The 144,179-nt window shown below is 45.8% G+C and overlaps 1 protein-coding gene across 4 annotated transcripts; it reads left to right on the top strand.

The window, feature by feature from the left end:
• The first annotated feature begins 62,287 nt into the window (after positions 1–62,287).
• Positions 62,288–136,914, top strand: LOC138604408 (protein shisa-6-like). 4 transcript variants are annotated; one of them, XM_069676335.1, is made up of 9 exons: positions 62,288–62,847; positions 69,414–69,562; positions 73,551–73,553; positions 76,828–76,923; positions 77,309–77,377; positions 124,850–124,912; positions 127,572–127,592; positions 129,136–129,264; positions 136,203–136,914. In XM_069676335.1, exons 1-9 carry the CDS (start codon positions 62,288–62,290, stop codon positions 136,814–136,816), a joined length of 1,704 nt encoding a protein of 567 aa, XP_069532436.1. In that variant the 3' UTR covers positions 136,817–136,914. The 4 variants fall into 4 exon arrangements, with proteins under 4 accessions (XP_069532436.1, XP_069532434.1, XP_069532435.1 ...); XM_069676333.1 differs by lacking the exon at positions 73,551–73,553 and having other exon boundaries at positions 129,136–129,294; XM_069676334.1 differs by lacking the exon at positions 73,551–73,553 and having other exon boundaries at positions 62,291–62,847.
• The last annotated feature ends 7,265 nt before the right edge of the window (positions 136,915–144,179 follow it).

The raw sequence follows: 144,179 nt of genomic DNA, 5'->3' as shown, positions 1-144,179 counted from the left end.
AGATGTGTCTAACATCCATCCCTCCAGATGTTTAAGGGTGTTTGTTTAGGAGGACAGTCGTGGAGGAGGTGGCCATAGAAGCAGATCAGACTCCTTTAGAAACTTTACGTGTGCAGGTCGTCTGCAGGACGCGACCTACGGAGGATGAGTCATTGGTAGCCTGTGTAGGCGCTGAGGCTGAACTGAAAAGAGACGGTCAGGTCTACGGATGATTTCCTGTTTGCATCACCAACACAGCTCCTGTCGCCTAGCAACAGGTAGCTAGCGGACTAACTAGCTCCCCTGAAGGCCGCTTTTGTTTTCCAACATTTGTATCGCAGCTTTTCTCGTGAGTTGAAACCAAAAAGTGTATTCCTCGAAGAGTCACCATCTTGTTTGAATTGGCGCGCAGTGAATCTCCTGATGCGCTGGGTCGAGAAGGATGCACCCGAAGGATCCTTCGCGGCCCGGCAAAAGGAGGAGCCTTCGACGCACCGCTGTGATGCAATCGGCCTTCAAATACATCCTCCCAAGGATGCAGGACCTTATAGATCATTTGCAAACAACGTATTAGAAACTATTTACATATTCATTCCTAGGTGTCTCCCTCTAGTGGCCATGATGAGGACTACCAGAGGAAAAGGTGGAAGTCGGGTGTGAGTCCTGTTGGAAACATAAAGTCAACTTCTTTTTAAGTTACCAACTTCAAACTTATGAAACATCATGGAAGCAATTAAAGTGACATAACTAGAGTTCTTATGGTAATCCAAACCATGATCTAAATGTAAACCAGGTCGGTAAAGACGCACATGTATGAATCGCTCTTGTTGGTCTGCACCACATGCACAGATGTCCTCTGATGTGTGTACGACATCACAGACCTCAGCGGAGTTTGGGGACGTAAGTGACTTCACGTGCACGGGGACACAGAATGATGCAACTTCCTGGAGGGACTGAAGCGCGGTAAATCTGCAGTCTGTCTCTGTCTCGTGTAAACTCAGGATGAACTCTGAACTCTGCACGATGAGTGAACAATCAGTCACATTTTATCGACATAAATTGAGCTAAAGAGTTGATCAGTCTGCTGCAGACACTTCTCATGCTTCAGTCTGTTGAAGTGTGCAGGTGAGACAAGCGGCAGTTACCTCAGCGTGCTCCGACACACACACACACACACACGCACACGCACACGCACACACACACACACACACACACACACAGATCCTCTCTGCCGCCTCCTCGTCACATTTCTGTGTAGAAATCTTGTTGCTGTCAGCGCTGACGTCCCGTTGGAGGAGACGACCGGGTCGGAGTCCTCATTATGCGTGACCTCCTCCCCGCGTGTCTCCTCCTGCTCCTTCCTCCTGCTCCTCCGCTGTCAGTCACACGACGTAATCACATTCACACAGTGGGAATCACATCACATGTAAACTGGTACTGTGGAGGGTTCAGGGCGAGCGGCTGGACCGGCCTAATGAAGGACTAAGCATCAGTGACAGGGATGATGGCATCCTCCTCCTCCTCCTCCTCCTCTTATCTTACACTTATTGTTTTATTCACATGTTAGCACTGGATAGCAGCTCTCTGTGTCTGTGCTTACCATACCTGCTCGTTCTGTGTTTGTCAGACATTCGAGGCGAACGCGTCACCTGGCTGCTCATTTTCAAAATGACACTAATCATCCCGGCGGAGAAGACGCACGTTAAAAACAAATGAAACGTCTCTGTGACTTGAATGCTGCACAGATCTGAGGGTGTCAGTGCAGTCACACCTGAAGTCAGGGTGCAGGTTGACCCAGAGCAGCCCTGTGTTGTTCATGAGGAACGACATGTTCACTGTGCTTTCATACGGTATCACCTCTCCGGTCCACGTGGCAGAGCATCAACACAAATCCCAAAGTTAGAGGAGTGAACGCTCCCACATAAATCACACGCTGTTATGAGTGGAAACAGCTCGGGCAAAGTTGAGCAACTGTGGTGAACGCGGAGGAAAATAAATCATTTATCACCTCGAACTGCACCGCTGAAGCGTGCAGCGGGGACATGGAGGAGGAGGGCTTTGTCACCGAGCACAAAAACAACTCCAGTCTGCCCCGAGTCCGGACTTACAGGATCTGAATCATTCAAATGGAGGTGATGAGTTACGGCGCAAGCTCATTCGCTGTTCTCCCACTTTAAAGGAAGAGGTGACGTGTCAGCACGTTGTCTTGTGGAGGACAATCCTCATCTGTCCACCTTCGTCGGTGCGGCTCAGTGAAGCCAATCAGCAGCAGAGTTAGTTTCAATTAAGGCGGCAGAAGTCTTTAAGATGTTTCCTGAACATTAAACGAGCTCCTTTTGGAATCAGCAGCTTCGTGTGTCTGCTGTTCATCACGTGAACCACACGGTCACATGATTTCTAATTGTCTCAGCCTTAGTATAAGCTGCATAATGCCCAACGAGGTGTCCATTATCAGGAATAATTGGACTCTGGGTCGTCCTCATTGGGCATTATCTCTACACATATTAAACATTATATTCTACCTGGAGGGAAAAGGCACTTTCATCACGACCCTGCGAGCCCCTCCCTCCTCGTTCCTCTTCCTCTCCTGCAGGAAAAACAAAACAGCGAGTCGTCAGCATCTCCCTCGCTCAGCTCGTTTCCCTCTGATGTATCTGAGGGGTCAGGAGGGGCTGCAGATTTATGGCTCCCTGGTCGTCACGGTGACCAGTCTGATTCAGCAGATAATTGCTGAGGATGAGCTGTTATCAAGCGGACAACCAAGGTGCCCTGATTTATTACCCAGATTCTCAGGTTAAGGCGAGCTGAGGAGGAGGAGGAGGAGCAGGAGGAGGAGGAGGAGGAGGAGCTCCTCTGTAACTGTGCAGGAACGTGGAAGTAACCGCTGCCAGGGGAGGCTGTAAAGCAATTAATTGTGTGGATAGATGCCAAACTGTGTGAAACAAGTGATGAAATTTTAACGAGTGAATAAAGAGTGAAAGTGTAAATAAACATCAAAGTGATCCAGTGAGGGAACAAACCGGAGAAATACATCGACTGATTGGTGAATGGCTTCTGCAACAAAAGATGCAGTCAGCAGAAATTAAAAGGTTTTTATTGAGTTGGTTAAATACTGATGAAGTAAGTAAGAGGTTAATTCAGCCCTGACCCGTCGAGGCATGGACACCAGACCTCTGAAGGTGTGCTGAGGTATCTAACACCGGGACGTGAGCAGCAGATCCTTAAAGTCCTGTAAGCTGCGAGGTGGGGCCTCCATGGATCGATTGTTTGTCCAGCACATCCCACAGACGCTCCATTGGATTGAGATCTGGGGAATCTGGAGGCCGAGTCAACACCTTGAACTCGTCATTCCTCAAACCATTCCTGAACCATGTCTGCAGTGTGGCAGGGCGCATCATCCTGCTGAGAGAGGCCACTGCCATTAGGGACTGTTTCCATGAATGGGTGAACAATGTTCAGGTAGGTGGTTTGTGTCAGAGTAACATCCACATGAACGGCGGGACGGTTTCCCAGCAGAACATCGCCCAAAGCATCACACAGGAACTTCTCTTCAAGGAACTAAATGGTTCCAGTGGCCCGTTGTTGTCTGCGTTTCCACAGCGGCCCGAAGTCCCAGGACGATGCAAATCGGGCCGATGACGTATGGAGAGGCAATGAAAGTAACTGCAGTACACCGCCAGTCCAGAGTGAGGATGACACGCGGCAAAGCTCCGAGGGCGGGAACTGAACCCGGGGCCACCGCAATCGAGGACTAGAGCCTCCGTATATGGCCACCGATTTAGCCGCTGAGCCAATCGATGATAACAGTGAGCTTGCAGTTGCAGTCTTTTAAACATGGTGGGGGGAATTAAACCCTGCCGGTACTGGAACAGTCAGAGACAATCAGCACTGCAGGCCCCGCCCTGAAAGTTCCTGGACCTTTGGAAAGTACTACCCCCTGAGCAGGGACTTTTCAGGGGGTAAGTCAATTAAATTTAGACCCTGGTTCCTGCTGTCGAAATGCAAAGAGTTCCTCGAAAGGTTCCTAGTTCCTTCCCCAGCTAAGCAACGCATTGTGATTCATCGGACCAGGACACCTTCTTCCATCGCTCTGTGGTCCAGTTCTGATGCTCACGTCAAGACACATCACGTCTGAGCCTTGGCCGCCCATGACCCTGTCGCCGGTTCACTGGTTTTCCTTCCTCGGACGCGATACTGACCCCTGCGGACCGGGAATACCCCACAAGAGCTGCAGGTTTGGAGATTTTGGAGACATTTTTCCTGCTTCCAACACTTTCAACTCTGAGGACAACATGTTCACTTGCTGCCTTACGTATCCACCCACTGACGGAGGCCACTGTAACGAGATGATCAGTGTTCTTCCCTTCACCTGTCAGTGGTCATGATGTTTTGGGTGATCAGTGGATGTGAACGTTTGAACAACTAGAAAGCTCTGAGAGGTCACACATCAGAACACACTTCCGTCCTGTGTGAGGAAAGTAGAGCCGTCGTGGCTCTTAAACGTCGCATAATGTCACTCTAGGATGCCTTACAACCTCGAGCACAGGGACGGCAGGCGGAAAGGTAGCTTCACACTCAGCTACACGCTTTGAATCACTTTTACTGACGATTATTTTACATTTTTACCCAAATAAAGACATTTTACAACAAGTTTAGAACAGATACTTTAACTAATCACTTCTTTTCAATGTTCACTAACGATTTGTCATGAAGTACTTATATCAGAATGTTTATTTGTAGGTCTGACACTGTCTAAAACCTTGATGGCAGGATGTTTTTTACCATCTTTGTTCTCAGTGTGTGGGTCGACTGCGAGCATGTTTCAGGAGGAAGAAAAGGCGAGAGAGAAAAGATGTTCATGTGGGCAGAAAGATGACATCAACGCTCTTTTCAAGGACATCCCAAGGTCACCAGGGAGCTCCACTCCTCCGTGCATCCCTGCTCCCTGTCTGCCGCCGGCCTCCACACAGAGCTCTCTCCTCAGCTTCCTCTGTGACGTCACGCTCTTTAAAACACCACGCTGGATTGTGATTGGCTGGGCCGGCCTGCCTGGTTGCTATGAAGGGCTGAGGATTTCAGATTCTGAAGCAGAGGATGAAGTGACGGCTGTGTGGCACGACTGGAAGGTGATTCGTCACATGTGTCTTAAATTAGAGGCCGATCGGATGAAAGTTTAATGAATGTTAATGAGAGGAAAGTGGGTCAGTTCAGCTGCAGACGGCCAGAAGACGGGACGTGTACAGCAAACAGCTGATGTGTCGTACTCAGTAAAGAGGAGGCGCGTGCAAAGTAACTTCCAGACGAGTAAAAGACGAAGAGATTGAGGAATGTAAGGCAGAAGGAAACAAACAAAGAAGCAACTCACATGATGAAATAGTTTTATAACAAGTTGATGTTTTGTATTAAAGAAGAAAACGAGTGAAAACAACTTCTGGAAAAAGTTTAAATCTTGTCGAGGAAGAAACCAAACTGTGCTGGTTTTAGAAAAATATATTTATTTGAATGAATTTGGTTAAATTATTGCTTATTTTATATTTATTGATAATATATTAATATTTATTAAATACATTTGACTTGACTCTTTATTCTTTAATTATATTGTCTTGTTATCCTTTAATCATTGGAAACTATATTAATTATGTATTTAATTAGTTGTTACCAGCTGTCTTGTATTGTGTGTTACTTGTTTGTGTTGACGTGTTAAATAAAGTGTAAATATTTATTAAACTACAACAGCAGGCTGTGATGTTACCTGTGTTATTGTTCTGATAATTCTTTATTGGAAAAAGAACAAAGACATAGAATATAAAGAGCTGTACACAAAGACAATATGAAACAGAATAGTCAGGGGTATGTTTGTTATCTTACACACTAATATTAATCGCAGTACAAACAGTATGTTCAGGGTTTTAATGCCCTTTTTGTTATCACATTTATTATCATATATATTGTGTGAATGTGAATATGTGAATGTTGCCAGTAGAATTAATACATTCATTAAGAAAAATACTGTGACGATATCAGTCCGTCACGCACACGCCGATCGACGTCACAGACACACTCCCTCCCGTACAGTCACTTCATCCGCTTTGTTTACCTTTAATGGCGACGACGCCGAAATCCAAGATGGCGCCTGTCGCGAGGGAACGCGGGGTCCGTCCTGTCCGGGAGTTTTTGGTGTTTGGAGCCTGTTTTCTTTGTTTTCTCGTGTTTCGTCCGCGTGTTTGTGAGTCTGCTCCTCGGCTCATCCTCTGGAAACTTCTGGATCGTTAAATTCAGGGAGATGTTCCGCCTGTTTGGAGGCTGCAGCAGCAGCAGCTCAGATTCACACCGGCTGACCGGATGGAAAACACGGACCGGACTTTACGGGAGACCCTGGACTGAAGGTAACTCCAGTAAACCCGCGAGCATTGCATCTGTTTCTGTTCTCTACTTTGCCCCTGTCCTCTTTAGCTTCAACAGAATGATGTGTTTTTAATTGAGCTGTTGTTGTGTCTTCATGATGACTGTTAGGCTAGGCTACAGGCTGGATTTTGGAATGTCCGGAAGGAACCACTTTTCTTTTGCCTTTCTTCTTCAGCTGCTCCTGCATGTGAACTAATAATATGTGTAACTGATTTGAAGGCTATCCTTTGCGTGCTTTATTGTTTGCTGGTTGAGCTGCTTTGGTTCAGTTTATTTATTCTTTCTGGCTGAGGACCTTGTTTGGCTTGACTATTTATAAGAAACAAAATACTCAAACGACAAACCTTGTTGTTGGGCGTTGACCTGACAGGCAACTAACTGTAATGTCATCCATCCGTTTGTGTTGAAGCCTCTAGTTTGGCTTTTTGGCCTTCGCCATCTTGGTTTTTGGAGCCAGAAGTGACCATGTTCGGTCGAGAGCTTTGATGCACGTGTTTACTTCTTTATCCTGGTTGAGAGTGTGAACTGGTAACGACTTGCCAATCACAGGTAGCTCCGCCCTAACCCCTCCCCTCTTCCTGGTCTGTGTGACTCTCAATGGGAGCATCAGTGACTAAATGAACATCATGCTGTGTTGAAGAAGACTTGAAACTAGAGACTGAGACCATAAAGTCATCAGGAACATGTTTACTGAGGGAATACATCAGGAGAGGAGGAGGAGCATGTTCTCATAGTTTAGGCGTCTTCACACCGACTTGGTCCTCTGTTGCTTACTTTGCAGAAGTTGTCATAAAGTACGACTTCGTCTCGTCACCATCAGTTTCTGTTGAGAAGTTGAGCCTCGCAGCTCTTCACTCCTCTGCCTGTTAAATCCATTATTCTTGTTGATTATCGTCTAATTACAGAGTAAATGTTTCCTCACACACTCAGGCGTAAACGCGGACAGTGATTTCGTGCGTGTGGGATTGATTTCCCGCTCTTAATTTCCCGAGGACGGCAGAGAAGATGAATTATTCACAAAGTCCACCCTCTCAGTGGGAGGCTGACCTTTGAGGAGGACTTTGGCTGCGCTTGTTAGAACCTGAGAGCTGCAGGTGAGACGTGAAATATGAGAGGCCGCTCGTCTTCGTCTGGCAGGTCGCGGAAAACTCAATTTGCAGAGAAAATCTGCATCACGGTGAGAGACGTATCGCTTCAGATCCGACTGACTGTAAACTCATTACTCAGGCGCAAACTGAGGCGAACGAAACGAGTTCATCATTTCTGTTACGCCCGGAGATTCAGCGCTCGGATGAAGCCAAGCCGTCGTTTGTGTTTAGACGTCTGAACGTTGATGCAGTCGGAGGAAGTTGTCCGTGCGTGACGCGAATGTTCCTGAAACTCAAACGCTCGAGTCCGACTCATTTGTGTGTTTTTACATCAAAGAGGTTTTTTTATTTCATCCCGTAAAATCTCGACCGTGTCAGATTTTATTGTTCAGCAGCTCCTCCAGAGAAGTTACAACATTCCTCCTTTCCCACGTGACCCCACACCCTGCATGTTTGGATACGTTCTTTTTTGGGGATTGTTTCGTTTGTTTGTTTGCTTCTTTCCCTCCTCTCCTCTGGATTGATGATAAACCATCTGCTCCCGTGACAGTTCGGAGCAGAGTGTCGTCGACTGCTGCGCTCCGATACTCACAGATGCTGCTGTCAGACTGCCAGCCGGAGAGCCGGGCACGCGTCCTGCTGCAGACTGTGTGTGTGTGTGTGTGTGTGTGTGTGTGTGTGTGTGTGTGTGTGTGACACAGCCACTACACATTTCTCAAAGCATCTTTTACCTCCTTTTGAAGGCAATTTGTTGACTGATTTAAGGCCCGAGTCAGGTGATATTCTGTGTTTCTGAACACATCCATAAAGAAAGTATTTTCAGAGAGTCCTGAACTTCTTCCTGTGAGACACGGAGCTCCATCGTTGTTAAAAACAGCTGTCAGATATACAATTTAGAATATTTCTGTTTCGTGCTCTTGAGCGCCACCCACTGGTGATGATCGGTAATGGGAGCACACTTCCCAGGTAACCAGACGTCCACGGTCGGCTCCGGTTGTAACTCCTGATTTTCCTGGCTGACGGTCGCTTTCCTTTTCAGACTGTTTGCTTCATCTGAGCGTCGAGTTTGTTTCTTCTTCTTTGGATTTTCACTTCTTGTTGAAGTTGTATCTGTAGTCATCCATCTTTTCTTTGTTTGTTCAGCCATAGTAGATTACTGTTTACTCGCAACACTTGCAGAGAGCGGACAAGCAGCCGCTTAGCTCCGCCTACCCTCTCTGGCAGACCAACCACTGCTGGCTGATGGAGAACGCGTCACTAACTGGGCGCCGCCACAGACACCCAGCCCATAATAATACTATATACTGCAGATGCAAAGGCTTTCATCAGTGGGCCATCGGCTCAGTCACCATGTGTTACCTCATTCAGAGAGAGAGAGACTTACAGACGTTTATTTACATGAAAAAGTTTTATATTGCATCTTTTTGATATTCGATTGTTTTAAACATTTATTCGACAGTGATCTTCCTGTAAGTTTCCCCTGAACTTCTGCTGAAACTCAGGAATGATCCACGCAGTCGAACTTTGCTGACATAAACATCCCTGACGTCACAAATCAGTTTCATCAACTTTTATTTTATCGATTTAAATGTATTCACCTGATGTGTGCTTTTCAGAAGTCTCTTCACCGTGTGCTCGGGCTCTGTCGGCGCTCAGTGGAAGCTCGTGAGGTTCAGAGACTCGCCACGTGTCTCCACGATGATGCACTGAGACCCAATCATCCTTCCCTAACACTTCTTGTCTTTGTGCTGTTGCAACAAACAAATTTCCCCTCTGGCGATGAATAAAAAATGACCTTAATCTTAATCTTACACCAAGCTGCTGCTGGAACTGCACGATACACCAGGGCACCAAATGAGGATTAATCCGCCGCTGAAAATAGTCCCAACACAAGCGCTGTTTCCGTCTGTTTGTTTGATGGTTTTGAATCCAGGAGAAGAAGTTTGAGTGAGAGAGAAATGAAAAGTTTAACTTCGTCTTTGACACTTTCTTTCATGTAACTTGTTTTGTAACCGAAACCAAAATCTTTCTCTCAACATCACCGAGTAGATTTGGCTTCCAGCGGTTTTCAAAGCTCCGTGTGCGCGCTGTTAAACCTTTAAAGATGTTCAGTAAAGAATTATAGATACTCCTCATTTCATCAGGCGTGGAAAAAAGAGAAGCTGCTGCAGCGCTCGGATTCCCTCCTGAAGTGTGAATGATCTCTGCATCGTGTTTGTTCGACTGCAGTTTGTTTAAAGAAGAGACGTGTTGCTGCACGCTGAGACCTATACATTATATATCAGAGGCCGCTGCTCTCTGCGTGAGAAAGACAATAGCTGCACGAGGAAACCTCCCTCTTCGTCCATTATTTAACCGCCTCCCTTTGAATGTTGCCGTCTGTGTGATTGAACAGGGCTTAATTTTAGATCCTCTGCTCGCTATTTAAAGGCCGACTTGTGCGAGAGTGAAGGGCCGAGTGACTCGGGGACAGCTGCTGAATGACACAGTTAATATGCACTCTGCGCGGTCACCTCAAGAGGAGCTGGCAGTGACTGATGCCAAGCGAACGAGCACTAAGCTGCAGGAGAAAGGGATCGATCAAACCCTCAGCGTGTGTAAATATTCATGTCAACACGGTGAGACACACTCATGGAGAGAACTACACGCAGTACTACTGCAGGCGGGGGGTTCAGGAGTCTGCGTCACGTGGAGGTGGATTAAAACCGAGCTCGAGCTGGAGGAGGAAGCAGACCTCCTTTTCATTTGGTTCATTTCTTTTATTGAAACAAGTTTTAGTTTATTTGTTTGCATCGTATAGTTGAAGTTTAAATCTGAGCCCCTTCTGTCCAAATCACCCTTTGATTGAAAACTCTTAAATCATTCAGAGAAGTCTCGCTCCACATCCACAGGAAACCATCAAAGCTGCTGCTGTAATACATATCAAAAGAATCACAATGGCATAAACAGGCAGCGGACCTTCCCACAGTGGATGTGACGGTGTGAGGAGGAGCGTTACAGCCGGATAAAAGCGCCGACTGAAGGTTAAGTCTGACGAAGGTGTGAAGCCTTCAGACAGAGGAGGCTGCAGCTCTTTGTCTCCCAGGGACACGTCCGCATGTTTTCAGCCTCATGTTTTATATTCTGACACAAATATTTGATTTAAAAGTTCATGGATTTCAGGGGATGTGTTTTGGGCTAATCGGAGGCACCCACGCTCTGTGAGGTTAAATCAGTGTTTTTCTGAATGGAGTCTGGTGTGTTTGCAGAGAGCGATGTAACGTCTGTGTGTGGTTAAAACAATCATCTTCCTCTGTAACAAAAAGGTCTATCTCTGTAGGGATCCTTTCTGTCATGTTGTCACACACTTAGAATAACAATCTGAGCCTGTCAGTGGAAACAACAAGAACTTTTAGTGGACGACCTTTGACCCATCAAGGATTATGTTGCAGCCGTTACAGCCTGTTACACTGCTGCAGGATGAACACATTCAGACACTTTCTGGAGGTTTGTATAAAAATGAGGCCACAGTACGTTCGTGCTCATGATTACACTGTCCTCCCATTCATCAAACATATTTCTACACAGACAGAATTTAAAGAGCAGAGAGAGCAGGACTTGTGGTTTCATAGTAATTATCTGTGTTTTATGAGAAATGAAATACAAGCCCAGCTTCAGCTCCACAAACTGTGATCAGAGCCGGGCTGCTGTCAGTGGGAGGCTGTTAAACAGAGCTGCTTTAATGAGATACTTTCATCCCACTCTGCAAAATATCACTTTTCAAACCCCCAAACAGCACAACAGACTCATATTACACATCTTAGTTGACATAAAGCCAATAAAAGTTTTGCCTGAAAAAGATTAAAATGCAAGAAAATAAACGTATCAAATATCCCAGATGTGAAGTTTACTCTGATGTGTGTGTTCAGCAGCTTCTCCCACAGGGCTTCATAAACACAGTCAATCTGATTAAAGTCATATTTAACTAAATGTTCCCGTGAAGCGTTTCTGCTGTTTGTCTCTGAAACTCAAAGTTCACGGAGCTGAGACAATAACGGGAGAGCGTTCACCTGTGCGCCGAGGCAAAAATAATTCAGACATGTGAGTAAGAAATGTGTTTCAGCATGATCATTGTAACCACGATGAACACTGAGCCTGCTGGGAGACTCTGCGGATTATGTGGAACAATTTTAATTTAAGTGAGAACTTTGTGGTGTGGTAGTTTGTCTCTTTTTGAAGCCTTGGTTTTGGCGTTTTTGGCCGGCGCCATGTTGTTTTTCTGGAGCCAGAAGTGACCATATAAGGACGAGAGGGTGGAGCTACAGAGGAAGTTGTCTGATATTTACATAAACAAACCTCCAAAATGCTCCAACAGCACAAACACGGCCCAGAGGTTACGTTCAGTGACTGAGTTAGCTGAGGGGACACCTAGTAGGCAGCTAGCAGCTCCACTGTCACTCAAAGAGGCCCCGCCCCTAATGCTGCATCACTGTAAGCCTTAATATAATGTAAACAGGTGAGCTGTATAAAGATTCTCCCCGTACAGTTGTCATGAAGAGAGAAATGAGCTATAGAGACCCAAACTGTTTTTTGTACCAGGCTGTAAACATGTTTATTTCTGCTGTAAAGTTTAACATGGGGCTCTATGGGGACTGACTCACTGCTGGAGACAGCCTCAAGTGGACGCCAGAGGAACTGCAGGGTCTGGACCTTCAGCCCTGAGCGATGCAGCTTGGTGTCGTCGTCCTGACCTTCTCAGAGCGGCATGTTTAAAGCACCGTGATGTTTAGTTTTATAACCCGTGATAAGAACTAATGTTGTTTAAAGCAATGTTAGAACACCACAACACGATGAGTTAATCTGCGCAGGTAAACACACCTTCCAGAATCACAGCTGACATCTTTTAATCCGGCGAGAATGGAAACGCTGCAGGAAGCGATTTCATTTTAGATACTCATCTGTTTGAACTGACCAAAGACTGTCGCCCTCATTCTGCAGCCGTCACCTGTCCAACGCCTCCTGCACGCCCTCCACGCCGACACCAGCCCCCACAGAGAGCGGCAGATTGGTGGTGATGCGGGCGGACTTACACGCGTCCGCTTTCAAGAGCTGTCGAGTTTTTGTGTATTTTTTTTGTTTTTTGGAGGAGTTTGTTGAGCATCCACGTCAAACGCTGCCCCTCTCCCTCCCCCGAAGACGCCCCGACGCTGGCATGTCGACAAGAGCAGCTGCCTCAGTCAACCTGATAAGAAGCAGCACATCTAAAGACTGAATAATGGCCTGCTGTCCTCACGCCGGCGGATCACTCCCAGTCTGCAGGACAGCAGGGGACAGGCAATCAGAGCTCAATCTCCGAGTATCAGAAGAAGAAAAAATCAGAGGAGGAAGTGGTTTCAGGCGGCAGGAGACGGGAGGATGATGTGTTTACATCCACAGCTGCACAACAGCTGCATATAAACACCGCTGTGCAGTTTGTTGTGTCTGATACTGTGGTTTTAGTATTGATTAGCTACCATGCACAAACAGCACGTGCAACTCAGTCCCCTGGGTCCATGATCAAACCTGTGCAGGTTGATTTAGTCTTCCCATGATTAAATAAACATGACTGATGTTTAAAACGCTCCGCCTGTAGAAAACTCTGCTGCATATTAAATCAAGCGCTCCCTAAACTAACAGCCCCTCCCCCGGGGGGCAGTGGAGAGGTTTGGGCTTCACATTTTGGGGGAGCTGGCATGTCATGTGATGAGCGCCGACCTCTCAGCGTGGAAGAGTAAACAACGGAGACGGTCGGAGACACTAAAGTCACCTGTGTGGAGCAGAAGACGAAGAGCTGGTCCCCTGAAACGGCTCGTCGTGCAGCATGATGAGTGAATGAAGGCCGAGAGGAAGAATGAGCTGCTCCCAATACCAATACTTGCACTGGCGGACTCATTGCAGGGATCAAAGGGTTAACTAAAGTAGTTCATCATCTGGGATCAGACCTGTAAGTGGTGCAAAAGAAACAGAGGGTTGAGCCTCTGAGGATCACGACTCAAACAACAGTTTAACGTCACGTGTTGGACGAACAGAAACTGTGACCTTGTTTGAAGTAACAAAATCCTTCTGCTGACCGTGAACGTCACAGTCTTCTCTCACTATTTAAATGCATTGATTCTCTAAACATTATTCAACAGTCCTATTTATCTTTTATGTTTTCATTTGCGAGCGTGGGTCAGGTGGAGGTCAAGGAAACGGCTGCTATAGTTACACTAATGTAACTGAAACCTTCGGTTGGAGAGGTGAAGGTCTCTGTGCTTCCTGCACATGAACAAGATAAAACTAAAAGCTACGCATGAGTTTCTGGACCTGAACACGTCGGCTGTCTCCGGTGCTTCGCTGCTCTTTAGGCTTTCAGCGTTCAGGAAAAGTTAATTAACGGAGCTCCAGACGAGTTCAGAGCAGCTGAAACAAAGTGTTTGATGAACTCCTTCCTTGTTCTTCTGTCTGAATACAAGTGAGACATTCTGAATCGGACTAATAGGTAAAGAAGCTCCTCCAGCTTTGTTCAAACGTACAGAAGCTAGGGCTGTGACGGTAACCGTGTGACGGCAGTACCACCGCCAACCGCATCATCGCCGCTGTCTCTTTAATGTCATAGACCTGCAGCTTGCCTACTTAAAATCCTACGTTCAATAATAAACTGAAATAAAATGTGATGGTCAAATATTAGCAGTAAAGCACTCCGCCCCCCCCCTTCACTCAAACGCCACACGTCACATTTACAGGTTGCTGTGGCAGCATGGAGAAAACGGTGTCAGGGGTCAAGTATGGAAACAATGAATCATGAGATGCAGCAGTGAGACACTTCTCCGTTGACCCCAAATGAATGCAAGAAAAAGTAAAACGAACTGCACGGGGTGATTTCAGGACGATTAGAGAAACTCAGTCGCAGCCCCGACTGAAGCATAACTTCAGCTACGCTCACATTTCTGTGGGACATGTGGCGGAGGACAGTCAGCTGTAACGACATCCGTCAGCTACCGTCAGCGTCATCTGACATCATTTAGCTGCTTATTTATCTCTCTGAAAAAACATCTGCATGCTAACAGCTAACAGCTAACAATCTGCTCTAGATTAAAAATGTCAAATTCCCTTGTCGCTGTGTCACAAAAGTGGGTCAGATTTCCCGACTTCCTTGAATGCATCATAAACGATGGCTCCGCCCTCCGTCTCATGTTAAAGTAGTTTTCTTCTCCTCCTGAGGACAGACCTGACGAAGCTTCATGTTGTTCCTAATCTGCATCATGATGTTGTTATTTCAGCAAACTGAAGAGCCGTTAATTAAAGTCGATCACAAGAAAATCTGTTTCTGTTTGGGCTTCATGACAGCGTTTATTTAGCAGACGTATCTGGAGGGGAGAGTTTCTCTTTGATCTGAACACACGGTCGCTTCTCGAGCTGCTCACTGGACTGTAAACGATGCAACGCACGGAGAAGGACGTCTGGGCTGGAAGTCGTTTGTCGCTAAACCAGAAACCCGAGAAATGGCCGTCGCTCTCAGAGGAGATGTCGTGGATGATAGCCGACGGGTTCGGAGGTTTGCTTTTGTCCGACTGTAGATCAGTTATTAAATATGTTGTTTATTCTTGAGGTTCGACTTTATAACCGCCTTCGAGCTTCCCACCCAGAGACACAAGGCCGCTGTGTGAGTCAAGTGTTGAGTGATGGGTTGAAGAGGTAGACGGTCCTCTTTCAGTCTCTCGGGGAAACGGTGGAGATAATGTGGTGACCAAATGTTTGCTCATTACAGGAGGCCTTTAACATCCACACCTCCCACTTTGACGTAATAGATCTCAGATGAAGTGTCGCAGAGTATCAGTCAGGGGCATTCAGCCTCCCTGATGATGCACAGCCCGCTGCCACCGCCGACTCTTTATTCCTCGTGTATAATTCATGAGAAATGTATGACCTGTAATGCATTCTCCATCCATTAATGAGACAATGCTGGTTATTTTCCTCCACTTATCACCGAGCGTCACAACAAAACACAATCAATCTGCGTCAGCGGCTCCTGCTCAGGTCAGAGAAACTCTCCCTGCGCTCCGTGTTGGATGTTTGCTTCAGTTCAGGGAGGAAAAAATAAGGAACAAAGCCGGCCTGTTGGCCGAGTTCACGGGGACGCACATCGTCTGAGATCAATGGCAGAGACTCAGACGCTGCTGCAGCAACACAAACAGCATTTTACTGAACTCATGCAGGATTAAATAATGGGGCGTAAATAGCCGGGCTTTTGTTTCATCTTCTGGAAACTACAACAGGAGATGTTCTTTTGAAATTGTGTCCGAGCGATCACATCAAAGTCCTGCTGATGCTGGAGAGAGCGTCTGTGTTTGGAGGATCATTACGAGCGAGCGAGCGCCACACGAGGCCGTCTATTGGAGCTTTTCAAGACATTTGTTTTGGAAACACAACAGATGCGTTAGCTCGCTGCTCTTAATGCACATTGCCCCCCCCCCCCCCCCGGCCATGCTAAACGCGTGCACAGCAGAACGTACAGAATCAATACACAATCAGGTTATCATTTGTAATCTCTCCCTTTGGTAATGGCTGCCTCTGATGCTCTGCAGCGTCTTCACAGAGGAGCAGCTGTACGTCTCTGCAGCCGCAAAATCACACACTTTGTTTCACTCTAAATACACATGGACTTGCTTTTGAGCTTAAATCGATTGAAACTTGTTCCCCTCCTGTGTCTTTGGTAGATGACTGTTTAGGCGAGGGTGCTGACGGGTTAAAGAGAAACCTGCAGATTCAAACTGTGTGAGGTTCAAGCATCAGCGTCCAGCTGGAGGGAAATCAGCAGCGTTCTCTTTGTTGTGTTTGGTTGGCGGGAAAATTAAACCTGGAAAGCTTCAAAATGTGTTTGAATGAGTGAAGATGAAGCTCAAACATTTAAGCATAATTAATTATTGTAGTAAACTCCAAACTTTGCTCTGTGCATCTGCACTGCTGTTTAAAGCATGGGGTGGTGCACACAGGAAGTGGGTGGACAATAAGAAGAGAGGGCACCTACCTACCTTTAAGTGTTCAGATGTGTACTTTAAGGTCATTTTGAAGGATAGTCAGAGATATACTTTCTTATCAACCTTGCGTTCACGTACACAACCGTCTACGTCATGAACCTAATACTTCTAATCACATACTTGTCTCTGCACGACGCGTGTTACTGGAGGATACCTCTAGAGGGCGCACCAGAGAGCTCCGGCCGTATTCAGCTACTGTATGTGCGGGATGTAAACAACAGACATGGAGATGCTCGAGGAGGTTTGTGTGTTCGGTGGACAGAACTCAACGTCTGCAGCGTCCCCACTCCGTCTCTCCAACATGTTCCTCCGTGCACAGACGTAACGCTCCCGGACGTGTTCCCATTTAGTTTTGCAGGTTTCCACGTCGACTTCTAAAACAGAACTTATCTGTCTGCAGCTGTTTGACAGGCATGTTTGTCTCTGTGCAGCGGCAACGACACATCGTACAGATGTGGATCATTGAGGACTCGGTCTATCAGCTCATCTTCAGAACTTTCTGCCGTTGTTGTCCCTGCTGCTGTGTCGACCCTGTCACATCTGCCTCTACACTGCCCCCTACTGTTCATGTGCAGACTGCATCTCACAACCACATGTTTTTGAGGACGTGCACAGTCGACGTGTGGCAGCCGTCATGTGCATGCAAATGCGTAGTTAAAAGCAGGTATATCATCGTTTGAAACATGTCGGACACGAGCTGACGTGAAGGAACAGTTTAATCGGATCCTGGACGTCTCTTCACGTTTGCTCTGTCGATGGTTTAAAAGGTCAGAGCTCTGTTTTGGTTTCCGGTTCACGACCTGTTCTTCTTCTGCTGTTTACTGCTGCATGACATCGACTATACCTCCAACATCTGACTAAACTACGCTTTGCAGCTAGCCTGGTTTCCCCCCCCAAAGCTAAACTTACTTCTTCTTAGCTTCATTTTAAAAGATCGTCTTCAAACTCACGTTGATTTGAATCCACGGAGCAACATGTTTTGCAGAAGCGACCTCACTCTGATGTTTTTTAATCTCTATTTTTGTCCCTTTTAATCCTGTGAGTGACTTAGTGCTGTGATGATGTTTGTGACACTCGTCTTATTTTGGACACACTGACCCGACACTAACGCTCAGACTGTCGTGGAATCTGACAGAGAGACATATGTGCCCCCGCTCTCGGGGGCCTTTTAAAAAATCTAACCCCAGTTTGACCCCCCTCTCTGCGGGCGGTGACATCTGCCGTGCCCCCGGCTTCGTACGGAGCGGGGCTGTTTTTCGGAGTGACGGGGTGATCTTCTCCCTCGCAGGCTGTCCTCCACAAAGTCAAGTCACACTTCAGTTTCCAATTTCCTCCCTCGTAAACAGGAATGTGTGTGCGGCCGCGCCGTGATGTAAATGTGGAGTGATGGGGAGGGCAGGGCGTGTTAATTGAAAGTCAGACTGTGATTTCAGGCGAGGAGGAAGCGTCTTATTTCTGCTGAACCCGCCCGCCGTTACCTCAGTCTTTATCAGGACTCACTCTGTGAGCGTCATGAGGAAACATCGCCCCCCCCCGCCACCTCTCTGCGGCTGCAGGGACGCTTTAATAATGTTGTCTTACAGAGCATGTGTCGGAGGGTTTGTAACACACATGCAGGACACAGTCGGTATCAAACGGACAGTCAGTATCTCTGTGCACGGTTTATCGCTCAGAGTGAGTCCTCCTGTTTCCCTGGCCTCTTTGTGTCCTAAGAGTCGGACCTGCCGCCGTTACCTCTGTGTCCGGGTGAGCTCCGGTGAAGAGGAGGCGGAAGAGATCTCTCGGGAATGCCCGATCCGGGGCCAAAGGAGACGTGTGTGTTGGAGAAATAAATCCAGATTTCTGTATTAATCTCTATGAACATCTGCATGTAAGTTCAGCTAACAATCTCCTCACTCACTTCTAAGTCAGACTGTAAACGATGCCGCGCACAGAAAAGGAAGTCTTTGCTGGACGTCCTACAGCGCTAACTGCTGGCTACACCAGAAGCCTAGAGCGGTTGGCCATCACTCGTCGTCATATAATAATCAAAACAAGGTTTATGGCAGACATGAAGAAGAATTGATTGAAGTGGACTTCCTGTCTGTACCCTAAAATTCAACATCTGACAACAGAAGCCGTCTGTAAGTCCTCCGTCAGCCTCAGCTCGCCGCGCTCTCCTCGGGGGTGTTCCTCTCCTTCAGTGTGGCTGTGACGGCGGTCCCCAGGTGTTTCATGTAGATGTGTGTCGTCTCTCCTCTGACGCTGCACATCATGCGTGCGGCTCTGTGATTGAGGCCTGCAATTCACGCGGGGATGATTCCGTGCGAGGCAGAGAGGGACAGCTGCCAGCTGACGGAGCTTTCAGCCGTAGAGGAGGAAATGTGGGAAAAGATGATAAAGCTGCTCTCTCCTCTGTGTGCACGTTCTTATGTGCATATAAATCAGACCTGGCGAGTCCTTCTGCAACATGTAAGAGCTCTCAGAGGGAATTTCTACGAGTAAAGTATTTTTTTCATCTGGAGCTGGACGAGCTGTTGATTAAAACCGTGTAAAGATTATCTCACCGGTACGGAAGCCCCAAGCGGACATGCATCCATACAGTTTATTTTCTCTGTTACTCGTGATAACGAGTCATTTCTGGTTGTTTTCTCAAGATCTCGACTTATTTATCTCGAGATAACAAAGCTGCACCACCGTAACATCACATGATCATAACTGGTAACCTCAGAGCTGCAAAAGCACAAAGCAAACACAGAAACAGGTTTAACTCCATCAGTGTGGGCGATGGCGGCATGTCCTGCTCGGTGACATCACAGGGAGCAGCCGGGTGTTCTGTTTCTACATCGACAGGAAATGATCCTGTTATCACGAGACAACCAGCTTTGATATCTCGATGTAACGAGATTAATAAGTCGAGATCTGGAGAAAACAACTGAAATGACTCGTATGTATGGATGAATGTCCACTTAGGGCTTCCGTACACCAGGAAACTAATATGTTTAAACATTTCAGCTGTGCGAGGAGAACAAATATTCTACCTCTATATGTAACAAAAGACTGAGAACAGATCTCTTGTAAAACTCACTTTCAGAAACTTTGTTTCCATGGAGACATGCAGACGGGGTAAACGGCGTTTTTGGCTCGTGACATCAGGCAGTGTGTTGTCTCCTTGAGGCAAAATGATGCTGTATAGAGGAACAAAGGCGTTGGGATGCACTCTGCCATTGCAGCCAAGTTTTTCAGACTTTTGATTGGCCGTGATTCTTCTTCTTCTTCTTTGCATGACTGGGTGATATCGCAGCCTGTTGGTGTGGCGTTCTCATGACAGCGTTTCTGTTTTTGCGTTTTCATTTGGACCGGGATTTATCACCGTGCTCGTGTGGACGGGTTATTTTTGGAAACGAAGGAGGCAAAAACTCTAAGTGCTTGTTATTTTTTTAGATATGCAGAAAAGTGTGTTTATTCTTTGTGTTATTGTGTGACGTTTTAAATTGTTAAGCCCAGTTTAGATCAATGATTTGCAACGCTACAAAACAGTTTCAGAATGATGTAGCATACGTTGGCGTAGGCACCGTGTCTCTGGCGCTGCAGCAGCCAAAGACGGCTCCAGATCCTCTCTCTTCAAACTCTCTGTCTTCACCGTTTATTAATCAGTGTTACAGCTAACACTGTGAGCACGTCACTGTCACTGTCATCCACTTCTTTTTATTACGATAACAGAAATCCAGCTAGATCATTCATGTAACTTGGACCTAATACTAACGTTATATAGTATTAACACAGTAGTGGGGTATGTCATTGGGTTGTTGCTATGGAGACGGTCAGCTGTGTCTGTGTGCATTCCGTTGCGTTGCTTTGATGTGAACGGCCCAGTTTTAGAGCGTTTACCATGTCGAGGGATTCTTTTGGCCGTTGCATCCAGTCTTGCGAATAATTGATCTGAACTGGCCTTTAGTTCCAACACAAAATATGTCGCACAAAAACACACAAATCATTTTACCTTTCACAACGTGGTCGTAGCCGATCAACTAGGCAGAGGTAGACGAGCATGTCTCGTGTCCCGTGAGCTAAAATCTCTGTTTTTCTGAATGGAGTCTGGTGTGTGTGCAGAGAGCGATGTAACGTCTGTGTGTGGTTAAAACAATCATCTTCCTCTGTAACAAAAAGGTCTATCTCTGTAGGGATCCTTTCTGTCATGTTGTCACACACTTAGAAGAACAATCTGAGCCTGTCAGTGGAAACAACAAGAACTTTTAGTGGACGACCTTTGACCCATCAAGGATTATGTTGCAGCCATTACAGCCTGTTTCACTGCTGCAGGATGAACACATCTACTGTACCTACCAATGTTTCCACTGTAAGTTCATATGTTTCTGATCCTTTGAGTATTTTCACAGCGTGGTTTTCAGGTGAACTTTAAATCCCTCCAGAGTTTTTATTTTCCGCTCTTCCTCTGATGTGTGAAAATAAAAAGTCTTCCATAAACTCCAGCAGGAAACCTCCCGCAGAAAAACAGCACACACACATTTCTTATCACTAAAATGAGGTTGTGTGTGTGTGTGTGTGTGTGTGTGTGTGCGTGTGTGTGCAACAGGTTAAACCAGCTGAGCCTCGGTGGCGGTGCACAAACGAGGTGAAGGACAAACTGTGGATTGTGATTCATGGCTCGGCCCGGCTCTGAGCCGGCAGAAGAAGTTAAATTAAAGGAGAGAAAATAAAAACGGCTCCGGCAGCTTCAGCAGCTCGTTCGTGCAGCGCTGCTGTCCTACTTAGAATTCACTGTCAGTCCGGCCGGCGTCGGGGCTCCGTGTGCAGTCAGCTGCTGCCGATCCGGTGCCGGCGCGTCAAACACACACTGTGCTAGTCATTAAAACAGCGGCTGAGCCCGATGATTAAGCCGAGTTAAGATTCTCAAAGAAATCTCTACAAGCACGAGAGCAGAGACGCCGTGTTCAGCTCTGTGATGAGACAAGGAGAGGGCTCCGTGTGAGAGCGAGCGGCTCCGGGAAGGTAATTAAGCTGCTGCACTGATTAATGTCAAACACGGGAGAGGGGATGGTGACGCTGGGATGTGTTTTTATAAATGCCACAAACCTTTTTATCCCTGACAGGCAGTGATGAGGGCAGCAGCGCCCGGGCTGAGGCGGAGGTTAAACAGTCCCTGAGGTTTGTGCTGCATCAGACGGCGAGGTTTCCACTCACATAATATTAATTAAGTTACTTATGTTATGCAAAGATAACAAGGTCGAATCAGTGACTGAATTGTATTGTATTAATACTGTATTAATACTGTGCTGCACTTACTGAACTGTTTTCCTTTTGTCTCCCTGAAGCTCTGTTCCTGTTTCTCTCCTCCTTCTTGGCAGGTCGCTGCGTACCTGCAGAAGGTAAACACAGCTGTGTCAGTGCGCATGTGTAGCTAGCTAACTCAGCTAGCGAGCTGTCAGAGAGGACAGCGTTTTCTTTGTGTGAATATTCACATTATTCTGAATGTTTGGGTGAAAGGGACGAGAACAACATGACGGTGAAATGTAAGCTGTGTCTGGAGGAGAAGTGCTTGTCCGCTGTGAAGAGCTCAACTTCAAACGTGAAGAAGCATCTGCAGCTAAACACAGCTCCACAACACTGGTGGGACTAAGAGCCCGTGTTGTGGTGTTGTCATGGAAACAGCTGTCAGATTGTTACAGGTTATGGGCCGTAAACGAGGCTCTGCAATGACGGAAGAGTCGATACATTCAAAGGCAGACGTACAGCGGGCGACACGCCGTCCTGACGATATAACACACGTGTGGAACGAGACGCAAAGAGGGTTAATTTATGGTAACACAAAAGTAACGTAACGTGTGACCTGTTCAGGAGGTAACGCAGGAACGAGTTACTTTGTGGCAGATCTCCAACACAACACTCACATGACACACACACACACACACACACACACACACACACACACATTACAGTAACATAGCATCCAGCAGGAAGGAGTGACTGTCAGGTTGTTTTTGTGGCCCCGCTGTGCCGGAGCCTCCTCACATCTTCAGACCTTTCTGTTGGAGAGCACACTGCACAAAGTGTCAGAAGCTCTCTCCGCCGAGGAGCGTTAAAAGGAACAAAGCGCTCACCGGCTCCCATTAGCTGCAGAATTTCTTTGAATCCGTGACCCTCTGGGAGGCCTGTCTGCAGGAGAAACAGCTCTCCTAATTAAGTGAAGGAATGGTGCGGCGGGCGGAGAGCGGCGGAGCGAGCGGACATAAACTTTGACGAAAAAATAAAAGATTCTGCAGCAGAAGCACTTTTGTTTTATGAAGCCCGGGGGCAGAGCGGAGCGGGGAAGTCGTGTCGTGTACCGTCTTATCCTCCGCCGGCCTCATCACCAAATGTGCAGCGCTGGAGTGTCCGTCTGACAGCTGCAAAGGATCATGGGGGAATGCTGAGGCGGCCACTGCGGCGCCTGCAGCTGATTAACTCCAATTGAGGACTCATTAACATCCCTGCCGGATCATCACATGCACAGTTGTTGATGAAGATCAGTACTGACACGTCTATAATTATGGGACACTTCTGAATTGGTGTGGATGACCGAGTCCTTTCAGAATAAGGGCGGAGAGAGAGAGCGGAGACTCGCAGAGAGGAGGACAGAAACGACGTGCAGACTCGGGCCGGTTCCTGCTGATTGCTTTGTCAACATGTGATCACAGCGAGGTGTCGCAGAGGGGAAGGTCGCCCAGGCATGCGGCCCGGGGGACGGTCTGAATAATGCAGATAATGTGAGTGAAACCACGGAGCGGGGGGGCTATCGCGCTCATTTTGTGGTCCAGTGCCCTTGTCGTCTTCCTTGTCGTCTTCCTGCGTGTCCCACTTTCACCACGGTGGAGATCTTTGCAGACGAGGAGCGCACGCTCCGAGCGGGACGAGGGCGATTTATTTCCCCTCGGTGGCAGATTGAGAGCTGGATATGCAGGTTATCACGGGTGGATCTGGGTTTCCTCCGCTGAGGATCACAGCAGCAGACACACGCTGTACTGTAGCCCAGTTTCACCAGGGAAGCACGACTGCCTGGCGCCCACATGCTGGTGATCACTGGACTGTGTGTGAGTGTTGGGGCCGAGCGAGGGAGATGAGTCTGCATTTCCAGGGTAAATTCAAACTTTCCGTGTCTGAGGAAGTCTCTGACAACATGCCCGATGACGACAGAGACACATGTTTGTGTTACAGAGAAACACGAGTGTTACATCGCTCTCTGAAAAACCATCATCGCCACACTGACTCTGCCTCGCTCCGGAGACAACACCAAAGCTGTCGTCTCAACCTGTGAACGTCGCAGAGCACTCCTCGGCTGTAAAAGGTCAAAGGTTGTTTCCCAGGGCGCCTTTTCGTTATCATTAATACAAACACTCGTCATTTCAAAAATATCAACTCCAAGAGTGAACCTCCCACAAAGCTAGCTGAGCTAGCAGCAGAGCTAACTTGTGTTTTCAGGTGCCTGATGAAGTTCGATGTGGTCGAACCCTAACCCTGCTCATGCACAAGATGCGGAAGGTGACACACGATGGGAGGGGACGACATTCAGCTCGTAATGTTGATACATCGAAAACACACAATAAAAAGATGTGTGCACGAGACCCACATCTTAAGACCGAGTCGAGTCTCAAGTCTCTGCTCTGTATGCTGAACGTCGGTGTCTGTACGGGGAGAGGTTTCCCTCCTCTGGTGTCAGAGCGTCTCAATCTGTTCTGATCGTTAAACCCACCGACAGATGACCTCAGGAAGTCCTGATCTAAACTCAGAGACGCGTCCAATAGTAGTTGGATAGCATAACATAGTGTAAGACTATAAAAAGTTCAGAGTGTCTGCATGATCGAGTCCTTTCAGAATAAGGGCGCAGAGATTGTTTTACATCCTCTCAGCTGCTCGGTTCATGTAAAACCACCTGCAGACACCTCCACCTGCTGATATGTGAACATGTGAGACAAACCAAAGAGGCATCCGCTCTGTGAACTTTTCCCACAGTTAGAGAGAGTAGCAGGAAGCAGACACGGACGTGATGTGTGGCTTTATGAGCCGTCTCGGTGTGACAGGAGTGTTTCCTCGGGGTGATCTTGTTCCTCTGGCAGAGCGGCTCCGAGGTGGCAGGGCAGAAATATGAACGTGGTCGTCGCCGGTTGTGCAGCATATCACATTAATAAACCCCCTCCATGCATCATTCTGCGGCCCTGTGGCCTGGACCGCTGCCCAGAACAAAGAGATTGAAAGTCATTTGAATCGGGGGTGCAGAGCAGAACTTACATGAAATGAGAGCTAGCGTGCGGACCGCCCGTGAATACCGATCAGGCAGAGAAGGCCGTCAGAGCCATTAGCTGAAGAGAAAGGAGACAGAGAGGGACTTACTCAGGGTGAGAGAAGCTGCGGCACATTTAAAATGCAGCGTACATCTTCTGTTCTAAAGAAGAAACAAAAGTTTGAACTTTAACATGTTTTCACATTTTTGCTTCTCTCTGCACCTTTACGTCATCTGTAGAGAAGTAAAACGTGATGGCTGCAACATAATCCTTGATGGGTCAAAGGTCGTCCACTAAAAGTTCTTGTTGTTTCCACTGACAGGCTCAGATTGTTATTCTAAGTGTGTGACAACATGACAGAAAGGATCCCTACAGAGATAGACCTTTTTGTTACAGAGGAAGATGATTGTTTTAACCACACACAGACGTTACATCGCTCTCTGCAAACACACCAGACTCCATTCAGAAAAACACTGATTTAAGCTCACAGGACATGTGTGTTGCCGGTCACCTCTGCCTCCGTCAGTTAGTTTATTTGTGTTGTGTGACGGTGGTGTTTTACAGGTGTAGCTCAGACCCAACACAGCACTATAAGATACGGTGATAATTACACTTACTTTAGATCCAATAAAGACCTAACCACAGTAACATCTTCACTGGTTACTAACCCTGTCTCCGTGTGTGACGTCAGACGGTGACGCAGCAGAAAAGAGGCCGACAGGAGGATACTTCACAGGCAATGGGAAAAGAGACAATCAGCATCTATAAGCAGGTCTTCTGGGTCTGAAAAACCTGCGTCAACACGCTAAATTTAGGAGGGAAAGGGGGTGTATGTGTCAGCCCTGTGATTGACTGGTGACCTGTCCAGGTGTAACCACGCCTCTCGCCCAATGACAGAACAGCATAAGAGGTATAGATAATGTGTGGATTTATTCCCTTCAGGCTTTAATGAAGCATTTTACTGCACACTTCTTGATGAACTAATTCTTCCTCATATTTAAACCCTTGGCTGCTCGAGGTTCAACGAGCTGCACTTTAAAACAAACACTCCTCTTGTGTGCATAAAGTTGGTTAAGTGCTCGTCTCGCACTGTTTTTATCTCCATCGGCTTCCCAGCAGCAGCAGAGACGATGAAGAGCTCTGACGCTCCTCGAGAACACCGAGGACTCAGGAAGTAAATCCTGAGGAGCTAATTGCTCCGCGCGGTCCGAGAAGTGATGTCTGCTCCGACACGGAGCGCTCCACCCGCTGTAAAGGGCTCTCTGACGCTTTCAAACACACACTAATTACTGACTGCAGGAGGAGGAGGTGAGTGTGTTTTTATATCACAAATTAGCTTCTCTGTGATTTATTTTCTCCACTTCAGACCTGCTGCACATTTCCAAGTTCCTGGAGACAGCAGCTACATGTTTAATTTATCAGACACCTCACAGGAGATGTTCCCATGGAAGAAGGAAAAGGTGTTTGTTTAAACCTGCTGAGACCGAAGCAGCTGTTTGTCAGGAGACGACAGCGGCAGGAAACACTGACTACCTCGTTCATGGAAGAAAGAAGAAGTGAGCCGCGTCCGGTTTGATGAATAGTTGAAATAAGTTGAACCCGTTTAATAAACTCGATTAGATGAGCTTCTTAGAGTCGCCATCCATCACAGTTAATTAGCAAACATTACATCGGCTTCCACTTTGCAGGGAGCAGCCGGTGAACTATTTATTATCGAATGATTCAATTGTCTGAAACTGAACTTAAAATCGGCCTCGCCGTCGCCCTCCGCCCGTGCAGACGCACTCACGACAGAAACACTCGACATGAGAGAAAGTTTCTGTAAACTTCTGTGTGTCGATGGTTTCAGTGTGAAAACACGTCTGACTGCAGCTCAAGGCTCCGCCTGCGTCTGATGTGTGTGACGCCGTTCAGCTGATTGCATCTCTGGTTTTTGTTTTCTCACCATGCTCCTGTTCTGATGTCGCTGCGGCCGCCCGCTGCGCCTCCCGCTCTGATTCGGCCCCGCTGAGAGAGAGGATCCCAAAATTACAAGAGATTTGACTTATTTATATATTTATTTATCTCTCGAGCCTTTCTTCCACTCCGCTGCTTTGTTTTCCAAACTGCCAGACGCATCTGAGCTAATTGAAACCGACCCGCTGACAGGCGTCTGAAATAATGAAGCCTCTTTTCCTCACTTTTTCTCCCGCAGGATGGCCCCTCCGCCGGCTCCTCGGTCCACATCAAAGTGCCTTATCAGGGAGGAATCTGGGGCTGAAGGAATTATTGATCACACTGAGAGCCTGGCCTCCGTAGTTACTGCTGCTGCTCGCAGGGAGAGAGGCTGTGATGGAGACAATGATCGGACACTCGCTGGGTTTCATGTCTGCTTTCTGTTACTTTAGATAATTCGATCTGAGCATCAGGGAGCATGTCAGGGCCTCGGAGAGCAACAGAACACCTGTGAGCAGTGATGGAGTTAATTATATGAGTGCTTGTAAATATCTTTGATCATTGGGCTCTAAAAGGCCCAAAGTGAGCTCATGATCAGGTCCCAGTTGTTGGTAGGGTTGTCAAATGTTCCATACTTTTCGATTCCACGCGTTTAAACGATACAGTACTCGATAGTACCGACCGAAGCTTTAAACAACCGACCGAAGCTTTAAACAACGACAGATTTTCAGAGAGCAGCTGTGGTCGAGCGACAGACAGGAAGTGAAGAGAGCGAGCGCCGTTGACCTAAACAAAGAAGTAAACCAGAGAAATAAGACATTTTGTTCTGATTGTTTCACAGCAGTTAAACAACAAAGTAGCATGCCTACACGTGCGTACGACTCGCACGAAGGTGCAGGGTTTAGTTTTTATAGGCTGAAGTCGACTGAGTGTCGGCTCCGCCCTCCGTCACACCTGCAGCTCTGATACAGCAACGACACAGAGGACTGTGAACATGTGAAAATGAAGACGTTCGTGAAGTCTCTTACACGTCTCATAAAGATGCTAAAGTTACAGACAGACAGACAGAGCAGAGAGCAGACAGACAGACAGAGAGCAGACAGACAGAGAGCAGACAGACAGTCGTCCCGACCTGCAGCCTGTCGGCTGAGCTCCTGCCCAGCGACAGACGTCCACAAACGTCCCAAACAGCAGAAGAAGAAGAAGAACAGAACAGACCCTCTGCAGCTCACACTTCTCCTGGATGTCGAGTGATGATTCAGAGGGAATATTTTAATATGACTCTAAAAGCTGTTTGCTGGAGGCTTTTATTGTGAAGGTGCTACAGGGAATGCAGTGCTATGTTTCACACAGACAGTTAGCACACCTGGCTAGTAGCGCTATGTTTTGATGGTGTACAGAGACAGTCGAGCCGAGCAGACGCGTAGACCCTCTCGTCTTCCATCTTTGCTTCTTACAGCCAAATCAAAGTTTAGCGAGCTCAGTCGTGCTTTACGAGGATGAATCCTTTTACATGTGAACACTTTAAGTGCCTCCTCTTTGTCACCTCGTCCTCTGTAACTAACAGAGATGAACCTCTCTCTTTAAAGCGTGCTCCCCCCTCACGTTTTCTGTGAGGACAAAGTGCCACCTTCAAATGAAGCATGCACAGAACTTCTAATTAATGTGAGTATGTTAAAGGCAGCTTTATGCAGCCTTTGAACACCTTTCATGCACCAGACTTCACAACACAGACGCTCTATGTGTTATTCATCAGCAAACAGCCTCCATGCAGCGGCGGCTCTGTGGACACATGGTGGTTCACAGGTTGTGTTTAATGAGGCTGACTGATGCCTCGGTGTGAGCCGGATTAGCTCGGCCTGGTTTCATCTGTTTAGAAGTGCGGGCTGACGAGAAGAGGCCCTTGACACCTGACAGTAATGGAAATATAAATCTGTACATGATTAGCTATACTGCTGCCAGAGTCACAACCTGCAGATCAGAGTGATATGAGACATGACGCACCTTTAACTGTCTGATTCACACACGTCTTTCGTCTTCTGTTCCAGACATTTGACTTTAGTTTCTCCGACCGTCTCTGTTGTTCACTCTTCCACTCTAAACTGCCGCTGTGAGGTCGGCACTCATCACATGACACGCCAGCTCCCCCAAAAGTGAAGGCCACACCTCTCCATCGCCCCCTGGGGGAGGGGCTGTTAGTTTAGGGAGTGCTTGGTTTGATGTGCAGCAGAGTTTTCTAAGGGCGGAGCGTTTTAAACGCCAATCATGTTTATTTAATCGTGGAAGACTAAATCATGATGGGATTAATATTCGACTGTGCAGCCCTACCTCAGACATCCCTTCATTGTGTTCTCACTGCTTTACAGGTTTGAGGATGTTTCCTCACACGGAGAGAAAGGGGAGGAGCCTGCAGGAAATCCGTCTGAGTCCATTTGTATAAAAAAAACACGCCTCACAAAAACCCCTCCGAGTTGTGATTCAGCTGATGTTCCTTCTGAAAATGCATATGTCTGTATTCAGTGAGTGAGAGCGGCTGCAGCTCAGACACTGCTCGTATGTCAGCTGGTTAAGAAGCAGAGAGGATTGTGGGTAAATGCTGTCTGCATGTGTAAACAATCTTCTGAACAAACTTAAATACAAACAGTGACGCACACAGGCACTGATGTTTTCATGTGTTTTTTTATTGATTTCTTCATAATTATTCAAACAGAATCAATGATTTCACTTTTTGTCCAAATCAGGCAAAACTTTTATTTTCTCATGTTGAATTATTAAACATCGTATTGACCCTGCACAGGTACACCTTTTTAATAACAGGGTGAAAGTACAGCAGACCACCACCTGTCTGTCTCTCTTGCTCAGTCTCTCTCTCTCTCTCTCACCTCTGTCTCTCTCTCTCTCTCTCTCGCTCTGTCTCTCTCTGTGTGTCTCTCTCTCTCTCTCCTCTGGCTCTCTCTCCTTTGTGTCTCTGTCTCTCTCTGTCTGTGTCTCTGTCTCTCTCTGTGTCTCTCTCTCTCTGTCTGTGTCTCTGTCTCTCTCTGTGTCTCTCTCTCTCTCTCTCCTCTGGCTCTCTCTCCTTTGTGTCTCTGTCTCTCTCTGTCTGTGTCTCTGTCTCTCTCTGTGTCTCTCTCTCTCTCTCTCCTCTGGCTCTCTCTCCTTTGTGTCTCTGTCTCTCTCTGTCTGTGTCTCTGTCTCTCTCTGTGTCTCTCTCTCTCTCTCTCCTCTGGCTCTCTCTCCTTTGTGTCTCTGTCTCTCTCTGTCTGTGTCTCTGTCTCTCTCTGTGTCTCTCTCTCTCTCTCTCCTCTGGCTCTCTCTCCTTTGTGTCTCTGTCTCTCTCTCTCTCTGTGTCTCTCTCTCTCTCTCTCTCTCTCTCTGTCTGTGGACAGAACATGTATTTGCATTTTAAGATGTTCTTATACCATAAAAAATTCATGAGTCCAGGCCGACTGTTCACACAGGAGGGCTCTGTCAGACCGGACACACACGCACACGCACACACACACACAGTGTTACAGCCGCAGACACTCTGTCCACAGACTTTGTCTTTTAATCAGGATGAGGCCCAAACTGCAGAAAGTGTTTCAGTGTTCAGAATCATTCAGAAAACGTCCCACAGCTCGATTCAAAGTGTCGACAGTTTGGCTCCAACTTTGAGAATGATCACGAAAGTTTAAAATAAATGTTTACCTTTTCAGAAACCTGCTTTAACTCAGCTCAGTTTGCAGTTTAGACCATTCCTCAAGACACTGGGGGCGTGGCCTATCCAGTTTTGATTGACATGTGCCTGGCTCCGCCCACAACACTCTAGAGTCAGAATCAGGAAGCATCTAAAATTATTCTAAAATGTCATCTGTAATGTTAGCAGTTAGCATACACATGTAACGTTAGCTTAGATGCCCCCATTTGTTCTCAAAGCTAAGAATGCTATGCTAAAGGTGGCTCTGTAGTTTAAGCTAGTGCTGTATTACACTACTACACTGAAGACAATAGATCGCTGGCCTGCTCGACAACAATCGACACCCACGACTGTTAATGCTTGGCTGGCTAACGATGCTAACGATGCTAACGATGGATAAGCTAATAGCTGCCACTTGAGATTAACCACGCCCACTTCAAAGTGATTAACAGGTAAGTTTAAACCAATGTTACGTTTTTGTTTCATGTGGTGTTTCCTGTTTCCTGTCAGCTCGCGTCTCCTTTTAGAACCTTCACTTCCTGCCTGTCTGTGTGATCACCTGCCGTCTCCGCTCACCTGGAGTCTCTGTGTCTCTGTGTGGTGGTGCCTTTAGTCGTTTTGGATACCTGTGCCCGTTTACCTGACGTCCTGTGTAACGACGCCTTCCTTTGCTTAAACAGACTTTGTGTTTTGCAGCCTCACCTTCGTTAAGAAGCGACACCTGTGTTACACAGTTAGAAGGCGGTTGTAGGTTTGTTTCAGAGGCGGTGACTCTGATGTGTTCAGGTGTTTTATTTATGAGTGCTCGTGGCAGGAGAGAAGAAATACAGCAACCTTCATCACCTGTGAACCTGAGACATGTCGACCGAACAGCAGAAATACTGTGAAGTGTGTCTGAATGAACACAACGCTGTTCCTCATCAGGGACATGTTCCAGCGCTGTATCTTATTCTATTGATTTACAATGAGGCCGATCGTCACACCTGACCTCTGCCTTCAGGCCTCATGCACTCAGCAGGACAAACCTCTCATCAATCCAGACAGAGAAGCTCCTCGTGACGTCGCTGTAACTCACTTTGAGATGATTTTCCTGCACCAGGCGACGGAGGAGGGCAGGGAGGCGTTCTCTGCAGCATGTCTGCAAACATGGCAGTGAACTTTAAAAGTCATTTATTCAGCAGACAGCGGCGGAGAAAGATTGATGTTCATATTTCATCCATCGACGCTTTCCATAATTCTGCAGCCCGGTGGACGGTTGCTAGTCAGAGCTCGTCAAGCAAGCTAAGGCGAGTACGTTCTCCATTCAGCCGCTTATTGATGATCACATCTCCCCACGGAGCGCGTCTGCTGGTTCGTTCTGATCGGAGCAAACGGGGGAGTCAGAGAGGCGGCGGTGCCAACAGAGCACTCATCGTGATGTCACATCCTCGCTGCAGATGTCACCAATAATCAGTCAGACAAATAACACAGTTAATAACTCGTATTGATTCAAAACACTCCCAACAGTTCCTTTTTTTTGGTCGTGTAAAAGCTGTGAGAGGTTTGGGAAAGTCCCAGGTGTGTAAATATCACTGATCTGAGTCGATTGTGATGTTAAACACGAGCTCTGTCTAACCGTGTTTCTTCCATCTCGTGTTCTGGTTCATTCGGCTCAAATTTGTGCCGTTAGTAAGAATCTATTATTTATTTCCTCCTTCCATCGATTAAAGAAATACTTTGGATTCTCTGCATGAACGAGCTGCATGAACCTGCATCGCACTGAAATGTATCTGTAGCGTATCCCATCGTCTTTAAAGGGACAGATCAACGCCCCTCATTACTTTTGTTTTTGGAAGCGTGGGCGATTTCTTATGTTGGTGTTTTCTGCCTTTAATGTGACGGAGGACCGTGGACAGTGTTGGAAACAGGAAGAGAGAGAGAGAGGGGATGACACGTTTAAAGGGCCGCATCAGAGTTTCATTCCGGCGTTCACACCACCTAAACGAACCACACCGAGGGGACCAACGCTCCAGGGTTCGGTTCAATCGGACCAAACAAGGCTGCTGTGAAGCCGCCCGAACTCGACCCAGAGTGAGCGCCGATGAGGATGATGAATTTATTATAACTTCTAAACATCTGAAACAAACTGTGACTCTCTTAATTTTCTTCCTCAGTATTTACAGTAACGTGTGTTCGTACACGTCTTTAACGATAACAAGAATTGTAAGAAAACTCAAAATGTTACGTAGAAAATGGAGATAGAGCAATAAAACATCTTGATCATTTAAACCCATATAAATAATTAAATTCACTCATTTCTTATTTATGCATTCAATTATACGTTTGACTAATCAGGCTGCCAATTACAGTCGACCTCAGGACTCCATACGAGCTGCGCGGAGCAGTAAATCATAACTTCATCCCAGACATCAGTCGGAGTCAGAAATCATTCCAGCTGAATTATAAAGTCATTAAAATAAGAAAACATTGAGTTTATTGTTTTCCTGCTTTAAGTATGAATCTATTGAAGCGCTCTGATTGACATTCTGCAGAGTCTTTAACCTGTCCGTCATAAATAATGATATAAAACACAATAATCAAAATGCAGGGAAGCTCCGGCCTGTCAGTTAATATTTAATGAGCAATATGCAGTTTGCGAAGAGGAAAATGGAATTACTGATGGGATTGTTTTCCCGCCTCTCTTAATTTCATAAAGGGCAAATAAAGACGACTCGCGCGCCGCGTGGAAATGAGAAAAGTTTGCAGGGAAGTTTTTCTCTGGACTCGGAGACAGTCGGAGGTCAGCGGTCAGACTGCAGCTGTCATTAACTCTGCCACCGTGCAGCCGCGTGAGATTCATGCGTTCACCTGCAGCGTGTTCGTAACGAGCAGCAGGTTCCAGCTTCCCGGGGATCCTCGCACACAAAGCTCCTCCACCAGCTCTCCCTGACGTTATGTGACTAATTGCTTCCCGAATGTTCTGCACAGACGCCTGTTTCCATTTGTAACCGGGCAGATAAATTCTGTGTGTGTGCCGAGCTCGGAGATGAAGTACCTCCAGATGACCACGGCTGACTCATGACGCAGGTTCTGTTTCCCTCATTGTTCAGAGTTTTGACAGGGACGGACGTCTCACCGAGGCATGGAGGACAAATGATGACAAATCACATCAAATGTCCCTGAAGCTGCCAGGAAGTGTTTAGGCTTCATACTGAGGGCTTTATTTTCTGCTCGCACACTCCAAATATATCTTCTGACTTTGCTTCTCGGCTTTTACAAACGTCCTTTGAGCGCTGGCTGAACAAATATTCGCTTCCTGTACTTCAATAAAAGAACGAAATACAGAAAAATACTCGGTTTTAAGTAAAAATTCAGTTGCAGTCATCAGTCATATAAATACTCATTTTTCAGAACTGCATGTGCATGTTATACCTCTTTCCCACGCAGGTTTGTCAGACCCGAAAGACTACTCTCTTTTCCCATTGCCAGTGAAGTATCCTCCTGTCGGTCTCTTTTCTGCTGTGTCACCGTCTGACGTCACAAACCGCACCGGAGACAGCTGAGATGATGAGGAGTCGCAGAAGTTACCAACGGAGCATAGCATCGTGCCGGAAAGGGGGCGGAGATTAGCGTGTCGACCTGAGTTTTGTGTTCCCATCAATGAAGATCGGAGCTGAGGCGATAATTAACCAGGTCTACTGCAGAGTCATGTGACCTGGGTCTGAATGCCGATTGGAACCTTTCCCACTAAGCTAAAGAGTGTTAGCGAGTGTTAGCGGGTTTTTTGACCAGTGGGAGAGCAGCTTTACAGTGTAAGAGTTAATGCAGTCAGCAGGTAACATTTTCGTGTTGTAGCTGCTTCAGGTGGAACTCGTTGAACCTACTTTAAATAAACTACTACTTTAGCCCAGTGGTTCCCAACTTAGGGGTTGGTTCCCTTCCCAGGGTCAGAAGATGACCCTGAGAGGTCAAGACATGAGTAATTAATACAAACTAAGACAAATTAGTATTTGCTTTTCAGACAGTCATATAAACGGCAATATAGAATAATTAGGGTGTCAAAGTAGCACATTTTTAGTGCATTAATTAACTACAGACAGAGCAGCACTCTGTTACCCCCCGTCAGCTTTGTAAACATGATGGAAACACCTGATACGACGTGACCGGGCTTTAAATGCATTATTATTTCATCCATCTGAGATCGATCAGTAAGTGAACAATCTGCCCTCACTCTCTCCTCCTCCCGTTCCTGTCACGAGCAGAGGCTACACACACACACTCTGCAGAGAAACACACACACACACACACACACACACACACACACACACACACACACACACACACACAGATGTCCTTCATTGATTGAGCAGCGCTCTTTCCCTTTAAAATAAACCTAAATCTGTCGCTGTCTTTCAGTAACGATCGATCGCTTTGAGACGCGACGTCATTGATAACGTCCCTCGTGCACGCGCGGCTCACGTGCTGCGAGAACTGAATCGCCAGAGAAAACATTGAACTTTTGTGACTGAATGAAACAGACTGCTGACGAAGACAGTCAACATAACAGACAGAGAGAGAGACAGGAAGAGGGCGGGGCCAGCAGCTGGTGCAGAGGTGTGTTGGGGGACTGAAGGGAAGCAAGGTGATCAGATCAAAGTAGTTTGAGAGTTCAGACTCAAACAGGTGAAGAAGAGAGCAGAAGTGTGGAAGTGTCTTTGGTTCTTTCAAAGTAAGACGCCTAACTTCCTTTAACTTTGTCTTTTATGTATAATTTGTTTCATGGACAGACTCTAAAGACAGACTCTAATAAAGGAAGTTTTTTTATGTCAAGTTGTTGAGCACCAAAAGCTAAACCGCCTCCATGTCTCAGTTTGTTTGCGTCAGTAAAAATTAGACCTTTATTTTGACAGAGCCTGAGTGTTTCCCAGGCGGGGGTGTGAACGTGCTCCTCGTGGACACACAGCCTCTGTTACGACACACCAAAGACCCTGATACACCTCAGACCTGTGCGAGAGGCCCGCGGCTGCGTCTCGCAGCTTAATTTGCACATTAATTCTTGCTGACAGGCGTACAGATAGCTGCCGTGAAATGAGTCTGAAAATTGACCTGGTGAATCTCTTAATAGAGCAGAAGCATGTAAAATACTGCGAGTTAATGGAACATCGCTGCTGTGTGTTTGTACCTCTGAGGCATCAGAGAGACGGACGAGCAAATATTAGCACACATATATCAGCTGCTCGGGGTTTGGCTGATTCAACATGTCTGCTAATGTGGAAATAGGTTCCTGTGTGCTTCTGTTAGTGGATGGTAACTAGCTTACATGCTACATCATGTCGGCTAAATAACACACTTTCAGGGTTATTTTCTCAAGACTGTCCTTTAACCCAGTAGTAGTGCTTTAAAGGTCAGTACGCTAATTTTCAACATCAGTGCTATCATGCTATTATAGGGAGCTAATGTCATTAAGGTAGGAAAAGAAGCCATTAGGCTCTGTGCCTTTGGAGGACGCTATCTGCTTCTCCAAAGCTAAGCTTGAGCTAAGCTAGTTATTACCCTGCTTCTACTGTTGTGTTTAGCTAACATGTTGATATCCCTTTGCCATGATGTCTCGCGCTAAACTCCCAGGCAGCTGAACTCTTCCTTAAAACAAACTAAAAAGAACGACATGAGGACTTCACGAGGTCTCCAGTAAGGACCCCAACATGTTAGATAGTTTTTAATGTAGCTAGCAGATTAATGTGTCATCATGTAATCACTGTGTTATCCATCTAACGTCCGACGTAATGAAGCAGAGCAGCCTGCTGATGAGGCTGATGAACTCGGACTTCTGAACCTCGCTCCGCGTTTGTTTTGCTAGCTTGAACACACGAAGGAGCCACCTGTGACCTGCAGCCACACAACGTAATTACTGCTCCATAATTAAAGTGTAATGTGGTGTGTTCCCACTTTTCTTCTCAAACCGGCTCTAATTTAAACACTGAGGCGCGTGTTGTGCAGAGAGCCGCCGTATTAGCCGTGCTGATTACGCCCCCACACGTAGCTCATTCATAATTAAGCTGCATATCTTAATAGCTCCAGTTGAATTGTCTCAGTTTGCTGTTAAATAAATCAGCGTGTTTTCCTGCCAAACGTCACCCTCAAACCAAACCTCCATTCTAAACATGACAAGTTTAAGACCGCTCCATTTATTTCCCTTTATTTGTGCATCCACTCACACAGTCACACCACACAGGCTCTCCCTCTGCCCTGCAGGTCGAGACGCGTCAGCAGCCCTGAACATGAGTGCCATGAATGGAGTAACGGTGTCGGAGGAGGGGAACAGCCCGCGGGCCTCGTCCCGGCGTTCATCTCGCTGGGATCAGTTTGAGGAAGTTGCCCTTCAAAGCTCTCAGAGGGTGAAGCTGCTGAGACACGCCGGGAGATAACGCCGGCGGCTGTATTCTCGCCTGTCATCCGACGCCCGTCACCGCGCGCTTCTCGGAGCGGCGATAAAGATGGATGAGGTTGCCACGCGAGATCCCGGCGAGACGAATCACGAGTCAGGAGAGACGCTGATGGAGAGCTTGTTGAAGAGGAGAGGAGTCTGTCTGTCATACAGGTGTGTTTACCTCCCTGCTCTGCATATGGAGCCTTTACTGACTGACATTGTTTCTCTGCAGCGCTTCTTCTCCTGACTTTAACATGCGTGTTAGCTTTAACTCATCTGAGGAGATTGTTTTGCATCATTGTGCGGCGCCTTCGACAGATTTCAGCCTGGACGAAAGAACGAGAACACGTCCTTGTCGTATCCGTCAGACGTGTCAAACATAAATGTAACATGATGACAACGATGTCAGAGACGCATCAAAAGGACGCTGAGCTGTTTTAACTAAGACTTTGTGTCGTGCTGCTTTGTTCTTTTAACACTGACGGTTTTCCTCACATTGCCAACAGACAATGACACGAACCTGGCCATGCAGTAAGAGTGTAGGACACCTGAATACATCGTTTCCTCCCTTGTAAACTGGTTTAATCCAGGTCTGATTGGCTGAGATATACCTGCTTTTAACGGCGCGTTCGCGTGTGCATGATGGCTGCCTCACGTTCTCTGCATGTGTTGGGAGCGTCAGCTGTGCCCGTCCTCTACACGTACCTGAGATGCGGTACGCACATGGAGAGTTGGGGCAGTGTAGAGGCAGTGACCTTCAGGTGCATCCTTCACAGCCCAATGTATCCCAAGATTCATTGTGCGCCAATTCAAACGAGATGGCGGACTCTTACGCAGTCGAGAAATACACTTGAAATGTCAACGTTTTTGGATTCACTGAACAGCTAGACATACATTTAAATAACGAAAGTGCCCTTGAAACAAATTATCTGTAAAATAATCAGTTAACTTACTCAACATTAGTTATGCTTACTAGGTATCCAGTGAGCTACCTGTTGCTAGGCAACAGGAGCGGCGTTTGGTGACGCAAACAGGAAATCCTCCGTGGACAAACCGTCTCATTTCAGGTCGGCTTTAACGGCCTACGCAGGCAGTGAATCCTCCTTCAAAGGCTGCAGCTCCATGTCTGTTGTTTTCATCCAGCATATCCGGTAGTTACATACAGCCTGAGCTCTCTGGTGCGCCCTCTAGAGGTATCCTGCAGTAACACGTGTAGTGCAGAGACAAGTACGTGAACAATTACGTTCATGACGTCGTGTCGTGTACGTGAATGCGAGGTTAAAAAGCACGTACATCTCCGGCCTCCTACAGGTTCCCCGAAGCGATTAGGTTATGTTCCCTGCTTAAAGAAACCTCGTCTTTGTAATGAGGACGGAGTGACTGCTGCCCTTTGTTACTTAAGCCTACAGCTCCTGCCCCATAACTACAACAAAGTATTTCCTCTGTATTTATGTCATTAATTTATAACTACATGTTGGTTGTCAATCAAAACACTCAGTGGTAAACAAATATTGGTGTTGATGTGTTCATATTTACATGCTTACATAAAAGCACACACGCTGTCACATTCTGGCCAACAGGACGGCCCTCGTTTGCATCTCTCTATGAACACGAGTGAAGTCATCCCTCTCACTTTGTTGTGACTGAAACCATCTTTAACAATAACCTGAGCAGCTGTTTGATGATTACAGTTTGATCATTTATCAAAGCAGGAATTATTTGATTGTTTTACAGGAAGCACAAACAGACCCACGCAGCCGTAATCTGAGCGAGCTGGCTGAGAACAACCTTCCACGTGTGTGTATATCTGTGAGTATACAACACACTCCTGCCTAATAATGAGACTGCTACACTATTGATATGCTGCTCTCCGTCCACAGAACATCTGGCCCGACCTTGTACTGCAGAGCCGACTAAATAAGACTGAATGGTAATGATGTTTTTACTGGCCCCGCTGCCCACATTAATCTCTATGAGCAGGTGCCCGTGTTTACCTTCACTCTGTTAGCATTGTGCTCGGCGGCTAACGGCTGTCTGGGGGCCGTGCTGTTTATTCTCCTCACATAATGCACTGTGTAAGCTGCACTGTGGCACAATTACACACCAATACTGCAGTCAGATAAGGAGAGGAAACAGTGAGCTGTTGCTGCTTTTGTCCCCTGAGCAGGTATGCAAACAGGAGCGCATGTACCGGCATATATTCACCTCTATTTAAACCCATTCAAGTCAGCTTTAGAGACCTTTGTACACATTATCTTACAAGCAGTAGAATAAGGAAGAGATGCACTTCCTGTGGTGTTTTATATAATGGACGATATACGGTGCATTAATGAAATTAAATTATCCTATGTTATAATTTAGGTATTTCTAAACCTGTTTATACATATTTAGGGCTCACAGGTAGTGTGTGAGTGTCTCCAGTAGATGTGTTCATCCTGCAGCAGTGAAACAGGCTGTAACGGCTGCAACATAATCCTTGATGGGTCAAAGGTCATCCACTAAAAGTTCTTGTTGTTTCCACTGACAGGCTCAGATTGTTCTTCTAAGTGTGTGACAACATGACAGAAAGGATCCCTACAGAGATAGACCTTTTTGTTACAGAGGAAGATGATTGTTTTAACCACACACAGACGTTACATCGCTCTCTGCAAACACACCAGACTCCATTCATAAAAACACTGATTTTACCTGTGAGTTTCTGGCTTAATCAGTTATTTTTTTGTGTTATTGTGTGTTATACAAATATTATGTTGGGACTGAACTCTTTGAACATTTAAAACATAAAAGTCACACAATAACACAAAGAAATGAACTGATTGAGGCAGAGGTAGACCAACAGCTCCTGTGTTCTGTGAGGTAAAATAAGCGTTTTTCTCAATGGAGTCTGGTGGCTTGAAAGACAGAAACAGGATATTACTCTTTAACATATAAGCTCTACCCAGGGCTCACTTGGTTGTTGAAAGATTTCCGCATTTGTGTGTGCATGTGTGTGTTCTTCGCTCTCTTCAAAGCCACCAGACTCCATTGACAAAAACAGTAATTTAACCCCAGACGACAGAGGAGTTGCTGGTCTACCGCTGCCTTAACTGGTCGGTTTATTTGTATTTTTTGTTTGACTTTGGTGTTTAAAAAGGATCATATGGAGCCGACTTAATATTTTTGCAACATTTAATAACACAAACAAACTAACTGATAGAAGCAGACGTAAACCAGCAACTCCTGTCTTCTGTGAGGTAAAATTGCTGTTTTTGTCAATGGAGTCTGGTGGCTTTGAAGAGAGCGATGTAACGTCTGTTTCTGGTCTCTACATGCGTCTGAATGCCCTCTCAGAGTTTTTATATATATATGAACTAGAGTGATTGTGTTTTTCTGTATGATCGTCATTCGATTAAGATGTTCTAATGTAATCCTTCAGCGACAGTTTCAATCATCTTCACAGGCTCTTTCTTTGCCCAATCATTCAGCGTTTCTCTACAGCCGCTCTCTCGGTCCAGATTTTGTCATTCATAGTATTTTCTCTGCTCTTCCTGCGACTCCAGAACCACAAACTTCCAGTCTTTGGAGAAGGAGGCCGTGTTGGATCTCTGCGCCTGTCCTGGTTCTGCCAGCTCTGTGACGAGGAGCCGCATTAATCACCCCGGTCCAGCAGACAAGAGGAGAGTCCAAAATTAACACGCCACCAAATTTAGACTGTTTCCCCCTCTGCAGGAAAACCCTGTCCTGGATATCTCCCGCCGCTGCACGGAGGTAAAGAACCCTTCGCTCGTGTTAAAGGTGAAAGTAATGTGAGAAATAATGGATCCTGGCACGTTTGGGTTCAGCTGAACATAAAATATAACGCTGAGGTTGGACTATTTTAGGAAGGTCAAGGCCAATTTATTATGGAAAGCTAATTAAACAGACATGAAGCTGTGAGCTCTCTTAGTGCGACGGCTTCTCGGCTCGCCTCTCCTCACAGAGATGGTGCAGCTCGCCATATTGATCAGCTATCGATCAAAGAAAAGACCTCCACCTTTCACTGTATTTTTTCGGACAGCATTGCAGCACATGAGATAACATTGTCAGAGAGCGAGGCAGCAGGATTACCCAGCATGCAGTGGGGGGGATTTTGCCCTGATTTGGCTCTCATCCCAGCGGCCGACACGAGCTGTGATTTTGTCACAGCAGACTGAGCACCTCTCCGTCGACCCTCTGGGTGGCCGGCGCTCTGATAGTCATGGTGACAGAGAGAGCTGCCGTTTATCAGCCCGGCCGGCTCCTTAAATGAGGACGAGCTGGCAGAAGCCCAGACGGAGGGAGAGCACGAGGCTTCACTTACTGCAGACGAGAGAGCCGAGGGGACAGCGGACGAAAGTGTGCAGATTTTTCTAACCTGAGCAGATATCTGCAAACACATCTTTAAACGTGTCACAAGGTTTCGGTTTGAGAAATGTTTTGGTTTCATTTGTCGTCCACGCTGCGCTGACTAATAACGCTTCAACAAGTTCTGTATGCATGCACTGAAATACAGAGAAATGCAACTCCAGAACCCTCGGCAGCTTCCGTCTGCAGTTTGTGCTTTTACTAAATTGGATAAACATTAATCTACACACGAGTGCAGAATATGTGGGCAGGTGACGAGGTATAGTTGGTGTCTGAGGCGTTCGGTTTGTAGTGTAATCAGTAATGACCGACCACATTTAAAGAGGCTGTGCAGGAGAAACAGTCAGTGTGGAGAGGCATCGTCTGAAATGCAAGCCCAGAAACCAGTTCAGCTTATTCTTAATAATAATGAACACATCTTGGCCCGGAGGTTCTTATTCAGACCCGCGCTGGCTACACCGAAAGCCCCGAATACATGGCTGCTAAATCTTTGCCACACGATAGCCGATAGTTTCCAGGCTTGGATCGACTCTGAAAAGTCCAAAAACATTGTAACTGAATTTAGATTCGCTCATTTGTTATTTTAAGCACGATATTTTCTGCAGCCTTATTTCATGACAGCTGGAACAGTGCACAGTGGTGCAGTGGTTAGTGCTGTCACCCCACAGCTAGAAGGTTCCTGGTTTGAATCCCGGTTCAGAGGTAGTGGGCCTTTCTGTGTGGAGTCTGCATGTTCTCCCTGTGCATGCGTGGGTTCCCTCCAGGTACTCCGGCTTCCTCCCACAGTCCAAAGACATGCTCGTTAGGTTCACTGGTCTCTTGGACTCTAAATCGCCCACAGCTGTGTGTGTGAGCGTGAAAGGTTGTCTGTCTCTAATCCCCCTTTCCCTCCTAAATTTAGCGTGTTGACGCAGGTTTGTCAGACCAGTGAAGTATCCTTCTGTCGGTTTCTTTTCTGCTGCGTCACCGTCTGACGTCACAGACGCGCTGGCGACAGGGTTAGTAACCAGTGAAGATGTTACGGTGGTTAGGTCTTTATTGTATCTGTTACTCATTCAGTCTGTTGATCAAACTCAGCACGACAAATCTGGAACGATGTTCGAGCGCTGCTCGGACGGAGACGGGCGGAGAGTTTGTAGCTGAGATGACGAGGAGTCGCAGAAGTTACTGACGGAGCAAAGCATCGCGCCGGAGAGGGGGCGGAGATTAGCGCGTCGATCGGGTTTTGTGTTCCCATCAATGCCGATCGGAGCCGGGGCGATAATTACCCGGGTCTACTGCAGAGTCATGTGACCCGGGTCTGAATGCAGACTGTATCCTTTCCCATTAAGCAAAGGAGCCGGGTGTTAGTGGGTGTTAGCGGTCATTAGCGGGTTTTTTGACCAGTGGGAAAGCGGCTTATGTGTTAGCCCTGTGATTGACAGCTGGGATAGGCTCCATAGGCGATAGGCGACCCTGAACAGGATAAGCGAAATAGACGATGGATGGATGGAAGATATTTCTTATCATATGTGCTCATATTTATTCTTGCTGCGCTCGTTTTAAGATGTCTGCTCTTTAAAACGAGACGTATTTAATTGTTTTAAAAACGTTCTTCTCTGTCTGCAGATTATTTCGCTGTTTAAGGAACTATTTTCCCACTTGAACCGCCTTTCCCCCTCTTGATTCGGGAGCAGACTTTTAGCAGTGGAGAGGAGACATGAAGTCGGTTAAAGCGTGCGTGTGCTGACAGACGTTTGAAAAGAAGAACTGCGTGCTCAGACACGAGAAGGAGGCGGTGAAGAACGACAGTGTACACATACAAATGAACCAGGACAGCCATGTGGAAATGTTTCATCGTCCGTCTGTTCAAATATGATAACAAGACATTTGTCAGTGTAAATCAATAAAGTCGACCTGTTATCAATTACAACAATTTGTGCTAAGGATGCAGGATATCTGCACGGCCTCGTGATGAGGGACGAGGCGAGCGGGCCGATTCGGCGTTGTTCATCACCTGCAGACGAGACAAACTGAGTTATGTTTGTTCAGATACAAACTCAGATGGATTAGCTCCGCTCACAAATTACAATGCAGCTTATTCACCTCCTCCTGCCGCAGCAAACGTCCTCCTTTTTATTTATTTGCTCGTTTATTTATTTGTTTCGCAGGCACAGGACGGAATAATAAATCGTCCTCTTTGGTGGTTGGTTAAGACTCATTAAAAATCTCCATAAAGCTTGGAGCCACAGAGACGGAGCAGCGTGTGAACAGCCTGCAGAATAAATATCTGCTCGCAGGGATTTACATTAATAAGGCCGTGTGTGCAGTAATCAGCTAATGGAAGCCCGGCCGACGAGGCGGCCAGGTCGGGCTACAATTAGCTGCTGATTGCAGATGACGGCGGAGAGATGTTTAATGAGGAAGCAGGTTAGAGGAGGCTTTAAAACGTGCTTCATATAGAATCTGCTAACAGTAACTTTGGCTCCTGACGTCTTTACACAACAGTTTGGATGTTACTGTCAGGGCCTCATCAGGTCACAGCTATCGGATTATATCTGGGTCCTCTTCTCCTTCTTCTTCTCCTCATCCTCCTTCTACTTCTGCTTCCTCTTGTTCTGATTCTTTTGCTTCTCTATCTACTTCTTTTTCAGCTATCCCATTTAATCTCCTCCTTCTCCTCCTTCTTCTTCTTCTTCTCTTCCACTCCTCTTCTCCTCCTCTTCCTCCTCCTTCTGCTTCTTGGCAGACCAGTTGGCATCCATGATGTTGCATTGCTGCCACCTTTAGTTTTTAACCCCTCAGTTTCCGTTCCTTTAAAACCGTACTATCAATAAAAGAAATCCAAAAATCTGCTGATTTGATTCTGAGTAACGAAGCTTCGTGGGGGAAACGTGTCGTCGGATTAAACTAAAGTAGAGAAACTCCAGGAAATGCTGAAGTCTTGTCTTTGTTTCGTCTCACCGCCGTGCAGCACAGAAAGGATCTGTTGAGTTGAAGACGAGTCACATCTGCAGCTAAACAAAGAGCCCGTCTGTGAGCAGAGGACCTGACCTCCATTTGAAAGGACACCATGTGAGGCCTCACAGCAGAGCAGAGTAAAAATAGCTGCTTCCTGGTTCAGGAGTTTTTTTAAGTCCTCCAAACTCATCTCACGTTCCTGCAACATTTCTGCTCCTCAACTTCGAGTCAGTGAGTGATGGAGACAAAGAAGAGTTGACTAAAGCAGAGCGTCTCTGCTTCTGACCTGGTGTTCCTGCTGATGGCGCCTCTGTGTTCTGTGCCTGCAGGTCTCTGGACCGAAGCTTCAGAGAGGCAGCGTGTTTGTTCAGAACCTCAGTGAAACACCTACACTTCATGTTTCCTCACAAACACTTAAAGCAGCTCATGAATCAAATCAGGACACGAGGAGGAGCGAGAAGCGGCTGTGAGGGAACCTGCCCCCCGCTTCAGCTCGGATCTAAAGACCTCTCGGACCCGACCCCGTTCGACCTCCACATTAACGCTGATCCTGAAGATTACTTAAACACCTCTGCAGGTATGTGGTCCCGCTTTTAATTTGGCCATTAGCACAATGAGTGCAGAGGAGCGTGTCTTAATGACAATCAGGACCAGCAGAGTTATAGATGATGCACATTTATAACCCGGCGTCTGCGTCACATGGCTGATCTTTATCCTCCCTGTTAATGAGGGCGACACAAAGTCACTGACAGCCGGACCTCCAGCTCACAGGAGATCACATCTGCATACATACATTATTAAAGTTCACTTTGTAACGTTTCACTTTGCATTTTATTATTGGATGTTTTTCAGTGTATTCAGTGAGAAACGAGACGGCAAAAAAAGTATGACTGCAGAAATAAGAGATTTAATAATTCTGTACGTTAAGAATAAAAAAATCAAACACAAGAAAAACTTTACAACAAGAAAGACGTCCCAAAAGCATCTGTGGATTTACAGAACACTTCGGCTGTGTGCAGAGCGACTGTAGCACTGACCAGAGTTCAATATGGTAAAGCTCTGCTAGCTAGCAACTGCCTGGTATCTGTAGCTAACGTTAGCCTGAAGGCCACTTCAGATCAATGATTCGTAACAAGACTGGATGCAACCGCCAAAAGAATCCCTCAACATCGTAAACGCTCTAAAACTGGGCCGTTCACATCAAAGCAACGCAACGGAATGCACACAGACACTGCTGACCGTCTCCATAGCAACAACGCACTGACATACCCCACTACTTCTGCGTTAATACTATGTTGTGTTAGTATTAGGCCCAGGTTACATGAATTAACTAGCTGGATTTCTCTTATGGTTATAAACAGAAGTGGATGACGGTGACAGTGACGTGCTCACAGTGTTAGCTGCGACACTGATTAATAAACGTTGAAGACAGAGAGTTTGGAAAGAGAGGATCTGGAGCCGTCTTTGGCTGCTGCAGCCAGAGACAGGGTGCCTACGCCAACTCATGCTGTTTCCTGATTGGCTGAAGTGACATAGGTACATCATTCAGTTCTAAAACTGCATTTGGAGATTTGACAAGTCAAATCTTCTGCAACTCCGCACAACGGCTTCAGACGCTCTGCAGCTAACCAGCTCACACCGCTGCAACTTTCTCTGCGACATTCTGAAACTATTGCGTTGTGAATCATTGATCTGAACTGGGCTTCAGACAGAAGTAGCTTACTTTCAGCTAACGGTGCTAACATGCAGCTTGCTCAGACGGTCCTCTTCATCCTCCTTCATTATCTGCCATGTTTGGCATCACAGTGTCCTCCATCACTTTAGCAGTTAGCATCCTCTATGCTTGGAATTAGCCGTCGTGAATCATCCAATCATCCACTCACCCTCGTGTTTGGGAATAACATTCCGAGGTCCATGTTCAGCTTTGACACACAAGAAGACAAGCAGATGGAAGCTGCTAGCATAGCTCATATTAACATGATGGCACACTTGCAGTCAGACAGATACGAAGCAGACACTGAAGTCAAACCGCAATAAGTAGAAGTCAACCGACACGTTCGTCTTTCTATCACTAAGGGGCGGCTCAGGCTATTCCAGGGGGAGTATGAGACCCTGCCGCCCCCTCCCTCCCTCCCTCCCTCTGCCGCTGGCTTCAATGGCTGCTTTTTGATGCCACTTCCTGTGATGAAAGAAGACAAAATAAGTGTTGGGACCGGGACCACCTGCTGGGCTCTGCCTTCGCTGCTTCCTGGAGAACCTTTCGGACGTTTCAAAGACTCTTTGTGTTTTGTTGTGATTCCCCGTCTCTCTTTTTATCTCCACAGGCTCACACTGAGGCGTCGGAGCTACGAGCCGCGGTGCCATACCTCCGCCTCACATTAAAGACAGCCATACGTCGCCTCTCCTCCTGCAGCTCCTTCATGGAGGATTAATGATTTATTGCCCCGGCTTCTTACTCCTTCTCATCTCACTTGGAGGGGGGGCAGTTTAACAAGCGCTCTCTCTTTTATTCCCCCGGCCTTCAGATAGGCCTCTCTCTCAGAGAAATGTGCCACGGTGCCACTGTGAGCGGCACAGCTGTGACCCAGTTCAGACACTTTTTTCACCAGAGCAGCCTCAGCGGGAGCAGAGACCCAGCGAGGGAGCCAAAGCTGACGGGCTCAGCTCGCACTCCACGCTGCTCCCGAAACTCAGTCCTCAAACTCTCCATGTTGGAGCTTCAATCACACAACAGGTCGACAAAGAGCGTTATGAAAAGGACTTTTAAGTGTTGTGAAGCCACATTTGTGACCTCCGCCTCCCTATGACTCGCTGGTTTGTAGACGGCGTTTCCTACACAACCTTTAAAGGGAAAGTCCCACAGCAGGTCGAGTGTTCTGAACGTCTGTCGAGATCCGTACATTATCTGTCTGCACAGAGTGATGAGTAGTTCACCTGGGGCAGACACCAACGATAAACTCCAACACTAGCAGAGAGCCATGAGGAGGGACAGCGGACTCAAGCATGTCCAACGAAGAAGAAGAAGAAGAAGAAGAAGAAGAAGAAAAAGAAGAGAAGATTTAGGTTCAATATTCGGAACTCCTCGGTGGTGCCTCTGAAGTTGGTCCACTCCCACATTAAACACCACTGCATACATCTGTCCTTACTCCGACAGTTTGGAACAAGACTTTCCTTCATCAAGGTCGGTCGATCTCCTGTTTCCAGACATCAATAAGTTACACATTATAATAGTTTCTTCCTTTGTTCAGACCCACCATGCACCTCTTTTGGTGTTGCCGGGTCGTACCATGTTTGGGTGTTTTCTTTGTTGGTGTAATTCATCTGGAGTTCTGTGGTATAAAGCACTCACCTGTTAAACGTCCAATCAGTGAAATACATGAGCTCAAGTTAAAGTCAGGATGTGTGTTGATCTCTGGGCGATCTCTGATCCCATCGGCTGCAGTCTGAGACGATTCAGCCTCTGGGGACACCGGTGAACATGCCGGGCGGTAAGCGATAAACGACTTCCTGTCTTCCTGCTGCGTTGTTACAGACTTGTTATTAACGGGTCTTACCTTTCATTCATCGTGATGCAGATTTGTAAGAAGTAAAAATTGAAGCTTTGTCAGGTCTGTCCTCAAGAGGAGAAGAACACTTCAGGAGGTCGGATCAATCTGACGCATTCGAGGAAGTCGGGAAATCTGAGCTCTGAATGACTTTTGTGACACAGCGCCAAGGAAATTCATCTCAAGCTCAATGTTAGCTCTAGAACAGATTGTTAGCTGTTAGCTGTTAGCATGCAGATGTTTATAGAGATTAATAAGAAGCTAAATCGTCGTCAGATCACACTGATGGAGCCGGGATGTCGTTGCGGCGGATAACGCCGCAGCCTGCTGACACGTGATTGGTCAATATTACTCGGACTACAAGCGTAGTTCAAACAGAACACTTGCACTCCTGGAAATCCATGTCCCTGCCTACAGATTCTGTAAACAGAGACTCATCTCTGGGTAATGGTCCAATCTGCAGCAGTCACTGTGTTACTTGGACTCCATATGAAGCCTGCAGGAGAAGGTGAGTCTGTGCTGCCAGTAACACCTGAGCTTGTTACTTTGAGTTTAGTTTATTTCATACACGTGTTGTGGAATCAACTGATGACCTCTGAGGGACCAAGAAGTGTCAGTTTGCCAGCCGACCACGTCCCTGAACTCTCAGGCTCGACTGTTCTTAGACTACACCTGACAGGATCTAATCGTTTGCTGTTCAAACACGAGTCCTGCAGGATTCTCCTTTTAGAGTGAATCTGCAACACCTCCATAAAAGGTACGGCCATCTTTGTCTTCAAACTGTCTGCAAAATATACTTTTTTTTCTGCAATTTATCAATTTATTTTATTTTATCTGTATAACTCAAAAAAGAAAGCCTGAAATGATGTGCAGTTCTTCTTCACGTCTTCATGTGAAACAGGTGATGTCTAAACCGTAACCTTGACTGTTATAAAGCACATTTTGATGCAGATCCCGTTCATACGTCAAACCTATAAATATTGAGTCTAATATGTTCTAACCAACATTAAGTGTTTAATGCCTGCTCGGGGATTTGCTCTCTGACTCCTCACCTGCTCACCTATATTCATGTGCATCATTTCCTGTTTAAAAGTTGGGAGAAACTTTCGCGCAGCCTCCTGCAGCCTTTGTGTTAAAGCTGAAATAACCTGCAGGTGCTTCTGGGTGATTATGGGCGCTTTGGTGCCGCACCAACATCACAGCCATAATCCCAGAGAAGAGCATCCTCCTGGGTATTTGTGCTGCAGGCAGAAACAAACTCATCATCAATACAGTTTGAGTTTACACCACTTATTTGCCTGTCAGGCGCTAATAGAAGCAAAGAGGGGCTCAGATATGGTGAATATCTCGCCTCTGCTGCCATATTTACGCCTGGATATGATCTCTGCAGGGGAGCTCACATCTGCCTGCCGTTTAGATTCCCCTCACTGCATTAAACCTTCACATGCATGTAAAGTAAAAAGAGACATTTCAGTTCTTCCAGGCCTCATTCTACACACTTCTAACTGTACCAGCTTTAATGGCAGCAGCCCAGGGTCGTCTTAATGTTTTATTATCGTCACATCTAAATCAATTCATCTCAAACCAACGCAGCGTATCGCTCCCTCAGTTTCTACTCCGCTTGCATGCCGAGGTTCTTCCTTCACTAATTTATGCTCTGCAGCGTCAGAGCCTCTGAAATATCTGAGAGGCCTTTTTATTCACTGGTTTTATTCAACCTGCACAGTAACCTTCAATCTTTCATGAGTGCGACCATCATAGATTCTGGAAGTAACAAGAGCAGGAGTTTTTTCCATTCTAACCGACGTTTCTCACCTCTCATGGAGGCGTCTGTGACGGATCGTCCTCGACTACGAGTGCTGAGCAGTTCAGCCGAAGACGGGTGTGAAGAGGAGTGTCCTTATGTTATAAAGACTAGAGAGACGTAAGAACAGGTCTCTCTCACATAAATCATCTTCCAACTTCTCGGCGTGTTTTGAAACCTGCAATACAGTTTGGTCCAGACCAAGGAAACAGAGAGCTGGAAGTATGAAGTCTAACAGGGAATTAATTACCTGGACAATTCCTGCATCTTTCTGCATCATCATCAAGAACAACCACGCCAACTTGTACGACCACGTAGGTTGTTCATTCCCATCCTCTAATACGACCCTCAGGACTGTTTATGTCGCAGGCAGCACGTTCTTATACCTACTCAGACTTAACAAACACACGTGATGGAAGTACAGGTACTATTTACATGCACTGCATTGCTTCCTGCCACACCTCCGCCGGTGCCACAGGGCCAGCTGCAAGGTCATCACAGATGTTTTGCCCCTTTGGTCCTAGAACATCTTCGGGTGGTGGGGACGTCTAAGATCCTTTCATGTCTCACTTTGTGTCCTTCCTCTTAAGCCAATGCCAGAACTTCCTTGCGTCGCCTCCTCAGTATGTTCCTCAAGAGCCTTCCTCTGCTTGAGGTAAGTGGTCAGTCGAGTTTGTTTGGGTTGTTAGCACAGACACAGACTGTCACACGCAGCCGGCCCACCTGGGAGCGACGCGTCAGCGCGGGTCGCCCTGTTAGGATTCTTGTTCCATCACGGGTCCCGGCTGCCGCTCGTGTCGCCGGTGGCATTTTGATTGAATGTTTTCTGTTCACACACAGAAGTCCCCTTAATGGCCCCTTCTCATGTGACAGTGATCTATATGCAGGTAATTACAACGGGCTATGATGGATCGTGCTGTCAGGTTTACCTTGATTATCCTGAGATTAAACATGTTTCAGAAATCCTGAATGTCAGAGACTATTACGAGGTCACAGGAAGAGCTGCTTCTTCACATTATCATTTATTTAAAATATGACTGCAGTGCTGACCATGAGTGTATCTCGAATATACATCAGGTGAAGACTGTGAAAAACAAAGAATGAATGTGACAGCATGTACAAACCGTCTCCAACGACAGCAGCTTGGTCAGAGGCCCTACGCTTTCTACGTATCCCTCTGGAGAAAGTTCTAGAAGCTTTTCTCGAGCTGATTGCCTAGATGTACCGTTGAAGTCAGGTGACATAGAAATAAGAGCACTAAAGTCCCCTTTGGGTGGAAATCTGGGACGATGGACTTTCAACCAGGTTGTAGTCTTGTAATCGTTACCTTGAAGGCTTGATTTTAAAAGTCTTAAACTCTCCCACCAAAATTAGCACGTTGACGAAGGTTTTTCAGACCCGGGAAGACCCGGTTGTCTCTTTTCCCATTGCAAGTGAAGTATCCTCCTGTCTCCTTTCTGCTGCGTCACCGTCAGAGACAGGGTTAGTGACCAGTGAAGATGTTACAGTGGTTAGGTCTTTATTGTATCTGTTACTCATTCAGTCTGTTTATCAAACTCGGCGCAGACAAATTTGGAACGATGTTCGAGCGCTGCTCGGACGGAGAGTTTGTAGAGTTTGTAGCTGAGATGACGGAGATTAGCGCGTCGACATGGGTTTTGTGTTCCCATCAATGCCGATTGGAGCCGAGGCGATAATTACCCGGGTCTACTGCAGAGTCATGTGACGCGGGTCTGAATGCTGAGTGTTAGCAGGTGTTAGCTGTTTTTGACCAGTGTTAGAGCGGCTTAGTTCATGTTGTGTATTTATCATGCTAGCCTGACTGCTGAGCGCTGCACGTGTGAAACTGACGCTAATGTACCGCACCTTGATCATCATATATTGAAGCGTAGCGCCGCTTACCAAGCTGCCACATCTGAAGACTTGTGGTTTGTAGCTAATAAAGCATGTGCGCCTTGTTTGTGATGATGAATCCTCTTAGCGTGGCTGTCACTCTGCAGAGTGTGAAAACACACACATCTGATGTGCAGGCAGACAGGTTTCACAGGCTTATCGGCCTGACTGAAGCCTGCCAGAGCTGTGACGGATGTTTTATAGACATGATGACGGAGCAGAGATGTGGAGGCTTCTGTTTGTGTGTCAAAGAGTCTGAATGGAAAAAGTTTCTGGATGCCGTCTTTTGTTCGTGGCTTCTTTGTCTCTTTTGGCTTCTAACTCTGTTTGTTTTGGACCCTCGAGAGGCATTTATCTCGACTGTCATGAGAAATAAATTAATCTGAATTGACCTCCATTGTTAAAAGAAGGTTATGCAGAATATAAAATAAGAAGAATGCTCAAGGTTGTTCTCTGAAAGCTTGTCTGGGTCTCAGCCAGGCAGGAGGAGGCTAAAGAGTTTGTGAGCTAAGAGGACGTCGGCCTAACGGACGAGGCCGTGAAGTCTAATTGGTCTGATTAGAGCGAGTCCTAAGCCAGCGCTTGTGATTAAGTGGAGTGATGGAGGTGATAAAGGCCCACTGGCAGGGGGCTCTGGACCGTTAAGTGGGCAAAATGAAGCAAAGTTCACTCCTGGCTGGACGAGGATGCCGTCTTAGGTTTCGTCCTCCATGAGCGCTGAGATGTGACCGTGTCAGTCATCATCCGACGCCGGTGTCGGCCCCGTCTACGTCCCGACACATGCTCACAGAGAAGAGGGCAGAGGCTGGAACATTTCTGCTCCAAGAGATTCATATTTTCCTCCTCGGCCGACGTTTAATCGCCTCATCCTTTTTTATTCTTTGGTGTTCAGGCTGCCGGACCAGAACATTTTCCCTGCACCTTCTGCAATATGCACAATTCAATATTTAGCCTCACCGCGAAATGAGATGATTAGATTTTGTTTTCCTCCTGAGACGCAGCGACAAGTTAAAATTCAGTTTAAAAACAATATCTGGGGGAAGCAGAGACGTCCGCGCAGCTCTGCAGGACGGTCGCTAAAACTCCTTTCTTCCAATTCTGGTGACGCGTGCTTCCTGTTCTTTAGCTTTGACGGATTGGCCCCCCCGTCTTCAGAGTTCAGTCTGACATCTTAAATGAAGACGCTTTCGAAGTCTTAACGCGCTGCAGAATGCATACAGGGATATACACAACACTAAGTATTAAAATAAAAGATATGCACAGTCTGAAGCATGGGGCATGTTTCTGAGGCTCAGGCCTGAACACTGTCAGTCGTGCAGGGTGATTTTGGGACACAAGTCTTGATAAGGAATTAGCTTGTTAATGCCGGTAAGCAGGAGGCGTCGTGTTCCTGCAGAAGAGACGTTAATGCTCATCCTCACAGCCAACAGCATTAACGTGGAGGTGTAAGTACGGACAGGAGGAAACGAGATGTGCACTCACATCACGTTACACAACAGGGTGACCACAGAGACTGAGTGTGATGACTTTGTCTGCTAATTTTAGCTCGTGAGCTAAACGCTAAGTTCAGTCAGAAAACTCACATGAAACAGAAACGTGTGGATTTGATATGTGGATGCTTGGTTTCCACCTCCTGACCGTGTTGGGTTGGCACGTTTAGCGTTAGTGCACTTTGATTGTTCCTGTTGTTTTAACACCTTAAGTTTACCTGTGCAGGTAAATACATCCTCTGCAATCAAGTGAACAGTGCTGGAAGCAATTTCATTAAAGATGCTCAAAAGCAAAATTAAATTTAAGCTGTCCAAAAGCTGGCTGAAAAACATTTTCTGAGTGTTTTATGTGCAGCAATAATAACCACACGGTTAGAGTTGACTTATTTATGTTTATTAAAAAGTTTTATTTTTGAATAAGAACCAACTTGGTTACATAGCTAACATACCAACCTTACATAACTTAACTAACTTACGTACGTACTAAAAGAAGCTGATGTACGTGTGTCAGTAACGTAGCTAACACAGGACTTCAGGGTTCAACACACCCATGGCCCCTGACCTCCACCTCAAACTGACGTTTACACACTCCACACTGCATCACCTGACTTTACCTGCACATCCAAACAATAACACAGAGGACAGGGTCCAGAAATGACGCTACAGTGGAACCTACTGAGTCTCATTTCGAAGCGTTTCATTCGGCCTGTTGGGAGTGACGACGGTCTGAATGTATGTTCTGTAAGACCTCCGACCGCCGTGCGTTCATGCCTCCATCCAGACTCACATCACGGTGAGACAATATCACAAAAACAGAGTTACACATCTTCACTGTTTACGGACACAATATCTGTGAATGAAGTCGGAGCGCTGTGATCTCGTTCAGCCCGAGCAGCACGCCTCCTCCTGTTTCTAACTCGCTCTGTCCGCTCACCAGGAGACGAGGCTGAGGAGATTCCTCCTCTCATAATACGCGTCAAGTCCTTATTGCCTGCAGGTTATTAAAAGTAAATGTTATATTGACATTTCAATCACTCAGCTTTATTGCTTTCTGCAAGACTCTGACAGTGGCCGCTCGTATCTCAGACATTCTCTTCTTCTTCTGTTACATGCAGAGCTCATGTAGCCGAGCAAAGGTCATCCACAGGGTCATGTAATTAGCTTTTCATGACACCTTATAGACGTTACATACGAGAGTCTCTGGGGACTTTAAATCAACACCATGTGGGCAGTGGGATTTCCATTTCCTGCTCCCTGCCTCTGCAGAGTGAAACGTGATGCTCTGAATGTAAATGTGTGTTTTTCTCTTCCAATGAGATTGTTTGTGTTTATGAATCCCTCCGCTTACATCCCATCCTTAATAAAGCATCCGTTTCCTCTCAGTCTGCGCCCGCTGACAGATTCCAAAGCTGTGACATTTATATCCAAATGGTAATTGATTCAGAGGAAGCTGTTAGTATGCAGCTACAATTTAACAACGCTCCTCTTGGGGGAGGAGGGGGAGGAAGGGGAGGGATCAAGCCCTGGAATGAGAGAGAAGATTTTTTTTGTGCGTTTTGTTGTTGTTTTCGGTGTTTTAAGCAGCGCTCGCCCCTCGAGATGGGAGAAGAGATTGGAAAAAGAGGCTTGTTTTCCACGTTTTTGCTTCCCGACTACACACACACACACACACACACACACACACACACACACACACACACGGAGCTTGTGCAGTGGGATGCTGCTGAGGCTGTTATTGATTGGATGCCACCAGCAGAATGGACTTTGTCACAGGCAGTACTCTCCTCTCAGGCTGTGTTTACTGGTGCGTCTTACCTGCGAAGTCGAGGCACAAACACAACCACGGACGACGACAACAACAACAACAACAACAGAGCAACATGAGGGAGCGACAAGCTGCAGTAATCCTCCCCTGATACTGTCAGGCCTGCTGAACACAAATAATGGCTTCACGTCCACGAGCTGAAGGACACACAGCATCGCAGAGTTGTCACTCATGATTACGGCTCGTCAGCTCCGGCCAGAGACTGAGACAATTATTAACACTCAACGTTCCTCTCACTCTGTGCGCCAAATATTTTTCAGTTATAAAATGTTAAGGTGTTGCAAACAAGACAAGATGCTCCGCCCAAAGATCACACCGTTCATTACATCCAACCGCTGCTTCTTTTAAAGTCTCCCCAGCATTCAGTCTGAAGTTGGTCTGGAGCAGAGGTGAGATTAGTTTAGCTCCACAATCTGAGCTCAACGAGACAAATGCACCACAGTTTACCCCCTCTGATCCAGCCCAAACCAGCACGTTAAGGATGCAAACCAGCACGATAAGGATCCAAAAGCAGCACGATAAGGATGCAAACCGGCCGATAAGGATGCAAACCAGCACAATAGGATGCAAAAGCAGCACAATAAGGATGCAAACCGGCCCGATAAGGATGCAAACCAGCACGATAGGATGCAAAAGCAGCACGATAGGATGCAAAAGCAGCACGATAAGGATGCAAACCGGCCCGATAAGGATGCAAACCAGCATGATAGGATGCAAAAGCAGCACGATAAGGATGCAAACCAGCACGATAGGATGCAAAAGCAGCACGTTAAGGATCCAAAAGCAGCACGTTAAGGATCCAAAAGCAGCACGATAAGGATCCAAAACCAGCACAATAAGGATCCAAAAGCAGCATGATAAGGATGCAAACCAGCACGTTAAGGATGCAAAAGCAGCACGATAAGGATGCAAACCAGCACGATAGGATCCAAAAGCAGCACGATAAGGATGCAAACCAGCACGATAGGATACAAACCAGCAGAATAAGGATCCAAAAGCAGCACGATAAGGATGCAAACCAGCACGATAGGATGCAAAAGCAGCACGATAAGGATGCAAACCAGCATGATAGGATGCAAAAGCAGCACGATAAGGATGCAAACCAGCACGATAGGATGCAAAAGCAGCACGATAAGGATGCAAACCGGTACGATAAGGACGCAGTTGAAATGTGATGGACCAGTTACAATCACACTGTCATCAAAAATTCCAAAATGATATGAAAGTATAAAATGGTGACTGAAATAAACTTATGTCTCATAAAATTCTATCACAATAGATCTGAAATACAGTAACATTTCATAATGACACATTTAAGACTTTTAGTTTTTTTGCACAAATACTCCGGAGTTCAAAAAGCGTCTTCCTCAGTGTTTGGGGAGCAGCAAGTCTGTCTGATAACTTAACCTGCAAACTGTTACTTATTAATTAAGAGTCTCTGGAGGCAGAAGAAAACATTTCATCCGATGGATCGTACTCAAAGTGATGACAGGGTCCCAGCGCTCTCTGACTGTTCTACTCTGCCAACACACCTGTCACCAAAACTTGAATCCCCATGTGGAAGACCTCCTGATGATCTGATGAATTATTTACCAAACATTATGGAAATGATGAAAGTCTTTGTTGCTCCTCACACCCTGCTGGGAAACGTCAGTTTGAGAGAAGTGAAGTTAAAGTTTTCTTTGTGGACTTCATGCAGCGGGGAGTGTACCGACACCTGATAGGGACGTGCCGTCTTTTGGAGGTTTTCCGGAAACATCCAAACGGAAGGAGAGCTCAGTGTAGACCCAGAACTCACTGGAGGGATTATTTATCTCATCTGACCTGGGAAAAATTCAGAATCCCAACCGTAGGAGCTGGAAGAGGTTGCTTAGGAGGGCGACGACTGGACTAACTTCCTGCCTTTATGACCCAACCCCGGGAGAAAACAGTGATTGTTAAACTGTTTCAACATGTTCCGACCAAAGACTTTAAGATGACGCCACCGTGATCTTTCTTGACTGCGTGTATGAAACTTTGAGTCCGGCATACAGGCCAGGCTGTAAACATGTTTATTTGTGCAGTAAAGTTTAACATGGGGCTCTATGGGGGCTGACTCACTGCTGGAGACAGCCTCAAGTGGACACCAGAGGAACTGCAGCTTTTTGGCACTTCATACATTTATTACATTTTCAACATATCTGAGTGGAGTGTGTGAATGTCCTTCAAAGTAAGAGTCTCTTGAGGGTGGAACGGTGGTGGGTAAATGCTTCAATGGCTCTATAATCATGTGTGCTGCATTCAAGGAACAAAAGCTCCAAAAGATGTTCAGTGTGAGAAGGTCAGGCGGTCAGAGGCTTCAGGTTCATCTCTGTCTTATAGTGAAACGTAGTCACATGTGAGCAGCCAGAGAGACCTGTGAATGTTTTGTTTCCTGTGAATCTGTTTCTCTCTGACACACCTCACTGCTCTGTGAAGCGTGGAGGGGGATTATAAACTACACTTAAACTCCTAATTTGGACCTAAGTGACTGGATTAGTCTTTTACCTTATAGAATACTAAATGAATCCTTAAGAATGCAGAGTGGGGTCGGGGGAAATTAAAACTTTTAGCATGTTTGTTTGTTGCGATGTGTGTTTTTGACACTCTGCAGAACCTCGGAGCAGGAGTGAAAAGCTGCACAGATTTCCTCAGAGGAGATCGAGGATTGCGAAGTAAATATCAAAACAGAAATCTGAGGTGTGTGTGTGTTTGTGTGTGTGAGTGCATCAAACCATCGCAGGTGTTTTGTGACGAACAAACAGGTTTATGAGACGACATCTGGCCGTCAGTCGCTGCAGAACACTCCAGTCTTTAAGAGGGACATTAAAGATAAATCTCTGATCTTCATTAACGTCAAATAATAATAAAAAGGGTTGTGATCATAAAAATAAAGGAATTTACACGGGCCTGCACAATAGTGTTCCCTTACCATCAGTTTGCATCCTTATTGAGTGGGTTTGCATCCTTATCATGCTGGTTTGCATCCTTATTGAGTGGGTTTGCATCCTTATTGTGTGGGTTTGCATCCTTATTGTGTGGGTTTGCATCCTTATCATGCTGGTTTGCATCCTTATTGTGTGGGTTTGCATCCTTATTGTGTGGGTTTGCATCCTTATCATGCTGGTTTGCGTCCTTATTGAGTGGGTTTGCGTCCTTATTGAGTGGGTTTGCATCCTTATCATGCTGAATTGCATCCTTAATGTGTGGGTTTGCATCCTTATTGAGTGGGTTTGCGTCCTTTTTGAGTGGGTTTGCATCCTTATTGAGTGGGTTTGCATCCTTATCATGCTGGTTTGCATCCTTAATGTGTGGGTTTGCATCCTTATTGAGTGGGTTTGCATCCTTATCATGCTGGTTTGCATCCTTAATGTGTGGGTTTGCATCCTTATTGAGTGGGTTTGCATCCTTATTGAATTCATCCAGCAGCATCGTTTGCTTTCGGTTCTATTTGAAGTTAAAACAGCTGATTACCTCTGAAGGTTTTCATGCTTTATGCAAAGTTAAGATCATAATGCAAGCACTTAAAGTGAAGGGGCTCAGTATGGAGGATCAGACACCTACAGTATGTTAGACAGGATAAGAGCCGCTCGGTCCACTGATGCACAGTCACACCAACATGGAGTGTGGAGCTCGTGAAGCACTCTGAGGCTGCCTGGCTCATTAACAGAGGCAGCAGAGCGGACCCTCGAACAGGGCCGGTGTCAGAGGACAGCTATTCCCCTTTGCACCAGAACTGGGGCAGACATTTCGGATGGTGCTCTGAGCTAAGCCAAATCAAGACCCACATAAAATCCCTGATTGAAAGACAAAATGTGGAGCAAGCAGAGAGAGAATGTGGGGCAAATATCTGAGATACTAATCAACGGGACAATTACAAGACGAGAGCTTTTAAGAGCCGTCCCGCGGTGCTGTAAAGAGCGTGTTGCTCTCCCCGTGTGATTGTTTGGTGCTCTTTGCTTTCATTCATTCTCTCATCCTTCTGTAGAAATATGGTCTCATTATTCTTCAGCCAGTGTCGCCCCCGTCGTTACCTGTCAGCACTTTCTGCTGAGGCCAGCTCCGAGCACTCTGAGCTGTTTAACACTAATGGACAATCCCTCTTCCCTTTGTGCTCAACACGCCGTCTGATGTGCCGTTTTGACTGACAGAGGAACCCAGGGCCAATTTGCAAATGCTGACTTCCAGAGCGTTCAGTGTGGAAAGACATTCATCAAAAGCTTGGTGCCCTTTTTCTTGTCTGCTTGTCATATTATGAGTACGGTGCTGTCAGGGGCACGAGGGAGTCGATCACACCGTCTTTCTAAGATCACATGACGTGGTGTAGAGAATGGTTTAACGTCCACTCCCTCCTCTGTCTGGGAAGTTAAATTAGCAGTGTAAGAAAGTATCACTAAAGTCCAGAAGTAAAAGTATAAATAAGCCAGGAGTCATTATTAGAATGAATTGTTTCTTCTGTGCTAAGTCCTCCGACCCAAACGACCACAAAGGTCGTTCATTTCTAGCCTCTAATGCGACCCACAGGAGCATTTCCAAATTACTTAATTTATCCTGATTTTAGTGCTAAATAAAAAAGCTAAACAGAACCGTTGCGAGAAGAGGTGTGTTGCAGTGGCTGAGAGGATGTTGAACCTTTTACTTTTGCGGCTGTATTTGGCAATTTATATAATATTTGGTCACTTTGGTGTTTTAAATCGTTAGTTTGGATCCAACACAAGATTTATGGCCCACAGAAATAGGACTAAAAACCAATCAATGCAGCAGGGCATAAACTTCTCTTGTGTTCTGCAAGCTAAAATCACTGCTTTTATGAATGGAGTCTGGTGTGTGTGCAGAGAGCGATGTAACGTCTGTGTGTGGTTAAAACAATCATCTTCCTCTGTAACACAAAGGTCTATCTCTGTAGGGATCCTTTCTGTCATGTTGTCACACACTTAGAATAACAATCTGAGCCTGTCAGTGGAAACAACAAGAACTTTTAGTGGACGACCTTTGACCCATCAAGGATTATGTTGCAGCCGTTACAGCCTGTTTCACTGCTGCAGGATGAAACAAACTTCTGGAACAATACCAAAACGTTTTGAACCTTTTAGCCATTTTTACCCCCAAAAATCTAAATTAAAAAATAGGGCAAAAACATCCTCGACCTCAGGAGATCATGTGACTATTTTAGGACGTGTTAAAACAGCGTTGTGTTCTACTTGTAACATTTTGTTTTTAGTATTAAAGAATGAAGAAACACAGGTGTTTTTTACCTTTAAGTATCCGTGTAGAAACCTGCCCAAATGAGTGTAACCACCTCGGTCCACATGAGCAGACTCTGGTCCAGCAGCTTCACCTTCATCAAACAGGCTCAGACAAACACGTCGGCTGGCTTCAGTCGGCGCAGCAGATGGATGAGCTCTGACATGCCGGCTCATAACTGAGAGGATGAGTTCAGCCAATGACACAAAGGTGTTTGAAAGTCAATTTAAAATCATTTCCTGTTTCTGTCACATCACCTGTCTGATTTTTAATGTGCTCATTTTCACCATCTGGTACGAGCAGATTTCACCAGATAAGTGAATACCATTAAAAGTCCATCAAAAGTGAAAACTGTACTTTATTAATATTAAATTCAAACTTCACTGCCAATTATTCTCCTTCAAACGCCTTTGGTGAGATGGACTGTTTTATTTTGAAAGGCACTGATACATAAATACACCTATAAAAGAATTCAAAGGCTTACACCCCGAAAGTTTCGGTCGAATTTTCTGACATTTTGAAAATATAATAATGAAGTCGTGTTCAAGTCAGTTAGCAGGAAAAACGTCTGAGATTTGAGAAAAAAGTTGTAACATGATTCTGAGAAAGAAGTTTGAATAACTTTGAAAATAATTTGAATTTTTTTAAACAAAGTTTTTGGAAATTTGTGAAAGTTACAGGTTGAAGCCACACATCAGGTAAAAGCTCAGAGGTCTGACACTTAAGTTAACCTAATAAAGCCGTCATTCAGAGAGAAAATGGGACTGATGAAAAGTTTTTTTTTTTTATGCATTTACTCTGAAAATTAAAAAAATTGAAAGTCTGAACTCATCTCTGATCAAGTCAGATTACTGAAGATTACTGATCAACGTGTGAGCTCAGCAGAAATCAGTCTCCTGTGACACCTTCAGAACTCCGCTCATCTCTGACTAGAAGATTAAAATGATCAGAGAAAATGTGTATAAAACATTGACTTTGTCACCCATAGAGGACTTTACATGCATCAAGAAATAATGGTTTTATTTTGAAAATCAAAAAGTCTCCCTGAGTACCAACCAGATCCCCCCCCTCCCTCTGCTCTGCCTGATTTATAATCCTGAAGGAAACCAGCTCGGGCATGTTTCTGTTACGTTTGCCTGAACGAACACACACACACACACACACACACACACACACACACACACACTGGACGTGATTGGTGACTTGTGAGTGGATGCAGCTTGTGTGCGCGCTGATGCGTGAATGTAGACCAGCAGCAGCGCCGCGTGCAGACAACTTCTAATACACTTATCTTTCTGTTGGGTTTTTTTGTTTTTTTTTACACCTCCGCGCGTTATCGAGTGATGCCCGGAGGCACGTGACCACAGCAAGACGATTGATAATTAACTGAGGTACCTGAATCGGTGACGTGGAAGGAGGGAGGAGAAAGGGAGAGAGACAGAGAGAGAGGGGGAGAGAGAGAGTTGGAGGAGGGAGGCGGGCCGGAGAGGAGAGAGAGAGGTCTCGCCTCTTGTCTTGCTGAGGCTCTTTGATTCAGTGGCAGTGGCTGAGACAACCCCACCGGCCACCGGTCCCCCGGTAAGTCCGATTCTTCTTCATCTTTTTCCTCATTTAGAGTCAATGCTCCGTTTCTGTTCAGTGAAGTCGGATTCAAAGTTTATGCGTAAAATAAAGCAAAAACAAAGAAGCTCCAGAGCTGCGGGATTTTAATCAGTCTGCAGCTCGAGAACATTTTCTATTAAACTAACTCGTTTTAATGTTTTAAATGAAAATGAAACAGAGCGAGGCGGCAAACATTCCCTTTCTGACGCTCCGAGAGCCCGAATTGAAACTTGGGCGCTGTCCGTGGTGCTGAAAATTATCGATCAAATTCTTCTTTTTACAATGAGTGCTTGTTGATAAAGTTTCTGAGGAAGGCTTTGCCTACCATATAGTCACATTTTACCCACTAAAGCCCTCTGTTCACGCCTCTATTCATGCCTCTGTTCACGCCTCTATTCATGCCTCTGTTCATGCCTCTGGTCTCCACAGTGCAACTACGAGCAGATCAGCAGCTGATGCTCAAGAACAGACAGATTCCTCTGGAGGACTTCGGGTCTTTGTCGCGTCTCTGCAGCCGAAATTTAAGAGGACATTTGGCCAAAGCAAACTTTTATAAGAAAACAGGCTCTGCATTGGATGACCGCAAAGTCAGAAGATGCGTTTTGAGTCTGAGGAGCTCCAAACCTGCCAGTCAAAGTCCTTGTTGGCGCGTAAAGGAGTACCTGCGATGAAGAAACAAGAAGCAAGAAGCTCCACTCGGTAAGAAGAGTGAAACTCCGAGAGAAAGAGAGAGAAAGAAGAGAGTGGAGGCCGAAGAACAAACACCAGCGCGTCCTCAAATGATGGGGATAACGCACCTCCTGCTGCTTCTCATTTACTTAGACCCGCTGAATGTCCTGTGCGCCGCCACCGCCAGTAAAAAGAGCAAAAGCCCGCCGCGGAGGAACTCAAAGGTGAAGGAGGTGAACGGCAGCACCACCGCGGTCCCGCTGGCCGTCGCCGTCCCGGGGAGGATCACGCAGGTCCAGGCCCCCTCGGTGCAGCACGACACCTGCCTGGGCTACTACGACGTGAGCGGCCAGTACGACAAAGAGTTCGCGTGCAACAACACCGACCACCGCTTCTGCTGCGGCAGCTGCTTCCTGCGCTTCTGCTGCGCGGACCGCGGCAAGCGGCTGGAGCAGAAGATCTGCACCAACTACAACACCCCGGACTGGATCAAAACCCAGCCCCCCTCCCCGGCGCCCACAGGGGATACGTACGACCCGGAGCTGGACCAGACCAACACCACGGTGTACATCACGTGCGGGGTCATCGCGCTCATCATCGCCATTGGGATTTGTGTTAAAGTTGCCTATGATAAAGCCACCAAGCCGCCCCAGGAGATGAACGTGCACAGGTAAGATGGTTCTTCATTATTAACATTTTCATTCAGACAACAGCCCAATCAGGTCTGATTTAAAGGTGTGTCTTCTTCTTCTTAATTATGTATTTAATGCCTCCAAAAAGCAAATCATTACAAAGATCTCATTTCCAGGTGTGAGACGAATATGTGTAAATAAAAAATCTGTCTCCTTAAATGTCTGACAGAGTGATCTCAGCCTCCTGATGGTGTGTGATATACTTTAAATCAGGAACCAGAGAAAAAGTAGTTCCATCCATGAGGAACTGGCAGACTCTGGTTCATTCAGCGGTGATCTGTCACCGCCCTGATACATGTGCTCTCTTTAAATCAAATCAGAAACTTAAATGAAGTCATTACGAACAAATTGATTTATAAAGTCATGATAATCTGACTGATGGAATAAAGCACCTGTATGATCTGACAAAAAGAAGCCCTCTGGTGTGCAGGTGTCCTCCTTTAACAGGTGAAGAAGCTGGAAACACGATTTCTCTCTGTAAAAGAACACAGTGTGCCGGCGTGTCGGCTCTAAGTGGGCCAACAGGATTCGAGAGGATACCCACCCTTATCTTCCAGGAGCTGAGTTCCTCATGTGTTCACTGGCCTGACGTCTTTGTAACAAAATGTTAAATACATTTTCAGTTTGCACAAAGTCAGGCTGCAGTCACCAGTGAATGGTCACATCAATGCACAGCATGTTCTCACTCCCAGCTCATCATGCAGCAGCTTGCTCAGCGGCCCCAGCAGAGACACGACGACGGTCTCGATACGCTTCAGTCTTACACCTGAAACACAAAGTTAACAGCAATAAACATGCAGCCCACTGTTAATCAAAATATAACGAGTCAGCGATTATTAGAATAAAGTCACGTTAGCCTTTCAGCAGAAAATTCCTGACCGACATTAAACATCTTTCAGACAGAAAGCAAACGTAGCGGACGTTCGGTCGCAGTCGGTTGTGTTTGGGCACAAATAAGACTCGTTTATGTTCCGGACAAAGACGATTGACTTCTGTTAGTCACGAAACCAACCGTAACCACCGAACGTTATTTAACCTGCGTACGATATGCGCAGGAATAAACGTTGGTTAGGCCTGTACGGAATCAAACCATGATCTTTGTCCAAAACCAAAGTACGAACTGTTTGTTACTTCTGTTAGTTATGTAGCTAATGCCTCGTATTTGATGTTATTAATCTAAATATGTTCCCGAACTATCGTACGTTACAGAACAAGACGAGGGCAAAAGCTCGTATGTGGCTGACCGCGTCAGGTCAGTGTGCGCTTCAATGTGTTACAAGGACTGTCCTCATGAGGCCGATGTAAACGTGTTTGAAAGCAGGTGGGCGAGGACAGCGGAGGAGCAGCCCCGCCTACTCCCCGAACAAAGTATCCAGAGCCGTGTAGACAGAGAGTTGCGTCAGTGGAGGTCCAATACGCTCCATGATCCGCCATTGCGATGTCGCAACTCTCTCTATGGCTCTGAAAGTACCGTCACTCTCACTCGCATGCAGACCCGTGTTCAGGGCTGACCCCGGCGGTTGGCCAAAAAGACGTCAACATGACAAGAATGAAACCCCGCCTGGGTTGAAGTCCTGAGTATGTTGGACACATCCGTTCGCCCTCACCAGCCTCAGCTGACGCTCAGGCTCTTCGTACGTCACCAACAGCAAAACCCAATAAGCTGACATGATTCAGACATGATGTAAGTGTGGTACCAGCATCACCTCCACTTGTTCTCATACTGTTACCAGTGTCCAGTTACCCTTTAGCAGGTATTGGCAGGTACGCCAGTCAGTGCTCGATCCTATAACAAAACGATTAGTCCCAAAAAAAATCTACTGCTCTCAGCTAAAGTATCGTCTCGGTATCTGGAGGGGAACAATGCTCGTTGGAACGTCTCTATCAGCGTCAGTTTCTGAAGCATTGTTGCGCTGATGAAGCTGCAGAGTTTGACTGCTTGTGAGCGACACAGTCCGGCCTGAGACTGCGGTTTGACATTAAAGAGAGAGAGAGAGTCGACATGTTAGTTTGGACTGTTGAAACATGACGGCCATTTTTCTTCTGCATCCTGTGGAAGCAGCTGACTGATACGTAACTTACAGCCTCACTATCACGACTTCACACCAGCTCATGACATTTAACACATGCCATCAATCTCCTCCGCAGAGCCTCACTACCATTAAATGTCAACATATATCTCTCTATGCTACACATCCCATTCTCTCAGTCCCAGGAGAGTGCGGGGGGAGGTGGGGGATGGGCTGGTATTTTATGTCCCCGGAGGGTTCAAGTAAATGCCACTGAAAGCCATAATGAGTGACCATCCCGATATGACTGTTTGCTTCTACTATGACAATATTGCCTTCTCCTCGGGGCACTGTTAGTGGTCAGTGAATTGCTCGATGAGCGTGAAAGCAGCATTAAAAAAACACATCCTGTGGCTGTTCCAGTCAGCGGCTGAACAAACTGCTGGATGAGAGTTTATCATCAGAGCACCAAAGGATTTTTAAATGATTCTGTTTATCTTCTAAATGTGTTTGGTGCAGGATCAAACCTCCCACAGCGTGCTGTGACGTCTGATCCGAGTGCATCACCACAGAGTTACTCTGTTCTACGACGTCTGCAGACTGCTGGTGACTGATCCGTGCTGTAAGAGTAGAGTGTCTCACACACAGATGGAGCCAGGAGGTTTCTGTCGGATGGACCACCCGGGCAGCGTTCAGAAACGCTTTCAATCGTATGTTTATAACAAGTTTGGAAAAAACCCCTCTTTAGATTAACAAGGGCATCCCATTCAGATTCAAAAAGTGGTGCTAAAGCAGTTGTCTTTAGGTCTGTTCTCCACCTTCCCGAGCGGATGGGTACGTTTGTTTCTTGGTACCCTTTGGTGCCTGTTTCAAGGTTCTTGAAAGGAACCCTTTACGTCCGTATGAAAATGGTTCCTCTGAAATATGTTGTTAGTTTTGTTTCTAAGTATCCTTTAGCATCTTCTTTGTTATCACGAGGTCAGGGATGATTTAAGATACCATTTAACGACTTTCTTTGTGGTTCAGGATAAACATGTTAGCGCGGGCTACTCGTAGCCTCTGACGGGTCTCGAATGACGGCCTCCCGTCACAGTCCTGGTTGTTCTGGTTGTTTCGTGCTGAGGCGAAAGGCGTCCCTTGTGTGATGAGATGCTGAAGGTCACGGCGATCACATGGGTAATACACAAACTATGGTGCATTCCTTTTCAGTGAACGAGAACAGCCTGCTCCATCGCGTTTTTTGGTGTGATGCATGCTGGGATACTCTCCATCCCCGCTGGCGAGGGTGATGAAAATGTATGAAAGGATAAATGGATTTTTATCGGGGGTTCGGTCTAAATAAAATTGCATGTTTTCCTCCCACTGCTGAATAGAGTCACACTTCGTCACTGCTGTCACCAGAGAGTGACTTGAGTCACCTGCTATTAGCAGGAGTGCTGCACAGAGCAGAGGAGGACGTCTCACATCGACTTAAAGATATGAAGATAATTGTGCATTGTTCTGCCTCGGTCATTCAACTTCGGCACCTGCTGCTCTGAAAATGTCATGTAATGGAGATTACTCAGAGAAACACTCGGACGTGTTCCTGTTAGAAAGTCTCCAGCAGCAACACAAAGGAGCTCCTGCAGGAGATCACAAACGTTTAAGCTCCACTGATTGTCTTAAGTGTCTTTTCACTATTTTGGCACGGTCAGCTTTTTAATATCCATATGCACTCACGAGACTTCATAATACAGAAACAACAAAAGGAGCAACAAAGCTCCTGATGCGGCACTTTTTCCATGTAAAGGCCCTGAGAACTGAAGCGCTGGTGAAGTTCGTGTCTCCTTTCTGCTCCTCCTAGCCACGGGGCGTCCGTTCAAGAGCTTAACACCATCACTTCAGTATGAGCGGCCGCCACCAGAGTTTGCAGAGAGCTTGATTAAATGAGAAGCCATGCCTTGCTGAGCGCTCAATAGTGTTTTTTTTTCTTTGTATGATGTTTTTTCACTCTGGCACACGGAGCTGTCGTAATGATGTCTGCTGGAATAGACCTCAGAGGCTGGCAGCACACATTCACGCCGACAAGCCGTGACCAAAAAGAAGTAGTGGAACATGGGATTACTTTATATTTGGCGAGAGTCTGCTCCTCCTAAAAACTGGAAGCGTCTCCGCTGATTTCCGGTGCTTCTTTAATGTAATTTAGACTCCTACCTCTGCGGCTGAAGGGGGGGGGGGGGTGTGAGCAGAATACTGAGCTGTTGGCAGACCTTTGCTGTTTGGTCGGTGACCTTCACCCAAACACAAGAAATGCGGAGTGAGAGCTAAAGCCAGTGATTTGAACAGGCGGTATTGATCAACTTCTGCAGAGCAAACCAATTTATGCTGGCTAGGCGGCGAGAATAATGCTTTGTTTTCCAATTGCAGGACTGAGAAGCTGAGGTAAAAAGGCGAGGTGCCTGTGGACGGGTAAAAACAGCAGAAGAATAACACAAAGTCAAAGTCAGAGGAAGTCTTTATAAGGATGTTTTATAGCCAATATTATTCAGCTGCAGAACTACTGGTATAAGCAAATATGTTTAACATTAAAAGTACAAGAAACTCAAGAACAGCAATGCCAAAGATATTTTCTTGGAGGAGCTGAGCCGTGTTGTTTCTACAAAATGTTAATCACAGCTGAAAATGGTGCGTTTGTTGGGGACTGTTTGCAGCAGTTGAAAAATCTACATGTGGTGCTGTTGTGAGTATTTATAACGTATGTTAAAATCTTAATATTCATTCCTCCCTGGCAGAATGTTTAATAGCAGATTCCTGTTTCTATGTGTCTCAGTTTAATCGTGGCGTTCCCCAAGGCTCTATTCTTAGCCCATCATTATTTTCTGCTGACATGCTGCCCCTCAGCTCCTTCATACAACACACATCAATACACATCTTTAGAATGTTATTGTTAGGGTGCTACTGTGAGTATTTTTAAGATACTTTAAATTTAACGTTCATACCTCCCTTGCAAAAACTCGTATTACAATAGTAGATTCCTTTTACCTTCTACCTATTTTTAATCGTAGTGTTCCCCGGGGCTCTATTCTTAGCCCATTGTTATTTCCCTCAGCTTCTTTATTCAAATATATCTTTAGAATCCGACTGTTAGGGACTGTTTTCAGCGGTGGTTAAATACACATTTGGTGTTCTGTGAGTATTTATGCCATAAAGAATGTTTTAATGTTCTTACCTCCCTTGCAAGAATTTGTCTTTTAACAGCAGATTCCTGTTTTTCTGTATCTCAGTTTGATCGTGGCGTTCCCCAGGGCTCCACTCTTAGCCCATTGTTATTTCCCTCAGCTTCTTTATAGAAATATCTTTTTCATTGTTCAGGTTTGATTTGGTTTTAAGTTACTTTAAAACCGCTGTTCATACCTCCCTGTGTTTTTAAAGACTCCTACATGTGGGTCGGTCTAACTGTGGTGTTCCCCAAGGGTCCATTCTTGGCCCATTGTTGTTTTCAGTTAACATGCTCTCAACCGCTTTCTTTAAACAGAACCCTCTTTGATTCTGCACTGACCTTTTGACCTTGCTACCGACTTTCGAGGTCATATATAGTTCTGCAACAGAAAACATCACAGATGTATTGACTCCGTATGTGCCTTCGTGTCACCGTAGATCAGTAGATGGGCCTTCTCTGCTTATTCTGAACTCGGAGGGTGACGAGGCCTTTGCATTATTAGTGTCTCCAGACTTAGAAACACTCTTATGAGCACGCAGTTGTCAATATTTAATATGTTCTTTTCATATTTTCATGCACTATTAACATTATTCTTTCATACTGGTGTTTAATTTTTGTTTTAACTTTAACTTTTGTTTTTAAATCTGCGTTTCTGTGGCTCCATTTCATCGTCTGCATCTTATTCTATATTATTAAAGCACATGTTTTAAGTCAGACCTGTTTCTTCAAACTACTGAAGCTCAAACTCCAGCATCCAACTGGGACGCTGCAAAATCAGGTCGCCTTCGTCTGTGAACAAGAAGGCGGCTAAAGTGTGCTCATCCTGGAAGGGAAGAGCTATTAATACACCGTATATCTCCCAAAGTCACAGAGTTATGGAGAAGTGGACTGTGTGGTCGCTTTAGGTTGACATTGACACAGTTAAATTGCTGTTTCATTTTATTTAAGAAGATGGAGGAGAGTTTCTCCATCCGCAGACGAAATGGGGCCTCTGAAAGTAAGAAGTGGACGATTGCTTTTATTTGTGGCTCCGGAGCCGAGGCTTTAACGTTACTCTTAATAAATGAGCCTTGAGCTCGAGTCCGACACATAAATAGGACTCCTCTGTACCTTGTATACCGCGTTATTGAAAATCTAACCCCCCCTGTGACTCTGGTTGTAATTAGGATTTCCTCGCTGCATTGCTCCGAACCTCTATGATTCAAATTGGAGCTGTAGCTAAATAAATTAGAAGGACCTTTCGGGGGATTGCGAGCAGGAAAAAAAAAAAAGCAAATGTTGGTAATTGGAAAACATTCAGTGTAAACATTTTTTCACTTGTGTGATTTCCTTTCAGAGCCCTGGCAGACATCCTGAGGCAACAAGGACCGGTTCCAATATCTCAGTACGAACACGAAAACATCGCAGCGATTGATGGGTCGCCCAAAGACGAGACGCCGGTCAGAACCTCCAAGAATCATTACACACCTGTTCACTCCAACCACGGTAGGTGCTCCGCTCTGCTATTACACACATCAATAGCTCTGACTGGAAAATAGGGCATGTTGAAACCTTCACTACATATTCTGATTATATACTACTCGCTTTCATGAGTCTGTCACAACAGCTTGAGTGACGTCCACTGAAATAGATGGACGGGCTGTGAATTATAAGCTTCCCGCTCAATCTTTCTTAAGAGGATACATATAGAGGAAGATGTATGGTGAATTAAATGCACGGCCCAGGCTGAGTCCTCCCTCACGCTGCAGTCCCATAAGCCTACTCAGCACTGGCTCAAAATTGAGATGCAAATTATCTTCTTCTTCTGCGGAATAACGCGCGCTCTTTGTCCAGAGATAATTCTGTCGTGCCACGCCGTTCCTCCCACTTTTATCCGCCGGTCTCCAGATCCCAGCTCCAGGGATCAGCCCGTTTGCTAAGTGCCCTAGTATGGTGTCCCAGATTCAACAGTGTTATGTTTCATTCTCGTGTCACCCTGCCTCCACCCTCCTCTCCACCACCACCACCAATCCAATATGGAGGAATGTGTCAGAGCAGAGCTGATGCAGATTGTTCTGATCTGCAGGACGTGAGCGGCTTCTTCTCACGTTCCTGCAGGATTGGAAGATTTAACTTGTGTGAACACTTTGTAGTCGCCGAGCAGTCGGGAGGACTTCCTGTTCCTCCAGAGAAAAGGAGAAAACCTCACACATGATGTCTTTAATGATGAGCTCTGCTGATACTTTAAGACTCAACTTAGAAATTGTGAAGTTTTGGGGTGCAGTTGGAAGCTGTTAATTGACCTTTCAAGTATTTGTTGCTCGACTAAAGGTCATGGTTCGGGTTAAAATAGTAAGTCCAACACGGCACACTAATCCTGGTCTCCTGGGTGAAAGTCCTCTGTTGGTTTGACCCCTCCCTCCTCCCCCTTGCTTGTACTCGTCGTTCCTTATGCCAGGTCCCTTGACTTTCCAAAAGCTTTTGTTGTGCAGACAGGAAGTGTACGTCCACATGAACACATGTTTCAAGGTCGTGCTGACTGTCTATGAAAACATGGAAAACATGGATACAAGAATCTCTTTCTCCTTTATGGACTTATCGGGAACTTTTGTGAAACCGAGTCGACATGAATAAAGTTTAGAACATCAATTAAACAAAAGTCTGTTCGGAATAAGCAGAAGAAGTCATGTAGCAGCCTGACTGCTCCAAACCTTCATGAGAGCCCAGCCAGGTTCTGCTTTTGATGATCAATTGGTGGATTTTGTTCCAACGGTTGTGAACCAAAAAGCCCCCAAACGGGTCGGTCCTGTCAGAAAGCAACAGTTTATATGAGACGTTCGAAAAGGAGCGGACTGACGGGGTTGTCAGAGATCAGAAATCTGAGAGCAGATGTTTAACAGGAACAGCTCGAGTGCAAACAGCCAATCTGAGTGCAAGCAGGGACTCTGATGTAGAGAGCAGGGTTTCAGGGTGAGCATGACCAAAGCTAAACGTGACCTCAGTAAGTGAGTTCTCAAATTGAACGACCACTTCTGAACGTAGAAAATCCCCCATGAGTGGACCTGAGTTATATTTTCCCTCTTACAGTTTTGCTGTGTATATAAAGCTAACTGTTGGGGAAAGGAGGGCATCAGTGGGGGGCCGCAGCTCAGCTTCGTGAGCCGGCGTGCTAATCCGGCCCTGAGCCCCAACAGAAGAATGATGTCAGAATATCGGACACACTGAACAGCTGATCTATTGGAAACAACAGACTCTGTGATTGTTCGGCAAACTTAACGAATTCCCGACGACACGCATCGAGTTTAAAATTCCAGCCGTGCAGAGCCGCAGCTTTGAACTTTAAGTTTTACAGAAATCTTCTAGCACAAAAGAAAGCCGCCAAAATCAAAGCTTCTCACGCAGATACAGTTTCTCTTTCTTTGTCCAGGTTCTGCATGATTTGTGTTTTTTAATTTACTTGGTAATCCTTCAGAAGAGCCCGGAAAAATACGATATGAAGACTGAGAAAACCTTATTACGCAGCCTTTTATACAATGTAAATATAAAGTATACCGTCGTAGCAGTCGAAGCTAATAAAGGTTCGGCCCGGTGCTAATTACTGAACACTGAAGGCCACCGTGCTTCTGTCTGTGTCAACACGACTCTCCCTCCCTGTGATTCACAGAGACACACATTGTTATCTTGTTCATAATACGATACCGCCCACATAAAAGATGTCTTCATTGTCCGACCTGTGTCATCTCAGCCCCCATTGTGCGCTGGGCGAGGAGCACCAGGACGTCACAGTGCAGGAGAGGATGCTTTTGAATGGAGGGAGCGTCAGAGTGGAGGGTGGAGGGTGGAGGGAGTCCAAGCAGGGATGGAGGCTCTCCAGGGAAGACGTGACTCACATTTAATGACAAATTTATGAACACAGTGACGCCAGTTAAAGAGTCGTTTTCTACTGTGTGCACGTGCATCGGCTGCGTGAGAGATTTTGGTTGGAGATCAAACTGTGTTTAAAAGGTTAAGGTTTTTCTTCAGGAGCGTCTGGTCCAAAAGCAATGCATGCAAAGACGCGAATAAGACACGCAGACGCCTCGATGTTCTGCAGGAAAAGTCGATCCAAACAAAAATCAGCATTTCTAAAGTTGTTTGCTCGTCTCTTCTTGCAGACTCTCAGACGCTTTGCAAATCTGTATCTTCATGCAATAATGTCCATTTGGGTTCATCGCACTGTTCAGCTGAAACAAACAGGACAGTTACGCCACATAAAGCTGCACCTGAGTGATAAAAACAACAGTACACGATGTGAACTCGTGTGAGGCTGATAAAGCATGGATCCTCCAGCACCGTCCGAGAGTGAGCATCAGCGCTTCAACGTCTTAGAGTTCTGTTCTCTTATGTCGTGCTCTAAAGTTTGCACAGTATTTTTATGGTGCTGTGAAAACAAACGTCTTCCACAATCTGCAGGCGGAGAGAGGAGCCGTCTCTGCAGGACGCTCGCAGCCACAGGGAGCGTTTTTAAGTTCTGCAGAAGTTTCCGATAAAATGACACGAGACTCATTTGTGTTTGATATTCTGGAGGCTGACGTCATGCTGCTGCTGCTGCTGATGAGTGTGCATGTGTCAGTCTGTCTGAAGAATCACCATTAGAGGCTGTTTGTGTTCGTATTCATCAAAGTGAAAGCTGTTCTAACCATATGCACTCATTAGACTGCTGCCATCATTTTGCTTGACAGAGAATTTAAACTGAAACTTTAAAGTGTGTGGACGCCTGAAAGCCGTCACGACAGCATCCACACGTTTCCAACAGACCGTGTAGCCTCAGGAGCGTCGCCGGGCTCCAACGCTGACGTGGGGTTTATACCTAATGCTTTGGATTCAGGTGCGCTCAGGGCTTTTACAGGCCAAACAAACAGACATGATATCTGAGAGCTCATTGGGCACGAGCCTGTCTGACCCTCAGGTGAACACAAACTACACGTTCTGAAATCGTTTTTTAAAAGAACTTTGAGTGAATTATCTGGAGTCGGTTTTGGCTGCAAAGAAATCCATATTGCGCATCCTCCATAAAAACAAACTCAGCAGAACATGAACTGAATGGAGAGACTGGGCGAGTTCACTCTTCAGACAGACGCTTCCACACGAGTTCAACCAAATCTCAGCCTGAAAAATGTGCACAGTCGTCTGTTTATAAAGACGAGAGCACAAAAAGAGAAACATCAGAGAGACCCAGAGTTTCTGTTGAGTCCTGAGTTCAGTCAGAGGCCGAGAACAAACGCAGACACACTCCCACATCACAGTTGGTGCGTCTGCTGTCGGCTAAGTTCAGCAGCCATTGTGCTCCACCAGCTGTCATTGACGTTTGGTTCGGACGTTAGCTTTCAGGGGCAAAGCAGCAACGGACCAGCAGACGATTCACGCACTCGAGTCTGAGAAGCCTTCAGAGGTGCTGGCGGACAAAGCTAGGCTAGCTGTATCCGTTTTCAGTTTGCATGCTATGCTAACCCAGCAGGTTGTTGGCTATAGTCAAACACTGACCCAACAGACGAGAGATCTGCAGCATAAAACTTTGTTACCCTGAAAGCTTTTCTTTTCAGATTTTGCTAACTCGGCTCGTTCTGTCTCATCCGATGTGTCAAACATCGCAGCTTTGGCAGAGCACTTCAAAATATGACACTGTAGGTCCCTCATGCATCACACCTGGACACTGTCCTGTAGCTTCTTGTTTCGATGTGCTATGCAGACTATTTTTAAGAAGTTGACTTGACTTCTGTCAGTAACTTTAGGTTTGTAAGGTGTGTTTATCATGTCGGCAGGTAAATACATATTGTAACTCAAACCATTGAACATGAACGAGTCGTTTCTGCTTCTTAAAAGTCTCTTTGACAAAGCTCATGAAATGTTTCTATGCAGGCTTTATTTTGAAAGTCTAACTGGTCCTTGCTTATCTATTGTTGCTAACTTGAGTGCTTTATTTTGAAAGTTAAAGTAGATATGCGTGATTATTATTGCTAACTCGACCGTGGACGAGCAGAACCGAGCGTGCATTAAAAACAGTGACGATTGAAACATGACCTCCTCTTTGCATTGTCTCGTATCCGGCGTGAGGAGTGCACAAACGTGAGTCACTGATGTGTCTGTTTACGTTCCCCTGAAGGCCGGCTGAGTGTAACGCTTTGTTCACTTCCATCAGGAGATGTTTTGAGTTTTTATCTCTTTATGAAACACTTTGCCCTTCATTCATGACGAGACGATGAAAAGCTTTAACAGTGTGCTTATTCTTTAACAGACCTGTGGATCTTTTTCATTATGCGGCGCAGATAAGGCACTTTAAGGAAGAGATAATAACGGGCTGTAGGCTTGTTCTGCCACATGGGAACAATTTATATCACAGTCAGCATCTTCGGCTGCCTGATTCCAGCTCCGCCGCGCGTCCTTGGGGCACGTGGAGGTCATGAAGCATCAGCGTTTCACCCTGGGAGACGTCATGTAGATTTACACTACTGTATCGTCTGCATAGAAACAAACGTGCGCTGTTAAGAACGCAGAGAATTCCGCTCCTTCCCTTCTTACGGATTCCCAGGTGAACAGAGACGGCCAGAGGAGTCAGAAATCAGTTAATCATCCTCCTCTGGGTTTGATAAAGAGAAACAAACGAGCCGCGGTGCCAGACCTCGGCGTGATGAACACCGGGCCGAACGGTCCCAGGTGTTTCTCCTCATTATGATAATTTGAAATGCTGTTCGATCCCGGCTTCCCGAGGCCCAAAGGTCTGAGTGATGTTATTGACTTTGAAGTGGTTCTTCGGAGAAACGCTCGACGGTTAATGTTGAAGCAGGACTAACAGAGAGAGCGAGAGAAGGGAGGAGAGGCGGAGACGTTTCCTTTGTTATTTCTCCTTTATTTCTTTGTGAGTCGTTTCTGTGGTTGGCAGGACGATCAGGCGGGCATCTGTCTCGCTCTTTGTGTTCAGGCTCAATTACAGCACATGTTCAGAGAAGAGGTAACAGCGATGTGGTAACTGCATTACAATGAAACACGAGGTGGGCTTCCTCAAAGGAAGGGGCTTCAGTCTGTGAATGAAACCCAAATGTTCTTCCCTCTGAGGAGCAGGAAGCACCAAAGTTTGATTTTCAAATTAAATGCAGCACTTTGCTTACTGCGGAGGAGAGAGGCAGCGTGTGATAAATGGCTGATATGAAAGTCCTAAACTTTCAGATGGCATCTTTTAGCGGTGCGCGCTGATGATCCCACCTGAGAGTCAGTTCAGCCATTTGAGCCCTGTTTAGTATTCCTGTCATCTGTGGCTACTCCTTTATAAGCGACAGGCAATGACTGGGGAGTTTAATACAGACACTCCTCAGTATTAAGGCTGAGTCACTCTGGAATTTAAAAAGGTAAAATTTGGCAGTGGATTTATTTCGATGGGATGGCCACCATCGATGGATTTGCTCATTGGGGAAAATAAATCCACATTTGTTCAGTTTTGCACCATTAAGCAAAAGTTTTTTCCCCTTTTTTATTCTTCTAAAAATGATTTCTGCAATGTCGCTGAGTTATAATCTCCAGGAGAGTCCATAGACTACGTATGATGGACGCAGCCATCGTCACGTCACCCATTGGTTTGTTGTTCGCCTTTGTGAAGCCTTGATCTGGCATGTTGGCCTTCACCATGTTGGTTTCCTGGGGGAGTGACCACATCTGGAAGACAGGGCGGGGCTCGAGATGTTAGCAAATGCTAAGTAATCAAAGCTAAACAGTCCGTGTCCTTAGCTGATTGATTAGCTGGCTGTTACGCTAGGTAACCATCGTATTTTCCACTTAGATATAATCTTGAAGATTTCAGTTTCGTGCTCTTTGGCGCACCGGCTGGCGAAACAAAGGAAGTGCAAGCACATACGTCCGAATGTAACCAGATGTCCACGGTCGGCTCCGGTTGTAACTCTTGATTTTCCTGGCTGACGGTCGCTTTCCTTTTCAGACTGTTTGCTTCATCTGAGCGTCGAGTTTGTTTCTTCTTCTTTGGATTTTCACTTCTTGTTGAAGTTGTATCTGTAGTCATCCATCTTTTCTTTGTTTGTTCAGCCATAGTAGATTACTGTTTACTCGCAATACTTGCAGAGAGTGGAAAAGCAGCCGCTTAGCTCCGCCTACCCTCTCTGGCAGACCAACCACTGCTGGCTGATGGAAAACGCGTCACTCACTGGGCGCCGCCACAGACACCCAGCCCATAATAATACTATATACTGCAAATGTAAAGGCTTTCGTCAGTGGGCCACAGGCTCAGTCATTGATTATCACTTTAATGATGTGGTGGTAGCTGACCGAAGGTTGCTTATGTTTCAAACTTAGAAGGCTAAGAGAGCTCGATGAACTTGTTGAACGCTTACTTGCCCACGCTTGGGTGGAAGAGCAAGCGGCGAACAAAAAGCGGTCACAAATTAGTTTGTCGACTGCCCTTGTGGAGCTTTAATTTGGCATTTTGATGGCGGCCATGTTGGTTTCCTGTTGTTCCAGAAGTGACCACATTTGGGTGAAGCCGGAGAGGAGCGATAGTTTGTTTAACTTGCCCTTTCAGCCCCGACTCGTCACTGTTTTGCTCTTTATTTTCTTCTGTGTGACGTTCATGACACACTGTCTGTACACAGTATAAGTCACGAGAGACTTAATGGTGTAAAAGACTGCGTGAATTTCCTCAGAGCTTGGCCTGCTGTTCATTAGCCACGTGGTGAGACCAGACTGTGCTCAAATATTTAGCTGAAATATGAATTTGTTTGTCTCACCAGGGCACTATGGGAAGGAGAACCTGCGCAGCGGCGGCCAGGACATGCACAACTTCATCTCCTCTGGGTTTGTGACACTCGGACGAGGCCATTTGAAAGGTACAGAGCATCCTCATTATCTGATTCCACTTCACACAGCCGCTGAAGTTCACAATAATAATCTCTCAAAGCTACTGTGTCATGCTGTCATTGTGTTTCTGCCAAAGACTCAAAACTGTGACTTTTGTTTGAGCTGGGTGGAAGTCGGACATCACAATTCATAATGGCTTGAAGTGACATCTTGCAAAAGTCCGCGCACACATTTATTATCTATGATTAAATCCTCACTTCCAATGACAAAGTCACACTTGGTAGGCAGCCGGTGCGGGTGCAGCCCGGCACAGTAGCACATTTCCTCTCTATTGTCCTCCTTTGGAGTTTTAATAAATGTGAAGCAGAGTGAGAGCGAGCCGTAAACAAGAGGCCTGTTGTTGTGTTTCTACAGCGCAGCACTCCATAGACGAGTCGGGCCAGATGTCCTGGCAGGGCGACCTGGACATCCCCATCTCCTACGGTACGTCTCCCTAAATGTTCTGCTTCTTTCTGCCGGGGAAAAATCCACACATCCTGCTGTCTGCTCGCACCTGATAACAAGTCACACACCCACACACACACACACACACGGGCCAGTCGAGTGCACTTGGCCCACAACCACAGCAGGAGTGCCAGAGTCATAATATTTTATTCATATTATTCCCAGGCTGGATTTGGAGCCAAAATATCTCCACTAGTGGGGTTTTTTTTGACAGCAGGTTATAATGGATGCTGCTCAGTCGAGCTTTATTTATGTGCGATTATGAACAGAAGCCAGACATTAAAGGGTTAGCTCTGCTATGTTAAATCTGGGCCGTATTTTTTTACATATTTTTGGGTCTAAATTACTATAAATGTTTAAATGTCTCCAGTAGATGTGTTCGTCCTGCAGCAGTGAAACAGGCTGTAATGGCTGCAACATAATCCTTGATGGGTCAAAGGTCGTCCACTAAAAGTTCTTGTTGTTTCCACTGACAGGCTCAGATTGTTATTCTAAGTGTGTGACAACATGACAGAAAGGATCCCTACAGAGATAGACCTTTTTGTTACAGAGGAAGATGATTGTTTTAACCACAGACAGACGTTACATCGCTCTCTGCACACACACCAGACTCCATTCAGAAAAACACTGATTTAAGCTCACAAAACACGAGACATGCTCGTCTACCTCTGCCTAGTTGATCGGCTACGACCACGTTGTGAAAGGTAAAATTATTTGTGTTTTTGTGCGACATATATTGTGCTGGAACTAAAGACCACTTCAGATCAATGATTCGCAACAAGACTGGATGCAACCGCCAAAAGAATCCCTCGACATCGTAAACGCTCTAAAACTGGGCCGTTCACATCAAAGCAACGAGCAACGGAATGCACACAGACACAGCTGACCGTCTCCATAGCAACAACGCACTGACATACCCCACTACTTCTAACACACCAGACTCCATTGAGAAAAACAGTGATTTTACCTCAGTTGCTGGTCTACCCCTGCCTCAAGTGTTTAGTTTGTTTGTGTGACATTGTTGTATTTAATGGTTAGATTAGATTAATACAATATTTCTGTTACGCACAATAAGACAAAAGACTAACTGATAGTGGCAGCAGCAGAGCAGCAGCTCCTGTGTTCTGTGAGGTAAAATCACTGTTTTTATGAATGGAGTCTGGTGTGTTTGCAGAGAGCGATGAAACGTCTGTTTGTGGTTTTAAAAAATCATCTTCCTCTGTAACAAAAAGGTCTCTCTCTGTAGGGATCCTTTCTGTATGTAACACTTTGAACCCCAAAATATGTCAAAGATAGTGTCCAGGCTTAAAAATACCAGAGTTAAACTTTGCCGTGGCTTCTGTCATTGATGTTACATGATTAGGCATTCAAGTTGGAGTGTCACAGTGACCCTCTGATCTTTATTTATGCTGATTTCGCACATATTGTGACTCTTATGTGGTTCGGTTTTGATGCCTTTCTTTTGATAATATTCCGACTTATAGTTTCTGCTCAGCCGTGGCGATAGTGCTGCTTACCTCTCAGCTAAACTGTCGTAGAGGTCGTCAACAGCTTATCTTAATGAGACATTTGGTCCAAGTTCTGGAGGTCCTGATAGAGAAGATTTATCCCTCTGTGGTCTTTGTTAAACTACAAACACACAACATCTACGTCTGTTCGGACTTCCTCTGGTCTGTGTCCCTGCTTGTGTGTGCAGCTCTTTCATGGATCATCTCTGTTATTTCGGACCCCTGAAGACCTCTAGTTTGTCGCACAGTTTCTGGAGTAAGTGACATAAATATCCGCTGTGCCAGGAGGTGTTTCTCTGAAGGTAGCGGTTGTGGGCAGCAGCAGGTGTGTTTTATTGAACGGATGATTGTGACCTGACAGAGTCTTTGTGATGTAGAGCGACGATCAGAGCCGGGAGAAGCTGTGTGGTGGGAATCTGTTCACTCGATCATGAAACACGTCGTTGGAAGTGGATAGGAGAAGATATGTGAGGCTTTTCTTCAACAAGCTCCGTGTTGTGTCGACTTTGAACAATCTTTACTAGAACATGTAACTTTAAGAGTGAACGCAGGCAACGAGTGTACAGCTACAAACAAGCGTGTTCTCTTGGTAGTGACCCTTTGTGAATCTGAGGACGCCTAGCTCCCTGAAACGACCCTCGTTGCACCTGACAGGTTCAAATGACTCAAACCCAAAACTAAACCTTCTGTGCATTCTCCTCTCTTCCTCTTCCTCTGCTTCCTTTTTTATCTCATGTCTCTCCGTCCTTCCTTTCCTCCCAGCGTCTTTTCATCCCACCTCTCATCCATGCATCCTTCCTTCTTCTTTCCTCCCTCCCTTGTATAGTTCTGTCTTTCCTCCCTTCTTTTTTCTTCCTCACATCTTGTCCTTATTTCGTCCATACTTCCTCTCTTTGCTTGGTTCAGTCCTTGCTTCCTTTGTGCTTTTCTTACCTTGCTTCATTCCTCCCTGCCATACCCCTTTCTTTCCATCCATCCCCTTTTCCTTCCTTCCTTCTTTATTCTTCCTTTTATGCATTCTCCTCTCTTCCTCTCTCCTATTTCCCCTTTTTTCATTCCTTTCATGCTTCCTTCCTTCCTTTGCTTCAAGTGGCTTTTCATCCTACCTCTCATCCATGCATCCTTCTTCTTTCCTTCCCTCCTTTAGTTCTGTCTTCCCCACCTTCCTGTTTACCCTCCCTTCCACCCTTGCATCCCTCCTCCCTTCCTTACTGCTTTTTTTCCATCCATAGCTTCCCCGTTTTCCTTCCTCCCTTTTTTATTTCTCTTGCTTCCTTTCTTTTTATCCTCCCTTCTTTATTCCTTCCTTACATCCTGTCCTCAATCCTTCTATGCATCCTTTCCTCTTTCCCTCTGTGCTTCCTCTCATCTTCTTTAGCTGCTGAAAACACACAGAAGTCCTCATAAGTACAGAATCCTTCTGCTCTCTAAATATTTGGTATATTTCACATCTGATATGTTGATAAAATATTTAAGCTCTTGACCTGAATGTGTGATCGAGCATTTGAATGTTTTCTTACATCGACGGCCTTTTGTAGCTCCTCTTTCTGCAGCTTCTTTCACACAAACAAACATTTAGAATCATTCCGAGAAAATCTGCGGCTTTCTAAGAGCGAGCACGTCTGAGCCCGAACGTCCCTGACCTGTGTGTGTGTGTGTGTGTGTGCGTGTGTGTGTGTGTGTGTGTGACATTGTATTGTTTGCGTGGGCGCGGCGTGGGGAAGGAACAGCACAAACAGAACACATTTGAATGTACGTCAGGACTAACAAGCTGCTAAACAAAGCTCAGAGTAATGTTGTCATTAATATTCATGTGTGTGTGATATAACAACACACTGAGCTGTGTGTGGATCAACGCACACACACACACACACACACACACTTACACTAATAATATACCTGCTCGAGTGTTTGGTGGAGTGACTCTGTGAGACGGATTTATGTCTGGTATCAGTCAATCTGATGGTGCATTCACTGTCCCTGTGTTGTGTTCACTGTCCCCGTGTTGTGTTCACTATCCCATCTGATTGACTGTATATAAAGATGGCTGAAGCGCCTCCTCTCGTTCACCATCCTGTGCTGCTGATGTCAGATCGGCTGCTGGAGCCGCAGTATCGACGTCCTGCCCCTTTCTCTCCCCGACACACACCTTTACCTTGTGTCCTTGGCGTGTTGGAGCCCTCAGGTGTCCTTGGCGTGTTGGAGCCCTCAGGTGGGCTCAGTCTGCAGCAGAACAGCTTCTTGTGTCGGTCTGAAGCAGATATTCACGCTGATGGAAAGTTCAATGACTGTAGTGTTAGTGTTAGTTACGTCTCCTCTCGTCATTCCTCCTCTACTCTGCTACTCGGGAACAGAACGCTGCAGGAGCCCCATTTGTCAACAGAGCTGTCAATCATGAGGCCACGCCCCCTTTTTATAGCATCAAATAACTAATTAAAAGTAAACTTGTGAGAAAAATGAACACTTGGACATAAATCAGCACGATAAGAACTAACTATAATGACAGAAACCATGTTTGACGTGTATTTTGATTTTATGTCGAGGTGTGGCAGGCGAGGCGTCCTCAGGTACGTCCCTCCTGCACGCCACAGGTACACCGTCGCTCTGTGGGGAACACTGTTTCTCCTTTAATAAAAGTTGTTGAATAATAAAACTCTACTCTCTCTCTCATTTCCTGACACCCAGAACAGTCGGAGGTTAAACGCTGCTGTTCGCGAGCTGTTGGCTAAACGCACAGACATGTTGTGTACAAAGCTTCGTCTCCTCCTCGGGGCGTCTTCTCCTCTCTCCTCGCCTCCTCCGCCTGTGGCCTCCACTGATGTGCATCCTGCTTAATTACTTTTTCATGAAATGCTCCCTGTTTGTGTCCTGGGGGGATTGCTCTCTCCCCCCCTCTCTCATCCCAATCCACTTAAGGTGACCTTGTCTTACTGGGACGCTGCTGCAGGATCCTCCCTCCTCCCTGCGCTGTGATCCCTGCAGGCCTACACTGTGTGTGTGTGTGTGTGTGTGTGTGTGTGTGTGTGTGTGTGTGAGTGTGTGTGTGTGTGTGTGTGAGTGCAAATGGAGGCGAGCTGAAGTGTGCCAAGCAGGTATCACTCTCCCACTTTGCCTCCATTACCGCCTCCTCCTCTGTCAACGTGTTTGAAGCTGTGACCGTCTCCGAACTCGAGCAGGAAACTGAAACTTCGAACTCGAGAGTCTGAGATCGATAAATCGTGTAACGTGACATCATCATCGGCGCTGCGCACTCGTGTTTACCAACCGAGCGTAGCGCTCTCTATCGATTCAGAGAGATCGAGCGGTGAGTCGGGCTTTTTGTGGATCCAGTTCAGCTTCAAGTCGTGTAAAGTTTCAGGCTGTGTGGGTGATGAGGCATGTGGAGAAGCTAACAGGCTAACAAGAGGCTACATCCTGTTTCAGCTCCTTTATGATCGGATGAGTTGTTTGTTTATATTTGTGACCGTGCAGCTCGAGATGAAACCGGATAGACCAAAGAACAGAATCTCATAAAGCCGAGCGACGCCACTCTCAATCAGAAGTGTTGTTGTCCAGCGGGTCGAGGAACAGGCTGCGGAGAGTGAAATGTTTACCACGTCGTCGGGTCAGACAGCAGAGGAAGCTTTGTGCGGTTGTTCGAACAGCAGGTGACGACAAGGTTAAACGAGACGCTCTCTGCATAATGTGCCTCTCCAAAAATCTAATGCATATTTATATACGAGAGTAATTGGTGTATTTGCATAAAGTTTTAAGGCAACCGTGGAATTACATTTTCATAGAAAATCCAGTTTTAAAAAGGAGGAAACATTAAAAACATTTGTCTCCGAGCAAAACGGAGAAGCTGTAGCCGCGTCCTGCGGGAGTCTGACACACTGATTTACTTTCACACTTAGGAACACCAGACATGAATAAATGCATCAGTTTGCTACATTTAAATGTTGGATAGATGAATTACCGAGCGACGTATGCTGAATTATCTTTAAAAAAATTTATAATAACAATAATTGATCCACTTTTAAAGGGCCGGTACATCAGCAAAAATGTGACTAGACGTCTGTTCACACAGAAGCTCGCTGCGTTACATGACAACTTCTGCTTGGATCATAAAGATGGCCGACATGACAGCTCCCTAAAAGTGAAGCCAAACCCTCTCTGTTGCCCCCTGCTGACTGGCTGCAGTATAGCTCATAAGCCCCGCCTCCTCCATGTTAACAGATGGGACATGAGTCAAACTATAAAATCAAAGTACACGTCAAACATGGTTTCTGTCATTATAGTTAGTTCTTATCATGCTGATTTATGTCCAAGTGTTCATTTTTCTGACAAGTTTACTTTTAATTAGTTATTTGATGCTATAAAAAGGGGGCGTGGCCTCATGATTGACAGCTCTGTTGACAATTGGGGCTCCTGCAGCGTTCTGTTCCCGAGTAACAGAGTAGAGGAGGAACGACGAGAGGAGACGTAACTAACACTAACACTACAGTCATTGAACTTTCCATCAGCGTGAATATCTGCTTCAGACCGACACGAGAAGCTGTTCTGCTGCAGACTGAGCCCACCTGAGGGCTCCAACACGCTAAGGACACCTGAGGGCTCCAACACGCCAAGGACACCTGAGGGCTGCGACACGCCAAGGACACCTGAGGGCTCCGACACGCCAAGGACACCTGAGGCTCCAACACGGCAAGGACACAAGGTAAAGGTGTGTGTCGGGTAGAGGAAGGACGGAGACACAAACAGGAACTTTATATTCTGTTTTTATTGTTTTTTCTCTCCATAAACTCCTCGATGTGAGACTCCTGAATCTTTGTGTGTACAGATGATTTATGCTTCCTGTAACATCCAACATGCCTGAGCCTCTGTGAGTAACCAAACATGAGCTACATCTCTGAACTGCCCGACCGGCTCCCATGCAGACTCTGACTCGTCTTTATCAGGTCATTTTGAGTCGGCGCAGCGTTCACTGAAGTGGTAATTTCCGCTTCCTTCTCAATGAGCATGATTCAGAGCAGCGGGGGGGACGTTCCTCTCACTGGGCTCGGCTCTGCGACGGCCAAAAGCACAATATGAATTGATTCCTCTCCTTATCGCGGCCGGCCATTAAACACCCGGCTAATGACCCTGATGAGGTCGGGAGGAGGAAACTCACACTCTGAGAATCCCACAAGCCTTTTCTAGCACATGGCTGCGAGTGAACACTGAGACTCACACACACACACACACACACACACACACACGCATGCTGCAGCCTCTCATGCATTATGCAGTGCATGTTTGTGCACTGAAACCCGTCTGAAGAGCTGACCGGATGGAGCGTCAGTCTGCGATATCTCACATTAAAGCACCACTCAGGGCGTGCAAACAGTCGCTATCTCAAATTGGAAATATATAACCTCGTCCCCGTCCTGCTGCGTATCTGTCTGTTTCTATTAGTGTCAGGAATATCTTTGAACGCTCCTGTGACTTCACATGTTCAGCTTCAGGTTTTCAATCTGATTTTGATCTTTTAGGCGAATGTGACCTATGACCCCAGAGGAAAAAGCCCTTCTAAAAGATAACTACTTCAGTGTCGGAGCCTGACGGCGATGTTACAGAGACGTATGTGGTGTGTTTGTTCTCAGTTTCTGCAGCTGTGTAGTTTAGTGGTCGTTGCTTTAGGTTGCGTCAGACTGCGTTTGATCCTTCAGGGAACAAACATCTCCGACAGTCATGGATACAAATTCAAAGTCAACGCTGATGTTTAAACGAAACTGTCAAAGTGACGAAATAAATAAAACGCTTCACGCATTCATTTATTTCATTACGTCCTTATTGTGTCAGGTTGAGCTCGTGTGGTCGTCTTTAAGTGGCTGCGAAGAGAACGGGGCACGGGACAAACATCGACGTTAATGTGAAGTTTAGAGTAAAGTTCATAGAAGAGTTAAAAACAGTCACAAACCAGCGGGGCAAAAGAGCTCACAGGGAGGAAGAGGGGCATTAAAGGGACACCAAGGTCCGTTTGAACCGAGCCCTGGTGCGTTTACACGGAGAGTCCGGTCGGTTCGGGGTGGTGTGAAAGCAATCTCTAACTCTGGTCCGCCTGAAGACGGGGGTCCCGGTTTTTGGTTGTGATTGATCAGTGTGCTCTCTCTCTTTGTTAAGGGAGTTTATTACGTGAAAATTTGGACCAATCAGAGAGCAGTTTCCTCGCGCATCAAAGCTTTTGGTCCGCTGGTAAAACACAAACCAGACTCGAGGCAAAATGTAACATTGGAACAATCTGGTCTTTGATTGGGATCAATAAACAGACTGAGTGGATCCTCCATTTTCCATCATGCATGATTCATTTCACCTTTCTCTCTGGTAAATGTGTTTTAACCTGAGTCCAACGAGCATGAGTCCACCTGTGAGCGAGTCAGGCTCCTCTCTCACATCCTCCCTCTGACGGCCGTGGGCTGTGCCACCGTGAAATGTTATTAGCAGCAGAACAAAGCTGTGAATTGAATGCGGCTACGATGAGAAAGCTTTAAACGACATGTGAAATCCAGTTAGGATGCAGATTAGCGTTATCTGCGCTGCACCTGTCAATATCTATTATGGCTGGAGGGCAAGGACGGGCCGAGCCGGACGTGGAACTGCTTCTGTCAGCACAGCGGCCACCAAGCAGCAAGGCTTCACAGGACAGCTGTATTGGTATGCAAAGAATTAGCTCTGATACAGTAGGCAGGCCGGCCGGAGGCGCCGTTGTTTTTATCACACGGAAAGTATTCTCCTTTAACAAAAAGAGGGATCGTATTCAAACCAGGAAGCTGCAGGAACGACAGAATAATTCAGGAAAAGGCTGACGAGCAAGGACGGCACTCGGCCTCGGTGCGGGGAGGAGAGGCCGGGTGTCGATGCCGCCGTCGTGAAGGACACCGCGCTCATTTGGAAAACAAATGGGATCAATTTCAGAATACTTACACTCACTTAGACGCACACACACACACACACACACACACACACACACACACACACACACACACACACACACACTGACATTTTACTGATTGATTCTGAGAATCTAAACCAAGCAAAGGTTATTTAGCAAGAAAACAAATTTAAACACCGTCTTTGAGCTTCAGCACACACCCCATCACCAATTTATAAAACGCATTTAACTCCTGACACCACCCACCCCCACCCCCCTTTCTGCAGCAGTCCTCTCTCTCTCTCTCTCTCTCTCTCTCTAGCCCCTTTCTATAATCATAGAACCGTAGTTACGTATGTAACCTTTGTTCAGATTATTAGAAGTGGACTCAGCCAGTGTGATGTCACCTGTTGGTTTGCGGACCACAGTTTGGGACGTGGTGCAGTTAAAAGCTGAATAAGGCTTTTTTCAGGTTGCTATGGTAGCGACTTGTCAATCACAGGTAGCCCCGCCCTAACCCCGCCCCTCCTCCTGGTCTGTGTGACTCTCAATGGGAGCATCAGTGACTAAATGAACATCATGCTGTGTTGAAGAAGACTTGAAACACTACATGCTCCTCTTGTTGTATGTTTGAACTGTAACTGCTGTTCACTTCATATGTCGGCTGTGAACGTAACTTTGCGGTGTAGTTTTGGGGTTCGATGCCGTGTTTTTGTGTGATTTTTCAGCACTATAAATGGAACTAGGATCTGTAATAGTCTTGTGTACAGTGGATTCAGTGTTTCCTGTTTATAGCAGGAGGAGGGAACGTTGGACAAAATTAGATTTAAGCATCCGACTGACAAAAAATAATCCATGAGAGAGCCTAAACAACACATTGTTTTCATCGCTCACACGTCACATGTGGCCCTTCCTGTGTGTGTGCTGCAGACTGTCGTGTGTTCATACTGTACAAGCACACTGCTCCAATCTGGAGTGCTCACACGTCTACAGATTACACTCACACACATCACACAGAGGCCTCTGTAACGACACAATGAGCTCATCAGAGAGACAGAAAGCTGCTCTACAAACAAATCAGCGCCCAGTTTGGTCGAGATGTGATTTTTGTTCCACATCAAACCTCCCACTCCTCTCAGCACGCCGCTGCTGCTGCTGCTGCTCGAGTGACAAATTGCGAGCGATGTTGAGCTCTCACTCCGAGCACAAACGGCTGGTAATTGTGTGCAGAATGGCATCAGAAATTACAAGTCATCGGCAGGTTGACGCCGCCGCTGGAGTCTTCTCCTCTAAATGCTTCATCAGCCGCTGCCTCCGCGTGCTCTCTGTGAATGGGAAAAGCCGAGCGCCTTCCAGCAGCCGCCCACCTGCTTCCTGCGACCCTCCGGGACGACCTGAAATCGCTCTAGTGATGCATCCTACACACCCGCACCAGGCTTCATTCATAAATCTTTATAAAAGCACAGATGTGAGGGAGCCCTCGCTTGCACAAATATGAAAAATTCAGCATCCAAACAGCACCACGCTGCGAGAGTAAGACGGGGGATCGCAGGCTTACCGGGGTGCAAATCTGTGGAGTAAAGCAGAGGTGTAAGAGCTGAGAGCGAGCAGCAGATAGCTCTGTGATTAGCACCTTCCCCTGTGTGTTGTCCTGGAAGAGAAGGCACCGCCCTGCCTCACAGAGAGACGAGGAAAAGAAGCTGAAGTTGATCTTAAGGTTTGAGACTCTTACGGGCCCTTTCCGCCCGTAATGTGAAACATCAATCAGAGATGTTTCAACGAGCTGTGTGGCCACTTTTCTTCGGCGCTCATTAAGAGGAGACACCAGCTGGGAGCCGGCAGGAATGCAGGAGGGTTCATTATAATATTTACACAGTTTGCTCTCATTCATCATCGCGGATAATGTGGTTTGCAGAGCGCCATCAGCATTAGATGTTAATATAAGTGTGTGCCACTGAGCCGGTGTGCAGCACACAGCAGCTCATTTACCTCACAGTATTAAAAGGTCCTGAAGCGAGACGGATCAGGTCTTTCGGTCCGTTGCCTTGGTGCAGGTGAGCTCGTTTGGAGACTCAATCCCACGACGTCTTTTCCAGGGTGTGTCCTGCTTCTGATCGATAGACTGTAGGTAAGAGTTGATTGACGCCACTGTGTAGTCATGATCAAGTTTGGCATCTGACCGTCGCCATCTTGGTTTTTTGGAGCCGGAAGTGACCATATTTGGACTAGAGGTCAAAGTTTGAAAGGCAAAAAGGATTAGCATTGGCTAAGTCATCAGCTAACGGTTTGAAGGGTGCGTTCATTAGCAAACATTGTAAACATTGTCCTTTAGTTTAGATGGATGCAGAACGAGTCAGTTCTCATGCTGCAGTGAAACGTTTCAGAAGGACTCCAGAGTATCGGGTTGTTTCGGGTTGTTTCGGCTTGTTTCGGGTTGTGTCGGGTTGTGTCGGGTTGTTTCAGGTTTTTTGGGCGCTGCTATTCCAGTGTATGCGTCAGAAAACGTTTGCATGTTCACATCACAAGACGGTTTCAGACTCAGTGAAAGGCTGTGTCCGGGGAGTGTGTGTACAGTTACTGTCATGTCATGTGGAGCTGATTTGAACTTCTGGAGAACCTACTGATTTATTTATCTGCCTCCCAGACGTTATCCATGTGTTATGATTGATCTGTCAATTAAGAGATCTCTTTAATGAGCCGCGTTCTGATGGAAACAAATCTTTTCCTGTTGAATGAGACGTGAAAAGAGACGTCTTCACAGAGCAGCAATGATGCATGCGGCTCATCTCTTCTCCCTTATCGCCGTGAAGCGAGCTTTAATATGGCGTACGGCCGTGGCCCTATCAGATCAGATGTGGCTCCGGGCGAGTGGAGCTTTCATGGGAGGAGGAGGGCTGCATCATTCTTCCCATTCCTCTCCAGTTCCAGACAACAGGCCCTGCTGAAATGACTGTGGGTGCCGCCAACTGTGAAATTAATTGAACTTGTGATACGCAGGGTAGAGACCAGCATCCGGCCCGACGAGGCGACTGTGCATCCGCTCTTACATTAGCTCCCGACAAATGGAACAGCCAAGCCCGGAGGCGCTCGCTGAATCTGTGGTCAGTTTCCTCGACAAGATGTCTCCGGACGCGCCGGAGCTTCACTTGACTTGCGTGACATTGCAGCAGAGTGTGTGAGGCGTGCTGTCACGCTGCTGCCGCTTGTTAGGGGCTTTATTTGGGAAAGAAAATGGGATTTGTTCATGGATCCATCTTGTCAAGCTGATGATGGAGCTGCAGATAATGACTCTGTGTCCACGACAGGTTTTCTGGCCCGGGGGGGGTAAGCATAATCAACAAGGTCCAGAGGGGGTAACAAAGATAATCCAGTGTCTCACAGTGTGGTCCTTATTTCTGTGCAGTAGTCTGCCATCATTTTTATCAGCAGGGATAATAAAGACATTGAAATCGGCTGAAGGAGTCAGAGGGGCACAGAACAGGAAACAGATAAGTTATAAACAAACCTTCAGGGAGCCGGAGCTATCGTGAAGATAAAACGAATGATGAATTATCACCCAAACACTTTGTTGTCGACATTAATCAGAGTTTAAAGACCAACTAACTGCTCTTACTTTGGACTACCCGACTTTGTTTGGTTGTGTGCAAAGTTTTCCTTCTCAAAGGAACTACAGCTCAAACGACGGGTGTGCTTTCTCACGTTTCAACGCCAAGGAGGTTTACAGAATCATGTTCACTCACACATCTGTTCAAACGATATCGTATGAAGAGTTGTGCATACTTTTTGTCAATGTACCCTTTAGTGTCTGCTCTTTAGAAGTCCAACGAAGTCTCAGAGCCTAAAGGACAAGTCATGTCCGAGTCGAGTATCAACTAACGTCCAATTAAGTGCAAATAAAGTCCAAACCAAGTCCTTTAGAGCAGTCAAATCATGTCCTGTCAGGTCTTAAGTCCTTTTGGGTTTGTCTCAAGTCCGAGTCAAGTCTCATGACTTTCAGGGCAAGTCGAAAATCCTTGAGGAAAAGTCACAAGTCAGGTGGAGGTTAAGTTCTTTAAGGTAAGCCTCAAGTCCAATTTAACTCTCAACGCCTTGAGACAAAGTCACAAGTAATGTTGAGTCTCTAGTCCTTTACTAAGTCCATCTCGATCTGCTGTCCTGTCCAACAGAGTCCAAACTAAGATTAAAGCCTCAGGGACAAGCCGTCTGTCCTGTCACCCGCTGTACGTTTCAAAGCACCCTTTACCGTCAGTATCAAGGCACCTTTAGCTTGTCTATGTAACCGGTAACTTCTAAACAATATACCCTTCAGCATCTGTGTAAAGGTGCCCTGTTTCATCTGTTTTATTACCAGATGTTTCTTTTCCATCTTTTTCAAGGCGTCTCTTTTGTGTCAAGGCTCCTTAAGCTTCTGTTTAAAGACACTCTTTACTGTCTCTGACGCACCCTTTATTCTGTCCTTTAACCTAGTGTATGTTTCGCAGCCTGCTTTAGAGTCCTTATCAAGGTACCATTTAACGTCTGTTTCAATATACCCTTTATCATCTGTATTAATGTACCCCTTAGTGTCTGTATTAAGGTACCCTTTAACGTCTGTTTCAATATACCCTTTAGCGCCTTGTTCAGGACACCTGTTTCCAGGGGTCTCTTTTGTTATGAGGTGTGTTTTCTTTGTTTCACATCCCGGCCTGCTGTTCCTGTGTCTCTGAGCATCTAATATAGCAACGGATGGGTCCAAATGGGCTTGGTGACTTGGTGACTTGGACTCAAGTCGACTCGAGTCACTGTTTCTGTTTGGCGACTTGACTTGACTTGAGGCATGATGACTCGGATGACTTGAGTGTGTTCAAAAAGCTCCCTGTATGTGATGGTCATGATTGGAGGACTGGCTGTCAGTCAAACTCCTCGCTATGGCAACACGCAACATCAAAGCCCCCAAAGAGAAGCCTCATCAGTCGTACTCGTTACTCCTCAACACGCTCTCAGAGCAGACCATCATCATGGCTGCGTCTGTGCCAAGATAACACAGATACAATTCACTGTCAGACTGTTTGAACAGGTTATATAAACTGGTCAATAATATCATTATGAGACGGGCTGCTAACACCTTGTGATTTGTCTTTATAAAGACCGGATACTACAGGTCAGAGTGCTGGATCTGGGGTGGAAAAAAGGGACTTGACTTGCCCAAGAAAAATTGACTTGCTTGCGACTTGGACCAAAGACTTGAGACTTACTTGGGACTCGAGCAAAGATGACTTGGTCACAACATCGAGACGTGCTTTAAACAGTAGTCCCAGGTTGTTATACTTCGTTGTACACGGAGTCAAATGAGCTTTGTCTTTTGGTGTGTTGTGCTCTTAAGATCGCAGCGTGAAACAAAGTCCTGAATCGTCTAGAAGCAGCTGAAACCTATTTGAGAGGCTTCTTCTGGACGTGAAAAAGTGTCACTGACACAGCTGATTTGAACTTCTTTTCTAAGCTCTCTCTACACGCCTGCGTCTGGGGAACAATGTCGTACAGCCATGGAGGCTTTCTTTGAGGGGAGAATCTTTAAAAATGAGTCATTAAACTTGTCCAAACGACCTCGTCTGAAACACACTGAGACGTCGATTCATCCTCGTCTTGATTAATTTAATCTGATTTCCTTAATGAAGATCAGAGTTACTCTCTGTCTAAATCAAGCCTGTTATTAGTTCCCCCTTGGAGGCAGGTTTAACTCCAGATTACTGCTCTCTGCCAGGAGAGTCAATAACAATTATTTCTACTCTTTTAATGAAGACACAAAAACACACCACCAGCAAGCAGGAGCTGTACGAGCCTGATGGAAGCAGACAGTCGAAGGAAAACCCAGCAGAGATCATTTCACTGCTGCCGTGCGTTCTTATCATTTCTTTTTGTGACGCGTTCCAGTTCTCATACGCCGCTGCATGTACTCTCACTAACGAGACCAACACGAGCGGAGGAATTAATCCTGTTTCATTTAGCTCACCACTCCAGAGTGTAAAAGTAAAGTTTTCTGAAGGCCAACATTTAAACCCTGATTTGATTTGCTCCTGATCACGGCCAAAGAGTTCATGTTAATCAATGAGAACACGACAGATATGCGGGTTGAGCAACATCTGCGTCCCTGCTCCAAACTGTCTTCTACCAGTCTGATGAAATTTAATCAGCAGGGAGTAAATTAATCAATCAGGCATCTCTAATTTTCCTCTTGGCCTCGGACCAGACGAACAGAGTGGAGCCTCTCAGAGAGCCGCGCAGAGTAGGCCATCTCTTTCAGCGCTCTCCTTTAAGCAGTTTGTGTCCCTGAAGTTTCCTCAGCTCTGCGGTCCCCGGCCCCGTGGAAACAATGCAATCTGTGCTGCCCCACATTACGTCTCCTCCAGCTCTCATCCAGGTCACATCGCACCGCAGAGTGCAGCGAGGCTCCAACACTCTGCTGCTGCACAGGTGGAGGAAACACTGCGGACGTGACAAAGAGCCTGATGGTGTTTCAGGTCAGATAAATCAGTCTGCAAAAGATCTGAATCCACTCGGTAGTCTGCCAAGTCACCTTCTTTAAAACAGACAAATAAATGCAGCTTCTGTTCTGTGTGATGAAGCTGAGAAGCATCTTTCATCAGGATGATTTAATGATGTTTCAGCCCCGTCCAAACAAAGATTAAAGAAACACAGACCACCTGAAATCAATATTTCTCACACCAAGTAATATCTAGTCTCTAGTCATTTACTGCAAAGTCCAAATAAAGTCTGAAAGCCTGAGCGAGAAGCCACAAGTCATGTCCTGTCACGTCCTGTCCAACAAAGTCAAAATTTTGTCAAGTCTCAAGTCCTTTAGGGCAAGTGATTTCATATCAAGTCAAGTCTCGTGACTTTTAGGGTCTCTAGTCCTTTACTTCAAAGACCATCTCTATCTAAAGGTCCAAACAAAGTCTCATAGCCTTAGAGACGAGCTACGAGTCATGTCCAAATCAAGTATCAAGTCCCATCGAACAAAGTCCAAACGAAGTCGAGTCTCAAGTCTTTGATGACAAGTAACAAATCGTGTCCATGCAAATCTTCTGTCCTTTTGGGCGTGTCTCAAGTCCAAGTCAAGTCTCATGACTTTCAGGTCTAAAGTACCTGACAAAAAGTCTCAGAGTCTCAAGTCCAAGTTAACTTGCAACGCCAAACAACATCTAAAAACCTTAGAGCAGCTCACGTTCTTTACTTTGTTCCCTCAGGTTCTGAACGCAGCCTGATGTAAAGACTCAGTGAAAGGCTCAAAGTGTAAATCAAGCTGTGAACGCCGCCCTCGTGGTGTCTCATTTATCCTGTTGTGATTGGACGAGGTAAAGCCTTCATGTGTTGTCACCTGTAGTTTCTTTTACTTGCATTAATCTCAAGAGATAAAATGTAAAGGTAAAGCTGAGGAACAGAACATTCCAGACAGGTACACCTCCTCAGGTGAAGCCAATTAGTGATGATGAGCTGTCAGACAATCAGGCCCACAGGCTGTTTGCATTTAGCCAATTAGAAGCGTGCAACAGACCATAGTTGTTCAGCTTGTGTCAAGAACAAACTTTGCATGTAGTTTGTTTACGATTTGGACAAACTGTTTGTCAGAACATTGGACCTTGAACTTTGACCCTCTTCAGCTGCAGTCTGACACAGAAAATCAGAATATTGTGGACATTTGGTGCCATTTGCAAAGCTAGCTAATGTTGCTTATCATGAGCTGCAGAGGATTGTGGGTCAGAACAGCGAATCGTCAGGGTGTCTTTAAGACACTACATTTGATGTATTGGAACTCAGCCTGCCCTGACTAATCAGGGAGTCATATTAAATCTTGAGCCATCAGTCTTCAGTCTTCTTCTTCACAGCCCTGAAATCCCCAAACAAACAAAGACAACACGACTAAATGTAAATGTTTGAATCAAAAAATCTGACGTCACGAAAGCTGCTGCGGGAGAACGTTGACCACACATCCCTGCTCCGATGGATCCCGTCCACTCCAGCTGTGATCGAACATGCAGCTGTTTGCTTTCAGAGGATCAACCTCAGCACGACTTTGGTTTGTTTATAAAAGTCAAAGTGTCGCCGTATTTAATTAGAGCGCTTTGAATCCGAGGTTCAAATATCACAACCTTTAAGAAAACAAGCGTCTTTGTTAAAGAGCTCCATGGCTGCCTGCCTGCTTTAATCAATTAGACGTCTAAGCTTTTAAGCTCATTCCTCTTGATATCTGTGATATGCATAATAATGAGCTCATTACTGGAGGCGTCGGCATTGTGTGTGAGCGAGATTGGATGCAAAACACGCTTTTATCATTTGTAATTTCTCCTTCAGAGCGGCCGAGGAGGAGGAGAGGAGACTGGAGGGCTGCGGCCGAGAAACCCGAGACTGTGTGGAAATAGAAACGAGTCTGAGTCACTGCGGGCAGCGAAACACGAGCGACCGTACGAAGCATCTGTGCTCATGGTCGACTGCAAGGTGGAGGAAATGTTGCTTTTTCTCCCTCTTCATACAAAACACGTCATCCGCTACCTTTTGACTAAAACATGACCTTTCCCGTAGACAGACGAGGCCTTGGACGTCTTCCTTTTCAACCTGCGCCGCTTCCTTCGACTCTGTCCAAGGTCTCTCTCTGCCTCTGCTGTCAGGGTTCATCTATTAAAGGACAATGCTGCGCTTTTTCTTTATAATTGGATGTGTCCGGCCATAGCAGAGCCTTGAACACAGAACATCTCAGAGCGCGTGGCTCGTGTTCGTGATGTGTCTGATTTCTGCACAATAATGCGACAAAGCTGCGCGTGTCATGAAATAATTCAGAGGCTTTTTGCAGAAAATGTCATCGTGCTTTTCTTTATTTTTCTAATGCAAACAGACAACAGACACGGGCGTGAGGAGACAGAGAACAGAGTGAATGCACCTCAGTCGAACCACTCTTTTACAGACTCCAACACTTTCTCTGAGCAGAAGAAGAGCAGAGTCAAACGCTGATCATGTGAACACAGACTGTTTAACGTGTCGGACACAAAGAACTCGCTGCAGTTTACTTGATGAGATCCAGTCCAGCTTCTACGAGCAGCCTCAGGCCTGAGCGCTCTGCAGGTCTGCAGGTGATCTCACTAACGAGGGCCGACAGGTGTTCCTGATTAGAGTTCAGATCTCCTTTGTTCAAACAGCTCAAAGACGCTGCTGTCCCACTGAAGCGCAGACACGACACGTTGCCCAGGAGAGGATGGAGGCAGATTCAAAGACTGTTTGTTGAGTTTGTTTAAAGGAGAATATTTACAGTTCTGCTTTTACCTTTAAGACTCCAGAATCATAAAATCACACAATGCGAGAAAACAACTCTTAGCTGCTCGTAACGACGTAGAAATATAAACCCATAAAAGACAGAATTACACGCCGGTGTCCTGAAACACCTGAATATTCACACTCCAACTCAGAGCATCAGAACCATCTCCAGGTGTCTGATCATACATTTCCAGATGTGTCTTCACTTCTCACCATCCTGACACTTTAAATATGTTTTTAATTCAACCGAGAGTGACGTCTTAAAGAGATAAAACATCATCGGCGTTGTCCTGGCCCCGACAGGAAGCAGCACGATTACACAACACATGAAAAAGAAAACAAAGAACAAGTTACAGAATCGTTTAAAAAACATGAATTCAAAATCTCCTCGGCCGGAGTAAAAGTCACTTAAAATCATTTTAAAGGCTGCCCCCTCCGAACCAGCTCCTGCAGATTCAAATGAACCTTCAGCTGATTCCAAGAAATAATCTTGTCAGCAATCAGGAAAATATCCCTCCAGGTATCTTCTACGAGGTCTGAGGTCTGCAGCCGCAACAAGGACAAACTTTAAGACACTAAAAGCATCAACATTTCTACTCCTCATTAAAAGGCTGCTTTTCCACCAGCAGGAGACGTGACACCAGTGTTGGTCTCGTCCCTGAGGACTGTTTGCACATTCCGGCTGCAGATAATCGGAGGTGTAACCCGGTCACAGAGGTGCAGCGTCGCAGCATCGACCCGCTAACAGGCGCCTTTAAAGCTCATCAAAGTTTCCTCTGAGATCATTAGCAAGCTGCCGCTCCACGCAGCAGCCATAACTCCTCCTCAGAGAGTTTCACCTGAACGCAGCCTTTAATCAACCACAGGCCGAGCCCGGGGACGCTCGGCTCGATCTGTGACGGGACGTCTGAGAGCAGAATCAGCTGCTTGTTTTAGGGACGCTCGAGCTGCTGCAGACATTTTGGTGCTGTTTAGTTGGACCAAACTCCCTCTTTATTTTTCAGCCTGTTCTTGAGGAAGCAGCGTGTTGTTGTTTCTGTCTCCAATCAGAAATCTGCACGACCTGTCTGTCAATCAAACTCACCATCTGTCTTCTTTGTCTCTGTGTTTTCTGGCGCTTCTGAAAATGCAGTAAAATCTGTCTTTACCTGTCTGTCCACATCACCTGAGGCCTCAAACTAGCTGCTCAAATATTGATGAACTGTGTTTCGTCATTCTTACCTCCATCTGCACTTTTACAACAAATCTGCCTATTCTGAATCAGAAGGTTTCGGACTACTTGAAAGCTGATTTCCGCCGCAGTACTGACGCTCCGCCCCTTCCTCTCCCCGACACACACCTTTACCTTGTGTCCTCGCCGTGTTGGAGCCCTCAGGTGTCCTTGGCGTGTTGGAGCCCTCAGGTGTCCTTGGCGTGTCGGAGCCCTCAGGTGTCCTTGGCGTGTTGGAGCCCTCAGGTGTCCTTGGCGTGTTGGAGCCCTCAGGTGTCCTTGGCGTGTTGGAGCCCTCAGGTGGGCTCAGTCTGCAGCAGAACAGCTTCTTGTGTCGGTCTGAAGCAGATATTCACGCTGATGGAAAGTTCAGTGACTGTAGTGTTAGTGTTAGTTACGTCTCCTCTCGCCGTTCCTCCTCTACTCTGCTACTCGGGAACAGAACGCTGCAGGAGCCCCATTTGTCCACAGAGCTGTCAATCATGAGGCCACGCCCCCTTATTTTGGCATCAAATAAAAAATCAACAGTGACGATTGCTAAATGACCGTTTTGTCTTTCAGTCGTCGTCCACAGGAAGCAGAACTTGTTGCAGGTTTTGAGTTCAGAGTGAGTCAGAGTGAAACCTGCAGACACACAGCAGAGTTTAATCTCTCCGGCAGTATTTGCGGCTCATCCTGCCGTCACTCTGTTTATCCACGCTGTCAGTAACATAATGTTAATCAGATTCTTGCCTCCATTGTCTCCTGGTTAAAGAATGTAAATGTAATCCTGAGCTGACAGCCTCCTGCACGCTGCAGCCGCTGTGCTCAGCACAGATGCTTCCTCCTCTCTGACACCTTCAGGATACTCGCTGGCTTCAGCCTCTCCTTTGTTTGTGTGCTGCAGCCTGTGTGGTCGGACGCAGGCGAACGCCGAGGCTCCTTTATTAACCTCTGCTGCTAAACTGTGTGACGGCTGGTGAGGGGCAGCGCTCTGGTTAATGAGTTTGTTTTTAAAGCAGCAGGAAGTGATGTCACACTTGGACCAACTTTTCCTGGAGAGCAGAACTTTAGTGACGAGGTAAATTTGAGACTCTGATAAAATAAAGTTTATAGGCTGAAACTAAACGGCTTAAATGATCAGATGTGGGATAAAGAGAGAGATGAAGGAGGATTTAACATCTAAGTATTTTTGCTCTTTGACTTTAGTCGAGGGCTTTGTGTCTTTGCACGGGATGCTTCTCCTACTGACTGAGCTGAACCTGCGCTCCTCATGTTTGAACAAACACAAGTTCTTATTTTGACACAAACTTAACAGACTGGTTTTAACGAGGGCAGTCACGCTGCAACGGCCCAAACGGGCTCGATGAGAAGGAACGGTGGAGACGAGCTGCAAAAGGCTGAAACACTCGTTGTTTTATCGTCGCTTGTTCAGGACGGCTGCGGCTGAATCTAAAAACTGTACCTGTGTACAAATGACTGTTTAGTTATGTTCCACCTGATCTCTAGTTACAGGCGGGTACGTGTCAGCAGACTTTGGTGGATGCAGGTAAAACAGGAGAGCAACAGCAGGCTGAACATAATCCACCGTAACCGGGGCCGACTCAAGGCATAGGCGATCTCATTTGGGGGGGCGTGGCTTCAGCCTCAAACATTTTAAAGAAGCCTACTGCAAGATTGACGCCTCCTTTCTCTCTCCACACTCTCTCTCTCTCTCTAACTTCCTCGACCACTCACTCAGCGAGCCCGTCCTGACACGAGTTACAAGAGAGGAGAGGAGAGATGCGTTCAGGCCCAGCTGGAAAAACTCAAACTCGATCTTTTAATAGAGGGATGGGTAAGAGGTTTTGTCGTGCGTATAATGTACGTTCTGTCGTTTAGCTCGACTCGACTAATCCTACATGTGAGACAGGCAGACAGACAGACAGACAGGCAGACAGACAGACAGACAGCATATAACAGAAAGGGAGGGGAAGAGAGACAGCAGCATGTGATGGAAAGAGAGAGCGAGGAGAGACGGTATCTTAAAAGTTTATGATAAAGTAAATCTGTTGCAGAAATTTATTTTTACCATTTGCAGTGGAGGCGCCAAATTCTAAACTCGCCTTGGACGCCGAAATGGCCCGAGCCCTGACCGTAACGACATCTCGGCTCCCGTCAGCGTCACCTGACATCATTTATCTTCTTATTAATCTCTCTAAACAGACTCTGCATGCTAACAGCTAACAGCTAACAATCTGCTCTAGATCAAACATTCAACTTGAGACAAATCTGTTTGACGCTGTCTCACAGAAGCCGCTCAGCGCTCCACGAGCTGCTGACTGGACTGTAAACGACGCAGCTAACACGCCGACACGTTCGCCGCTCTCCCCAGAGGATTCATCATCGTCAGACGATCGCTTTCCACCAAATGCAACCCGTGTTTCTTCTTCTGTAGAATCCTTTAAAATCGTTCTGAATCCAAACACACTAAATAAACGATGACGAATGCTCATTAACTTAACAGACGGCGTTCGGCATTAACCGTAGCCCCACCCTGAGCCCTGCTCTGCAAACAGACTCTCAAACAAAGAACATTCATTCTTTAATATAGCAATAAATCAAGTGTTCATTAAGACTCAAACAGTTTACAGTGAGCTCAGAGCTCTTTGTAGCTGCTGGATGTTCGTCTTGAACACATCCTGCTTGTTTGGCATGAAAAGCTGATTAAAGTATTTCTAACATTAACACTTAATTCATTAAAAAAAACAGCCGTCACTCCCGAAGAGTCAAACCTCTCCGTTATGAGATTTGTTCACGTGGATGGAAATGCAATTAGCCGAGCAGTCAGCGGGGATCCGGGAGGATTTCTGATGAGTTAGTGAGATTTCAGGTGAGCGAGGAGGAGAGGCAGACGGTGAACAAGCAGCCGAACAAAACAAAACTGGCACGAGAGATTAAAAGGTGTTCTGAGAGGGATTAAAGGAGGTGAGAGGACGCTGCGCTGAGCTTACAGGCGTCTTTAACAGACCTCTGTATCTCTCCGCCGTGCTGCGTGAAGATGCAGCGTGATGTCTTGTTCATTCATACTTTCCTTACAGAGGACTTTGATGTTGTTGCGTCACCACGGAGATGATTTATGATGATGCTAACTGATGCAGTCTCTTCACTCAGCAGCAATTAAAGTGTCAGAGGAGGAGAGGGAGGAGGAGGAGCGACGGCAGGATGAGGAGCAGATCAGAGAGCGAGAGAGGAAATGAAAGTCGCAGTGAGAGGCGGCTTGTTTAACCCTTGACCCCGTTATGGAGAGGTGCGTCTCTGCTTTATTGGCCTCTGCTCCGACCATGTTCACTTCAGAAGACGACACGATCTCATGGCCTACTTTCTGCTCTGATATTCAGCCTGTCGAGATCACAGCTGAATTAATAACCACAATACTTATTATGTCACTCCTCTGTCACTCGCCGCCTCCTCTCTTATATTGCAGCTTCTGCTTCCAGTATTAAATTATGTTCTATTTCAGAGTGAAGCCGCGACTCAGAGCTCGTCTTTATAAGCAGGTTCAGGTTTAACCCTTCACTGAGCACTCGATAAGAAGTTAACGGTTTGTTCTTCCTTTACTTCTTTATGAAAAACCGTCACTGCTCTAAAGCTGAGACCAAGGCCGGAGATGTACGTGCATGTTAATGTTACGTTCCAGGGGCGTGTCCAGGGGCGTGTCCAGGGGGTGGCCTGGGTCCCCTCTAAAATCTAATTGGCCACCCCAAAATCGTAAACTGTGACTCTGTTTGTCCCTGTCAGAGGCGGGGCTTATTTTCAAACCAGTTTTTTGGGCTGTGAGGAGCTTTTGTGACATTAAAATGTACCACTTTTTTTTCGGGCCCGATTATCAATGGATGCGAGGACACTATTGTAATTGAAGGAATTATTATAATTATTATTATAATTTTTGGAGGCTGAAATGTGCTCAGAGCCTCATGAAACTGACTCACGCGTCTGGTCTGGTGAAAAATGTGATATGTCATGGGCCTCGGCGATGAGGCTCCATAGCGCCCCCTAGAAAATTTCAAAAAGGCCTCCCCATAGAGGTTATTTTCACCTACATGTATGAAAATTGGTATGTTTATTTAGCATGTCAAGACGCACTAAAAAGCCTCTTGCACCCATACCTCAAACCCGACAGGAAGTCAGCCATTTTGCTTTGGGTGTCAAAAAAAGGCCTATTTTTGGTCCATACTTTAACAAACTCCTCCAAGAGACTTTTTTAATTGTGATTTTGGAGATACTTCTTCCTCTTGTGTCCTTGAAGAATTGAGAATGGAAGATTAAAAAGATCTAGTAAGATCTGTGTGATTCCTTTTATGTAAGTAGTTATTTGATCAGTAGAAAGAAAAGCTAAATAAATGCTATCCGGACGTGTGTGTGAACCCTTTATACCCCCCCTGCATCAGTCTGTTTCCCAAATGGGCCAGTCCAAAACATCTGGACACGCCCCTGTTATGTTCGCATACACAACCGTCTGCATCATGATCGTGCAGTGGCAACGACACATCGTACAGACGTAGATCACTGAGGACTCGGTCTATCAGCTTGTCTTTCTGCCGTTGTCCCTGCCGCTATGTTGCCCCTGTCACGCCCTCTCTGCCTCCTTACCTGTCTCTGTGTCTTGAAAAGGTACGTCAGTGGTGCAGATGAGCAGCTGATCGCTTAGCTCCAACCTGACGACATGCAGTGACCCTGGAGGAATCTGATGTGTTGTTGATGTATCCTGAAATCCGATGCATCCCTCCACTTAAAGAGAAGGGTCTACCTGCTGGTCTATATGTGGTAACCATGGCAACATTAAATGGAGTTGCCTGTAGTGTGTTGGACACGGGGGAGGTTATATATGATGCACACACACACGCTGTGATGTGGACATGAGCCCCGTACGCTCGGTGAATGCTAATGTTCGACCCGACTGGAGGCGCCACACAGGCCCGAGGTGTTCCTCTTCGGTCTGTGGACGAGCTTCCTGCCCGGAGCGTCCGTCAGGTTCTCAAGAGGCTGAAGGGTTTATTAAAAAAAAAAGGTGGAAAGGTGACGACGGTTGGCTCTACAGCGCAGGAGATAATGAAAGCTTCACGCTCGGTGGTTTTGGCGTGTTTGTGGCTGGATTTACCTGCTCAGAGAGGAAAATCAAAGTAAGAAACGCTGAGTGAGCCGTCCTGTGAGGAGAGACCAGGTCCAGTTTGTGAAACACTTTCTCGTTATTCTGGGTTAAAGGCACATCAAATGATCTCGACTTTTAAGACCCAAAAACATTTAAAGCAATAACACTGGTGCTTTGTTGCAAAGCTCCTGATAACTGACTGAAGTGCACTGATCTGAATCTGCACGTCGAAAGCTAAAAAGTAGCTCCAATTAGCATCAGTCGAGCCAGGTTAAGGCTACGTCTACACTCCTTCATGACACCAGCACAGCTCGGATTTGGTCATGAGTGCACCTGAGAACATTTGACCCACCTCCAGGAATCTCTGTAATCGTAGATTGTTGCATTGTCAACATTTAGTGTTACAGTGTGTACAGACTTTAATAAGGAGTCAATGTCAACACATGCCCAAAGAATGAACATCAACCTTCAAAACACACTTACTGACACTTTAAATCTCTGCAGGAGATCGCAGAGGCGGAGCCACCAAAGCGATCCAAACATCCTTTAGATTCGAACGGCGTTCCCAGATCTTAGAAAACATCTGGTCAGCCTGGAAACTGGAGGAATGGCTTTCAAAGACATCTTGAATATGTTGCTCTGATTGAATGGTAGAGTTCAGACGTAGTGGGCCTGTCTGTGTGCATGTTCTCCCCGTGCATGCGTGGGTTCCCTCCGGGTACTCCGGCTTCTTCCCACAGTCCAAAGACATGCTCGTTAGCTTCACTGGTGACTCTAAATTGCCCGTAGGTGTGAATGTGACTGTGTACATAACACAGCTTTAATTACTAATACAGTAAGCTTATAGACACTGATAGTTTCAGGCAGTTTAGGGAAGTATGTTCTCACAGGGGCTTTGAACCCCTAACCCCCCAACCACCGACGTTAGCATCTTTTCAGTGAGATTCTGTTGAGCTCAGTTCTTTTAGTCTGTATTTGTTAACATTTTAGCAACTTTAAATCATGGATTGTTAGCTCATTGCAGTTCCTGTTGGATAACTATGAATAGAAAAGTACAAACGACCATCGAGCTAGCAAGCTCTGGAACTATGCGGTGCATTGTTCCCAACAACTTTAAAGCAGATTTATGGATGTTTATTATCAAAGGACATCAGAGAGAACGACGCCCTCTGAAAGTTTGAGTCGCACAGATTGTAAAAATATCTACATCATGTTGTGATGAGTTTGAGAAGGGGTGCACATTTAGGCGCTATTAGTTACAACAGCCTCCATTACCTACCTGAGGGTGTAGACAGGCAGCCAACCTAAAATAACTCACTTCCTGTTGTCGTTTTAGAACACCAAAGAAGAAGAGAATCAATGTTACAATGTAACCAAACGTTTGCCACCTTTAAACTTGAGGAAATGAAACGGCGAGATGTAAAGAGTTCCAGAAGTTAATTAAAGGCGGAGCTAACAGACGCGACACAATCATTTGTTTTCCGCAGTTTTGGCAAATATTCAAGTCGCCAGACGAGAACGATTCCATTTAAAGTCTCCAATTAGTTGAATTGATTCGGTGCTCGGCTCAGTCACCAGAGACGGCAGCACACACAGAAAAGGAGGTGATTATGTCTCTGATATTTGGGTCAGGCTCGACTCAGAAATAAACTCAATTAGAGCGAAAAACTTTACTTTCTTCTTCTCCGAGGATAACTAATGTTTACACCGTGTGATGTACTCTGTGGAGGATCAAGGTGAAGTGATGGAGAGTAGCTGCGGTTACATCCCATAATGCAGACCATTACCTGGAGCCTCAGAGTCCACCATGGCTCCCATTAGATAAGACCAGGCCTCCTTCATTGTTCCCCGGGGGCTCGTAAATCTCGTGGCAGTCACCAAATATCGACTGTAATGGTGACAAATGCTGCCTGCATGGAACAACACTTTACAGCTCATATTGTGCTCTGCTGTATAGAGCCAGTTCATTACTGGGATTCATTATGTGTGCAGGACAGGCTGGGTAATGCTGCAAGAATTGAAAGGCACCAATTTACTTTTAACAATATGCAAGGCTCCCCTAATCCCCCGCTATAGAGCTCAATGGTGAAATGGATGGCTGTGAATGTGGAGCCCATGAATCTTTAACCAGCGCTGCTCCCTCCGCTTGTTTTAAAGCACCCTGGTTGATGAAGTTGCTTCTCTGGCGGTGCTAAAAATTCAAAGTGGAAGCTCTGGAGTTAATCCCCGAGTCTGTGCCTGTACCTGCTCAGTCATGTGAGTCGCCGAGCTGCAGGTGAGATGATGACTTTTCGGTCCCGTTGACTCGCGGGGCCCTCGCCGTGCCTTTTTATTATCACAACCTGCAGTTAGCGCGATCCTGCGGCGTGTCCTGTTGGTTTATGTAACTCGTGTCCCGCCTGCGTGGACAGGTTCTCCATGCAGCGTGCTACACCCCCAGCCTCCTGTGCTGCCCTACTTAAACACTATTTTAAGACTTCCCACACGGGTTCGTTTGCCCTCGTCTCCTTCTCAAGCATCCTTCAGTGTCACACTGGAGAAGGGAGCCCAAGACAATCGTCGCACCATCGTCTTCTAACAGTGGATGAATCTGATGTTAAGAATTAAATGAAATGAGTCTCCTGGTACAGAAATAGATACGTATATAGGTCCTGTAGCTCATACACTTTTCATGTTCAGGAGCCACAAAACTCCCACATAAATATTCTCTAATTTGATAGGGGTGAGATTAGACTGTAGACAACTCACTCCTGTGCTCTGTGAGAGATAAATCAGTGTTTTTCTGAATGGAGTCTGGTGTGTGTGCAGAGAGCGATGTAACGTCTGTTTGTGGTTAAAACAATCATCTTCCTCTGTAACAAAAAGGTCTATCTCTGTAGGGATCCTTTCTGTCATGTTGTCACACACTTAGAAGAACAATCTGAGCCTGTCAGTGGAAACAACAAGAACTTTTAGTGGACCTGCGCAATTGCCCCAAAGGATTACATTGCAGCTCTTACAGCCTGTTTCACTGCTGCCGCTCAGCTTTATGTTTCGTGTATCTGGATGTTTTTTTCTCATGTTTTTGTTTCAGAAAGTGTGAAACCGTGATTAAAACCATAATTAGAGTACATTTGCCGTGCTTAGCTCGTACCACTGTGCTGTGATCTTCTTGGAGAGCCGACAGGTCAAACTCATTTCATCCTGCTATTTTTGGACTAATGATAAATTCTGTCCTGTTGTTGGCGCTGGATTAAAAGCATACACTGAATTCACTTTGTACCTATTGGATACTTAAGTCTGGAACATAGTGGTTGCCCACCTGACTGCAGTCTTAAGAGCAATGCTGCTAACATGGCTAAAAGCTACTTGATAAGGTTGTATGAGGACGACGGTCATGATTAAAATAATGGGATCTCAGTGAAGTCGCTTTGGCTGTTTTATTACACACTTACCTGAAGACTATCACATTCCCAGAGGGGCTGTAGCACATATTTTGTCATCAAAAGTTAGAGGACGAATCAATTTAGTGTGTAGTGCTTGTATAAAAACAGTCGTTTCAAAATGAAAGACGAAATGAGAAGAACATAACAAGAAGGGGGATTATCAGGCCACAAGCAGAATAGATAGAAATAAATATATAGACTGTTTATTTTATTGTGCAAATCTCACAAACATAAGTGAAACTGTAAGAAGAGCAAACTGCAGAAGGTGAAACAAACCAGCCTACAGGAGCGACTCTGCACCCTCAGGCTGATAGCTCACATTAAGGAGACGTTGGTTTAAAGTGAGCTGACCAACATCTGACTGCATGTTTAAGCTGCTCTTGTGGCCATTTTAAGACGACACAGGTGACAGGGACTGAGTGGAGAGATGAAGTGAAGGTCTCCAACCAAACGTTCAAAGGAAATTCTTGCATTTTTAAACATTGGCACTATTTTATTATTTACCCATTTTGGGGTCTAAATGACTAAAAGTTAAAAACGTGGGTGTTATTGTATGACTGCAAATATTGTGTTCCAACTGGACGAACCATTTAAATGACCAAACTAACTCACCGATCAGGGCAGGGGCAGATTAGAAACACCCATGTTCTGAGACATAAAATCAGTGTTTTTCTGAATGGAGTCTGGTGTGTTTGCAGAGAGCGATGTAACGTCTGTTTGTGGTTAAAACAATCATCTTCCTCTGTAACAAAAAGGTCTATCTCTGTAGGGATCCTTTCTGTCATGTTGTCACACACTTAGAAGAACAATCTGAGCCTGTCAGTGGAAACAACAAGAACTTTTAGTGGACCTGCATTGATGAGGCGCAATTGCCCCAAAGGATTACATTGCATCCGTTATAGCCTGTTTCACTGCTGCAGGCTGAAGAAATCTACTGGAGTGATTCCACAACTAAAATTTAGACCCCAAAGCATGTAAACATAGGGCCCAGTTCCCTTTTGACCCCATCGGCTACCTCCTTTGGAGGCTAATGTTCTAGGTCAGCTTGAAGCATCGTAGGTCTGACCCCTGCTGTGCTGTGATCCGAACATTCAGCAGGTTCATACAAACATTTTCAGGTTGTGATTATATTATATTGCGTTCAAAGACCTTATGAATAAACAGCAGCAGCTTTCAGACCTTGCTTTGTGTATGAAGTGCTTCATTCAGTTGTATTCGAGGAGCGGTGACACAGTGATTTAATGATGCGACCCAGCAGCAGCTCACAGTTAATTCTTTCCTCTTATCACCGTTTTTATCTTTTGATGTTTTTCAGATGAACACAATTTGCATGGCGCTGCACTCACACGGCTCCGGAGCCGCTTTAATGGCTTTCACTTGACTTTTTGGAGAAATTTAATTAGCAGGATATTATTTGAACTCCGTCCCGCTGCGCTGTGTTATTTGTGCTTCCCTCCGCGACCCATCGTAACGACTCGCTCTCCTCGCTCACACTGACTCCTCTCAAACATCCATCAAACGCCGACACCGGAAATGAATTATGAATGTGAAATGTTTGTGCTGGATTGTTTTAATCTGCCGGGGCGATGATGGCTTCTAACGGTGTCAGCAGTAAAGGAGGAGCCCGCCGCTTCATAATGGAGCCTCATTACTTCACAAAGTCACGATCAGCGCTTCTGGGAAGTTGGTGGAGACTTTTATTTTGGTAATTTGATTTAAATCAGCTTTTCCTTTGATTATTTGAAGATCATGTGTCGTCTAGATCACACTGAAGTTCATCTTTGACCCCTGAAGGACTAATTAATCTGACAGAGCCACAGTTTAAATAATTGTTTATTCTGCAGAGATCCACAGCTCTCTCATTCTCATTAGCTCCTCTGGTTTCACACATGCTGGGATCACTTCCCCTCTTATTTTTACACTTTGCACTAATCGTACCTCAGACCACACCTGCGCCCGTTCATTCAGCATGTTACAAATCCGCAGGACTCATCTGCAGGCGTTTGCGACGCTGCCAACGTTTACAACCTGCCTCCAAGCAGAGCTGAAGAATCAGTCTGTGAGAGGAGAGCGGGACGTTTGCATCACATAAATAATGGATGCAGCCACCGTGACGTAATTTAGATTTATCGGCTGTGTAAATGAAGCGTTGACTTCGTGATATCGCCGCCGCCATGTTTGGTTTTCTGGAGCCAGAAGTGACCATATTTGGATGAGAGGGTGGAGCTGGAGAGGAGCGAGGGGTCGGCAAACACTGAGCTATCAGAGCTGAACAGTCTGTGTCTGAGGCTGATCCATCAGCTGCTGAATGAGCTGGTTTAACTTCGTGTTTCCCACAGAGGACGTTCTGTTTGAGACTCGCCCCACAGAATGACAGAGGATTTATTTATATAGAGAAAATATTTGAAAGAATCGAGACCCTTAAAACAAAGCAAAAGAGCAGGCCGACATTAAGAAGGAGCGGTTGCAACTAACGTGTACATGAGGGGACGAGCGACAGGAGGTTCATCATCCACAGATGGCCTCGTTATCCCAAAACAGTCCGAGCTAACATTTGCTTTAAATTAAAAGATATTTCTTCTGAGTTCTGCTGAGCTTTAGCGATTACAAGAACAGGATGGACGGACACACGGACAGACTTATAAAATGCCTCTGGTCTGAGTGTTTGCATGAAAACCACGAGTGTTAATCTGCTGCCTTTCAGGCCTCTGCAGCAGATTTTCATACTTGTGCTCGAGAGCTTCGGTGGTTCAGCACCGATGTTTGGTGGTAAATCAGGCTGTTCCTGTTGGAGTTAGGTTCTTCCACACAAACTGCAGTAGACCTATCTGAGCACAGCAGTGGTGTCTCGTCTTTTTCGTCACATAGAAGCAGGAAGGGACAGATTATAACCGGCTCCTAATCGATCACAGACTCCTGAAAACCTGCAAAAAACTTTTGCACGAACTTTTGGTCCTATAGTTTATATTTCATTGGCGTCAGTGACACACACATACGGTGTGTATATCTGGCTCTGTGCTGCTCTGCCTTGTCCATTATAAAAGCAGCAGCCTCAGAGCTGCTGTTCTGACATCATGTTTCACTTGTCAGGAGCGTCAGCCGACACACACACACGGCCTGAATCACTACATGGATTCCAGTCATGCAATGCCCACTGGGATTTCATCTGCGAGCAGTCACAGCCCCGCGAAGCAGCAGACTGATGCGTCTGGCACCCAGAATGAACAGAAACAGCGAGAGGTGGAAAAACGCGGCACTCTGAGGGGCTTGTTAGTGCATCACTCCGTCCGGTGAGAAGTGCTGCATGTTGTTCGCTCAGGTGTGTTTTTAGCTCCCCTGTAACACAAATCCTGGAGCATTTTCATCTCTCACTTTAGGCCAGGATCGCTTTTTATTTAGTTTTCATCTATCAGGTCCGAGAAGTGCAATTTCCTGTTTGTTTTTTAATAAATATAAAGTGTCGGCGTCGAAGCCACAGGCCGGCGTTCGCAGTAAACATTCCTGCCTCGGTTAATGCAATCTTCCTCTCCGATTGAATCATGTGTTTGAGGCCGAAGTAAGAAAAAAGATGCACATTGAAGGAGTGAAGCCGCTTCTTCCTGCGGCTCATTAAAAAGCGAGATGTGTTTGGTTGCAGGGGGAGCGAGGGGGGGAGAGGGGTGAGGGATCAGAATGTGATGCTGGTGGCTCTCTGACAGCGGGAGGCTTCAGACGGAGACGAGGGGTGGCAGGAAGTTCATTTACTCCGCCGTGTGAGACACTCGAAGGCACCACGCCGCTCTGAGCAAATCAATCTCACAAATTGTTGTTTGATATCTCCCCTTCATCTCCGACTGTAAATGAACGCCCCGAGGTCTCCCACTGTACGTCAAACACACGCGCGGGAGTCCAGAGGAGCTGTGAAATCTCCTCCTTGTGTTCTTTTCTGTGACTGAATCCGCTGCAGGATGTCTGACACGGAGCTAAACGTGAGCTGTTTAAGCTAACAAAGAAAGCAGCTTTTCTAAGGAGAGGGGCGCGACGGCAGCAGGAGCTGCTAAATGTCATTACAGCTGGAGGTCTGTTATTCTAAGGCTCTGCAGAGGGCCGTGATGTTTGATCGATGAAACTCAGAGCGACTCCATATTTAAATGTTATTTGGACAGATTAAAGGAAACACGGTCCACACAGGCGGATTTCATCTAAAGATTCATCTGAAGTCATTCATCACGTTTATCTCTCAGCCTCTCAGATTTATGAATTTGCTGCTTTTCTCTCTTCTAATAATTTTTACCTTTTGAGTTCAGACCGTTGCTCACACAGAATGTGACACTTTCAATGTCTTGACTCACAAACACTGTCCTGTTTCTCACACGCACACTGTCGTACCAAATGTTGATTAATACGCAAGAGAAAGTAGTCCCCAATGAGAATATTTCATGAACGTTTTCTCAAATCTAGCAGCTGTTTTAGGAATGAACTGAAACCACGGCCTCGGACATGTTTCAGGTTTTCCATCCGTCAAACTGAACGTCTGTTCGTTCCTGTAACCACGATATCTGAGGAAGGCCCGGAGGCACAAACGTCCTCTAAGGGGAACATTCACACCTAAAGTCTGTTTGATCCCAATCAGAGACCAGATTGTTCCAAAGTTGCATTTTGTCTCCAGTTTGGTTTGTGTTCAAATGGCAGCTTTTTACCAGCGGACCAAAAGTTTTGATGCGCGAGGAAACCGATCCACAGATCGATCAGTTCCATCCTGGAACAGTTTGAACCTCCGTGTTCTGTGAAATTCTTTGCTCAGTTTCCTCGTCGCTCCACGTCTGTCCTCTGCTCATCTCGCTGCGTGTCTCTGCAGATGCCAGCGCCCGTAAACACACAATGCACTCCTACTTTAAGTCCGTTTATGTTCTCACCAGAATCAAACCGGAAACAGACCGAGACCCGTCTTTCCTAGCGGACCACGGTCCGGTTGTTTGGTTCTAGCGTTCACACCACCTAAACGAACCGCCCCGAGGGGACAAACGCTCCAGGGTTCGGTTCTGTCAGACTCAACAAGGGTTAGGGTTAGGGTTACCCGCCAGAAGGCTCCAGGATGAACTGACTCCAAAGGTCAAGGTCGCTGTGACCTCATGTCCATCATATGGACTCCTGGAGAGATCCTGTGATCCTTCTGTTTGCTCTCCTGGCCTGAGAAACGTCTCCTGTTTGGAAGAAAGCACATGTTGTCCTTTAAACACACACGTACATGTCTCGTGTCGACGGCCGTCACACGGATGAGTTTAAGCTGCAGCTCAGCTGGTTGGCAGACGCAGACGCTGAAGACCAATGGTCCTGTGACCAAGTGTGAAACAGTCCAACAGACGGACTGACACGTTGTTGAATTTGATCTTTTCAAGTGAAAACTGTGACACCTTCTTCAGCTCGCTCAGTTTTCAGCAGGATTTCTCAGCGAACAGAATCTTATCAGAATAATTTGAGCAGGAAACCTTTCTTCTGTTTCCGTGTCGACATTTCGCTCACAGAGATTTATGAAACATCTCCTGCCTCCACGACCTGATCTTCTCCACCTGCTTTGTTTCGCTCTCTCTCTCTGCTCATCATTTCCACCTCTTTGATGTCGCCTGGGTCAGAAAATGTCTCCTATCCCTCCGAGGTTTGCACCCATCCTTCACTCACACCTGTATTTCTCATTCTCTTTGTTTTGGCGGCGTGGGATTTCCTCACCTGAGCGTACGACAGACCGCCTCCTCCGCCCCCGCGTGTGCGCTGACCTCTCTCTCTGTACCAACCGGACGCTCTTCAAACGCCCGACGATCACATCTCCTCTCTCTTTTATCTCCTCGCCTGCTCCTTATCTCTCCTTGTCTCCTCTCCTTCCTATCTGATCTCGGCCTCTCTGATTTTGGTAGAGGAGGCTTTTCTTGATTCTTGACATGGTCTTAAAACATGTGCCCACGTGTGTTCAGCAGAATAATCTCTTCCTCCGGGTGTGATGATCTGATTTACCCCCCTGCTTCGCCTCTGTTGGTCACGCCCGTTGGCCTTAAGTATACATGTTGTGCCGTCTTCACCTCACATTAAAAGAAAGCTGCAGAAATGTGTCTCTAACACAAACATACAGCTTGTAACTCACCTCCTCTCACAGTGACCCCCCCGCTGTGCGATAACGAGCAGTCCCTCCTGCAGGCAGGACCGTAGGGGGGCACTTTGAGCTCCGGGTAGACGACCAACAACTGTGGACACGCGGCGAGTACAACAAGCCCCCCCTGAGAAACCAGTCAATTAACCTGCTTCCTAAAAGGACTGCTGTGTAGTTTCCTGTCACTGTGAACTCTCTACAAACGCTGAGCATGCTGGGAAAAAGCGTGTAGTTATGTGTGTACAGAGAGTTTGTTGGGACATCCAGGAGCCGATTACCTGCATTACCTGATGATCACAGCGTACAAACAGCCGGTGTGACGCTCGTATGAACGCGTCTGATGCTGGGAATAAAAGCACATTGAAGTTATCACAGCTGTTGAGGCTTATATATCCGTTATGTCTGATAATGGATGAAATACTAGAATGTTTTTAAAAACACCTGAAAATTTTTTTTTTTACTGTGAGCTCCGAAAAAAACATCAGGAAGTTTAGTTTGTTTATTAGAAAGTTGAACTTAGATTTTTTAGACTTCCAAATGAATTTTTGTCACCATCAAACCTTTGCTAAGCAAGTTACAGCTGTTGATGATGATGTTATCTTCAGTGTTTTTCAGTGAAAAAATCATTTACTGACCCTGTAGATGTGTTCAAGACAGATCAGAGAGTAAATAGAAATGTTATTATATCATTAAAAAGGACACTGAAGCAAAAGTGACTTTTTATCAAAGACATATTTTATTAACTCACATAAACATGGACGTGAGATGTTGGGTTAGATGTTCTCTGGTCGGGTCGAGGACGGCCTTTTTGGGCTGCCGCAAGCATTATGACTGAGCCAAAACTCCAGTATAAAGTTCTGACTTAAAACAGGCAGCCCTTACAACGCCGGTGTGGTTTCAACACTGTAAAACCATGGCACAGGGTAAAGGTCAAATTTGGGACCAGGACTGAGGGCAGCTACTGGGGACTGAGACACCGAGGATAACCAATAAGATGCTCAGCGTCTGTCTTGGCTCGTCAGTAGCTTCTGCATGCTGAGGCTAATAACCGAATGTCACAAACGTTTCTGTACATCCAGTCTGATTATTACAACTCATGTGCAGCCGTCCACATGAAAGCAAGTTCTCTCCCACTCGTTAGTTTTTTCCTGAGCTTATGATTGAAGTGACTAAGTAATTTCATTGTTCTTTAAAACAATGCAAATGTTTTCTCGATGCAGCAAAGGTTGCTAGCCTCGGCGTGCTGGTTACCAGCCTCTGAACGAATCTCCAGCAAAGCCAGTGATCGGACCAGAGGGTTGGATCGTCAGGAACAAAGTGACCTCATGTCAGTTACAAGCAGCTGCTTATCCTAAAGAAAAGTGTGTCTCCTTAACATCTAAAAGACACAAAAACACACTAAGACTCTTCCCTGAAAACACGCGAGTATGTTCATGAAGTGAAACTGCTGCTGAGATAATTAGACTGTCACACGAAGCACACAAACACTGAGAGCAGCATGTGGCCGAGGACTGACCCCTGGGAGACAGCAGGTGTCCACTTCCTGTTGGAACAGAGTTCGTCAGAGTTCATCAGAAGTGAGGAGAAGGTCGTTACCTCTAAACGTCCTGAGAGGAGTTTCTCTCCGGTAATGATCACACTGCGTCTGTAGCTCGTTCAGAAGCATCAGTAAGAATCTCAAAGTAAGCTGGGAGTCGTAAAAATGTTCATGACGGACGTTTTAGTCAAATTCTCATAGATTTTATCGGCGAAGTACTCAAAGCTCTGGTTTTAGGTTAGGGGTGGATCACCGTCTGTTTGTGACACGAATCACAAACACATCCAGATTAAACCACCGCCGCCCCCCGATCAATAATCAGCTGCTGTCAGCACGTTGTAATTTAGCGATAAATCCACACATGGTTTCTGGAGGACAGCACGGCACTGCGTCGTGTGAGTGCGTCACTCGGGATGATTGCAGTGTGTCAGAGGAAGCGGGGGCTCAGTCTGACCCCGGGTCAAACCTCCAACCAGACACCTTTTGGCGAGCACTTTGCACCTGCAGCCCACCGGCGAGCTGCAGACACGTTTCAGAGCACTTGGAGGCTGCGCCGGCTCGGAGCCAGAGTTTTAATAAGCAGTCTGACTGTGAACCTGTTGAGGCGTAACCTGACTGCAGGGCATGTTTGACACGAGGATACACCGGGTGAGCAAATGTTCTCCACACCTTCACCCACAGGGGCTTCAGGCAATTAAAAAGCACGGCGTGGAGACGCAGCAGAATCTTGATTATATCTTATATTCATAAAAACACAATCAAGATATTGTTCTGAAAATGTGATTTAAAAAAGGTCCTCCTGTTCGGCTTCATGGTGACATTTCCCAAAGTCCCACTGTGCTCACATTTTAACGAGCGCTGGCATTATCACGCCGGAGCTCATTTGAGATTCTTATGAGGGCGGTCGATAGTGAGGATGACAGCACCTAATCAATTAGGCCCTGCAGCCTGTCAGCCCGTGTGCAGGGCCGCTGTCGCTCCCTCGCTGCTGCTGGAGGAACACGTCTCACTCCTCCTCTTCATCAAGTCCTATTAATCAAAAGTCTCCACAGAAACGCTGTCACATGCGTGCGACACGCTCTGCCTGCGCCGTCGTTAATTAGCATCATCATGCCCGATTGTTTACTCGTCGCGAATGATCATTTAATTAATGTATCTTGAAATGGAGGATCCAAATATTATGGATAGATTACAACGAGATCAGCGGCAAACAGCTCCTGCAGCGGCTTAAGGAAGCTTAGCTCCGTGGGACAAGTATCAATCACATTTATATGTAAATAGATGTAATTATCTCGTCTAATCATCACACATTACTCATGAGGCAGCCAGGGGAAGGAGCAGGGCGCTTGTTGCTTTAATTCAGTGAAAGAGGCAGAAGTGTGAAGGAGACAAAGAGGAGCTCCGCTGTAAAACAACACCCGCTCTCTGAGCAGCCTGCAGAGGGAAAGATCCTCTGAGCAGCTTCTCAATGTGAGACGCTGATGCTGTTTCTCTCTTTGTTTCTCTCCAGGGACGCCAAGGTGAGTCTGAGTCACAGAGAAATACCACTCTGAGAAAAAGGAGTCATGTTAGTCACCAGCCTCTGATATCTGATGTGTGAGCTCAGCGCTTACTCTAACAAAGCCAGGTCTTCTGTCAGTGCAGAGGAGCAGCGCTTTGTGTGCTCAAGGTTTCTTCTTCAACATTATAAAGATTTAACATTTAAAGGCAGGGCGATACCTGAGCAAACACAGAGCTACAGCAACAACAAGAGGTCACACAGATCCATGACTCAGCCCATCCATACTCTGATGGGCAGCGTCATGCTGGTATATATATATACTGTATATAACACGTGTCCGGCAGCTGCAGTCATTATAATAGTCGTCCTTTAGAGTCCCTGTTATGGAGGAACTTCTTCCTCTCTGAGCCGAGGACGAGATCTTTTACCAGCCTGGTTGTCTCAACAATTTACTTCAATTTAATTTCTTTTTCTTCTTCTCATGCTTCTTTTTCTTCTTCCTCGTCCTCTTCTTGTTCTTCCTCTTCCTCTTTTTCTTGTTTTCCTTCTTCTTCTTCTTTATCTTCGTCTTCTTTTTCTTCTTCCTCTTGCTTTTCTTCTTGTTCCTTTTCCTTTTGTTCTTGTTTTGTTTTCTTTTTCTTCTTCTGCTTTTTTGTCTTCATCTTCTTTTTCTTTTCCGTCTTGCTCTTGTTCTTCCTCTTTTTCTTGTTTTTCTTCGTCTTCATCTTCTTCTTCTTCTTCCTCTTGTTTTTGTTCTTGTTTTTTTTTCTTTTTCTTTTTCTGCTTTTTTGTGTTCTGCTTTTTCGTCATTGTCTTCTTCAGCTTCTTCTTCTTCATCCTCCTTTTAGTCGTCTTCTTCTTGTTCTTTGTCTTCCTCTTGTTCTTGTTTTTCGTCTTCCTCATCTTTTTCTTCTTCGTCGCCTGCTTCTTCTTCTTCATCCTCCTTTTAGTCGTCTTCTTCTTGTTCTTTATCATCCTTTTCTTCGTCGCCTGCTTCTTCTTCTTCATCTTCGTCTCACATGGTCTATAGGCAGAGAGTTTTGATAAGAAGTTTCTGATGTAAAGCCCACCTGTTTGAAGTGCCAGGAACATTTCATTCAGTAACTTTCTCTCTTATTAGATTGTTGAGTTGAAACATGATCAGCTTATAAAACACAAAAAGGTCCCCGTGTTTAGTGTCTAGTGTTTAGAGTCTAAACTTGACCTGTGTGTGCTCAGTCGTTGCTACATCGTGGAGATTTCTCACTGTGAATGTCCCAAAAACCTCGTGATTTTTCCTCGTCTCTCCTCCTGTCCTCAGATATTTTGTATTTCTGTTAAGTCACAAGGTTAGCCGGAGGAGGAGTAGGAGGAGGAGGAGGAGGAGGGTGACTGGAAAAAGCATGTCAGGAGCACATGATGTACCCAGGAGCTGCGACACACGATCCCTAATCGATGAAGGAGTAACAAAGATCCCCGGCCTCAGGGGCCTCTGGTGGGAAGCCTCGGTGCACGATGGCGAGCCGGTCGCCTCAGTTCTCCTGTCTCTGTTCCTTTTGGAGACGAGACGGAGGAGAGATGGGATTTTAAAGTTCTTGGTCTCGTCTCAGACAGCATTTCTCCTCGGTCTTGTCTCGCTGTCTGAAAAAGTGGACTCTGTTTTAAGAATGCTTTACACACGGACTGCAGAGAAGTTGTTTTATTTTTAACATCATTCAGTGATTCGTTGTAAGAACAGCCTGCATCAGATGCAGCAAATAACTCGACTCATTTCAGATTTTTTTCACTGTTAATGGCAACATGAAGCTGCTCGCTCTCTGGCTCGCTCAATCCCCCAATCTCTCTTACACTGTGTGTCCGATATTAAAGAAAAAGTACCTACGTTCATCCTTTTAGTGGAAGTTTACTTTAAAGTTACTTCAGTGTTATGGTGATAAAATGAACTGGTTTTGGTGGGTGGTGGAACATGGGAGAGGAGCGTTGATTTAAGGTGGTTAAACTGATTTCAGCCCCGGTTTGTTTCTGTTCGTTTGCTCGTAGAAACAAGTGAAAATACCCGACCGTGAAAGTCAACACAGCTCTCATTTTGCACTTACACAAACACACAATGTAAAGCTATCTATATGGAATTAAAAGAGGAGAATCTAAAGTATAATGTGGATCATTCAGATCAGTTTGAGCAGTGGATGTGGTTCCACACATTATCTAAAATGTGTTTTGCTTGTGGGACGCGCTCTTGTCTGGTCTCGGCCTGGGTCTCGGCCTGGGCCTCAGCATCGGCCTGGGTCTCGGCCTGGGTCTACCTTGGACTTAGCATGATCCCCCTGAAACTCTTGGTCTTGTCTTGATGTTGAATCTCTCTGCTCTTGGTCGTGACTTGCCTGGTCTTGGTCTCTGGTTGTATTTGGTCAGAATATTTTGGACTCAAAGAATGGAAATGGTGACAGATGCACAAAATGGAAACGTGTTGAGTCGTCTTCAGTCAGTGTTTTCATTTCCAGGATTTTTCCTTGGAGTTTTCCACGGCGTACAAACGTGCCATCGTGTCTGTTAAAGTGAACTCATGTGAGCTCAAATGAATCACGTCTCACCTGATAAGCTTTCCCACACTGAAGTGAGAGATGTAAACATTGAGCATTCTGCACACTCGGCTCGGCGCACACTTCCAAACCCATTAAAAGATCTCGGTTGTAATTTTCCACTTTGCTCGTCTTCACGAAGCCTCGTCTTTTCTCCTCCATTTAATCGTTTCATCGACCTGCTTATCAACAGATGCTCTGAGCAAAACTATCAGCGTCATTATGGAAAAACATGGAAGGTAATTATGGAAAATAACTAACTGGATAATTCATTTTTGGAATACTCTGCTGCCTTTCTTTCACACCAAAGAATGATAAGAGTCTTTAAAATGCGTGGTTTGTCTCCACTTAATTACTGCTGCATTATACTGTCTTGTGTTTGTGCCATGAGTCTTATTACATTCTGCTCTGAACCATCAAAGTTTCATCATGAAGCCAACAACAGCTCTTTACTGTGGAAGTCCTCAAGAAACAAATAGAATACAATCTGGGCTTTGTCCTGGAGTTCAACACAAAGAAGAGGAGTTAAAGTTGCTTTAGGTACTTTAACTTTATGGCTAACTCTTTAGCATTCATGCATGGTTAATTACTGGATGGTGAAGACAAAGACCATTGCGGCAAATACACTGTGTTTAGTGTTATAAGGGAGCAGATCAGATGGTTCTGAGGAGCTCCCCCAGAGCTACATCCCTTCGAGTCCTTTTGTTATACCAATGGGAATGCTGAAGTGACGTTAGCTGACCAAGGTTGGGAGCAATCAGCTGGAAAAGGCTCTGGGTGCAGATGTTTGTTTGTTGGGTGTCATTAGACTTCACTGTCGGTCAATTTCTCCATATTTTGGTCTTCTTTAAACGCGTTACGAGCTGTCACACAAGTTTCCCCAACTTTTGTTGCACTTAACAGCAATTCTTCTGTATTCCTGCGTGGCAAATCACAGGATGGTAAAGACAAACCTGTTTATGTTATAAGGGAACCAAATGGTTCTGAGGGATCCCTGAGAAGAAGAACTGCCCAACGAGGAGCTCCCCCAAGAGCTACGTCCCTTCGAGTCCTTTAGGAACGCCAGTGGGAATGCTGACGCGACGTTAGCTGGCCGATGTTTGTGTCATGGATTGGATAGAAGTTTCGACTTCACTGTGGGTCAGTTTGACTTTATTTTGGTCCGTTTAAAAAGCTACCGTTACAAGCTGTTTTACACGAGTTTCCCCTACTTTTGTTGCTAACTCTTGAGCATCCATGCATGGCTAATGACTGGATGTTTAAGACAAAGATCGAGGTGCAGGTGGGTGCTGAAAAAGTCCCTCTAAAGAGTGTGCAAGCACAAAAAGGTTTGGGGTCTTTCAGCTCTTCCTAGAGGTATAAAAATGTCCCTTTGGTCCATAAATACTTTGTTGTAGTTCGACAACTGATCACTGAATGTTAGAGAAAGAAAGGTTTGATCTGGAGACTCTGATCCTGAAGCAGAGCAGCCAGTAGACCTTTATGCAGTTCTGCTGGTTTGAAACACGTTGTATAAGAAGGAGATGTTGCCTCTGCGATGTCTTTTGTTGTAAAGTCTTAAATTTGGCATTTGGCCGTCGCCAAAGTTATTTTTTGGGGGAGGAAGAAGTGACCATATTTGGATGAAAGGGTGGAGCACGAGAGGACAAGAAGCTGGTGTAGCTTGGAAGACTGTCTTTAACTACAACTGAACATTGAACTTTCTCAGGTCATTGTAGCAGCCACCTGTCAATCACAGGTAGCCCCGCCCTAACCCCTCCCCCCTTCCTGGTCTGTGTGACTCTCAACAGGAGCATCAGTGACTAAATGAACATCATGCTGTGTTGAAGAAGAAACTAGAGACTGAGACCTTTAACTCATTAGGAACATGTTTACTGAGGGAATACATCAGGAGAGGAGGAGGAGCATGTTCTCATAGACTTCTATAGAATTCATGCAACCAGTGAAGTCGCCCCCTGCTGGACGTAAGAGAGTGCAGGTTTAAGGCACTTCTGCATTACTGGGCAGATGTTTATGGAGCTGTGTTTGTGCACAGGGAGGCCGTGTTGAGAGACTCACACTTAGCATTGTATGCAGAGTTTTTGTCACTGCAATAAAAAGCTTTTAATCTACGAGCCAAGCTTTTTTAAGTATCTACTTTGGTTACAGTTTTTTGTCACCGTGCAGTTTTTCATTCCAGACTCGGATCCTTTTTTCTTCCTGTTTTTTTCTGCCTCTTTCTTCCCGGAGTCCCACATTTCCACGGCAAGGATAACGGCAGCTTTGTGTGATGTTACTTCTGACATATCGAAGAAGACATCAGATAAATCTGTGCTTATCCTTGTTAGTATTTCACAGACTCCGGGAGCTCCCTGAGACGCCGTCGTTGGAGCCGCTGATGCTGTGTGGGTAAGACTGAGAGCCTCTGTGTTTCTGCTGCACACGTCTGAAACACTGAGAAAATGTTCCCCCAGCAGTTAAACGAGCAGGATAGACCGAGTGTCTGTTCACAGCTGCAGCCTGTGAGACGGAAAATGAACTGATTTGTCTTCAGCAGAGGATGTAACAGGAAATGCTCGTTCTTTAAAAAGCCCAGTCTTTACCAGAAGTGTTGATTTCAGGACGATGTGGTTCACTTGTAGACGGGATTAAGATTCTTTCATGTGCACAGAGGAATGCGTTTACTGAGCCGGTGCACCAACGGGAAGCTGCTGCTGGGAAAGTGTTCTTTTTTTAAAAGTATAGAGGTGTGGGAACTTTCTTCTATAACCATTTTTCTATAACCCACAAACACACTGGCTGCTTTTCTGTGGTTATTTGCAGTGATGAGATCTCCAACAACACGTGCATTTTTACTCAGACTTCAGATGAGTTTGTTAAACAGCAGTGGGAGTTAAACAAGGAGCTTTACTTTCCCGTGTAGGACGTGTTTCCTCAGACTTATAACGATACATTAAAGCTGTTGTAATCTGCTTCATGCTAACAGCCTCTTTGTCACATCATTATGTCATTTCTTCAGATCAGCAGATTATAAAACGTCTTCAGACTTTGATGTTTCAGTTGTAAAGTTCTCCGCTCAGGTGCGCTGCCTTTGACAGGTCCATTAGAGGTTAAAGTCCCGAGCATGAAACGACCACATCTTTCTTTCTTCCCCTGTCCGTTCCTCTGCCTCTCCATCACACACACTTATGCACAAGGGCAGAGCGAGGTGATGAGTCCCACCAGGTCCACATGGTACTTCACACTCTGCAGCATAATGACATGGCTCGGGCCCTCTCTGTCTGTCAGCCTCCCCACAGCGAGACGTTTAAAATGGATCTGGGTCACAGTGGGATCCCCTCCGTCCGCCCGCCGGAACCCGAAGCCTTCCACTCATTTGTGACAGCCTGCGTTTCTGCAGCCAATCCATGTGACACGCTCCACTGTCAGTGAGAGCTGCTGCATTATGTATTAACACTGAGCAGGTACGTTCTCCTCCGTACGCCGCATAGTGTCGGGCTCCGTGTCAGCTGGATGTCAGAGCCTCAGCGTGAATGACAAACGTGATATCTGGAGGAAGAGGAAGAATTCCCCGGACGTTTGCTCCAGTTTCTCGGTCAGTTCTGCAGAAGCAACAGTTACTATGGTCTCAGTCACTGGATTCAAGTCTTCTTCAGCACAGCAGGATGTTCATTTAGTCACTGATGCTTCATTTAGAGTCACACAGACCAGACAGAGGGGAGGGTTTAGGGCGGGGTTACCTGTGATTGACGAGTCGCTCCCAAGGATCACTGTCTCCATTTTTTGGGTACTCTAAAGAGTTGGCTACGAAGCATCCAAATTAATACGACAGTTACCATAAGTTACAGATGCACCTTACTGCCCAAGCTCGTGTAAGTAGCTTATATTCTCTGGCTCCACCCTCTTCTCCAAATATGGTCACATCCGGCTCCAAAACCCCCAAAAAATGGCAACTTTTCTATCTCAAACCAATGTGTGATGTCACCATGGCAACGTCCTCTTCTGACGGTGTACCCAAAGCCTCCATCATTGTCCAAAAACTATTAAAACCCAGTGAGCCACACTTTGTTCACCAGGAAGAAGACGTTGTGTCGTCAGGTTTTAGCGTGGGATGATCCCACATTTGGTGCTCATGGTTACGCAGGATGACGTATGAGGGGTCGAGTCCAATAGAAGCTGTATTTCTTCCTCTTTAAGTCCAGCTTTGTGATGTTTATGTCATCTCTGATGTGGTAATGTAATCTATAAGTAAAGCCTCATGGCCCAGGCTAACGTCAGGATCCTTCCATTCCTTTACATCACACCTTGTTGCAGGTTACAGGCAGCAGTGTTTCAAGGTGGTAATGCTCCCGTGCATGGAGCAAGGCCCACAAAGGAACGCCATGGTCGACCGCTGCACCATCCCTCATTAGATCCGTACTGCTCTCTCTCTCCTCCCTATCTGATTCCCTGATGACAGCTGTCCAATAAAGCTGGAAATGTCCTAGAAATGGTTTTGCCAGTTTCGTGTGACCTCTGACCTCAATCCCGTCCAACACCTCTGGGACGAACTGGACCTATTTTCAACCCGTAAAAGTCGACTGGTGTGCTGGCAGGTTGCTTATGAGCTGGAGCTGCATTGGAGTAAAGGAGGAGGCCACAGAGTAATCCACACGCCCGGATGTTGATGAAAGAAAATTGTTTTTTCATCTTAAGGATTTTTCGTGTCTCTGCAGTTGCATTCACACGGACAGTTTGTGTGTGGAGGAGGAGGTGTAGGAGGTGTAAACGGAGTGACAAACAATAGAAAGTGGATCCGTCGTCCTGCAGATGCTGCAACAGACTGCAGCAGCAGTGTACTCCGTTTAACTGACTGACAGATTTACAGAAGCCCCGAGAGGCAAGTGAGAAAAATACAACTGATGATGCATTTCCAGTTTCCTTTCCATGTTTAAAACAACTCTCTGTGTCAGGCTGATGTCTGGATGTTTTTGATGTTGTAGTTTTCATTTTTGCCACAAGAGGCACTAAAGTCACATCTGTCTTTTGTCTACAGCCAATAGAAAGGCACAACAGAAACGCATTGTGCCTTTCTATTGGAAAACGTTTTTTTATCTGTTCTGAAATCACAAACGCAGGATTGAGATGATTTACATCAAATTTGGAAAGTGGATCACCTGAGTCTTTTTCTAGTTTGCCTCTCTTGGCTTCCGTACAAGTTAGCCAATCGTTGATTTTTGAGTAAAAAAGGACGTCCTGCAATCTGGGATCCCATCGGCTGTAGTCTGAGACGATACAGCCTCTGGGGACACCGGTGAACGTGCCGGGCGCTAAGCGATAATCGACTCCCCTTCAAGACTTCCTTTACGCGTGCTGCGTTGTTACAGAAATAGAAACCGTTCTCCTGTGATTGACTTATTAACGGGTCTTACCTTCGCCCAAGTTTCAACATCATGATGCAGTTGTAAGAAGTAAAAACTCAAGTTTTGTCAGGTCTGTCCTCAGGAGGAGAAGAGAGGTCAGATCAATCTGATGCATTCGAGGAAGTCGGGAAATCTGAAAGCTTAACGGCTTTTGTGACAGATTTTAGATCTAGAACGGATTGTTAGCTGTTAGCTGTTAGCATGCAGATGTTTATAGAGATTAATAAGAAGCTAAATCGTCGTCAGATCACGCTGATGGAGCCGGGATGTCGTTACGGTGGATTATGTTCCGCCTGCTTTTGCTCTCCTCGCGGACTGTTTTTCCTGCATACGCTGCAGCCTGCTGATACGTGATTGGTCAGTATTACTAACATCAAATAGAATCTGTAAATAGAGACTGTGTTACCTGTAACTTCAGGTTCTCGTGATAAAGTTCTCTTTGTCTTTATCTTTCCTCTCTCTTCACACACATAACTCTGAATCTGTCGTCACGTCAGGTCCGCTTAGTTGCTCAGATCCTCGCAGGGAACCTGAGGACACACTCAGATTTTCAGGCTCTTTGCTGCAGTTTTCATTGGTTCCACTTGAGTTCAGGTGACTTTGTTCTCCTGCAGCAAAAACTCCAACCTGAGAAATAACTGTATTTGTTGTGAGTGTGTTCCCTCTCACTGCTTTGTGTTGCTTGATTGCTCACCTTCCCCCTGGCTGTTTCATGCCGGCTACATCATCAGACACAGAGTTGGTATATAAACTACAATATGTGCTCAGTTTAGTGCGAGAGTTTCTGCACAATGTGTCACATAAAGAGGCTAATCGGATCACGCCGAACGTCTCAACCGCAGATTACCTCAAAGAAAGCCGTCCTCACAGGGCGATAAACTTTTGAACCTGGGTTAAACACCCGCCGTACATTTGAATGTGTGAAATTTATGTGGCAGCGGTTCCTCTGCTGAGGAGGGAAAAACCACTGAAGATAGTAAAAGGTTGTTATTTATTGTGTGCTTTCATTTCAGGTTCATGGCGGGGCAATTTAGCCGAGCGTTCTGTAGCTGCTATAATTAGTCCCTTGATGAAACCTGTTGTTTGAAAGCAGCTGCAGGGACGACGAACGCTCGTTTTCTAATGATTGTTCACATTTACATCCCGAGTCTTTCCTTTGTTTCTGAACTGAATATCAGTGTCAGCTTAGATTAACAAAGAGAAAACACGATGATTCATCTTTATACGGGCTCAGATCTCATCACAAGTCAACTAACATTTGTCAGAAATGTCACATGCACCCGCTGGGAGAGCATCATCGTTAAAATACAGACGCTGATCTTTAAGAGAAGCAGAAAGCAACGCCCCTGTTGTCGGTTCAAAGAGCTCGTATGCTCCATCTCAAGCTATCAGAGCTGCTTTTTTATCGACTTTAGCACTCTCACAGGATGATAGATGAACATATTTAAATGCAAATAAGGTACAACTATCACATATCCGTGTTTTGAATGCTCCGCTGTTCAGAAACACCAGGCCTAATTGAATAAAGGCAATATTTTCACTCTCTGAAAATCATTTGAACTTCCCCTCGCCGCTCAGTGACGGAGGTCTCGGATGACTTTGCTTTGTTCTTTAACCGCTCAAACAACACATAACCATATTAGTGCAACAAGAAATGACTCACTTACAGCAAAGATGGATCACCGCGAGCTGCGGCTGCCGACTGAAGACGCTGTAATCAATCACTTTGTGCAAAGCGGCGGCACTCTGGATTCTGTCAAATGGAAGAAACACTCAGAGTCCTGTAACTGAGCCGTGACAGTTTACTGCTCGCGAGAGACACACGGAACAAATCAAAGCGCTCATATCTGGGGACACAGCAAACACTGACCGCTCTGGATGGAGAAGCAGATTGATCCTGTGTCAAACAGAGCGCTGCTCACAAAGGGACTTTCTTTAAGACGGGTCAGTTCACTAAATCCCAAAACACATTTTTCACAGCACACAGCATCTAGATAATCCAACGTGTGAAAAGAATCCGAACAGAAAAGAATCCCAAAGATTGGATGAATACAACAGTGCACAACAGATCCCAGAAGACTTACAGGGTTTCAGTCTTCTCAAACACTCAACACGCCTGTGCAGAGACGGGGAATCTCTCAGGGTCACGATTTAGACTAAAACTAGATTCCCGTTGGGAGTATTTCCCATCATGCACCTGGTGGAAAATTACAAAAAGCACATGCTCTAGTGTGTATAGTACTTTGGTTTATCTGCGGTGATTAAGGCATTGACGTTAGCTACAGTAGCATTACAAGCTAGCAGGCCGCGAGTCCTCCATACTTCAAAGATAACGGCCCTCAGCTCTGGTTGAGTCTCGACAGTATGCAAGCAAGATTCACTGTCAGCCATGTTCATCACAGCCATGGTTACTGTCGGCCATGTTTACTGTTGGTTGTGCTCACTGTCGACCATGTTCACTGTCGGCCATGTTCACTGTCGGCCATGTTTACTATCGACCATGTTTACTGTCGGCCATGTTTATTGTCGGTTGTGCTCGCTGTCAGCCATGTTTACTGTCGGCCATGTTTACCATCAACCATAGCTGCGTCCCAAGTCAGGGGCTGCATCCTTCGAAGCACATGTTTCAAGGTCGATTGTGTCTCAGCCGTGCGTCAAAGGCTTTCTCAATTCAAAGGCTCCTTCAGGTGTGGCAGGTATGTGCCTCCTCCTTTTCCCAGGTACATCCATCAGGTGGGATCCACTGATGGGCTCCAGAGACGATTCAACATTATAGGTCAAAAACAAGAAATGGCGACGTTTTGGTTGACAAAAACCACGGCCGCAGACAATCAAAGGCAGCCCGACAGTGACGCAGTCTAATGACACAATTTCTTGTAGCTTTTTAAGCAGCCATATTGAAATTGAGTCTTTGTTCTTCTACCAACAGGAAACCACCACCATGATTACCAGCACAGCCACCTGGACCTGACCGCGCTCACGCCTAAACTGGGTAAGAAAGCACTGTAATGTAGGAGAGTAAGTAGATTTGGAGAATGCATGAATCCAGAGAAGTGACGAGTGCTAAAATAAAGTTGTATGTCGGTTCCTCTGACTTTCTACAAGATTGATTGACCTGACTGTTCCACAGTGATATTCCTTATTATCTAATGTTGAATGATCTGCCTGATTTCAGCTCATTAATGAATGTAAGCCAAACAAATCCTGCAATAGACTATTTCCAATTTCAAGGCCAAAAGTATATCTTTGACTGGGAAATTAAATCTGGGGAGCTGATAAAGAAGTCCTCGGAGAAAATGAAAAAGAAATGTGTGATAATCAAAGAATCATCTGAGCAGTTTGCTCAAGTTATTGAAAGACCAATTACTGTTATTGCATCCCATCTATATCTCTGAATGTGATTTTCTGTGAAACGGGGGGCAGCTTTACGCGGGGAAAGCTTCTGCATCTAAATGAAACGCTGTAATTATAAAGGGAGTCGGGCCTTGTTACAAAACTCTCCTCTGTGATCTTCTAAAAGCTGCCGAGGCCGATGTTTTGTTTCAGTGTTTTCAGGTTCAAGCTGAGAGATTGTCATGGAGTCATTATAAAAACTATTCCTCCACTAATGGAGCGCTGCAGCTCTGATCTACCCGCGCTCGTCTGCCTCTTAAACAGGGCGGCCTTTTAGGGGGGAAATGGGTTTCAAAAGTGCTTCAGCACCAAATAAAACTCTTCAAACAGCACTTTGGAAGTCTATTCAGCTCCTGATGAGGATCCGAGATGTTCTGCATAATTCCTGGTTTGGACTTTGTCCTCAAAGTGGAAACATTTTTGGGATATTGCATTTGAACAAGGGCAAACTCCAGTATGGGAGGGGGGGTCGAAACCAACATATCCTCATGTAATGCTTTGTATGATACCGTACGAAGTTATGCAGTTTTGTCCCAGCTCGCTTTGCTGTCTCATATAGAACACACAAGGTAGCGTCTGTTTTAAGGTCTGTTTTCTTCCTCTCTAACACGTGGTTCATCTCGACGAGCAGAAACTAAAGAAACAGGAAAATAGTCCAGCTGGAGATCGCAGGTGAAACGCAGTTGCACTAATGCAATCCCGGAACCCGTCAGCTCCCCGAACACATCAGCTCCCCGAACACGTCAGCTCCCCGAACACGTCAGCTCCCCGAACACTTCAGCTCCTTATCCGTCAGCTCCCCGAACACATCAGCTCCCCGAACCCGTCAGCTCTCCGAACACGTCAGCTCCCCGAACACGTCAGCTCCCCGAACCCGTCAGCTCCCCGAACACATCAGCTCCCCGAACCCGTCAGCTCCCCGAAACCATCAGCTCCCCGAACACGTCAGCTCCCCGAACCCGTCAGCTCCCCGAACACATCAGCTCCCCGAACCCGTCAGCTCCCCGAACCCATCAGCTCCCCGAACACATCAGCTCCTAATCCGTCAGCTCCCCGAACCCGTCAGCTCCCCGAACACATCAGCTCCCCGAATCCATCAGCTGGCCGAACCCATCAGCTCCCCGAACACATCAGCTCCTAATCCGTCAGCTCCCCAAACCCGTCAGCTCCCCTTTCACAAGGAGTTGTTTTTTATAAACCCTTTAAACAGACATTTGTGCATGAGTGCAGATAAACTGGTCCAAGATGTAGTCTCTCCCCTCCAACTCCATCCTCACATCTCAAGTTGCCAGTTGGACTGTAAGAAAGTGACCGGCACATGGATCAGGAAGTCTTTGCCAGTTTTCCATATAGCCAGCTGTTATTTGGTCTCAAGGCTAACAAGGGAGACTCCACTGGTTGCCAAATGGGAGATTAATGGGAACCATTTAATTTGAACTAGGCCCAAAAAGTCATTGGTTTAATTTAGGAAACAAATCATGATGCAAGTTCAAATCAAGACTGCATATAAGAAGTGGCAACCAATCTGAGGCCACCTATTAGCTGTGCCTCAATTCAGGGGCTGCATCCTTCGAAGGACATGGCCTACAAAGGGCCGCTTCTGTCGCCAAGCAACAGGTAGCTAACTAACTAACTAACTAACATCACGTAAATTGACCTATTATTATTTGAAAGAAAATGCAAAGTTTTAAGGCCTTTTTGTTTTGTTTTTTGCTCTCTAGCTGTTCGACTGAGTTAAAACCAAAAACTTTTACATTAAAGTGTGTTCCTCTGCCATTTAAGAGTCCACCATCTCGTTTGAATTGGCGTGCAATGAATCCCAGGACACTTTAGGTCACGAAGGATGCACCTGATGGCCCGGGAAAAGGGGGACGCATTTGTCAGCTGCATCTGAAGGAGTTTGAAACGGGGGCCAAGAGGCTGTGGAAAGTTCTGTCCAGTTTATGTTTAAAGTGAAATCGAACTTCCCATTGTTTCACACGGGACTCGAATCCTGGTTTCCTTTGAGAAATGTCTCAGGCCCATGACTCGCCCTCGATTGACCTCTAACCTTAACAGACTATGCCGGTCTTTCCTCTACATCACCTGACATCCCACTCGCTGGACGATGACTGTAAAAATGCAGAAGAATCAGAAGTGACTCGGGGTTATGAGGGTACAGTGGTATAGGTGAACCATTGAATGAGAGCAGCCTGGGTTGAAACAAACTGTGCACATTGACTGTCATTGATCCTTTCTTTCTCACTTGGATTTGTTAGCCCACAGACAAATGAGATACGGTAAGTGATACACATACACATGGTGTCTATGTGTATTTTTTCTTCACATGTTTCCACATATATCACGTAGAGATCAGTAATCTTTACCTGCACACTGGGAGTCATTCTTTCACTTTCTTTTTTTAAGCGCTTGTGTATTTTTTGCAGCCACAAAACTTCATGCCGCTGCATTACAACCCATGACCTTTAGTCCGACCTCCAAATCCTTTCTTCACACTTTATTTTATCCTCTTCACTCCACCCACCCGGCTCTATCTCCCCCACACACCCACACACGCCGACACTCTCTTTCCAACTCAGTGACTGTCTCCCCTCCACACCATATGTTCCTCCGTGTTGTGTCCCTGTCCTCCTTGCTGCAGTAGTCGCCCCGTCCTATTTTTAAATCCAACACCACAGTCCCTGCCCGTATTCCAGCGCTCCCCACCCGCTGCGCCTCCTGACCCATGACTGGGCGTCCCAAATACGGAAGCCACAGGAGCTCCGCGCGGTGTGGGGAGCCTTAGCGGTGCCACACTTATCACTGATACCAGAAACAGGACTGGTGAAGCGTTACACAATGAAACAAGTGTCAGTGGAGCTGCTCAGACACAGTGTACGGTTACAGTTTAAACTTTGATCAGTGTGTGAAGGCAAGGAGCAGAGATTTCACTGATGCTACAACTTCTAGTCAGCGATAACCTTGAAATGACCTGAGGAAAGGTCACCAGACTCCCTTCAAAAATCAGAGTTTAGTCTGCCTTACTCAGGGAAAAGTAGTTGAAGAAACTGTGTTTATATTCAGCTCTTAATCGTACTTTAGCATCGAGAGAAACACGCAGAAATGTCCCTGCATAAAAAGGTTCGGCTTCGGCGTTTAGGCTGACCAGATGAACCAACAGAGTCGGGTTTGAAACAGAAAGCTGGAGCTGAGGTGGACGTGCGTACAGCAAAGACCTGGGAGGCTCTTTGGTTTTAGTAGTAATTTTAGACAAGCTAATGCTAGTTCAACTCCTTGAAACTACAGTAAATAATGAGCGCTAGTTTGGCCGGCAGGGACTAAAGTCAGTGGCCAAAATGCAACCTCCAAAACCTGTGATCAATCAGCTATCGGCGTATGACTACAAATAAACCGTTTATTGATCCAATAATAGCCAATGGTTAACCAAGACTACTAGTTGGGCTTTGTCAGCGCACAGAAACAGAAGTCTGGACCTCCAGTATCAGTTATCTCGATAGCTGCTGGTTTGATGGGAAGCCCAGAGATGTTAGCAGCCCCCAACAGAGCTCACAAAGTACAGTGCAGCTGTCTGTTCTGTCAGAGCATCGGCTGTTTGTACGACATAAAACAAGGGCGAGAAAAACTTTAGTGTAAGTAACTCAAAAAGCGACCAGGCCGTATTAGCTCAAACCTCCACCAACCACACTCCTCCCTGCATCCCACCTCCCCCTCTCCACCTGCCTCCCTCCCCCTCCCCCACTAAAGACTCCCAGTGTATTACCATCTTTCTGACTGCCTGTACTCTGACCGCAGCGCACCGCTTCCTCCCCTGTCCCCCTGTAGAGAGACCCCAGCGGATGAACAACATCCTGACCTCGGCCACGGAGCCCTACGACCTGTCCCTGTCCAGATCCTTCCAGAACCTGAGCCATCTGCCGCCCTCCTACGAGCTGGCCCTCAAGTCTGACTTAAGTAAATACTCGTCCTCCCTCCACAGATTAAGTAGGTGGTCCTTCATTCGTCCTTCATCGCCGTGTTCTGCCTGATGCCCTAAAAACCCACCAGGAATGACGTCACCCTCGTGCCCCGTGCATTAAAGGGTTTCCACATTCACTCCTGAATGTCCATCACAGAGACATGCATCATGATAAGTGTCTCCAGATGTTTGGTGGCTCATCATGCAAATATCCGGCTCACTTTTTCACCTTTTTAGGGAGTTAAACTCCTTAAAATGCATGACGACGCGCTCCACACTCATTCCCATCCACTCATCAGTGGGTCCATCGACTGGCATCTAATTGGCGTGTAATTTGGCTCCATCTGCAGCCCATGTCATGTTGCTAACGTCTCTTAATGACATATTAAGAGCTGTTTTTTATAGCTGAATGACTTCTATACGCCAACAAGATGGCGTTTTAATATCCCAGCGATGCTACAGTTCATTATCTCTGCTGTGACATTTCAGCTCGATGATGACGCGGATGCTGCCGCTCCAACCTCATGACCAGTGCATGCTCTGTTTCCTTTGGATGATTCGCATGTTCCCCTGCTCCTGACATTTCTCGTATGGATTTAACTTCTGAGATTATCTTTAACAAAGATGTTTGCATTATAGTTACAGTTACACACGACCAGTTTAAACATTGACCTGGGCCTGATGTGCACGCTGAGTGCCTCACACAAGCTCAGCTTAGATCAACAGCTGAGCTAACGAACAGTAATCAGTAAGAATAAAATAATGTGCATGTGTCTTTAAGTGTTTGCACTTTAATGTCAAACAGGTAACACTTGGTTTCACATCAGGCTGTGACCGTGGATCTCTACTGTTATAGGTTCATCTTAATGCTCAGTTTGAGTTATTTTAAGCTGTTAGCCTCTTTTTTTCTGAGTAGTGTATTAAAGTAGAGTATTAAAGAGCGCGTAAGACAACACAGTCTTAATCCAAAAGGTGACTGGACTTGGTCAAAGTTCTTGAACAGAGCCCCGAACTAGAGGTCTTCACGGGTCCACCAGAAGGACCCGGGTCCGGTTCGGGACTCCTTATATAAGCCCTGGTTCCGGGTCCGTTCAACATTGCAGTATGTGTGATACCCGAGTGGAAGTTGGTAATTTAACTTGCAACAATGTAAAGTTCAGATGAGAACGTGACTGCAGGTTCAGAGAAAAGTTCAAGCCCGAGCCGTAAAGATGGAGACCTTCCTCGCTGATGTGAAAAAAAACCTAAAAGAAAACGACTATAAAGAAGTATGTTTGTAATCTGTCTGCGCGACAGTGGCATAACTAGCAATTAGCTTTGATGTTTTTATCAACACGACTATGTTACCGGAAAACCTGGCTGTGTTTTATGAACGTCCTTGGTGGAGGATGGATGATATGCAGAGCCAGGCACAGGGGAGAAGCCTACATGACGGTAGGCCAGAAACTTATTGAACGCAATCAGCTGTGATCAGGTCTGTTTCACCCGGCCAGGGTCGGGTCTGACATTTCTCCGTTCTGCACGGGTCCTGATCCCAGCTTTTAAATAATAGATGGGTCCCGTTCGGTTCCAGGTCGCACATTCCCGGGTCTCTTTGGGTTCGGCACAAACTGTAGGACCCGTGAAGACCTCTACCCCGAGCTTCAAGAACTGTAGCCAAGTCCGGTCACCTTTTGGATTAAGCTTCAAATTACCGTAACTGGATGGCTGTGAACCTTCACAGACAAATCTTGGCCACAGGAAGTGGAAACGAGAATATTTTAACAGTGTAGACTTTACACAAGAACTTCAGGTTCATCTCAGTAGTTCCAACATATGATGTGGTTTGGACTTTTGACCCCTAACTCAAGAGAGAACTTGCATTAAGCTGGTGCAACAAGCAGCAGAACCTTTTTACCTTTATTAGAAAGGACAGCTGAAGAGAGACCGGACTTACAGGTAGAAGAGAGCGGGGGATGACATGCAGCAAAGGGCCGAGGGTGCGAGTCGCTGCATCGAGGACTGTGGCCGCTGTATACGCTGCTCCACCAACCGAGCTAAGCCAGCGGCCACAGGCAGCAGAACTTACACGAGCAGAAAAGCAGCTCAGTCATTCAGGGTGGAGCCGAAGCTGCCCCGTGCATGCTAATACAACAATCTGGGGATAAGTGATGGTCGCAGTAGACCTGATGTTCTCTTGAATCCTGGTTTGCAGTAAAATGGACGTAAAACATGTAACAGTGTTAAAAAGCAGAGCTCTGTGTATGCGTGCGTCCTCTGTGTCAGTCTGCTGCAGAGCTCTGGAGGATTCTGCAAACACGGTTCAAACAGAAGCTTTTAAAGGACAAAAGTATTTCATAAAATCCACCGTTTTTAGTCGACGACTTCCACTTCAGATCCTCCACTTGAGACCCATGAATTTTTCATGCTGCAGTTTTATGACATGAACCGCTTTTTAGATGAGCTTAAAAATGTGAGTTACAGCGATGAGATCATCAGAGAGGGACAAAAAAATCCTTTAAATCATTGAGCAAACTGAACGGCACATTTCCCCCTCACAGCTTTTAATACACTTAAGCACACAGACGCTGGATATGTGGCGCTGCGTGAGCCATCATGCTGAATGTTTGTTAGCCGAGTGATTCAAACACGTCAGGGGAAACGCACTGTTTGATGCTGCAGTTATTATGTGTAACACATTTATTGACAACATTTCATTCACTCTGAGGCGGCGTGTGTGCTTCACTTTCTCTACAAAGCTTTATTGCAGGAATTAATTCAATGCATAGCAGATATTTCTTTGTGCTTCATGTTAAAGCCCCGTTCTCTGTCCTTGACTCCTAACAGAAGTTACACCGTGTGAGAAACCCATTTAAATGTGTCACTGGCCCCTTTTCCACGGCGAGGCCGTGCGATAGAAAAACATGCATCGGTGCAATCTCCTCCAGGCGCATTCAACATTCTTCTTCCTTGCCTTTTCAATCCCTTATCAACTCGTGGCTTTGCTCTTATCTCGCCCGAGCCTTGTTCACACACAGAAAACCACAGAGATGAATCATGCCGAACAACAAAGAGGCTTTTCGAGTTTGAGACAGAGGGCCCTGCAGAATTTGTCAAACCAGCAGGCAAAGTCGTCCCTTGAAGAAAAGACGAGAAGTGGAAGGTTCAAGCGTGAGGAAATTGTTTGGAAACAAGCCGAAAGTAATACAATTAGTTTATTTTTAATCAAACCATCTGGAGAGACGATGATGACTTAATTAAATTAGTATGGTTTATTTGCAATCTAAAACGACCGTCTCCTCCGTCGTGTTTAACCTTCAGTGATGTCAGCGAGGCAGAGATTGAGGACGCTGCTCTGCAAAAGGAGAAACAAATCTTTTCTTTGACCTCGTTTACCCCGAGATGGATCTAAACGCCTCCCAGAACAAACACGCCACCTTTAATCCTTCAGAAAAGAATAAACATTGAACAATGTTGCTGCCCTTCCCCTTTAATTTCACCGCTCCCGCTCCAAACCTCTCTGAAGATCACTTTATAATTGATGTTCCACCACTTTTACGGGTTTTAGTGCATTATATGATTACAGTCTTCTGTGATCAATAGCCCGCACATAAATATACTACTGCTTATATTGAATCTAATCTAGCAGAGTGGGGAGCGGGGGTTTAATTAGCCGTTGTTAGCAATTTCCTGTTTGTAGCTCCGCTCAACGTTTGGGAGCCTTTAGCCTCTCGCAATCATGTTAATTGTAAAGTGCTGCGTTTTATCAACGCCGAAAGAGATGGGATCGAGCCGTGTGCATTACCACCTCTTAAATCATCTCAGACACCTCAAGTGTAAACAGTTTAACAAGTGTACACTCATAAAAAGCCGGTCTTAAATCAAATGGTCGTAAAGGCACTTCTTGGAAGAGGAGGTGAGGAGGTGTGGCTGTAGTCGCCCACTCTGAGGTGGCAGAGAGACCCTCTATTGAGAAGAACATGACGGTGAATTCTCAAGTAAATGTAGGCCTCTCTTTACCACTGAAGTATGTACAGTGTGTACATGTTATTTCCCATGAGTCAGACTCCTTTTGATCTGCTTCTGATCGATACGCTGCCAATAGCTGCTAATGCTAACTCACATCTGGCTCCAGTTTTACATTTTGTTTACATTCTTCCATTAGTGAAAGAACAGATTACAGATTACCTACACTGTATGTAAGTAACAGCCACATTGGTCGGTTGTCTACCATTTGGCTGTCACCATTTTGGTTTTTGGAAGCAAGAAGGGATGATATGTGGACATCGGGGACGAGCAGGAGAGTAGTGGAAAGCCCCAGCCTTCAGGGCCCTACTGTCCAAAGTGACTTACCTTTTCACCCAGGAGACATTCGTGTCCCGGTCCTCGTTGACTCATCCTTTCAGCTCAAACATTGATCTGTACTTGTACTTTAGGGTTACCGTTTGGTGCCTAATTCTTCTCCTTGTGCACCAAAACTACTTGGTTAGGTTTAGAGACCACAACGGGACATGAAGGAAATGTTGGATGTAAAGCGACGTCATGTTCGTGATGTAACGTTAATCAGTTAAAATATTCAAGTTTAGAATCGTCATTGGCCCCCACCACACTGGACTCTCTGAGTGGAGAGCAGCAGGGACAAGTCAGTGGCCTGCCTTCTGAAGAGTTTGGTTTCAAAGGCATGCCGCGTCCTTCCAGTTGATTTACCGGTACGTTCGTTTTGTGCCGGCAAACAAGAAACAAAGGACACATCGCTGCATTGGGAGTTTGACTGAGAGTAACTTGTCTTGAAAAAAGTGAATCAAAACGGTGTTTCTGTTTAAAAAAAGTCTGATTGTCTTGCACAATAATGACCAGTTAAAGAATAAGGGGAGATGGTGGGTCAGGTCACTTCCCTGGATAACAGCTGATACTTGCCTACAGTGTGTGCCTTTAGTAATCACAGCAGGACATAATACACTCCTGTCACATTAACATTTGAGTGTATAATCACCGCAGATCTCTCACAGAGAATCAAGTTTGACCTATGAATGGAGCTCTGGGCCACTGCTTGTCGATTGTCTGGATACTTGTAGCCTCTGGTTGAGTTCGGTTGACATTTTCTGCCATAATGTCACATCTAAACCAACCCTTCAGGGAAAAATGCTGGAGCACATCACCACAGGACAAAGTTTGGACTCTTTCATTAGGAATGCACAGAGCAGTGGACATGAAACCCCTCATGGAGAGACAATAAGGTGACCTTCTGTATCCAGGCATGACATCGCTCCCAGAGAGCCAAACATCCAGACAACCAATTCCCATCATCCCTCTTCTCCACGACTCACTGAAGCGTGGTATGGTCCTAAAACGGCCATTCGACCTCTTTGTTCTGCGATAATTAACTACTGCAGAGGTAACGACCCCCTGACCGCATCAGTTAATCAGAGAGCTTCTGTGGTGGCGTCCCCCTGTGAGCCAGTGTTGCCAAAAACAGGTAGATAAAAGTCTGCAGAGAGCTGATTGCTGCCTGTGGTTAATACAGCTGTGAATGACTTTACCATTAGGAGCATGTGTGCACCCAGCGGAGAGACCGACCTGATTTCTGGCAGAGGAATTAAACGACTGGTTGCCCGCTCAGGCACGACCAGCCCATGAACCGTTGGGTAGTGAGGCATGCTGATGAGTCCTCTTAACGCTAAAGGACGACTGGGCCGATGAAAGTCTTTTTCTTTTTGCAAAAAACAATTCAAAACAGTTTGAATAGAACTCTCTCCAACTACTGTGTTGATTACTGTTATCACCTCATCCCTTCAACAGCAGCCGGGAGGTGTAGGACAGATATAATGGAGACTAATGTAATGCCATTGTCCTCCCTAATGCTTTTTAACCACTCGTGTTTAGTCAGTGTGTTTCCATTCAAGGACTGTTTCATGAGTTCATCTCAAAGAAAGAGGGAGGAAGCACATTCTGATGCCAGCAAAAATACATTAATATTACCTCAGCGTCAATAGTGTAGCCCTCTAATTCACCTCAATGGAGCGAGTACAGAACTCTTCATCCACAAATAATTTGACCAAGGCTCAACTTTTGTCGCACAGCGTTGGGTCGGTCAATAAAGTGGATGCAGGCGCACATTGTTGGTGGATTACTTTGTATTGTGAACACCGTATTTCTACCTAGCAATCATTGCCCTGGGATACCTTTCCAGAGTTGTACATTCTTTTTAAGTGAGTGTCATTAACCTCTTGCTGTGTTTCGCAGTCAGTCTGAACTTAAAGTGGATTTTCTGCAACGTATTGCATTGTCTCAAAGTATCTTTAAACAACAGTCCCAACCAAGGCAAGGCAGGGTTTGGAAAAATAATTTTCCTTGAAACGTTCATGTCAATGAGTTGATTGAATTGAAGTGCAGCACTGCTGAATTGCTCGATCTTTACCCAAGTCTGGGAGAGGGTATCTGATTGGAAACGAACAATCCATCCAAACCCTGTGGTTATAACCGGAAGGTGATTAGCGAGCGCTTCTTCATGCAAGTTTTAAATGAGTTGTACAATGGCCTTTCACAAAAGCATCATGTCCCTCAGGCTTCTTGCATGCTCGTGCATGGCTTGCAAGAATTATGATACTGGTTACTGTATCATGAGTCTTCAAGTATTTTGTGGTCTTGCTTCCCCACTGAGGCAAAAAATATCCAACATGTATGCTGAGGTAAATATTCTGAGAGTAAGGTTTTGCTTTGAATGCACCTGGGTCGTAAGCGTTCTTTAATGGTATTCATTGACAGTCACTACCTACAGTAGGAAGCACTTTCTGAAAGAATTTTATAGAATGAAAAATTGCAAAGTTTTCTGCCAAAATCAATAATTTTATACAACAAATCGTACACAATATTGTAACCAAGGGGGTATTGTTTGAGCCCAGTAGTCTTGATACTGTTGTCTCTTTATGACTGCCTTTGTCTTCTTCCTCTTCAGGTGATAAGGATGTAGATGAGTACTACACAAGGAAGCATCATCATCCTGATTTTGGCGGCCGGGGCCCGACCCACATGGTGAAGCTGAATGCAGACCATCAGCAGCATCAGCCGCACCAGCAGCGACAGCGTCCCCGCCGAGTCCAGAGGGCCATGTCCCAGGACCACGTCCTGTCTCCTCCCAGGACGCCACGTCGAGGAGACTACGGCTTATCCTCGTATGGCGTCATGGCGGCTGCCGCGTACAGCAGCAGCCGCCACCTTTCAGATGAGCAGCTACTGTCAGCAGACCGCCTCCACTCCCAGGATCCCTTGCTGTCCCCTGCGATGAGGCGTGACAAGTTCCGGGAGAAGGCGATGGCACGGGCCATGTCTCATGCTGACATGCTGATGCCTATAACGCCTGTCATGGACCGCCACAAGATGACCAAGATGCACTCTCAGCCCAGTGCCTCTAACGACTCCTACAACACGCTGACGGTCAACCATCAAGTGACTACGTCTAAGAGGCAGGCGTTCGCCTCCCGACGAACTCACACGGTGGACCACCTACAGTACATTCCCGGCCACCACCACACATACCGCACTGCCAGTAAGAACGAGGTAACTGTTTAACCGCGGAGAGGTCAGCTGAAGGATTCCTGAGACGCACCAGGGATGTCAACAGAAATCTCCAAAATCAGCAAGTCTCCTAAGCAGAGGCAACATTTTCCTAATAAAACAACCTCCTACATTAAAACTCTTCCTGCTTTTTAGCACAAGCTTCCTGTATCATCCATACTTTGGGAAACTAGAATCCACCCCGGCAAAGACACATCTCTCTTAGAGCATCATAAGGGCTTTGAGTGTTGACACAAAGAGAGATCCTTTATGGCAAACATTCGACAGCGTGGACAACATATTTTTTAAACTGGACATGGGACTGGAAGGGAATTGTATCAACTTTATAAATATATAAATATACTATATTTACTATTTGTATTTTCAGTCCTTGTTATAGCTCTAGAGATTCTCATTGACTGATGTAAGCACTTCAAGTAGTGCCTCTTGAAATTGTCCCATTTCTATGATGAAGTGGTTTGTGGGTTAAAAAGCACAATTAATGAATTCCCATTTTGGTTCTGTTAATTTTACTCTTCTTCTTTGGTAAACGGCCAGAACATATCAGCTTATTAGTGAAAACAGAGGCTCTTTCTGTTGCATACGTAGGTGATTGTAAATAGGCTATATTAGCAGCATTTAAAGAAGAGAAGCTGGCCCTGGCATTATGTTACGTTTTTTTCTCCCACTTGGAATCTATCATGGATTCCTAATTAATAATTTAATTTTAGATAAGGCAAAAATCCCATATTAATATTATTTCCACAGATGTCGGCAAAATATGTGGATGTAATATATATATATGGGGAGTATTTTTTCTTTTGTAACTGCTTGTAGCATAGAATGATTGTGTATGAAACAAGCTTTTACTGCTGTCGACTGGCAGCTTCCGACGCAAATCCACAGGTGAAAACGAAGCCTGATGGTTGTTTTAATTAGCTTAATTTCCATTCACACATGTCCTCGCTTTCTCATCCACAAGGATGGCCCTCCCCCGCCCACCCCGCTCGGGTAGTGATCGGCCAGCTGCTTCCATCTCATCTACCATCAGGTACTCTGAGCTGATGAGCGTATAGGTCGAGTCGTAGTTTCGTGTTGACTGAAACAATCAGTACTAAAAAGGACGTCATAATCGCTAGTCAATCAAGCATTAATTAAAACTGTGAAATGTTTGTCCAGATGTTTTCATTGAAGCAATGCCTTATTGTATGGAATCCCATATGCTCTTAATTGAACAATCACGCTTTTGTCATCTGTTGTTTTCTTAGCTTTATGTGCAATGAGTATAATTTACCAGCAGAAAAGACTTGTACAGTGACAGATGATACAGGAAATATACCTCAAAAAGATTAAATTCAATTGTAAGAGTAAATTTCAAAAGGAAAACAATCAGTGCCACAATCACATGACCTGAATGAGCTTTGTCTAAGGTTTATTGGCTCTTATGTATCGATACAGCTCTTTACTTTCCTGCTGTTCAGTCAGATGAGCTGAATAATAAGAGGTCTTTGTGGGAACACTTGGTTCCAAGTCTTCAAGACACAAAACAAAAGATCAAGTCCCAAGTCAAATCCTAATTGAGGACAATAAAGCGCCAGGTCCAGGCTGTTCAGTCCTGATTCAAGCAAAATGAGTCCTAAATCAAGAAGATTAAGTCCAAAGTGAAAGTAATTTAGTCCAAGTCTAAGACAACTCAGTCCCAAGTCAAGACAACTCAAGTCCCAAGTCTAATGCCAAGACAATGAAGTCCCCAGGTCAAGAACATCGAAGTCTAACGTCAAGGCCATTTAGTCCCAAGTCAGGACAAGACAGTCCCCAAGTCAAGAAAATTCTTTAGTCTCAATCAAGTCAACTCAGCCCCCAAGTCAAGACACCATAGTCCCAAGTCAAGACAGTTCAGGCCCAAAGTCAAGACAGTCCAGGCCCAAGTCAAGACAGTCCGGGCCCAAGTCAAGACAGTTCAGGTCCAAGTCAAGACAATTAGTTCCCAAGTTAAGAAAATTCACTTCTCAGTCAAGACAGTCCAGACCCAAGTCAAGTCCATAAAGAGCTACGTTCTTTTTTAGTTTCTGAAAGGACCATTTTTAACGATGTCCAAAATCCTGGACCCGGGAAGACCTGGTCTTAAGACTCCGCCTTGTTAATACGTTTGTTTATTATCAAACAGTGTTCGGTAAGAATTTATTTTCATTCTGTAGACTCACAATGTCCATTCCAAAAAATGCCAAGAATTATGAAATTGTGGGTATCTCTTAGTGATGACCTCATATTTACCTTTATAGAACTAAACCATCAGGAACACCGCTCCGTTTCTCTTATTAGGTATTTGAGTTGTATGTTACTGTACATACTTGAATACAGAGTTCTTTTGTAACTGGTCTTTCTTCCCTGGGACGAAAGGCAGTGTTTCAATACACATATATCCATGATTATGTTAATATAAGCTCATCTCTTGTGCAACTGTAATGAGTTGGCTGTCTTTTTTTATGATAATTAATTGATTGATGACCTTGTAGGGACGTGGAAAGTTGCCCTAATGAGAACTTTCTTTCACTCGTTTTAAAATGGATGTGCTACTTTCTTTTTTTATGCTGGGTCTGCATTAAATGATGTCAATTAGAGATTGTCTTTTCCCCCTGTATGGTCTTTGTACATAAAGTATGATTTTTTTCTTTTCAGTGGGAGTGCTTGCAGGTAATGAAGTACATTTTATAGTTATGGGTGAGAGGGTTGTTAATTGTTCAGTAGGACGCTTCAGACAGATATCTGTACCCTTTCACCTCGCTCAACTAATCTTCACAAACGTCTTCTCCTTCTTTTCACTTAATTAATAATGATGTCATCCCAAGAGCCTTTTTATCTATGTGCAATATTTCCTATTCACGCGTCATTACTCTATAGCCACTTACTCTTTTTAAAATGTTGTGCGGTTCATTTGCTGCCATCGAGGCTATGTTGTCCTTCTCATTTAGAGCTGTGGTCTTTCATAGTCGGAGAGGAGTTTTTTATATCCCGCTAAATGTGGTGTGAATGAAGACGGTGTCTGTGTAACTGCACAAATAACTGGAGACTAATTTAAAAGCTTCAAAACAACAAAATATGACTGTTCCTGTTTATTTTCTGTTTGTTTACAACATATTAAAGCACATCACTTGTGTTGTACATGTCGTTTAATCACTTATGCGTTTTTATATTTATGCAAAATGTGTTATCACAGATACACAAAGAGTTTGAAACTGTTGGTGAGCCGTATGACAATAAACATCTGTAAGGGGATATACAGTATGTTAAGCTAACAGTAGAAGGTGATGGTAGCTTAGCTAGGCTTTAACTTACGTCCAGATTGAGCTACTGTTTTGACTTGTTACCATCCCTGTATATTTTTGTGTCAGTCTCATCAGCTTTCTTGCTAAGTGACAATTACTCCTCCAAGATTGGAGCCGTGCTTTTCCCAAACATAGTGACACGTAGACGTCCTGGTTATTTTCTGAAAACCTACAGACCTACTTTCACGAGGTACGACCTAATTTTCTCAGCTAGCTAACTGATTATCTTTGTTCCATTTACTTATTAATGATAATTAACACTCACAATTTCCTGCACAGGAGGCAAATACAGAGGTTAAGAGCCTTCTGGTGATTTCTTGTGATTGTGGGACACATTAGCATTACAAGCTAACTACAAGCATTCATTTGCTTCTCAAACAAAAACATTTACTCTCCGACTTTTACTCTTAGTGTCCCCCCAAAAAATAGAGTTTCAAAATGATATGGTCCCAAGGTGAGTTAACCTTTTTTAAAGTTATGCTGAGAATTTTGTTCAGGCAGATCTGTGGCAAATTTTGAACATTTCATCACGAAGAAGAAGCTAATATAGGTTTGTTCTTATCCATAAAATAAGTTTATGACTTTAATATCTCAGTCCAGAATTAATTCCACTCAGCTGCACCGCCTGAACTTGCCCATAGACTCGTTTGTGTCGAGCCTCCACAAAGATCAAGGGAAACAAAGGTGTTCCTTAAATGCAGCTAGAAACAGAACAGAAGAAACATCCTTATCTAAACGTACGAAGCCAGAACTATCAAATACAATTGAGTAAATCTTTATTCCACTGCTGTATTTTTAGCGATCAATGCTATATTAAAATGTCAGCAGGGTTTTGAATGGCACTTGATCGCAGTAGTATTTGTCAGTAGTTCCAACCCTGAGGCACAAATAATGCACCATAGTCAATTCTTTACAATTTCAGAGAAGCAGTGCGCAGTAACAAACCAAACAGAAAGACACACAGAGGGAATTGCAGCGTGTTTAGTGTTGGTCTCAGGTTCATGCACCCAGAAACACAGACGTAATGCTCTCTCGCTCTCACACAATCAAAGCACTGACTGAGGAAAAGCAATCCTCCAATGTGATCGAACATTTGCTTAAAGGCGGCCTGTGAAAGATTTGACCTTTAATCCAGTTTATTCTCTGGTACGCTAAAAGATTTGGACAAAAGGTGCTGCCTGTTTTCATTTGGTTTGTTGTTCCCAACACGGAACTCCATCTGTGAGTATTATGTACAAAAATCCAAGTCGATGCTGCAGCCTTGGGGAACAAGCTTTTAAGTTTCCTTGGAATGATCAGCATTTATCGTTTGAGACAGAATGTATGCCTAACGCTGAGCCGAATCAATATGACACAGCTCTTTAGTTTCCAAGGTGGTCACTATTGCACCGCTTCATCGGATGTGTCATTTGTTTAGTCGATACTCTGAGTCACCAAACCGTTCACGTTCTGGAAACTGATTCATCCGTCGGCCTTCTCATTCTTTAGTCGAGGAATCTGATATTTCTGTTTGAAATGCAACACATTTTCTTGGAGCTTTGTTTGCAGTCATATTGGTGTTTTAAAGAGTTTTTGGCAGGTCTCCGTTGCCAAACCTAACTGTAAAAGAACATCCTAAAGAACAGCCTGGGGTGCTCTGTAGTCAGGAAGCCCCATCGGGATCAAGATCTTTAACTGAGGCAAGTTTATTTATAGAGCACTGGTCATACATAACGCACTTCAAAGTGCTTCACACAGTTAAAAACAGAGCTTTAAAAGAAAGGTGACAAAGATCTTTAACTGAAGACAAAGACGAGGCGACCCAAACATGTCACACGTGCTGACTGCAAGAACTTCTCAACTTCAGCTTGTTGTGCTGCTTACTCCTGCTGGTTGCCTTAGTGATACTGTAGTTGATAGTTAGGACAACATTAAGGAAGTCAAAGAAAGACTGAGTTATGTAGAAACACAATATGGCCTGAATACTGTTGGTACATCAAACTAGTGGTGCGGGGGGCGAGACTTTCGGTGTTCGTGTTTGGGTTTTCCATTCCAAGTATTCCAAGAAGTATCAACATTTAAATGGGATTAGCAGGAAAACAGTCGTTAAAGAGAACTACAAATGCGAAATGCTTCTGCTCAGATTGAATCCTGTAACCCATTAGCAACGACAATGACTACTACTGCTTAGCCCAAGCCTGTCCCGGCTGCCATTGGGCGATAGGCGGGGTACACCCTGGACTCGTCGCCAGTCAATCACAGGGCTGACTTCATCTACTTCTACATAACAGAAAAAATGGTAGTTGACATTGTCTCTAAACCCAAACGCTGTTGTTACATCTCAGGTTGACTGTAAACGATGACCAGTGGATGAAAGAGGATGTCATTGCTCCGTTTTCAATATCACATGTCCACATATCTGCCGGCTACATTGGCCTCTAACAGCTGAATCGAGTTCAGACGATTGCCGATGGGTTCCAAAGACTCCCAATAACCCTGAATCAACTATAAATCCATGACTACAAACAGCTGTAGTCTTTAAAAATTAAACACAGAAGTGAAACTGTCTCCAAACAAGGGTCAGAGACAACATCGACTGAGTGCCACAGGAAATTACATTTTACAGTTGAGCATTCAGACATGTTTAAACTTCAGGACGGGCTTCTTCTTTGACGTCATTGGTGCCGACACTTCTGCCCACCTGGGCTGCGAGAAAAATCTGTACTTCTCTCCAGCTTTTCCTTTTTTGGTAGAAAAACAAATCAACACTTTTCAGAACTGCAAAATAAAAACTAGAGAAAAACATTCCCCGACCTGCAACGCAAGCTAAATCTCTGGTAGGACAATGACCACAACACCATCAACAAAAGCTCCTATTACTTTTATGACACATGTATTAATACTCACTGTTCCCATTATGTCCCGGGCCCTCTGAAACCCTCTTGAAATTCATAGCAGAGTCAGCTGGCAATGCATTTCTCACAATACCAAAACACAACTCAATGGTTACAATAGTGCGCACACAAATGGCCGTGGTTTCCACTTTCTTCAACGCTCGTCCATTTGCATTTAGATGGAAAAAGGAACAAGGTTATTTGGGAACTGTGGGACAAATGGAGGAGCAATGGTCAAATGTTTGGCCATTAAACAATTTGATTCTGCTGCTTGAATGGTCCCGATCGTCACAAATATCCACGCTCAAAAGAGGATATGTTGGTTTTATTGTAAAATGCACCCTTATTATCAGAGATCCGACCATCGGGGGGGCCTGTCTGTGCCTCCAGGAGAAGAAAACACTTTCAAACCAAATGCCTCTGCAAACAATGTAAAATACCCACATCCCATAAATCTTCCTGTTCATTCATCGTGTATCCCTGATGTCCTGCTCTGAGGTCTGTCTCTGATGGGATGACCTTTACCGTCTGTAAGGGAAAAAACAAAACATGCAGACTCGCGGGCTGAAGCCTGAACTTTCTGCCTTTCTTTCACTTTTTATTTTATTATTCTAGAAAACTGTTGGTCGACTTGACTGGCAGAGTGAAGGATTACTCTTTAAGGATTTCAAAAGGCGGCTGCTGACCTTATATATCAGCGCGGGCCTGATCCGATCAGAAGCCACCGCACCGTGAGGGACAAGTTTTGCTCTGATTGATTGATGTGCCAAACAAAGAACAGCAGGACAAAAGGCAGCCGGGCGGGAAGGAGCTGTACTCAGGACAACACAAACAAGCAGCCTGACCAGCTGTGGTCCAAGAGGTACCGAGTCGACTCGAAGCTGCAGTCAGTAGTTTTATATCAACAAAGAATCTTTGGAGTTATATTAAAGAGGCCACAGATTTTACCACCTGCGGTTCCCAGCAGCTTTGTGGAGTTTTAGCGCCTTTGGGATTTTGTTTCCACAAATTCAGGTAAACCTGTCTGCAGCCTGCAGCGTTTCACCCCATCCAGTGTGGTCTGATTGGTTTGTCACATTTGTGTTGCTATGCAGGGGACTGTTTCTTTGTTATTCATTAATCTTATTTTAATGTTAAAAGATAAAGTAAGGATCACTTAGAACCATGATTGACACGGTA

The sequence above is a fragment of the Semicossyphus pulcher genome, unplaced genomic scaffold (genome assembly GCF_022749685.1).
Source record: "Semicossyphus pulcher isolate SPU_LCO1_2020_fin unplaced genomic scaffold, fSemPul1.0.p SCAF_25, whole genome shotgun sequence".
Lineage (NCBI taxonomy): Eukaryota > Metazoa > Chordata > Actinopteri > Labriformes > Labridae > Semicossyphus > Semicossyphus pulcher.
The sequence above is the reverse complement of the archived record's forward strand: the minus strand, read 5'-3'. Positions and strand labels throughout refer to the sequence as shown.

Excerpts from the sequence above, each read along its gene's own strand:
- LOC138604408 (XM_069676333.1), top strand. The coding sequence starts at position 62,288 with ATGATGGGGATAACGCACCTCCTGCTGCTTCTCATTTACTTAGACCCG. Across the intron at positions 127,593-129,135 it reads CCACAGACAAATGAGATACG|AGAGACCCCAGCGGATGAAC; the intron begins GTAAGTGATACA and ends GTCCCCCTGTAG. Across the intron at positions 129,295-136,202 it reads GTCCTCCCTCCACAGATTAA|GTGATAAGGATGTAGATGAG; the intron begins GTAGGTGGTCCT and ends CTTCCTCTTCAG.